We start from the raw sequence: 121,896 nt of genomic DNA on the forward strand, positions 1-121,896 counted from the left end.
GTGGGGTTTAAAGGAGAGGGTGGAGTCGAGGACAACTCCTAGACAGTGGACTTGTGATATACAGTAAGATAGATTGTGATGTTATCAATGGATAGTGAATTGAAGGGAAGTGAGGCTCATAACTGTACGCAGCCCCATTCAGGTAAGAATTTGTCCTGTGAAACATTTGTGTACCCCACAGTTATTGGCATTTTAATATATTAAGGAGGAGATGTTCTAAGCTCTGAAAAGTGATACATTGGAGATAGATAAACTACCAGCCACTCAGCTCCTAACTGTCATGTTACAGGCTGTATTTGGAAATTGACAGTTAGGAGCTGATTGGTTGTTAGTTTATTACTCTCCACTTTATCACTTTTCAGAGCTCAGTACATCTGCCTCTAATGCTGGGTACACACTGACAGTTACATTGGCCGATCAATTGATCAGCCAATATATTGCTGCCCATCGGCTAGTGTGTACCCGTGATATGTCGGTGAATGTTGTCGTTCACCGATATATCGCATTGGCTGTGCTGCACAGCCGATGGACAGATATGTCTGCAGACATATCTGTCCATCTGTAAGTGTGTACGGGAAGTCTGCAGACCGCCCGTACACACACAGCGGCAGCCGCAATGACGAGGAAGGGACACGCCCCCGACACACCCACCAGCCGCCGGGACCCGAGGGCACAAGCAGATGATGGGCGTTCAGTGTGTATGAACAACCATCAGACTATCATCTGCAGATATATCTGTCAGGTGTGTATCCACCTTTAGCCTCATATTTTCTTGTACAATTTATGAAAGCATGCAGCAACAGACAGTGCAGACCCATATCATCACAAAAGGAAAATACCATTTGTGCTGCAGATTATTTTTGCAAATTTGTGCTTTACTATTATATGCTGCTTTTTTACATTTATATTTTTATTGTATATGTATCACTATCCAGTAGAGTTGGGAAGGTGGTGTGTTGGGGTATACACATCCATTTTGATTTTTATTTGCTGGTTAATTATGTAAGGAGGGACATTTGAGGATTGAAATATGTGGGAAAAGACTTTAAATCTGGACCTAGTAACTAAGAAAAATCTATTACAGTAGGTATCCTGGGCTCTTATACTAACAAATGGGAGACACATTTCAATATCATGTTAAGTGTGTACAGAAATCTGAAGGGCTCTCATGATGGAGGACTCTACAATACCTCCTACAACATGTTATTTCCGTCCACTTCAACTCTCCTGTTGTGAAATCATTTACTGAACCAATACAGGCAACACACAGCAGCATGTTACAAACAAATTTCTCAGCTACAGGGGGAGATGTATGAAACCTTCTAAACAGGACAAGTGGAGAAGTTGGCCATAAGCAGCAATCAGCAGCTAGATATCATTTATCCATACGTCCCAACATTTAGGAAGTGGGAAGCAGAAGTTTGTGTGCACACCAAAAGCACATGCATGAAAAGAGGGCGTGGCATCACAACATGTGGGTAGGGTGTGGCCTCTCCACAAGCTGCATGCCACACGCCCTTTTTTTGTCACACTGTCCAGCTCTTCCTGAGCTTCTGGGCTACCCACAGCCCCTCTCTCTAATGTTAGGATGCCATATCCATTCAGATGCAGAGCAGCGGATGGGTTGGCTAGAGAGTACAATTGGGATTGTTCTGCCAAAACCGGGAATGCTGGGAGGCTGGGAGGTCTGATTTATAAAGTACAATTCAACAAAATGACAGCAAGAATTTTATTGGTTGCTATGGGTAGCAGATCCATTTATTCTCTTTAAAAGGTTTGATAAATCTCCCCAAAGTTTTATGTGTCTATCATCCCTTACCTAGATTTTTTGCAAATGTACGGCAGTTCCTGCAGAGCCCTCAAACAGCAGTAAATCTCAATGTACGTATATTGGTACGCCATCTTACCAGTGCAAATGGAGCCGGCAGTTTTATTACCACTTTGCAGCTCGTGTCAAACACAAACATTTCTGCATAATAGGGATGGACTCCGGACTGGGTTTGCCGAGCTCTAATCAGCTGCTCTTAGATTGTTAAGTATACACCCAGTATTGTCCACAGCCTTAACATCTTTTCTTTTGTGACATTTCCATCGCTAATATTACATCAAGGGACTGTGTCTGTTCATTTTACAGATTATATGTTCAAATCCGACTGGGCACTTGATATGGGATGCAGTCGGGATGCCGACGGTCTAAATGCCGACCGTCAGCATCCTGACTGTCTAATCCCGGCAAGTGTCTAATGACCGTTGTCAAAATCCCGATGCATGTCATTAGACCTACGACAGGAGCCCGACACCTGGCTTACCGATCGAAGGTAAGCCGGGCATGGACAGCTGCGGGGGGGAGGGATAGGTTAGGGGCTCCCAGGGGGAATTAGGGTTAGGCACCCCCCTGGGGGGTTAGGGTTAGGTTAGGGGAAGGGGAGTTAGGGTTAGGCACCCCTGGGGGGCGGTTAGGGTTAGGAACCCCCCCCCGTGAGACTTAAGGTAAGGCTGCGGGGAAGGGGGGTTAGGTTTAGGCACTTAGAGGGGCGTTAGGGTTAGGCACTTGGAGGGGAGGTTAGGGTTAGGCACCCCTAAGGGAGGGTTAGGGAGGGAGGTTAGGTTAGTAAATAGGAAAAATACTCCCCTGTCGGGATCTTCACTCCTATCCTCACATTGTTCGTCTTTTAATACATATTTTTACTACTATTGTAATTTTCATGTATTTATTTTTATTGGTCTTGTTTATTGTGTTTTTCATACAATATATATTTTTGAAGAGGACACCTATTTGTCCCTAATTGTTTATTACATTTACAGATAATGCATAATTATACCTAGAGTGCTGTGTGTAGTTTACATTTGTTCTAAGAGACCTCAAACATTCATATTTTTCGATGAGCAATCCCGTTTCGTCCATTCGCACTGGAAGTGGCCTATTTGAATTTGTGGCCAAGGATGGGTCCAGCATGGTCAGGATGGCTCAGTGTGTGGCCAGAATATTGCATGAGAGGGAGGATCAGATGCAGTCCTGTGTGGGTTATTCTCGTGACCAAATGAGCGATGACTTTTTGAACTGGGAATTTTAATTGGACAAATGACTAAATTCAATTATTTAAAGGTCTATGTCAAATATTATCTGCATTTGAGGTCATGCACAAAACTGATTCTCTATGTTGCGATGCACGATGGCTTCTGGTTACAGCCAGTCATGTTGAATCAACCTGGGGCTCACATGTGAAACTCATATGACTCCTGATATTTATTGATATGTGTACACCTCAGGGGCACGAGGCAGTACTGCTTTACAGGTCCTTAATAATTAATAGAGTTTCAGTATTTACTTCTTACAACTTTCTTTGCTGAATCAATTATTCCTTATATTTATGAAGCCACAAAAATCACAGCATTAAACATGTATGAGAGGCATAGATAAACACTCATTAAATAGAAAAACAGAACTATTTAGAACACCCAATTAGGATACCAGATGGTGACTGAATTTATTTTATGCTGGTACATGACGTTATAACTATACAGTACATTGCATTTTCTGGTTGTTATTTTAAAAAAACTACTTTACTGAGAAATAGATACATTTTGTTTTGTCCCAAGCATCTACTGGTGTCTATGACAGGGGCAGGATTTTCATATGGAAATGAAGCCCCCTCTCCATTTAAGGTTTTGTGTCAATTATTTGTACAGTAAGTTATGAGCTTTCATATTCTTTTACTGTAATACTTTACTCAAGACCTAAATGAGGCTCCAACAACCTGTATTTTAGATCAGATAGTTAAAGTTAATTCATTAAGTAGAGGGTCCAAATGTGTTAGTAGGCAGGACCCTGAAATGAAGCTTTGCTGAAATGAGCATTACTGCCATGGACAAACTCGCCTGCAGTTGTGCATATGACTGTCAGAAACTGGAATGGGGAAATATTTATTGCATATGTATGGCAGAAAAGTAGGCACCATTCTGCTTGAAAATAAAATATGCGTATGGATCCATCCTCATCCCCAGCACATCTCATGCATAAGTTGATATTTTGTACTTAGCAATGCCAGACTCTAAGTGGGGGGATGGGTGAGACAGACAGAGGGAAAAGAATCAGCAGACTAGCAAAAACCCCAGACTGATCAGTTAATTACTTAGCACATAGTTATTTCGTTGGAGTACTCTTTTGCTAAGTGATCACTGTCCTATTACATGCATGTACTTGTAATCCACAATAGGCAAAGGTAACAGATTTAGCATCTAATGCTGGACTTTCTTGATTCCAGAGAACAATAGCTTCCACTTTCCAATTATAAAGCACAATGTATACAGTTCCACTTTAGTAGCACAGTTATCTTCAGCACTTAGTATCAGTAGTTAAATCCCAAGTCCACTCTCAATTAGTTATTTTATCAACCTTTCTCACAAAGTGGCTTCCTCTCTATTTTTACTAATATAATTAGCCAACTGGTTCAATGGTAACTCAGTCAGTGCATATATCATGCTGTCAGTATGTATATACAGTGCATCTAGCTCAGTCTCTTGTAAGTATTAGAATTACTCAATATTGCAATACACTTTCAGTAGGTACATCTCCCTTTATCAGTTTAGCTCACACAGCATTCATGTATCTCTGCTGCAGTTTCCAGTGCTGACACATTGCCTCTCCGGATCTCTCAGACACACTGCTAGCATTTCTGCTGTGGTCCAGCTCTCTATCAGCGGGTAATCAGTAGCCCTAGCATTCGGCACCACCTAGCGATGTCACTTTCCCAGTCTTGGCTCACAGATTTGTGGCACCTCATCCTGCTCCTCTGCATCTGACTTCCTGTACTCTGCAAGTTCAAAGTACAAATCACTTTCTTTTAGTTATTACATAATTACATTTGAAATAAATGAGCTTTCATATCCTTTTGCTGTGATACTTTACTTAAGACATAACTGAGGCTCCGACAACCTGTGTTTTAGATAAGATAGTTAAACTTGCAGTTAATTAAGTAGAGGGTCCAAATATATCAGTAGGCAGGACCCTGAAATTAAGCTTTGCTGAAATGAGCATTACTGCCATGGTCAAGCTCGCCTGCAGTTGTGCATATGACTTTTAATCATACAGTATGTGTAGCAGAAAAGTAGGCAACATTCTGCGTAAATGTAAAATATGCCTATAGATCCGTCCCCATCCCATGCACATCTCATGCAGAAGTTGATATTGTGTACTTAGCAATGCAAGACTCTAAGTGGGGCAATGGGTGAGACTGAATTCCAAAACAGACAGAGGGAAAAGAAAACAAAGCTTGACAAGCCCAGTAGTAGGAGAGGCTTATGCTGGGTACACACTGGGCGATATATTGGTCAATCAATTGATCTGCCAATATATCTGCTGGCCATCGGCTAGTGTATACAGACGATATGTCTGTGAACTGCGTCGTTCACAGACATATCGTATTGGCTGTGCTGCACAGTCGATGAATAGATATGTCTGCAGACATAGCTGTCTATTGGCAAGTGTGTACGGGCGGTCTGCTGACACAGCGGCATCCGCGGGGAGGGGGGGTGGCCCCGCCCCTGACCCACCTCCCTGCCAGCGGGATCCACGGCTGCCGGATAGAGGATGGCTGTTCAGTGTGTATAAATGACCATCATCTAACGATATATCTGCAGATCACTCGATCTGCAGATATATCTTCCAGGTGTGTACCCACTTTATGGTAGCCACAGGAGATTATTGTGGGAGATATGACAGTGTGTACACGCATTCACATATGCAGTTTACCAAGTATATAGCCATCATACAGTGCATTGGATCTAATACGCTATATGATGACTATCTGCTTGGTACACTACTGTACATAAGTGATTGCGCAATGACTGCAATTTACAGGACTTTCTACGTGCTACACCCACTCTATGGAATGAACTACCTCACACAATAAGACTTTCCTCTAGTCTCCAATCCTTCAAGCGTTCCCTGAAAACTCACCTCTTCAGGCAAGCTTTTCAGATTCCAGAACCTCCCACATAAACTTCATAGCTTCCATATCTAATTACATCCCCTTTTACAGTCCACACACAGGGCCTCATTCAGAGGCGGTTGGAGGATGTAAGCGGTCGCTCAGAAACTGGGCGGCCGCTTGCATCCTGACCGCCCGCCTCTGTTTCGGTCGTTAGGCTGTGGGTTTACACCCACAGCCCTAACGACCACTAGGGTGATGGTCGCGATGGTCAGAGACCATCGGGGCTTACGACGAGACCCTAGGGTAGGGTCTCACTTGTCGTAAGCCCCGGAGAGCTTCTGGCTCTGTCAGAGCCGGAAGCTCTCCACTGACATCACTAGTGATGTCAGTGGGGCCTCCCCCAAACGGTAGGCGTTCCCATGGGAATGCCTCCGTTTGGGCTGCCACCCCCCCAGCCCGCCTTCCAAACGGGGCGAGCTGTCAATCAACATCGACAGCTCGCCCCCTTTGGAAAGAGACCCGCTACGACCGTCGCTGTCGGTCGTAGCGGGTCTCACGCATGCGCACGAAGGAGCCGGCTCCCTCGTGCTCATGCACACTTGACAAACATCGAGGCGGCCGTGCGGTCGTAGACCGTATGGCCATCTCTGAATGAAGGCCACAATCTCACACATCGTCTTTCTCTCACATCCTCATGACATTTGGTCGACATTCCTGTGTGACTGGATCATGCAGCCAACCAAGAAACTGTGCATTCTGGCTGGACCAAAATGCAATATAAAGCACCTATCCTTGTGTATCAATGCCTATTTCCCTATAGATTGTAAGCTTGCGAGCAGGGCCTTCCTACCTATATATCTGTCTGTTATTACCCAGTTTTGTTCTATTAATGCTTACAATTGTAAAGCGCAACGGAATATGCTGCGCTATATAAGAAACTGTTAATAAATAAATAAAAGAGTAATACCTGCTGCAATGCAGTATACAAACATTAGTGTAATCTATACTTATAATACAGTTGTAATGGTTGTGTCTGTACATAGAATTTACTCCTTGAGATTGTATGAACTATAGAGACGAAAAAAAACATTTTCTGAATTTTTGTTTGTCTGTTCCGGCATCACACAAAAACTACGGGATGAAGTTGGATTGCGTTTTCAATATTGTTTAGCTTAGTCACCTAGAAAGAAACTGAGGTATGTATTATCTCAATGTGACATCAGGGAGAGGAGCAATAAAGGAAAAACCAGACGTTTGACACTTGGCACGTGCAGTGTGCAGGCTCCTCAAGCCAAAAATGACTAGATGTATATAAATATAAGTTTTTAGGGACATATATACTTTTAGGGACTGTTTATGAACTATGGAGACAATAATTTTTTATATGAATTTGCACAGGCTTCTTAAATCAAAAATGACTATATCTATATAAATAGTTATAGTGTTCACTCTAGCTCCGGTGGCAGGCAGGACGCCAGAGCTAGAGAGAGCACTTCAGCGCCCTAAAAGGGGGCGTGGCCATTGAAAAGGGGGTGTGTCTAAGATGCGTCCCCTTTTCGTCACTCTTGGGGGTGTGCCCGGCACTTATGGACACGCTGGGCAGCCCCCAAGCGCTGCCGACAAGAGCTGCCAACATGCGCCCGGCGTCTATTGTCCAGCGGTGACTGGGTCACTGCACATTTCCAAACCTGCAGGACACTACAACCCATGGGTAAAGATGGCACCCGCAGGCTGTGAGGGTAGGGAGCTTTTTGGGCAGGGTGCTTTTTGCACTCCAGAAGGAGGGCAGGGCGCCACGCCTCGGTAAAACAGCCTAGCGGGAACGCTATAGTTATATATACAATATATACATATATTGCACACCCCGTTATATATTAACACAAACAGTTATATATGTATGCATATATAGATACAGATATATATATATATATCAAGATCTATTTTGCAGGAAAATCCAACTATATATTAAGCACAAATCAGGCAGCTTATCTTGACTCATGAAGTTGCACTATACATGTCAATCCAGTAAATGGCACACAAAATCAAATACTACATAACAGAGTCACTGCTCATGTTACAGCATTGCACTGAAAGTTGGTGTTCCTATCATGCTTAACAGACTTAAAATCACTGCTCTACAGAGGAACCAAATTGAGGCACAGATTCTAATGAGAACTGGCGCAGGTGAGACAGTGTTTATACCATGTATACCCCTTATCCCCAACAATTTTCCTTTTTAATTCAAGTGCCTGCAGTTTCCTGTAAGTGTCTGCTTTGCTATGACGATCAACAAGTTGCAGGGACAAATACTCAGGGCTGCAGGCATAGATCTCAGGATCAGCTACTTCGCCCATGGGCAGCTTTACGTGGCTCACAAGTTAGTAGCCCCAAGCATCTTTTTGTGTTAATCCATGAAGGAAAAACTAAGTATTGTTTACAAAGACATTTTGTGATCAATGTCTACAATATAAAATAATATACATCACAATATTAGATGCTACTACTGTCTTTGCAAAATTAGTTCCACTGAGCAATAACAGACATCCACAAAAACAAAGCTGCGGGCAAACGCTTATAATAGATATAAATTATGTGCATGCTTCCGGCCGCAGTCCTTGCATTGCACAGCACAGAGTACCCATCCCTCAGCTTCCTATGACTCATTGTGAATCAGCTGCCCCCACGAACTTGACAACTTACTGTAGCAATGAAGGCTTTACAATGTATCGGGAGATGGGTGGAGTCTCAACGGAAAAAATGAAAAGAAAACAAAAATTTTTTTTACAAGAATAGTAGGATAAACATCTGCAAATCAGTAGATGCAAACGACTGTAATTTGACACACAACAGTGTAATAATAATAAATATATATAAATATATATATATATATATATATATACAGGGCCGCCATCAGGGGGGGACTGTTGGGACTACTCTCCCGGGCCCGGAGACAATGACAGAAAAGGGGGGCCCGGCCCGCTGCTACTGCCCGCCCGCCGCCGCTACTGTTGCCCCCAGAGGGTCCGCTCCCTAACCCACCCTTCCTCGTCCCCAATGTGAAAGGACGGATGCCGCCGCACGCCGCGAACGAGGTGCCTGCTGTCCGCTCCTTCTGGCGATGTAACTTTATTGTACATCGGCAGAAGCAGCGGACAGGCCACCCGTTCATGGCAGGCGGCGGGCTCAGTGTCCTTATTCGGCGCGTGTGACGTCACCACGTCACAGCGCGGCGCGAGCTAAGGGAGAAGAGGAGCCGCTGCCGCACCATCACCAGCCTGGCCCTGGAGCAAAAGGGTAAGGTAAGATTCATATGCTGTCACTGTGCTGGGCTGGAGAGACTATATATATGTATATATATATATATGTATATATATTAGTGTGTATGAATGACCATACATATATATATAATATACAGTATATAATATATATATGTACTGTGTATATATATATATATATATATATACAAAACAATCAACTTGATCTGGGTTTTATTAGTATTTACTGCTATGGATATAAAATATTTGATATTATAGCAACAACAGTGTACTATGTTTATATACACTGTGTTGCTAGGCTATATGACGCCTGCGTGTGTTTCACTTCCGGCTGAGAGCGGCGCAATACATATGTGAGTGCGCTTGTTGCCAGGTAGCGGGATGCGATGTGTGCGTTCCCGGTAATGTGAGGGAAGTCATGTGCTTCCGGCCACGGGCGGTGACGCATGTTATGCACCCATGACATGTGACCGCTGGGAGACGCCAACAGCTATTATCAGCTGATGATAACACACCAGATGCACCTGGCTGCGCTGGTTCTGGGTATGTGTAATTTATGGAGACACGATCCTGAGGTATGCGGGTCAATAATCCATCTATTTGTGTGGTTGTCCATTGGATTATATAATGTTCAGTGTGTCTGTGCTGCAGATGCAGATATACAGGGCCGTAAGCCGGGGAATGCGGCCATAAGTTTCCATATTGGGGGGTGGGGGGCCCTGCCTATTTTGTCAGTCCCGGGCCCCACAATTTCTGATGGCAGCCCTGTATATATATATATATATGTATTCTGCCAGATGCAATCCTTGCTTTGGGGACACAGTCGTATCAGATGTGACATTGTCCTTCCAGAGACTGCGCCTTGCACAGCACAGAGTGTAGGTTGAAAATATAGTAGAGATGAGAGGGCCCGGTTCTCAGGGAACCAAGCCAATCCGAACTTCAGGGATCCGAGGGCATCCAAGACACAGCTCCCTCCCCGGATGCTTATTCAAGGCAAAATCTCGAGATCCCACTGTCGGATCACGAGGTTTTGCATCGAGCGCCCATTTTCAAAGTCCCATTGAATTTAATGGGCTTGTCACTGATTGGCTGAGAGCTGTCTGTCTCAGCACTCAGCCAATAAACACTTGCCCATAGACTTCAATGGGCATAGGAAAAGGAAGAAAGATGCTGACCATCTCCCTACACTGACATCACGGCCCCCCACTGCCAACACCCTACATTGCCGACACCGCCGGTACCCTGCACTGCCGGCACCTTGCACTGCTGCCCCCATACTGAGGAGACCATTAGCACCCACACACTGCCGACACTGCCAGCACCCATACACCGAGGACACCGCCGGCACCCCTGCACTGCCGACACTGCCAGCACCCCCGCACTGAGGACACTGCTGGCACCCCCCCTCCGTCGACACCGCTGGCACCCTGCACTGAGGCCATGCTGCCCCTCGTACTGAGGACACCATCAACACCCACACACTGCCGACACTGCTGGTAAACCTGCACCGAGGACACCGCTGACACCCCCGCACTGCCGACACCGCCAGCACCCTGCACTGAGAACACCGCTGGCACCCCTGAACTGCCAACACCGCTGGCACCCCTGAACTGCTAACACCGCCAGCACCCCTGAACTGTGGACACCACTGGCACCTGTGCACTGCTGACACTGCTAGCACCCCAGCACTGAGGAGACCACTGGCACCCCCTCTCTTCTAACACTGCCGGTACCCTGCACTGAGGACACTGCCAGCACCCCTGCACTGCCGCCCCCCATACTGAAGACACCGTCAGCCTCCCCCTGCACTGTCAACACTCCCACACTGAGAACACCACCGCCACCCCCACACTGCCGACACCACCAGTACCAGCGCACTGAGGACGCTACTGGCATTCTTGCACTGAGGACACCGCCGGTATCCCCACACTGCTGACACCGCTGTCACAGTAAGTGCACTATTGGTATATCCAACCCACAATGTAGCCCACACTATATCAGACCTGCACTGTATCCCACACTGTATCCGATCTGCACTGTATGCGGCCTGCACTATATCCAACTCACACTGTATCCCTCACTATATCAGACCCGCACTGTGGGCCTGATTCAGAGCTGCTCGCAAAAAGCGAGCGCTCGCTCTGAATCAGGGCGGCTGCTTTGTTTTAAATAACCCGGCCTCCTGGATGCTCGCAAAGCTGTGGGTGACCACCCACAGCTTTAATGAGCAGCCAGGTGATGGTTGCGATGGTCGCGGCCATCTGGCTTGCGACGAGATCCTTGTGGTAGGGTCTTATCTGCTGCAAGTCCCAGTGAGCTTCCGGCTCTAATAGAGCTGGAAGCTCACTACTGATGTCAGTAGGGCCGCGACTGACACTCGTGATGTCAGTAGGGCCGCCCACAAATGGCAGGCGTTCCTTCAGGAACGCCTACAAAACAGGGCGAGCTGTCGATCAACATCAACAGCCGCCCCGTTTGTAGCGAGCCCCGGAGCGAGAGAATTTCTCTCTCGCTCCGGGGCATGCACACGCGAATTGTGCACGCGCATTGCGCATGCCGCGTGTGCACAATGCCCCACCATCGACCCGCTTGCGAGCGGGTCTGAATCAGGCCCTGTATCCGACCTGTACTGTATCCAACATTTATATTAGACCCGCACTATATCCCGCACAGTTTCCGACCTGCACTGTATCCGACCCTCACTGTATCCAACCTGTACTGTATCCAACCCGCACTGTATCTGATCTACACTGTATCCAACTGCACTGTACCCTGCACTGTATCTAACCCGCACTGTTTCTGATCCGAAGGTACGGAACGCTGTTTTTATGGTTAGGGAGATTTTGGGGAACTGCTCAACAAATAGGCTGATTGAACAGGGCTTTACATGGGCACAGAGTGCCAGTCATCAGTGGCCCAGAACCCCCAGGAGGGAAATACAGATTGGGCACTGAAAATAGGCATGTGCTGGGGGCATGTGCACTTGTGTAGGGAGCATTCATGTCTGCTGTTGCTGTTTTTTTTGTTTGCTGCTTGTTAACTACGACTACTTGTTTTGAGGAAGGATATTCCACACCCGATTTTTAGTACATTTCTGTTGTACTGTTTACTGTTTACTATTGAACGTACTTGCGAGTTAAGGTGCATATTCACTACATGATAAAAATGATCCCACACTTACAGTATCAGCAACGTAGCTGCGCCGAGGCTCTGCCTGTCTCGTTTATGAAGGGGCTGCTGCCTCGTTTAGAGGTGCTCTCCCCCCAAGTGCAAAAAAAAAAATGTAGTCAATCAATCAATGTGTTTTTTTTCCGTGTGTGTGTGCGCATTACCCACGCTTATCACCAGCAATGTAGCTGTGCAGGGGTGCTGCCTGTGTTGTTTATCAAGGGCTGCTGCCTCGTGCTCTCTCCCCCAAGTGGCAAAAAATGTTTTAATCCAATCAATCAATGTGTATTTTTTTCTGTGTGTGTGCACGTTAGCCATGACATCACAACATCTGAGCTGAGATTTGCATAAACATTTTCAAAAGGTGAAAATAGAGGATATGGTTTAAAAACTGGAATAAAGCAGCTAAAACTGCGTTCTCTGATTATAGTGTCCCTACTCACTACTCTACCTGAATATCAGCGAGTCAGAGGGTCAACTCCATGCAACCATATTCCAGAGTGCAGCTGCTCTTCCTGTAGCCCAGGTCAGAAGATGTGTAGGGTGTGGTGATATGGACTAAAATGGAGCTCACATCCACTAAAGTGGACAATGAATCCCCAATCTAACAGGGAGCACAGCTGTAATTTATACACAACACAGGATGGGATGACGATATAGGCTTGGGTGATGGTATAATGTGGGGTGATGTATACATCATCTTCTTCACACAATATTAGTTTGTCCTCACTGGAATCCAAAATTACAGGTGGCTCTGTAATTTTTGCACGTAATTGACGGTAAAGGTTTTTCTCGTAGAATTTGTAGTACATTTTGATGGACATCATATTTTCCACATTTTGGGGAAGTAGTCTTGGGCCAATCACTGACAAGGTTCCCGGCTATAGTGAAAACTCTTTCTGAGTACACACTGGAAGGTGGGCAGCTCAAGTAAAGCAAAGGCAGCTCACTGGGGCTTGTGGCAGACAAGACCCTACCACAAGGGCCTACAATTTGCCTCTATTTCCTGTCAGTAGTTCTTTACATCTTTTCAGATCTGTGTCCATTGGGAAGACGAAACAACGTCTTCATCCCTTCTGGGATGAAAATCCTCTCCTAGCAGCAGGCATGGTGCTCAAGAATTCTCAAGAAAGACACAACGTAAAACTTAAACCTTAAATCTGAAATGTTGCATTTGCTGCTCTGTTCCGCTTGTCCGCATATCTGCTCTGGTTAAGTGGACAGTGGGTACAATGGCAGTTTGAAGGCCACAAACTAACTAACTAACTGGGCAGCACAGACAGTTTAATGGTTATCAGTAATGCCACACAGCACTGAGGTTGTGGGTTTGATTCCTACTACGACCCTAACTGTGTGGAGTTTGTATATTCTCCCTGTGCTTGCGTGGGTTTCCTCCGGGTGCTCTGGTTTTCTCGCACACTCCAAAAATATACTGGTAGGTTAATTGGGTCCCAAAAAAAATTAACCCTAGTGTGTGTGTGTATGTGCGCATGTGGTTGGGAATATAGATTGTAAGCTCCACTGGGGCAGGGACTGATGTGAATGGACAAATAAATGTCCCTGTACAGGTTGGGAAATGCTTTTCATGTGGAAGCTTTGCAAAGGATTATTTAACAGTCAATTGTTTTGGAAAGCAGTAATACCCTTCCTGGTCCCCTTCTGGGATGAAAATCCACTCCTAGCAGCAGAAGCAGACGCAGGATTCTCAATAAAGACACAATGTAAGACCTTAAATCTTGTGCTTGTTCACATATCTGTGCTGGTTAAGTGGCAGTTTGGAGGCCACTAACTATGTTTTTTTTTTTAACGTCCCTGTGCAGGTTGGGAAATGTTTTTTCATGTGGAAGCTTTGCAAAGGATTATGTAACAGTCAATTGTTTTAGAAAGCACTACTAGAAGTATTCCTGGTCCCCATCTGGGATGAAAATAATCCACTGCCAGCAGCAGGCTCAAGGATTCTTCTGGGGCAAGGACTGATTGTGAATGTTTCAATTTTTTTTTGTAAATACCTCCCCTCCTCATCTCCCTCATAAATTTACTTCAGAATCAAAAAATTAAATTAAATTTGCTACCAATCAACCCCTTTCCTGTCCCTGCCTTCAACTACATACATACTCCAACTCCCTCAGGCCTCTCTTGAATAATAAAAATATTTGTTTCCTGATGTGCCATGTTGGAAGTTGTTTGTGCCGTCCACTGCTGTCGCTTAGCTTAGTCAGCCAGCCAGCCAGCTTGGTGCAAATTTTGGGCCTAAACTGGATGAAAACAATATAGTGAGCTGTGAGGTGGTCAAAATTAAAAACAAAAAATATGGTGGTTGCTCATATCAGCTTAATGACATAGCACAGGTGCTTGTAAAAGGCAGAGTTTACACTGAACACAAAAGTGTGCTGGAGGGCAAATCCCTTTTTTCTGTGTTCAGGTGGTCAAAATTGACTGGAAACTAGTGAAAATAAATGTTAGTGAGGTTAATAATACTGTAGGAACAAAAACTGGCCCATTTTATGTGATTTTAGCTGTTTTTATGATTTTTTAAGAAGTTATCGAGATCCAAAAACATAACACGGAAGGGAGGTTTTGGCAAAACCAATCCAGATCCAAAACCGGGGGAGATACAGATCCAAAACCAAAACACAGGGGTCAGTGCACATCTCTACTAATAATACTGTAGGAACAAAAAAGGCCCAAATTATGTGATTTTAGTTGTTTTTAGCAATTTTTGAAGAAAATACAGAACCAATACCAAAACCAAAACACGCAAGGGCGGTTTTGCAAAACCAAATCCTGATCCAGAACCTCAAAGAAGATACAGATCCAAAACCAAAACACGGGGGTCGGCGCACATCCCTAAAAAATAGTAATGAAAAGTACAGATAAAAAACAAAACACACTGATTAGCCGGTTAAAATGTACAGTAATGTGTTTTGTATAAGATATGTCTTAGGTATTAATAGTTACAGTGCAGTACATCACAGTCATACAGTATGTCACAGTTCCTGTGCTAGTAAATTTGTCGCAAATACAATTTGATAAGCCGTGTGTGCTACAGAACTGTTTAATTGCACTGAATGTCCATGTCATGGCTGCATCCGTGCGACTATGTACCTACAGTATCATGTTTCAGAATTGTCCACCAGCCCAGTGTTACTACAGCGCCGCTTCCATCCACCTCTATAGTTTTCATGAGCGGCGAACTGGTCCGGCTGTGTACTTCATGCCGTGAACCATCTCACGTCTTACCGTGCCATGGTGCGGCTTTCTCGCAAGTTTGGTAGCGCACCGAGAATGGCTATTTGGCTCATCTCAGAATAGGTATATCATATACGAGGACACATCTGTCAAGAGCCCTAGAGCTTCAAGCAACCAAATTGTAATGAAACATGGCAGAATACTTGCTAACTTTCAAGCACAGCATCTTTTAGACATGCCAAGAAACTTATTTTGTGCAACAGGAGAAACGAGAGGGTTGTATCTACAATAGGTGCAGGGTGTGCCGTGCACATGGGCCCCTGGGTCCAGGGGAGGCCCGCACCGCACAGCCTGCACCCATATTATCTAATACTTACCTCTCTGAGGTCCCGCGTCGGGTGTCTCAGCCCTGCACAAAATGCATGTGCAGTGAGGAAATTGCTGGGAAAATGGCGGCCGTGGAATTTCCCCGGCGACCTGCGCCTGCGCAGTAGACTCTGGGTACACTCTAGTGTCTACAGTCTACTGATGCTGCAGTCGGCGGTCAGACATGTCAGTCTACTGCCAGCCGCCGGGTAGAAAGGAAGGCCACCGGATGGGGAATGAACACGGGCCCCCTCCTCTCTTTATACGCCCCTGAGAAACGATGTATAGATGCAAAACAACTAATGTGTGTAATTTCCAGTTAACGGTTTAGAAGAATACAGAGAACCTTGTTTCCATGGCGCACCAACCTGGGCCCGACTGTAAACTCAGTGCCGGACCTTTTCTATAACCTTAAACAGACTTCAGTTTTCGTATCTTTCTTTTTTCACATTTCCTGCTGGGAACATGGATTCCCATGGTAACCTCGTATCTGTCCTTTTACGCGGGTCTGCTTTTGTTTGCAACGCACAAAGCACTTTCATGTGATGTGATAGAAGCACATGGAAAAGTCTATGACAATATTTTGGCAGCTGCATTCAATAAAAGCTGTAGCTGTAAACACTCAGACACAACCTTTGAAGCTATGTTCAATGCTTCTACAGAGATGTGCTCCGTTACTATGGCAGCTCCTATGCTAAACCTTGACAGAAGCAAACAGTTATTTGTGTTAATGGAATTCACAAATATACTGTAAGAAATGGGCCATGGAACACTGTAAATGTATGATGTGCTCAATGAAAATATTAAAAGTGCATGGCGAGCTTGACCTCTACAGTAACTTAATGATTAAACTTTTGAGTGAAGGAATAATAGTTTTATACTGATTCATACTTGTCACCCAGGACTTAAGGTGACATGGTCAGAGAGTTGACATTAGGATTCAACACATTTTGTCCAAATCGTGTCTTTATTGAAAATCGTTTTCTCCAGTGCCATTAATGGGTTCCAAAATATGCATCAACACGCAGGACAGATTGTGGGCTAAACTTTACTGTGACTAGCACATGTAACTTCATAGCATGTCATAACATGGAGGATTACCATAGTGTACTCTACTCTACAATAGAGTACACTTGCACAACTTATAAAGCAGCACCACCTGCTGTCCCTCCAGTGTAGCTTCCCGAGCAATACTCAGCCTGTAGCTGTTACCATGCTCCAATACACCTTCTTAAAAGATGAGGCTTTACCTCTATTGTGCTGAGAAAGTATGAATCCTAAACTTGCAGCAAATATTAGCACTACCACAAGCAGAGGCACAGAATATAATGGGGTAGATGTATGATAGCAGCACTTAACGTGCCGCTATACCACTACCTGCTTTGCCTCTTTACCGAGGCGAAGCAGGAAGCACTACCGATGAGATGTAAGAACATCTCATTGGCTGGAGAGGGGGAGCGATAACTCCCCCCTCCGGCGCTACCCGCTAGAGACAGCTGCACATCAGCCTAGTGCTGATGCGCTGTGTCTCTGTCCCGGCCAGCTCCACTGAGCATGCGCGGGATCTCGCAAGTATCGCAAGATCCCCTCGTGCAGCCCTGGAGCCGGCAGCAGCTCCAGCAGGGACAGCGCTGTCCCTGCTGTGGGGATAGGCTAGCGCCAGGCTGTAGGTGTCGAGAACGACACATACAGCCGGCCGAACAGTCATGCGGTATGACCATTCGTACATGGCCCTGCCGCTCAGCACTGCTATCTTGTAGATAGCAGTGCTGATAATGACAGGGGTGAATAGCGCCCCTGTCATTTACCACCCAGACCCCCGATCATGCATCAAGGAGAAGCGGTATCAGCGCACATAACGTGCACTGATACCGCTTCTAGGCTTCGTACATCTACCCCAATGTGACTTCAGTTCAGTCTTCATCGAGGATCCCACAATGGATCTCTGCTCTAGTTCCAGACATACTGTAACAGGCTGGTACTGCACACAAAAGCCAACAGTTGTAAATAGAGGTCAAGACAAAAGCAAAAGTTCAACAACAGGAACAGAATAGCTCAGTGATAGCTAAATCACAAGGAACACTAGAGTGAAGGAAACCTATTTCTCTGGCCCTATGCTGTGCTTTGAGCTGGTCTTTATTTATGTTTACCCTAATGTATCCTATTTCTCTATAGATTGTAAGCTTGTGAGCAAGGTACACGTAACTTATTGTCTGCTTGTTAATTCAAAGGGGATGTAGTCATAATCCCAACTGTCGGGATGCCGGCCCTCACAATGCTGGCTCTGGCATCCCGATAGTAATTAGTGGGGTTAGGGATAGACACTAGGGGGAGGGACTGATTTAGGCACTGGGGTGGTTAGGTTTAGGCACTAAGGGGGAGGGTTAGGTTTAGGCAGTGGCAAGGGAGGAGGAGGGTTAAGATACTTACTGACAGGTGTCGTTATCATAACCCCAGGGCCAAAACCTGGATATCTGTCACCCGGTGCAAGACAGCAATTTTGTGCCCCCTCCCTTCCCGTACCTGGATTTTGTCTTTGCTCCTCCATAAGGCAGTCCACTAGTCAAACGTCCCTGGTATAGTGACTTACATTATTCCACACACCATAATGCCCATTACACATTATGCCACACACTGTAATGCCTATTACCTAAGTGCCATTTACATATTTGCCCGACACCACTTTATGCCCCACAGTAAGGCTTCGAATTACTTTAAAATTACCTGCTAGTTGTCAGGGGTTTTATGCTCATTACCAGGGGTTCCATGCTCGTTGTTAGGGGCTACATGCTCGTTGCCAGGGGGTTTCATGTTCGTTGCCAGGGGGTTTCATGCTTGTTGCTATGGAGTTTATGCTCATTGTCAGGGGTTACATGCTCATTGCCATGGGGTTTATGCTTGTTGCCAGGGGTTACATGCTCGTTGCCAGGGAGTTTCATGCTCGTTGCCTGGGCTTTCATGCTCGTTGCCAGGGGGTTTCATGCTCATTGCCAGCGGGTTTCATGCTCGTTGCTATGGGGTTTATGCTCGTTGCCATGGGGTTTATGCTCATTGCCAGGGGGTTTCATGCTCGTTGCCTGGGCTTTCATGCTCCTTGCCCGAGAGTTTCATGCTCATTGCCAGGGGGTTTCATTCTCGTTGCCAGGGGTTTCATGCTCGTTGCCAGGGGGTTTCATGCTCGTTGCCAGGGGGTTTCATGCTCGTTGCCAGGGGGTTTCATGCTCGTTGCTATGGGGTTTATGCTTGTTGCCAGGGGGTTTTATGCTCGTTGCTATGGGGTTTATGCTCTTTGCCAGGGGGTTCCACGGGAGAAGATGCAGCTTTCAGCATCTTCTCCCAGCACTTCCGGGAATGCTGTGTGCATTGCACTGGCATAACAGACACTAGAGGTCCAGTAGGACTTCTAGTGTCTGTCTCCTCCTTGGTGGTGGCCATTTTTGGATGGCCATTTTCAGCAGAGTCCATGCGGATGGCTAGTAAGGACCTCTAGCAACTGTCTTTTCCTTGGTGGTGGCCATTTTTGGATGGCCGTTTTCTGAATCTGCAGCCCCCAAGCCACCGTGAGTCAGCACTTTTTCACCCCCTGTATTCCGGCACCCGGTGCACCTCTAGCCCCCCCTAGCTGCGGCCCTGGTAACCCTGTCGGGATATCAGCATCAGGATTCTGACCGCCGAGATCCCGAGTACCAGCATCCTGTGCCCAACCCATTCAAAGTTATATTGTTATATAATTTTGTTTGTTACCACTGCAGAATATGCTAGCGCTATATAAATAAATGTTATTAAATAATAACTAGTGGTCTATTTAAGGGGCATATTCAATTGGGGGCGAGTAACGCAAAAATCCCGCACCTGTGAGGTTTTTCCTGCAGGTTCGGGATTTTCGCTATTCAATTAGGTGCGGATTTTTTCTTTTTTTGCGCGCTGGGAGGTTTTAATTATCACACCTCCTGAGCTAGTGTGATTTTTTTCTAAAATCGTTAATATTAGAAAAAATCAGCGGAACTTGCTCTGACACCCCGGCGACACCCCCCCTGAGGGCTAATTAAGCAATTGGAGGTTTCCAATTAGCTTAATTAGTCCATAATTACTTACCTTCTGAAGCGCTGTCTTCTACATCCAGCGTCGGAAGCCGGGTCTTCTGCAGCAGTGTGAGTATGTCAGTGTGTGTGGTGTATGTAAGTGTGTATGAGTAAGTGTGTATGAGTGATGTGTGTGGCCCCCTGTCTTTATGTGCCCCCTGGAATGGGTGCTGGGAGAACTACATCTTCCAGCAGCCCTTTCCCCTCCCACCAGCCCCTGAAGCCTCCCACCAGGCCCCGGGACTCCCAGCATTACCCTCTCCAGTGAGAAGAAAGAGGGGAGGTCACCGGGAGATGCGGAGACCACCAGAGACCCCCCCGGGCAGGTAAGTGCTGAATTTTTTAAATATGTTTTTTACGCGGCGCTGGGTTTTCAGAGCTGAAAACCCCGCAACCACTTATTTAAAAATTTGGATGTCTGCGGTAATCCAAAATTGGCTGCAACGTTTATTCCTCATTAAACTTCACGCCCAATTGAATATTCCCCTAAATATTAAATTTACCTTCAAATGTATGTACGGGGGACCGCAGCAGATATCAGTGATTTTCAATTAGGTTTCTAACTTTCTATGGGGACTGTTTTATTGTGGAATTTACCAAGCAGCTTTGCCACGGTATCTAATGCCATCTTTAATCACAGTAACAGATCGCGTATGCATGGTCATGCTCACAATCCTTAATCTCACATTGCAATGATAAGTGGTGATATGAAATTTTAATGATCAGGTCCATATAATCTGATAATGAATAAATATTAGTAGTTTGTGCAGCTCTGATAATGAGCAGACCAAGTGAAAATTAAAAAAATATATTTATTTCCACAGTTTCTTCCATTCAACTGCAACTCCCATACACATCTTAGCATTTCTTTTATGTCTTTTCTTTCTTTTATGTATTTTCTTTCTTGTATGTCTTTTCTAAGTGTTATGTATAAGACACTGGCCTGCATCTTAGCAGAACTCCTTCCACGCTGTACAGAATTAGACCATCACTTTGGTTACATTCCATCTTTTGATGTGTACAGGGCCTGATGCAGAGTTGAATGCTAATGCAGCAGCAGCCAGGACTTGTACTGAGACGCCCACATGAGCTACCGCAGATGTACGCAACTGTGGATCATCATCTTCCTAAGTGAGTCTATGGTCACTCAGAGCTGCTGCCATAACTGAGACGCCAGAGCCAAATTTCAAATGTACAGGATTGCAGTTGGCGACTGGTACATGCCCCAAAAACGCAACGCACGTTTTTCTCCCCTCACCCCGTTACCTGCCACAAAATGGCCCCTGTCTGTCAATCACTTTCTAATAAATCCCCTGGGCTAACGTATTCGCAATTAAAACGAGCACATTGCGGCTGCGACCCATTTACCTTACCCTCGCCCAGTAAACACTTGGTTAATGCACACTAACCCATTGATTCTGCGTATAATGCAGAATAAATGGATTTTCCAGCGTGTTAAACCCTATCGGGGAGCCTTTTATTGCAGACTTTTCAGGAGCTGCAATGAAAATTCCACCTCTGGGTCTTAACGTGCGAGGTAAACCCATCTCGTTGAATCGTCCAGAGTGGGTGATTAGTCACGGGGAAAACCCTGCAACAAATTGAATCTCCCCCCTATGACCCTGTAAACCTTATGTTCATGTAGACCTTTTAACCATATTGAAATTATGACAGTTGACATTTTGATGTTGACCTTTTAATTGTGTAAATGTTGACTACATCCTGTATTATTGTTACAGTCTCACTCCCTGAAATCAGAATCAGCTATCTATTCAAACAAATTACTATGAGAATTACTAAAACATTAATCACCAGAAACCCTACTTGCAATGACAAGTGGACCAGTATTGAATAAAACTCCACACATTAAAAAAAAATGTCAAAGTCTTCAGTATATTAGATTGAACAGTGAGAGACAGACCCAGATATGTAGTTTTACAGCTGGTTTATTATCAGTAAAAATGTCAAGAATGCAAAAAGGAGTCGGCTTGAGAAGTAATAGGCTTCATCGTACAAATCTTTCAGCTCCTATTCCCAGGTTTGTTGTGAATGGGTAAGACCTGGAGAAGCAGCTGCAAATGGATAGTCCTGGCAGAGAATCCCAAATTACCCAGAGAGGTTATTAGAGCATTGGCTTCTGTGACTTATATAAATGTAATTTAGCGATATGGGTTACATACTGTACTATGGGCACATTCAGAGCTGCACATTGCACTTACACTGCGTTCACAGCTATAAATGCTGATATTCATTTGTATGCTGCGGTGTACACATTGTGACCACAACGCCCCTTATCTGTATGCATTGTTGAATAGCCAGGGCCTCTGATACTTTGGCCAGGTCAAGGTGCTGGGGAAGTGGGGATGCTGAAGGGGGCATGGCTACACACCCTCATTATATACATTACTATGGCTCGCAATGCCACAAAGCATTGGGGGCATTCATTGCAACATCACAGTTTCTGTTATCACCTGACTTGATGTCTTGATTACCCATTATGTTATGTCTATCTTATGTACTTGGTTAGACTTGTTCTCCTTTCCATACAGTTATTCTGCCTGCCCCATAAAAGATACTTCTCCATTCAAACCACCACCTTACTTTTGAATATATTCTCAATTATTTATCTGATTTCACTTTAACTTGTACTCCAATGTGGCCCATGCCATGACCACACCATCTCCATCTGGTCAATAAGATCATCCTTGGACATGTTAGCCACCTCTCCCAGTGAGCCTGAATTGGCGAGCTACTCATACAAGTGACCCTAGCTCTGGCCACCAATTCTACTCCCTGACTTTCCCTCCTCCCTTCCACATCCATGTGACTTAATTATGTGTCTCCAGCATTCTAGAACTGCATGCTTTGAACTCTTTGAACATTTTCAGATTATGGGCTCTATTTATTAACATTATTTTGACTAAAATAAAGTGAAAAGGGGTATTTTCACACCCTTTTCACATTATTTTAGTATCACCTATAGTTATAGTAATTGTAATGGGAAATGTGATCCGACCAGAGTTACTAAAAATAAAATGTGAAAAAAATACCTAGGGAGGCCCTGTGATAATAACACCACCTGGAGGTGGCGTTATCCAGGGTCTCCCCCGGTTACCGGACTCCTGCTCCGCTCTAAAGGGGAGAGCAGAGCCGGGAGTCGGTCCCAGTAATCAGCTGTGTGGTCTAAACAGACCGCAAGCTGATTACTGTACAAAAAATAAATAGTAAAAAAAAATATATACTTACCTGACTCCAGGGACCGGTGATCGAGGCTCCGGGTGATGTCCTCCCTCCGGTCAGCTGGTCTCCCATAGTGCACTGCGGCCCGGTCATCAGGTGATCGGGTCCCAGTGCAGTATGGGACATCACCTGACCGGAAGGCATGGAGGACATCAACGGAGGCCCGGATCATGCAGGTAAGTGTAATTAAGGGATGGGGTCGCGGGGGGTCCGCAATTACGGGGGCGGAGCTTAGCACCGGGGGGAGTAGCAGCGACGGCCGGTCGGCGTATGCGCGGGCACTTTGTCACTGTATTTTTTCCAAAAATACTGTGACTAGTGTGCGGATGGGATTCACATGGACAGAGCTTTTTCGCAAGCTCTGTCCCTGCAAGGGATTTGTAGTAAATCCCTGTGATATTGCCTGAATTCGCAATGCGAATTCAGTCGTTAATATCACACTATAATCTGCATTCAATATGCGGATGTAGTAAATAGAGCCCTATGTATCAATGGCTACAAAGCTCATGCTATTTTTTGTGGGTCCACAAAAGAGATCTATGTTACATACCCTCCACAAAGGCAATGTTATACTCCTCCAAGACACACACTATCTAGCACTTGCCATTTAGAACTTGACATGAATACTCCTCAATGGCAGATTTTACCTAGGGCCCACTGCACTGGTTACACTGTGACTGGCAGTGGCTTCCCATTGATAGCTCTATCTCTCCAGTCACACAGAGGAAAGGCAGCCCCAGGGGAGGTGTTTTCTTCCCCTGGGACTGCTAGTCCAACTTGTGATTAGCAGAGAGCGCCTTCCAGTGGAAGCTGCTGCTCTGCCTTTAAAGCAGCCCTACAGGACTTCTAGGAGCTGCAGCTGATGTTGTCCATAGAAGCCGATGTTTTGCACATACGAAACGCCACCACCATTTATGCACATGCACTGGTTGCAGCGCCTGCAAGACCCACTGCACAGGTGTAGGGAGCTGGCCAGTCAGACCAGCAGCAGCAGCCCCCCTTAACATCGACAGCACGCCCCCTTTGGTGTGAGACCCAGAGCGATGGAAAGCCCGTCGCTCCCCGGGTCTCGCGCATGTGCACGACGGAGCTCCCTCCGTCGTGCGCATGCGCAGTGGGGAACATCGACCCGCTTGAGAGCGTCCTAACGCTCACGAGTGGGTCTGAATGACCCCCATTGTCAGCATTGCATGTGACAACAAAAGTGCAATTGACTTGTCTTCTAGCACCAAACATCATGGTTGGTTTAAGCATACTGCCATAAAACACCATTTTATAAAAAAGCTGGTAGATAGAACTTTAGTCAGCGTGAAATATGTAACTAGTGAGGAGAATTACACAGATAAGTTGACCAATGGTCTGACATCAGTCACATGTACTAAATAACTTGTCCGTGTATCTTCCAGCTCCGTCCTCCATTGTGGAAGGACATGCCCCTGAATGTCTCTTCTCTACGTTGAGTACTGTATGATACCCAGCAGGTGCAACTGTGTCACCACCACTAGTTACACAATATATTCCATTGCCACAACCTGTATTAACCCCCACACTTTCCTGGCTGGATCTGTTAAATGTGCTACATACATTGTGTGCCTGCTGCATTAACCATGTGTTACTCTGCAACCATAGGCATCTTTATAATGGGTGCAAGGTGTGCGGGGCCCACACTGCACACCCTGCACCCATAGGTAATTATATTTACCTTTACTCAGACTCTGGTATGCTGCTCCGGCAGCCAATTTCCCGGTGACCTGCTCATGCGCAGAAAAGATGTCCCCGGGAAAAAGGCATGGGCACCATTTTCCTGGAGACCCACGCATGCGCAGTAGATTAGCCCCCTGATCTCGTAAAATGCCCTTGTCTGCAACCCATTCTGCCTGGTTAATAAACCAATCACTAATTAAATTATTTATCATGTGGACTTACCTCCATCACACACAGCAATACAGAATATAAGTATACGAGTACAAAAAAGTCCTTTATTCATACTTAGGGCAAAAATGTACAGTGCCACTGCTAGTATGGGCTTAGCCAAGTTAACAGGCTCAGAGAACTACTGTACATGGAAAGTCGCCATTCAGATGCATGAAAAGTTGTGGACGGTCACAAGCAATTCAAGGGATAACCCCCAACCCAGATGATGTGGATAGAGTCATGGGGACCATCACGCATCATTGCCACCTATATCTAAAAGCCTATAGGTTCTGGCAATAAAATTACCAGAATTTAAATCAAACATACAATACAGAGTGAGGCAGCAGTAAGGAAGCAGGCAACATTTGATGTTAGGAACAAGGAGACCAGAGACAGTGCATAGGACCCCAAATCAGTGCATAGGACACCAAATCCAGGTGAGGGAATATCAGACTCCGAGTCCACTGCAGGACATCTGTCTGTTTGCTAAGTATTTCTTTTTATAACAACTGTCCCAAAGCATTGTCTATGAGACAAACTTAACAGCAGTCACATCCTGGACTTTAAAACTTCTTTTGTATGTAGTGTACTGAAAGGTTATGGCCCAAAAGAATGTTTTTGGGAGAGAGACTCTGATGTCCCTCTTTTAATTAAAAAAAGGTTTATTGTTAATATTACCAGAAGGCTAACAAGAGACAGTTGACTTAAGTATAAGATCTTTGAAAAATAAAACAATACAAAAACAAAATCAGTATTACAACTATAAAACATCACATACTAAAATGGCATGAAATATTTACACCGACATTGAGGTTGGGTCATAATAACCATTTTGGATTTTGCGCTCGTCTAATTCTCTGCGCTGACGCCAGCTTACTAAGTGGTAGTGGGCAACGGGTAAGGAGGGGTCTTAACTCCAGCTACTTAGAGGTTTGGCAAAGTCACATAACTAAGTAAAAGATACATGTAATATAAAAAAAAAACCAGAGTCATTATGATCCAACCTCAATGATGCCGGGTTAAATTAAATGCCCAGAGTAGGGTTGGACAACGGAAGCCCTGCATCGAATGGTTGCCGGGTTTCTGACATCAAATCAAGTGATGCAATGACTACTAGTCATCACATTGAAACCATTCGATGGTATAACCATCGATGGTTACACTCTGCGCAGAAGCAGTCGGACCTTAACGCATATGCACATAAGCTGAGCTGCAGGCGCCACTTCTAGACTGCCAGCCATCAGATGGGCATCGGAAAGCTGCGTCTGATTGCTGGCAATCTTTGAATACCCGCAATTCAATTGAAAAAGTATCCATCACATCGGAGACATTGATGGTCGCTAACCATTGGTTTCCAATGTCCATCCGTAGTCCAGGATAGCTGAACCCATTGTGGGACCACCACAAATGTAAATGAAACCACAAATAGAATAATCAGGGCTGTTATCAGTAATTGTGGGGCCCAGGACTGACAAAATAGATAGCCCCCCTCGCTACCTTATTCCTATACATTTTTTTTTTTACTAAATTCTCTCCAGCCCTACAGTTTCTTCCTAACCCCAGCAAGTACCCTTCTGTCTCTCCAGCCATGTGGTGTCTCTCTAACCCCAGCCAGCATTGCAGCACACTTCTGTCTCTCCAGTCCTATGGCATCTAATCCCAGCTAGTCCCCTTCTGTCTCTCCAGCCATGTGGTGTCTTTATAACCCCAGCCAACATTGTAGCACCCTTCTGTCTCTCCAGTCCTGTGGTGTCTTTCTAACCCCAGCCAACATTGCAGCACCCTTCTGTCTCTCCAGTCCTGCAGTGTCTAACCCCAGCTAGTCCCCTTCTGTCTCTCCAGCTTTGCTTTGTCTCTCATCTCACCATGGCTTTGAATCCAGTGAGTCCACCATTTGTGTGGAGTTTGTATGTCCTTCCTATGTTTGTGTGGGTTTCCTCCCATAGTCCAAAAAACTTACTGGTAGGCTATTATTATCAATATTGTTCCATAGATTTCTACTATATTGTTTTATGAAGTTGCCATTTTCCATAGAATTTTAATACTTAAATAAAAACTGCATCTAAAAAATAAATCAAAAAAATACAGTATTGCTCGTGTATCCAAATAACCTTATACCGTCTTGGCTAATTACATTTTGTGATTCTATTTCTATCAACCAGAAATCTAGTTTATATCTGTTAAATATTGTTACGTTGTTTAAGACTGTCAGTTACTAATGTGACATCTGCTAATGGCTGATGGTGATTAGGTTCAATTATACTGTGTCTAGACAGCATTGATGCGACAGATCTCACACTGTCACCCTTTCGACTTGACTTACAAAAATGCAAAATCGAAATGTGGGATGTGCACTGACAAAGCAAAGTCATATTGAATGTAAAATATAATGCAGAATAATGTAAGACATTTCAAAAGTTGTGGTGAGTGAAGAACGTAGCATAGAACATATACAGTATCACTGAAAAGAGCAACTTGCCTCCAAGACCAGGGCTGTAACAGGGCCAGTGTCGGACTGGCCCACAGTGGGACAGGGGAAATACCCAGTGGGCTCTACTGCCTGGGGGGCCACACGCCCTATTGTAGGTCCCCTGGTGAAGCAGGACCATTGATGAACATAGGTGCTTGGTTTGTTTCTTTGGAAACTACACCAAGATTCACCCACCTGCAAATCAAAGTTTTCTTGTATGAAAATTAGAAAACATAAGAATATTGCAAACTCAGAATGTAGTTGCAGAAAATCATCTCAGTGTTAAAAACTTATTATATAATTGTTTTTACAATGACAGTTATGGCACCTGTGCAGAAGATATGGCACATGAGCAGAAGATATGGAGCATGTGCAGAAGACATGGCGCCTTGCAGAAGATATGGCACCAGTGCAGAAGGTATGGTGCATGAGCAGAAGATATGGTGCATGAGCAGAAGATATGGTGCATGGGCAGAAGATATGGAGCATGTGCAGAAGACATGGCGCCTTGCAGAAGATATGGCACCAGTGCAGGAGATATGGTGCATGAGCAAAAGATATGGTGCATGAGCAGAAGATATGGCGCCGTGCAGAAGATATGGCGCCGTGCAGAAGATATGGCGCCTTGCAGAAGATATGGCGCCAGTGCAGAATATATGGGGCCAGTGCAGAAATTATGGTACATGTGTGATACCCCCAAAGTGTATAAAGTGTACCCCTTTAGACTGAGAAAACTGCCAGTATATATATATATGTTTTAACCCCTCATAGAGGGAACATTGGAGCAGATTGCCCTCACTAGGCTGTGACAGCTGGCGCGTGGCCAGGGACGTTTCTGCAGCCACAGCAGAGAGGAGTGACTGGTCTCTATAGAGAGCCCGAATGAAGTGTTAGTGCGGCGCGTGCGGTGAGCGGGAAAAGGACCCGCACGCGACCGCTGATATAAGGAGCACCCGCAGGGGCTTCTGGGGTTTGGCATGAGCCAGTGCGGTGGAGCGGAGCTCCTGTGAAAACGGTCCCATACCTCAGGGACATTGGCAATGGTGACGTGGGGGCAGAGAGCTGCCTGAGTAGGAGAAAAGTGGGACTGACCTGGCAGCGCTTAGTGGAGCAGCCGGAGGGCTGTGAGGACACTGCCGGGAGAGAGCAGTGTCATCGGAAGGAGCCTGAGGTGACAGGAGAGAGAAGTGCCTGCTTACCGGAGTGCGCTGAGGGAAGCCGCTGCCAGGACTGGAGAGGGCCGTGAAGAGACTGCTGAGTCCGGAGCTCTAATATGACTGGACAGCAGCAGAGGAAGTGAGGTGGAGCTCCCTGGCGGGTACTTCCTACAGTCGGCGCGGATCGGGGGAGTGGAGCCCAGGCGGAGCCTCTCAGACTGGTCTGCCCTTCGGTGTTCAGAGGCAGAGCAGTGAGTACCAAAAATGCCCTTTTCTCAGAATCCACCCCTCTGATAGGGACTGCAGGGACTGAAACAAGACAGTTCTTGGGAGGTCTTGCAGCGCCACTCAGGAGAAGTAGTCAGTTGAGACTGTAAAATACTGAACTTAAGAGACACCCATTCCCAATTAATTACAGTGTGTACATGTTAAACACGCAGCCCAATGGACACATCGTTTTAGCTGAAATAGCTGCAAGAAAAGTGTGGAGTCACATTGAGCAATGGTATCATTATACCACAGTAAACCTCTTCAGAAGATACCAACCTCTGTCTGACAGTTAATCTTGGATAAGGTTGCAGGGTACAACAGTGCAAATAGCCAGCAATAAATCCCCTCACTAAGTGCCCATACTGTACCTCGGCATCAATCCTGCTGATATAGTCAAGTAGCCAAAGCATAGAGAAAGAAGAACAGTAGAGCCAGGATTAGTGACCAGCAAGAATTGTATTTAAATACTTATCTGACCAAAATACATTTAAACTTCTAGTGTTACCACCTGTCAGTGCAAGCATAAGGAGACAGGAAGCAATACGCTGCTACTCCAAATATAATACACTGCAGTCTGCAGTGCCATTAGGATTATAATTACAGTGACCTATCTCCTGGGCACCGTTTGCAAACGAAATAACAACCAGACACTCTTGCATGCAAAAGTAACAAGAAACTTTTATTGGTTTTGTGCACAAAATAATAGAGGGTTATATTTTATCTATTATCGGCATTGCATAATTATATTTGCCTGTTTGCATGTCTATTGTTTAACCATTCCCTTGGCAGCCAGATCCTGGAGTTCCAGAGTTCCAGTGATAATAAAATTGCCGGCTACCAGTGTACATTTTCTGTCCTGAAGTGTGTATAACAAATTTGCATTGTATACGGTTAGTCTATATTGCTGATGTGGAAAGAACTGTTATTGTTGAATAAATACATCATCTTGTCCCTTATTGCCTGTATCTATGTCATCATCTTCCGGAAGCGTACAAGACTACCCAAGGTGATCCAAAGACAGTGTTACTGGGTAAGGAAACACCCCAACACCCCTAACATATCATTTACTGAGATCAGTACTCCTTAATTGGGGTGTTACACATGTACAGAAGATATGGTGCATGTGCAGAAGATATGGTGCATGTGCAGAGGATATGGCGCATAAGCAGAGGATATGGCGCATAAGCTAGGGATATGGCACATGTGCAGAAGACAAGGCACATGAGAAGAAGATATGGTGCCTGTGCAGAAGACATGGTGCCTGTGCAGAAGAAATGGAGCATGAGCAGAATATATGGTGCATGAGCAGAAGATATGGCAAATGAGCAGAAGATATGGCAAATGAGCAGAAGATAACAAAGACCCTAGCACAGTGTCTATCTTCTGCGCATACACCGTATATTATCTAGTATATATTCTTGGGACAATCAGCTTGGAACTCGATTCAGTCATGAAGCTCAAAGTTTGTAGATTGCTTTACCAGGGCCTGATTCAGAGATAGACAGTATTGCAGAGCCACACATAAGCGGCTGTACAATACTGTCAAGCAAAATGCAAATGCAGCAAGAGCTGTCTATAGGAAATAGACACCTCCTGCTTTGCGTTTGCAATCTAAGTACAGTGTCCGTAGGTGCTGCCTCAGATCACCATCATGATAGTTGCTCCTTTGGCAAGGCTGCGTAAGCCACTTGCACGGCCAGGAAATCTGCGTCCCCTGATGCAGACCTTGGCTCATCCCTACCAGAAAATGGGGGCGACAAACTCCTGTTTCAGGGAATGGTGGCCTGGGAGCGAGATTGCAGGACCCATTCTGCACATAGACAGAACGGATCCTGCTCCCGCGCAGACCCCTAAACATCGGAGATGTACACTAACCATCAGATTAGCATACATCTCTGTATCAGGCCAACAGTTCACTATCCACATTTGCCAATCAAGTTCGAGGATCACTTTTCACGTTTTCCTGTTTCCGTTACATTTAATTTTTTACAAAATTACATTTTAAACACAATCAGTATAATACTTTTAATATAAGTATTGCAGCATTTTATTTAGTATCAAACTATAAATACTTCTGTAGTAACAGTTCGCCAATCAAGGTTTGCTGTTCTCAATAATCAAATACACATTTATTTACAGTCAGGTGCATAAATATTGGGACATTGACAGAATTTTCATATTTTGGCCTCTATTCACCACCACAATGGCTTTGAAATGAAACAAACAAGATGTGCTTTAACTGCAGACTTTCAGATTTAATTTGAGGGTAATTACATCCAAATCAGGTGAACGGTGTAGGAATTACAACGGTTTCTATATGTGCCTCCCACTTTTTAAGGGGCCAAAAGTAATGGGACTATCAACTCAAAAGCTATTTCATGGACAGGTGTGGGCTATTCCCTCGTTATTTCATTATCAATTAAGCAGGTAAAAGGTCTGGAGTTGATTCTAGGTGTGACATTTGCATTTGGAATCAGTTGCTGTCGACCCTCAATATGAGATCCAAAGAGCTGTCACTATCAGTGAAGCAAACCATCATTAGGCTGAAAAATCAAAACCCATCAGAGAGATAGCAAAAACATTAGTTGTGGCCAAATCAACTGTTTGGAACATTCTTAAAAAGAAAGAACGCATCGGAGAGCTCAGCAACACCGTAAAACAACTGTGGTGGATGACAGAAGAATTTTTTCCCTGGTGAAGAAAAACCCCTTCACAACAGTTGGCCAAATCAAGAACACTCTCCAGGAGGTAGGTGTATATGTGTCAAAGTCAACAATCAAGAGAAGACTTCACAAGAGTGAATATAGAGGGTTCTCCACAAGATGTAAACCATTGGTGAGCCACAAAAACAGGAAGACCAGATTAGAGTTTGCCAAACAACATCTAAAAAAGCCATTACAGTTCTGGAACAACATCCTATGGACAGATGAGACAAAGATCAACTTGTACCAGAGTTATGGGAAGAGAAGAGTATGGAGAAGGAAAGGAACTGCTCATGATCCAAAACATACCACCTCATCAGTGAAGCATGGTGGTGGTAGTGTCATGGCGTGGGCATGTATAGCTGCCAATGGAACTGGTTCCCTTATATTTATTGATGATGTGACTGCTGACAAAAGCAGCAGAATGAATTCTGAAGTGTTTCGGGCAATATTATATGCTCATATTCAGTCAAATGCTTCAGAACTCATTGGACGGCGCACCTGACTGTATGTGCATGTAATGCAGGAGCTAATTTGCATTCAGTTCTGCATCCTGCCTTTAAGTATTGCATTAATGAGGCCCAAATGTCACCATACCTCACTACGATCCTGAGTTTGGAGGGACAGTCCAGATTTTATGGGACTGTCCCACTATTCTGCAATAGGGACTTTGTCCCAATTTGCGGGTGTATGCCACTGCGGCACACAATGGAGGCAACTGTCTGTTGCTAAAATAATAGAAGCATGGCCACACCAACAGATTGCAATGGCCGCATCCCCATCCCAATTCTGTAACTTCCCAATATTAGGAGGTATTTAAAAGGTATGCAGTCGGGATGCCGACGGTCTAAATGCCGATCGTTGGCATCCTGACTGTCTAATCCCAGCAAGGGTCTAATGACAGGCGTCAAAATCCCAACGCCTGTCATTTTACCTATGCCGGGCATCCCGATCGAAGGTAAGCCGGGCACCGGGAGCAGACAGCCGTGTGGGGGGGGCAGTTAGGTTAGGGGCTCCCGGGGGGGACTTAGGATTTAGGCACCCCCGAGAGGGCTAGGCTAGGGTAAGGGGGGGTTAGGGTTAGGCACCCCCGGGGGGAGGTTAGAGTTAGGCACCCCCCAGGAGGGTTAGGTATAGGCAGCGGGAAGGGGGGGTTAGGTTTAGGCACTTAGAGGGGGGGTTAGTGTTAGGCATTCCTAAGGGAGAGTTAGGGTTTGGGTTAGGTTAGTTTATACTGACCTTTAGCGCAGTCAGGATCTTCACTGGTTCCGGTCTTCCGGCATCTGGCGGTAAATCATACTGATCCCGTTTAAAAGGCCAATACTCCACATATACATAACATCTCCATGGCCAATCACATAGCTCCATAATGCCACCATATTGCCTCATATGCACCCATAAAAGTAATATATAGTATGCTACTATACCTCTATGCATGCACCATATTTAACATCCCTACACCAAGTGCTATGAGGTCCCTTTAATGTCCAATAACGATGATGCATAGCCATATTTGGACTCAATGAAGCCCCATAGGACACATGGACCCTGCCCAGGGTAATTGCCCCCAGGTTTCCAGGATTAATCTCTGCTGTTTTCGTTACACTAGAAGTATAAACTGTTTTATTGCTTTGTAGAAAAGTAAATTAGAAGTACAGTATGCTAACTATAGTTTATTCACTATATTTACTGTATACACGCACCAGACAGGAATAAAGGCCAATTAGAATAGATTGCTATGAGCTCAGCTATATAGAGCCTCAGTGACTTCAGTGTTGCCTCAGTGATACATTTCAGTCTTTCTTTTTCTGGCTTTCAACTGTGTGTTTCAGATATACATTAATATTAACAGGCAAACACCATTCTTATCAATTAACTACTGTAGTTCACCACAGGTGACAGCAATGATAAATTAAGAGGGACCTCTAAGAGCAGAGCATTTTGTACCTGAAAGAAGGGGTCATGTTGGAGGTTCGGCATTGCACAACTTGTACTATGCTCTCTCCCAGGCTGGCTTCCTCTATACACACAGCAAGAGAGTTGGTCCGATAAAGAACAAAATGAATGCTCACAGCACAAATTGCCTTTTAAGTCAACCTATCTGCTTTAGAGCACAATATGTTTTGCAATTTAACCTGCGTGAAGAGACACAGAGGAAAAACAAGATTTTTGCTTATTACATGGCGTGCAAGAAACTATGTAATAAGGAATTAAAAAGCCAATGTAGAACCCGCTGACAGGTTCTCAACATGTATCATCATCATCTTGACAGAAAAATGCGTAATTGCTGAGGAAGGTTGTAATTTATCAGTTCCAAGAGAGCCATCTGCAGGACAACATTAGTATTGCATACAAGTAAGCAAATTAAAATTATTCGTTTTAGTGGAGTAGTTTATTATTACGACACATTAGTCAATGCAAAAAATTATGACTATGATAATATAAGTTTAAGTACTATTAAAATATTCACTTCTGTTTAAGATCCTCAAGAATAGTAACTGTGAGGTTAGTATGAAACTTGGGGCTGGACTTTTTATTAGTATAATAATATTTTCAAATGCAAACAGACCAGCAATCAATTAGAAATGAGGATATTACAGTAACATGGCTTGCAATATAGCCACTTTCTCATATTAGACACAGGGCCTGATTCATTATGGATTGCTATTACGTAGCTGCGATCAGACCCGCTGTGAAAATATTCTAATGTTTGCAATGCTGATGAAGGTCAACTTAGACGCCCACTTCCCCTTACTCACATTCGTAATACCTTGCAAGTTTACGAAAACATCGGTACCATCAAGTAACATAGGAGCCACACGCACAATTACACAAGGTCAGACCTTACTCAGAAATTGCTAACCCCCTGGTACACAGTGAGAGCTCAAGCTGCGTATGCCATTGCAGTGGCTAATTTATGCACACCTCTGTAACAGCATTCATACGGCTGTGGTTAGACTGCAGTTAGGGTTAGGATGTGGTTAGGGTTAGGCTGCAGTTCGGGTTGGGTTTAGGATGTGGTTAAGGTTAGGCTGTGGTTAGGCTGCAGTTAGGGTTAGGATGTGGTTAGGGTTAGGCTGCAGTTCAGGTTAGGTTTAGGATGTGGTTAAGGTTAGGCTGTGGTTAGGCTGCAGTTAGGGTTAGGATGTGGTTAAGGTTAGGCTGCAGTTACAGTTAGGATGTGGTTAGGGTTAGGCTGAGTTTAGTGTTAGATTTTGGATGTGGTTAGGGTTAGGCTGTGGTTAGGTTGCAATTAGGGTTAGGTTTACGATGTGGTTAGGGTTAGGCTGTGGTTAGTTTGCAATTAGGGTTAGGTTTAGGCTGTGGTTAGGTTTAGGATGTGGTTAGGATTAGGCTGTAGTTAGGGTTAGGCTGCAGTTCAGTTTAGGTTTACGATGTGGTCAGAGTTAGGCTGTGGTTAGGCTCCAGTTAGGGTTAGGTTTGCAATGTGGTTAGGGTTAGGCTGTGGTTAGGGTTAGGCTGCAGTTTGGGTTAGGTTTACGATGTGGTTAGTTATTCTGTTGTTAGGCTTTGATTAGGGTTAGGATGTGATTAGGGTTAGGCTTTGGTTAGGGTTAGGATGTGGTTATGGTTAGGCTGCAGTTAGGGTTAGGATGTGGTTAGGGTTAGTCTGAGGTTAGGGTTAGGCTGCAGTTAGCGTTAGGTTTAGGATGTGGTTATGGTTAGGCTGTGGTTAGGCTGAAGTTAGGGTTAGGTTTAGGATGTGATTAGGGTTAGGCTGCAGTTAGTGGTAGGTTTAGAATGTGGTTAGACTGTGGTTAGGTTGCAGTTAGGGTTAGGTTTAAGTTTAGGATGTGGTTAGGGTTAGGCTGTGGTTAGGGTTAGACAGCAGTTAGGGTTAAGTTAAGGCTGCGGTTAGTGGTAGGCTGCAGTTATAGTTAGGCTGTAGTTAGGGTTACTATAGGTTGTAGTTAGGATTAGAAAAATGTTATGTTGACATAATAACTGTCAATATGCAGGATATTGACATTATGACCATGTCAATATTGTGGTGTTGACATTTTGCACCATTTTGTACCACACCCTTCCTAGACGTACTTTTGTACCATGGAGATCGGGGAATTTGCAGTACATACAGTACACCCCTCTTGGGCCATTATCTGATGCCCTGGGGGCTATCCAATTAACCCCGAAGTCTGGCCCGACGCCAACACTTATCGGGATTTTTTTACGGGACCTGATGTGTCCCAACAAATGCTGTGTGTTTTCGGATGAATAATCCTATTTGTTCGGCGGAACAAATTGGATACAATGATTAAAGAAAACATTGAAAAACGGGGATTATCAGTGAAAAATCATTTTTTTGCCCCCGAAAATATATCAGGGCTAATTGGATACCAGCCTTAGCTTTTGATAAAATATTAAAGGAAGATTTAAAAGAATAAGGGGTCTATTTACTAAGCAGTGTTAGGAGACAGAGTGATAAGTGATAAGAAAGTGATAAGGTGCCAGCCAGTCAGCTCCCAACTGTCATCTCACAGGCTGTGTTTGAAAACTGACAGTTGGGAGCTGATTGGCTGTCACCTTATCACTTTCTTATCACTTTTCACTCTGTCTCCTAACACTGCATAGTAAATAGACCCCTAAAGGAGTAAATTAAACTATCACCTTTGAACTTTTAATTCCTATTTCTGATGAATAGCGCTCTGTGTCTCATTATTCTTTTAGTAGGGAATATATTTGCAGCATACCTATATTTCACACCTTCCATCTGGCCCATGGTATGAGCAGAAGTGGGCAGGACTTAATAATGTCATTTGTGATGAGTGGGAAGGGCAATGCATATTATGCTGTAAAGTACATTATTACAACCCTCACTTGTTGATGTGGTTCTACAATACAGTATTATGACATTTTGAATGCTAGTGAGAATTGCCTGCTCCACTTGCTATGGGCAACAATCACATTTAAAAACTCGCACATTAGTAAATATAGCTTTTACTTTCCTAACAGAGGAGCTATACATTGTTTTGGGACTGTCCTACTGATTGTCTCAACTAATATAATATAACCAATATAATGATCAACCTTATACTCACTGCAGTGAGCTATATTATGAAATAGGATATAGGAATGACCAAGAGAGAGTGACCAGGCTTGAATGTAAACAATATATTAAGCTTTAATTTATCAATTACTAAAAAAAATCAAAATACTGATAGTGGGTAGTAGGGGTGAGCGGGTTCAGATTTCTGAAATCCGAGCCCCCCCGATCCAAGGCCGATCCGAGTCAGGCTCGACTTTTCCCGCCTGACTCGGATCTGAAATCGAGGTAAAACGTCATCATCCCACCTTCCGGGTCTCGCGGGTTTTGGATTCTATATAAGGTACCCGCGTCGGCACCATTTTCTCACTCGGCTGTGGACAGTGAAGAGGGAGGGTGGGAGTTAGGGCTGGCTGGGCTGTGTAGTGCAGTGTAGTGTTGTGCTGCGCTGTGCTGCTGTTGTCCATAGGGGCTGTGTCCACTCCTACAAAGTCCATAGTGGCTGCCTGTGTTGTGCTGTGCTGCTGTTGTCCATAGGGGCTGTGTCCACTCCTACAAAGTCCATAGGGGCTGGCTGTGTTGTGCTGTGCTGCTGTTGTCCATAGGGGCTGTGTCCACTCCTCCAAAGTCCATAGGGGCTGGCTGTACTGTGTTGTGCAGTCAGTTGTCCATAGGGGCTGTGTCCACTCGAAGGTCCTGTGCAGTGTCCCAGTCCTAAAGGGGTGCTGTAGTGTTGTCCAGGGGGTGCTCTGTCCATCAGGGGTGCTCCCCCCAAGTGCAAAAAAATAAATATTTTTTCTGTGTTTGTGAATTGTGTGCACAGTAGCCGCACGTGCATCAACAAAGTAGCGCCAAGCGTGCGCCTGTGTCATAAGTAAAGGGCCGGCTGGCTTGACCGTTAAAGGGTGCTGTAACCCCCAAAGTGCACTCCAAACCAAATAAAAAAATATTTTCTGTGTTTGTGAATTGTGTGCACTGTGGCTGCACGTGCATCAACAAAGGAGCAGCGCCAAGCGTGCGCCTGTGTCCCATAGTTAAAGGGCCGGCTGGCTTGTCTGTTAAAGGGTGCTGTAACCCCCAAAGTGCACTCCAAAGAAAATAAAAAAATATATTTTTTTGTGTTTGTGAATTGTGTGCGCAGTAGCCGCACGTGCATCAACAAAGTAGCGCCAAGCGTTCGCCTGTGTCATAGGTAAAGGGCCGGCTGGCTTGACCATTAAAGGGTGCTGTAACCCCCAAAGTGCACTCCAAACCAAACAAAAAAATATTTTCTGTGTTTGTGAATTGTGTGCACTGTGGCTGCACGTGCATCAACAAAGGAGCAGCGCCAAGCGTGTGCTCCTGTGTCCCATAAGTAAAGGGCCAGCTGGCTTGTCCATTAAAGGGTGGTGTAACCCTCAAAGTGCACTCCACAAAAAATAAAAAATTCTCCTTTTTTTTCGGTCTTTGTGAATTGTTTGGGCTGTAGCTGCACCTGCATCCTCAAAGCAGCAGCGCCAAGCATGCGTCTGTCTGTTAAAGGGTGGTGTAACCCCCAAAGTGCACTCCAACAAAAATAAAATATTTTCTTCTGTGTTTGTGAATTGTCTGCACTGTACGTGCATCCTCAAAGCAGCAGCGACAAGCGTGTGTCTGTCTGTTAAAGGGTGGTGTAACCCTCAAAGTGCGCTCCAAAAAGAATAAAGAATTCTTCTTTTTTTTTCTGTCTTTGTGAATTGTGTGGGCTGTAGCTGCATGTGCATCAACAAAGGAGCAGCGCCAAGCGTGCGCCTGTGTCCCATAAGTAAAGAGCCGGCTGGCTCATTTGTTAAAGGGTGGTGTAACCCACAAAGTGCACTAGTCTCCAACAAAAATAAAAAATTATTTTCTGCGTTTGTGTGCGCCTTAGCCGCACGTATATATCAATATAACATAAATGGAGGACCAAACTTTCTCCGATAAAAATAAAATAGGGAAAGATCAAGAACCACTTCCTCCTAGTGCTGTTGCTGCTGCTGGGAGTCGTTCATCATCCCAGAGAGGAAGTAGGAACACCACTACTTTTACTAAACAATTGACCCTCCAATAGTCCTTAGCGAGGAGGATGAAGTACGACAGCAGTCATCCTGAAGCAAAACGTATAACTGAGGCCTTGACTGCTATGTTGGTGTTAGACGTGCGTCCGGTATCCGCCATTAGGGCCTGATTCAGACCCGGACGCAAGTGGCCGTTCGCTCGTTCGGCGTATGAGCGAAAAAATGTAAATTCAAACACTCGCTCGTATGTTCGCTCGCAGCTAATCTTCCGCCCCATAGTCTCCCAACCCCTCCTCTAGCTAGCGAACGTTCTAAATAGCGACCGTCCGTCTCCTCTTTGGTTGCAGGGAACGCTCGCACAAGTCAATTCCGGAAGTGGCCCTATCAGTTTTCGATTGCCTGCTATTTCATTCAGCAAACATACTTGAATCGATTAATGGCAATCACTATATTAATTACCTTAATTGGCATGCACATGTTTGCAATCCTTTTTTTTTTCAATGTCATTGATTCCGCAGAATACGTACGGTTGGACCAAGGGGATGGTTGTTCAAAATTAAAAGTTTGTTTGAATGCTACTATTGTTTTGCGTTTTTTTATATGCAGATTTTTCATCTTTTTTTATTAATATTTAAATTAGCTTACGCATGTCACTGCATCAAGCCTATCATAACTCACATTATATTTGTGAGAGTGTAGGTCACATAACTCATACAATAACCAATAGAATGCTTTCTGTTAATTTACAAAGTACATTAGCCAATCAAATTTTTTCTAGGACCTTTATTAAAACTGTTTTGTGTAAAAAAAATCATTGCCATCATGAGAGCCGCAGCTTTTTGTCGCCGTGAACTCCTGGTCCTCACTGATGTGATGGACCGGAAAATAACAAATTCCACGGGCCCCATCACTAACCTCCGCAAGCGGCTTGCCTACGTGGAGGTGCGGCGCCGCCTGCGTACGATCGGCTACCGCCGAAATATCGGACAACTGGAAAGAAGGTGGTCCGATCTGCGACGCCGATCCCCACGCCTGTTGGTCAATTTGCATCAGCAAATACTGGAAAGTAAGTGTTTTTTTTTTTTATTTAAAATGTAAGCATACCTGCGTGTGCATGTTTCCCGTATAGCCCTGTTTCTTTATTTTGGACATACCTGCGTGTGCATGTTTCCCGTATAGCCCTGTTTCTTTATTTTGGACATACCTGCGTGTGCATGTTTCCCGTATAGCCCTGTTTCTTTATTTTGGACATACCTGCGTGTGCATGTTTCCCGTATAGCCCTGTTTCTTTATTTTGGACATACCTGTGTGTGCATGTTTACCGTATAGCCCTGTTTTTTTTTTTTGGTGTGTAAATTTTGGAATCAAAATATTAAATATGTAATAATATAAATTTTTCGACATCATTTTGGGGCTGAGCGCAGACTACGACGTCTCCAACGTCACCGACGTCGGGCTCGTCCCCTATCCCCCACTCCCACCCAAACATCTCCCCACTCTTCCCCAAATTCCCCCTCCACCCCAGACCTGGCAGACCGTGAGGCCCCTCCCTCTCACATTCCCATCCCTCCAACTTCACCCTCCCCTCCACCCCCCCTCTCTTTTCCTCACCCTCCCCTCCACCCCCCCTCTCTTTTCCTCACTCTCAACTTCCTCCCAAATCACCCCTCCTCCATCCGTGCAGCACTGGCCCACCTCTGAGGAGGACGATTTCAGGGCTCCTGGCCCAGTCAGCATTATGCCCAGTATGTTTCCCTTTTAAACTATGGTTGCTCTTGCATTTTTTGTTTTTTTGGTGATGTTGTCCTTTTGCCTGTGCAGTTCAAAATTGTAAAGTATTTCTAATGTTTTGGATATATATCTTTGTGAAACAATGTCTAGGATTTTTTCCCCTTACACATGTGACACATGTCCAAACACTCATACTTGTGTCTTTCTTGTTTACGGTACCAATAAATGTAGTATTTTTGCGTAGTTGTCCCTATTTTTTGTTGAATTTTGATGTAAAATTTGTTTTTGTTTTTTTACAACAATCTTTGCGTTTGGCATTACTTTTGTTTTGTAGATTTTTTTTTCTCATTTTTTTGTATAGTCTGATTTTTAAGTTGTTTGGTAACATATAAATTAAGGTGTCATTTTAGTAATCCCCACATTTTTTAAACCCACAGTGGACCAGAGGCGTAACGAACAAATGTATGCAGGCTTGTAGAGCTTGAGGGGCCATGTAGTTGGCATGCTAGTGGTCTTGGATCATCTGTTGGCGCTCCTGCGCCACTAATTTTTGTTTTTTCACCCAAAAAATGTTTCAAAAAATAAAAGATATTTTGATTTATTAAAGTCTCATTCCTTGTCTGTAAATCTTAGATTGTTGAACCTTACATAAGTCTACTATTTTACCATAAGGTTTTAAGGAATGTAAATTGGATTGTAGAAAGCTCAAGTAAGTATGTAAGCTGGCACATTAAACACCTAACAATAGGTTTGTAGAATTAACGGCAACAATAGTTTGTTCTTTTTTGGGGGTAACGTAAAAATTAAACCAAACCTGCTTAGGCCTACACTGGCAAACAGACTGATTTACCATAATACCTTTGGTGTTTGTTTTTAGCCACAAACCAGGGTCAAATAGATTACAATTTAACACATTACAGGATTAGCCATTAAGCAAGTTTGTCTTTTTTGGACCAGGTTACACTTGCTTGTAATTTACCCAGGAAATGTTTGTTTAACGGTAAAAAAAGTTTAATGCACAAAAATAATAAACACCAAGTGATTTGTCACAATCAATTCACACAATGAAAACACACACAAAAATCCAAAACACACCCAAGACAACAAAAGTAAAACAACAATCAGGAACTGTTTGAAGAAGTAGCATGCCAACATGATTCCACAAATGAGGCGAAGAAATCATTGTTCCCGAAGTTATATCCAATGTGTCCACATGAAGTCATTTTTTGGGATCAGGTAGTAGGCATAGTTTTTTTATGGTAATTTTATGGAATAAAAAAATAAAAAATAAATTAAAATTGTACATTAAAATCTTACATGTCTACATTGTGTCAATTAACTTAATTTTGGAAAATAATTACCTAAAAAATCTGGCCACAATGTCATCGCGTATGGCCCCCCCACATACTGACCTCCGACCAACCTAGGGGGGGCCATCCTCAGGCAAGGCATCCTCTGGCTGCATTGGGACACCACTCCTTATGGCGATGTTGTGAAATATCCCACACAGGACCACAATTTTCGAAACCATAGCCGGCAAATACATGAGCTCGCCACCAGAGCGGTGGAGGCATCTGAATCGGCCTTCAGCGCTCCACCACCTGCCTGGTGGCTGTAAGTGCGGAATTATACTCACTTTGTGGTCCTGGTGTGGGAACCAAATAAGGAGTGAGCAGCCAGGGCGTGCAAGGGTAGCCACTGTCTCCTGTGAAAATATAAAAACAAACATCAGAACCATTGTGTAACAAGCTTTGCAATGGTTTCAACAGAAGGTTTCAACTTACCCAGAAGCCACGCATCACCAGCTTGTAGGTTGTTTAATTTGTGCCAAATCCCTGATTGCCGGATGACGAAGGAATCATGTGCACTGCCGGGGAATTTGGCATTCAGGGACAGGATCTGGAGGGAGGCATCACATACCACCATTACATTCAGTGAATGAAAGTGCTTTCGGTTCCTAAAAATAGCCTCCAGCCTTGCTGGAGGCTGAAGTGGTATGTGAGTGCCATCCACAACCCCTATGATGTGTGGGAAGCCAGCTATTTGGTAAAAATTTGCCTTCGCCAAATTAAGGGTACCCATATCCAATGGCATTTTAATAAAATGATGGAGGTGTTTAAAAAGGCCCTCCATCACTGCCCTCAGGATCCTTGAAAAGGAGGATTGGGATATTCCCGCAACTATTCCCACAGTGGTTTGAAAGGATCCTGAGGCACAAAAATGTAACACCGACATTAATTGAGTAAGTGGTGGTATTGCTGTAGGACTGTCAATTTGCCGTTCAAGATCACTCTCTATTAATGAGAGAGTGTCTATGATGATTTGTGGCGGCAGACGGTATCGCCTTAACACCTCATCATCTGGCATTCCAAAAAGGGTGACACGTGTTCTATATATCTGGGGCCTTGCACATCTATGAGGCCTACGCCTGGGACGAAGTTGAGGTTGGTCGGGTTCTGGAACCATGGCCAATATAATACGACCAACATCAACTTGAAATGGTAAGCCAGGTAGTTATTGTTTTAGACAAATGTGTAAAGAAAAATATACTTATCTTTTCTAAAAAATCCAAAGATGCTGGGACGTGTCATGTGCAGAACAACCTACATTTCAAAAGTTGAAAATATGTTTAAGATTAATTAAATAAAATATGATTGGAAACAAATTTTTTTGGGGAAAAATAGAGAAGGGAGCACACATTAGTTCAGAAAATAGTACGCTACATTTAGTGGTAAGACATGATTTTACACTGTAAAATTCTAAAAACATTAGTTCGCAAAATAGTACGCTACTTTTACAGTTAAATCAAGACACATTAGTTTGCAAAATAGTACGCTACTTATACAGTTAAATAAGGACACATTAGTTCGCAAAATAGTACGTAAATTTTACATTTAAAACCACTCAAACATTAGTTCGCAAAATAGTATGCTACATTTAGTGGTAAGACATGATTGTTCCCAGAAAATAAACAACATTACTTAGCGAAACATATGCTAAGACCAACACATTGAATTTGTAAATTCATGAAACCAAAAACACTTACCAAAAACAGACAAATATCCCAAAGTTCAAAAACGTCACTGGGGCAATGCCAAAATAACTGTAAAAAAAAAAAATAATAATTATCACAAACATTTGTAAACTATTTACTATTACTTTTTACGGTGGTTTTTTAAAATACTTACTCAAAAATTCAAATAAAAATAGCCAAACAATAAAAAAAAAGCGAACGGAAAAGAAAGAAGTTAGAAAAAAACCAAAATATCGCACAAAAAAAGTCCTCCTTCTACTCAATAAGCCAACAATCCACTCCAACGCAAAACCTCCAACAATCATAACATGCCACATCGACTCGAGTCACACCAAGCCATAAATAGTCTTTATTTTCCCGCTCAAATTAGGGATGGACAATAGGAGAGCACAGTCAATGATGCGGCCGAATAATGCTGACGCATGTATAAAAACGTCACTGAAAACCCAAATCGGTCTGCTGTAGTGAGACCTGAAAGACCAAAATGACTACAGAGCAGCAAAGCACTGGCAAAGAGGCGCAAGGTAAGTATGTCTCTTTTTTGGGCTAAAGGATTATGTTTAACAATAATTTTGGGAACATTTTACATTATAAATTTTAATCCCATTTTAAAAAAAGGTGTTGAGGATGCCATGGAAGAGGCTGCTGATCCTAGTAGGCCAACTAAACAAAAAAAAAAAGGCAGCCACAATTCACAAGAAAGGAGATGGAGGTTTTGGTGTAAATGTGCAATGACAACCTGCCACAGGCAGCAAGGAATATGGGTGCAAGCCAGAAATGGAAAATGTGGGATGACATAGCCAGTGGTGTCAATAGGGTGGGTGATTTTGAACGTTCAACCCGGGAGGTCAAACGCCAGTACGTAAAAACTACATTTTCGTAAATAGTGTTTACAGGTCCAAATACTGCAGGAATAATGCCAACTTTTTACCCCACAGATAGAGCGACTTCAAATATCGTCTTAAGCAACAACTGGCTGGTAGGGCTAGGCACGCAGGGGGGACAGGTGGGGGGCCCACCCCTGTGTCACTGGAGCTCACAGATTTGGAGATGGCCCAGGGGTGTGTGCAGGATGAGGAGGTGTTTGGCGCGTCGAACATGGATACCGACATGCCAGTCTTTGCGGCTCCTTGTGTTGCCCCAGGTAAATGTTGTAATGTTAACAACTCAGAAATGTGTTTGGGACAATATCTAGATTATAATGTTACTCTCTTCTCTTTTTTCTCAGAGACACAGGCGGATGAGTCTGCTCCAGAGGGGAGCTTTGGCCGCAGAATTTCTGCTGGCTCTGCAGGGGAGGAAGCAGTAGATCCGGCTGGGGACCCTGTGGCAGACAGTCCAGGGCATTCCCCCTCGCAGGCAGTGGCCCTCCTCACTAATCTCAATATTAAAACGTGTCAGCAGACCGAGATTCTGCAGAGGCTGGATGCCAGTCTGCTACGGGTGGCGGACGCCCTGGAGCAAAGTGCTGCGGCCAACGTGACCATTGCTAAGGCCCTGGCGGAAAATACTGGGGCCAACGTGCGAATAGCAAATGCCCTGGAGCAGCTCGTTCGCCAGCACATGTTGGAGCCAGCCTCCCTTCTTGCCGGAACATCAGGACCCTCCACCTCTGGCACAACAACAGCCATCCCTCCACATGTGCTTAGCCCTATGCCTAGTCCAGAGGCCACAACATCTGGCCAGGCCAGCAGAAGGACATCCCGGACCCGTTCAGGCTCCCTCCCTACCCCGGCCAAACGGGCCAAAAGGCGATGACAGCACTGGCTAATTTTCCCACAATCCTTCTCTGTGTTTGCCCCATATTCCTTAATGCCCAAAACCTCCCTCTCCTTTCTTGTGAATTTTTTTTTAATTTTGTTTGTTTGTGGATTTTAAATACCACTTATTTTGTTTGTGTGTTTCTAAAATCATTTGTTATTTGTTTTTACAACAACAAAAAATAAAATACTGTTGAAAATCTGCACAATTCTATTGTTAATTTATTCAAAAACTGGTTGAAAGGTAATCCCGCAAACAAAATTACAAACAATACAACGGAAATCTAAACATTATTTTTGAATAAAAAAACCAAGGGTTAAAAACAATTTATGAGTTTTAATTAACACTTAGCAAAAATCAAAAGGACAATTGTTTTCTTGGTCACTAAAAAATGAAGAAAAAAAACAAACATGCGTACAATATTGTTGCCCTAAAAAAAGAAAAAAACAAATTTGGCAAAAACACGCAAATTTAAAATAAATTTGTAAGCTAATTGATTGTCTAACCTAGAAATTAGCAGCTGAGTAGTTCACCTGCGTACAGTTTTTTGCTACTAAAAAAAGGCTATTTGCTAAACACCTTACAAGCATTTTTGCAATTCAAAACTGATTGTTTTTGAGGCCTCAATAGATAAATCGGAATACCATCGATGTGCCTCGGGAAGGACAAAGAGACCATCGTCATTGTGGTAGAGTATACCAGACCACAAGCTGAGGAAGCAGTTTTAATGGAAAGTGGATCAGACAGTGACGTAACACTTGTTCCGTTCACATTGGCCGTTTGCATCAGATAATTTATGTACGCCCAAAAAATGCCTCGACACGCCTGCGTTTTCCCATCTCCACCCCCGTCACCGCCCCAAAACGGACAGTTCTGTCAATCACATTTGACATGTCACTTCCTGTTCGCTATTCGACGAACGACTGAAAAAATGATCGCAATCAGCCGTATGCACATGCGCACTGTTACACCGACGCATGCGTGGTTTTACAACATCGGATGACTACGAGCGTACGGCCGCTTACGAGCGGCTCTGAATGAGGGCCTTAGTGCAGTGGGATTTAGACAATTGATGGAGATAGTGTGTCCCCGGTTCCAAATCCCGTCTAGATTCCACTTCACTAGGCAGGCGATACCGAGACTGCAGAAACGTCAGAAAAAATGTCCTCAGTGTCCTGAAAAATGCGGTTGTACCCAATGTCCACTTAACCACGGACATGTGGACAAGTGGAACAGGGTAGACTAAGGACTATATGACTGTGACAGCCCACTGGGTAAATGTATCACCTTACGCAGCAACAGCGTCACCAGTAGCAGCATCTTAGAAACGCCAGCTCGTTCCAAGGCAGGCTACGCTGTGTATCACCGGTTTCAGTAAGAGGCACACCACCGACAACCTCTTAGAGAAACTGAGGGAAATCATCACCCAGTGGCTTACCCCACTTAGACTCTCCTGGGGATTTGTAATATCTGACAACGCCACCAATATTGTGCGGGCATTACATCTGGGCAAATTCCAGCACGTCCCATGTTTTGCTCACACAATAAACTTGGTGGTGCACAATTTTCTAAAAAGTGACAGGGGCGTGCAGGAGACGCTTTGGGTGGCCCGAAAAATTTCTGAGCACTTTCGCCATTCAGCGACTGCGTGCGCCTGTGTCATAAGTAAAGGGCCGGCTGGCTTGTCCGTTAAAGGGTGCTGTAGCCCCCAAAGTGCACTACAAACAAAATAAAAAATTCTTCTTTTTTTTCTGTCTTTGTGAAATGTGTGGGCTGTAGCCGCACCTGCATCCTCAAAGCAACAGCAACAAGCGTGCGTCTGTCTGTTAAAGGGTGGTGTAACCCCCAAAGTGCACTCCACAAAAAATAAACAATTTTTTTCTGTGTTTGTGTGCGAAATGTATGCGCAGTAGCCGCACGTGCATCAACACAGCAGCAGCGCCAAGTGTGCGTCTGTGTCATAAGTCAAGGGCCGGTTTGGACATCTGGTCCGAACTGAAGGACGTGCCAACAATTCCTGACATGTCTACTGTCTCTGCATATGATACTGTCACGACTGACAGAATGGTGGAGAAATTATTTTCTGTGTGTGAATTGTGTGCACTGTGGCTGCACGTGCATCAACAAAGGAGCAGCACCAAGCATGCACCTGTGTCATAAGTAAAGGGCCGGCTGGCTTGTCCGTTAAAGGGTGCAGTAACCCCCAAAGTGCGCTCCACAAAAAATAAAAAATTCTTCTTTTTTTTCTGTCTTTGTGAAATGTGTGGGCTGTAGCTGCACCTGCATCCTCAAAGCAGCAGTGACAAGCATGCGTCTGTCTGTTAAAGGGTGGTGTAACCCTCAAAGTGCGCTCCACAAAAAATAAAAAATTATTTTTTTTCTGTCTTTGTGAATTGTGTGGGCTGTAGCCGCACCTGCATCCTCAAAGCAGCAGCGACAAGCGTGCGTCTGTCTGTTAAAGGGTGGTGTAGCCCTCAAAGTGCGCTCCACAAAAAATAAAAAATTCTTCTTTTTTTTCTGTCTTTGTGAAATGTGTGGGCTGTAGCCGCACCTGCATCCTCAAAGCAGCAGCGACAAGCGTGCGTCTGTCTGTTAAAGGGTTCAGCATCCAAGTAGGCATATCAGACAGTCCGTACCTGTACTGGCAGGAATAAGAGGCAATTTGGAAGCCCCTGTACAAACTGGCTCTATTTTACCTGAGTTGCCCCTCCCCTCCAGTGTGTACTCCGAAAGATTGTTTAGTGCAGCCGGGAACCTTGTCAGCGAAAGGCGTAGGAGGTTGCTTCCACAAAATGTGGAGAAGATGATGTTCATAAAAATGAATTATCAACTCTTCCAGGGAGACCAGCCTCCAGTGGTGGTGGATTCCAGCGGGGACGAATTAATACTCTGTGAGGATGAGGATGTACACAACACTGAAGAGGGTGAGGAATCGGTGAATGAGGAGGATGAGGACGACATCTTGCCTCCATAGAGCCAGTTTGTGCAGGGACAGATTAATTGCCAGCTTGTTTTGTGGGGGCCCAAACGAACCAATCATATCAGCCACAGTCGTGTGGTAGACCCTGGCGCTGAAATGATTGGTTTGTTAAAGTGTGCATGTCCTGTTTATACAACATAAGGGTGAGTGGGAGGGCCCAAGGACAATTCCATCTTGCACCTCTTTTTTTTCTTTGCATTATGTACTGTTTGGGGCCTAGTTTTTCAAACTGCCATCCTGTCTGCCACTGCAGTGTCACTCCTAGATGGGCCACGTGTTTGTGCCGCCCACTCGTGTCGCTTAGCATAGTCATCCATCTACCTCGGTGCAACCTTTTGGACATAAAAACACTATTGTGAGGTGTTCAGAATAGACTGGAAATGAGTGGAAATTAAGGTTTTTGAGGTTAATAATAGCATAGGAGCAGAAAAATCAACACATTCTGTGATTTTAGCTGTTTTTATGCTTTTTTTAAAAAAAATACAAATCCAAAACACAAAACCCAGAACCCAAAATACCGAAGGGTGGTTTTGGCAAAACCAATCCAGATCCAAAACACGAAGAAAGATCCAGATCCAAAACCAAAACACAAAACACGAAAAGTGGCCGGTGCACACCCCCAGTGGGTAGGGACTTGAAGGATAAAACTTGGGCTATAGAGTGGTTACCAGAGTGCTGGTAACCATGATATAGTAGGTGGGGATGTCGGTCGTGCTGGGTATCGCGAGTGAGAGGGACCCGGTCAAAATTAGGGATGTCAGCCGTGCTGGGTATAGCGAGTGAGAGGGACCCGGTCATAAATAGGGATGTCTGCCGTGCTGGGTATAGCGAGTGAGAGGGACCCGGTCATAAATAGGGATGTCAGCCATGCTGGGTATAGTGAGTGAGAGGGACCCAGTCATAAATAGGGATGTCAGCCGTGCTGGGTATAGCGAGTGAGCGGGACCCGGTCATAAATAGGGATGTCAGCCGTGCTGGGTATAGCGAGTGAGAGGAACCCGGTCATAAATAGGGATGTCAGCCGTGCCGGGTATAGCGAGTGAGAGGAAACTGGTCATAAATAGGGATGTCAGCCGTGCCGGGTTTAGCGAGTAAGAGGGACCCAGTCAAAAATAGGGATGTCAGCCATGTTGGGTATAGCGAGTGAGAGGGACCCGGTCATAAATAGGGATGTCAGCTGTGCTGGGTATAGCGAGTGAGAGGGACCCGGTCATAAATAGGGATGTCAGTCATGCTGGGTATAGCGAGGGAGAGGGACCCAGTCATAAATAGGGATGTCAGCCATGCTGGGTATAGCGAGTGAGAGGGACCCGGTCATAAATAGGGATGTCAGTCGTGCTGGGTATAGCGAGTGAGAGGGACTCGGTCATAAATAGGGATGTCAGTCATGCTGGGTATAGCGAGTGAGAGGGACCCAGTCATAAATAGGGATGTCAGCCGTGCTGGGTATAGCGAGTGAGAGGGACCCGGTCATAAATAGGGATGTCAGCCGTGCTGGGTATAGTGAGTGAGAGGGACCCGGTCATAAATAGGGATGTCAGCCGTGCTGGGTATAGCGTGTGAGAGGGACCCGGTCATAAGTAGGGATGTCAGCCGTGTAAATCAGTAATGGAAATAAATGTGTGAATACAAGATTAATATATATAGGTATAAGAACGGTATGTGTGAATAAGATAGAGATAAACTACTCTATTTATAGGAAAGGATGTATGGATGTAAATACTTGGGTATGAAGGTGGTATGTGTCATACAAAAAGAGGTGAACTACAGTATTATTGTGGATGGGTTCTAAGAGAAAGCAAATAAGAAGTACATCTTGCGAACATTAATAAAAGTTTGCTCACACATAGGGGCATATATATTAAAGCTTGATGTGAGATAAAATTGTGAGATGTATATCACCAACCAATCAGCTTCTAACTTACATTTTGCAGGCTGTGTTTAAGAAATGATAGTTTGGAGCTGATTGGTCCTCTTCGGAGCCTTATCACGGTATTTTCGCAAAAAATACCGTGACTAAGTGCCCGCGCATGCGCCGACCGGCCGCTGCTACTACCCCCCACGCTAAGCCCTGCCCCCAATGCTAAGCCCCGCCCCCACGATCATGGACAAACACCCCTGCGACCCCCCCCCCTCTCCCTTAATTACACTTACCTGCAAGATCCGGGCCTCCGGTGATGTTCTCCATGCCTCCGGTCAGGTGATCTCCCATACTGCACTGGGGCCTGATCACCTGATGACCGGGCAGTAGTGCACTATGGGAGACCAGCTGACCAGAGGGGAGACATCACCCGGAGCCCTGACCACCAGTCCTTGGAGTCAGGTAAGTAAAAAAAAATTTCACTATTTTTTTTTTCTTTTTTTTACAGTAATCAGCTTGCGGTCTGTTTAGACCACACAGCTGATTACTGGAACCGACTCCCGGCTCTGCTCTCCCTGTTAGAGCAGAGTAGGAGGCCGGTAACTGGGGGAGACCCTGGCGTTATTATCACAGGACTTTCCCCGATATTTTTTTACAATTTATTTTTAGTAACTTTGGTCGGATCACATTTCCCATTACAATTATGGGAAATGCGATCTGCTTACTAAAAATAAGTGATACTTAGGGGTTGGAATAGAATATTACTAATTCTACTCCAATTGCCCTGTAATAATTATAGGTGATACTAAAATAATGCGAAAAGGGGTCCTCATTCAGAGCCGCTCGTAAGCGGCCGCTCGTTCGCACTGAGTGATGTTCGCACAACTGCGCATGCGTACGGATTGTAATATGCATGCGCAAACCAGTCAGTGCGGCCGAAAATCGTGTGCTCGCTAAATAGCGAATGCCTGCTATTTTGAGTGACAGAAGGAGGCGTATGTGGGTGGTAACAGGGGAAGGTGCTTGAAAACGTGGGAGTGGAATTAGAGCGCAGGCATGCTTAAAGGTCAAAACGGGCGTTTTAAGGGAGTGCATAATTAATAAAGCAGCGTCATTGACCACGTCACTTGGTTTTTTTTACTCTGAACTGCTCGCAAAATAGCGGTTGAAAAAACCAACCACAAGAATAGCGAGCAGTTCATACGCTGTTCGATGTACTCGATTAATCTAATAAATAGCGGACATGACGTATGGTGCGAGCGGCAAGGGGGCGTATTTTTCAAAATAAGAAACGCAAGTTTTGCTCGCTCGTTCAGACTTAGAGGCGTGAACAGACCGCAATGAGCGAACGGTTCATTTGAATAGCCACCCCTTGTTTTAGAACGAACGACCGCAAATAGCGAGCGGCTCTGAATGAGGGCCAGGGTGTGAAAACACCTTTTTTCACTTTATTTTAGTCAAAATAATGTTAATATGTGTGTCTAACCATACTACACCATTCCCGAGTTAATTTCTGAAGCTAGGTAGCTAGCAATGCATTGTTTATGACTCTTTATTTGATACAGTAGCTACCTATCACATTCTGCTGCAGAAGATCTCACTGAGCCAGGTTAGCTTATCGGTCCGGTTGAACTGTACTATGCGCTGATTATACAAACCTATTTATAGGCATCATGGCTAATTTACTACATACTGCAGCCAGCAGTGTGACAACAGTAAGTCATTTAGGGCCTGATTCATTACAGATCGCAACATGCGATTGCAATAGCGATTACACAAACAGTCTCACTGCGATAGTATGCTAATCCATTGCAATCACTATGCCGTCACAGCACTACATAAGGATGCCCACCTTACCTTACACACATCCGTAATCCTCAGCAAGACAGCGAAACCATCAGTAACATCGAGTACTATCGTAGCGCCACACACACTTGTATAAGCTCTGACCCTACTCAGGAATTGGTAACTTCATCGCCCACTATGAGTACGCAGTGGATAATTTATGCATGCCCCTGCAATGGCGTTCAAACGCCCTGGCATGCCTGCGTTTTGCCAAACCCCCCCCCCCCCAAACAGCACTTCCTGTCAATCACTCTGCGATGGGTCTGCTTAGTCACTGCAATCGTTGTCTGAATGCATGCGCAGAAAGCAACAATCGTCCAATTGCATGCATAATCGCATTTTCGATCGTAAATGATTCAAGCCCTTAGTGAGCAGTGACATACTGTAGGACAGCGCCTTATGTACTTTATAAGAGACGCGATTAATTTCACTATATTTGGTGTTTGCACAGGACCGTATCTATAATGGGTGCAGGGTGTGGATCCAGGGGGCCCCGCACCGCACACCCTGCACCCGTAGTATTACTTACCTTTCCGGAGTCCCGCGTCGGTGCGGGGGTCCGGCGCTGTAAAGTACGACTGGAAAATGGCCACCGTGGCCATTTTCCCATCGTTTGCGCATGCGCAGTACAGGGAAAATGGCCGCCGAGGCCATTTTCCCGGTGACCTGCACATACTCTATAGACTCTGGGTGCACTCTAGTGCCCAGAGTCTATAACTCCGGCGCTGGCCGCGCACAGCTCAGTGCGCTGCTGGCCGCCGGACAGAGAGGAGGGGGCCCATGTCGGAGGCTGCACACGGGCCCCTTCCTCTCTAGCAACGCCCCTGTGTCTGCAGAGCTGCATCTATGCAGTGTTATTGTGACAGAGAGAATACATAGATTGTTTGTCTCATTTGTATTAAGAAAATGAACTACATTAATGAATGAATTATATGCCGTGACATTGTCAAAGAGTAATAAATTCCAGGTGGCCACACACAAGATATGGATTGTTGTTAAACATCGTAGCATAATTGTTGTGCTTCAAATATACTGTATATAATTGCTCTCATTAAAACCCAGTGGATTAATTGAGTATACCGAATGTAGTAATTGACTCATGCTGGCAGAAATATAAAGGAAGAGTAATTGGTAACTAAAAGCTACAAAGGTATTAAACATGATACAATACTTATAATTACTTGAGTAAGATATAATTTATGTAACTGTGTTATCTTGAGAAGGATAATATTAACCTAATCTAAGTCCTAATGGGGCCCATAAATCTGCGACTACTTGCTGTAATTCCCCGTTCTGCTAACACCGGGTTTAAAAGGGAATATTCGACATATTGGACAATCTCTATCCCCCGATCTTGACCCGAAAATGTTCGGAATAGGCGTGTTGGGTAATTTTTATATGTTGAATTTACCTGATCTGCCAACTGTTAGAGATTTTCGATGATCAGTGACCCGCGGATTGGGCTGGAACGGCAGAAGGGGGAATCAGGCACATAGATATATGGCCTGCATAGGTTCAACTGAAGCAGAATTCTAATTAAGGAAAGATAGTATTGTCCCTAAAGACAGCTCAATTATAGGGATGATCTATCCTGCTGGTGACTAATATTGGGGGGGACATACAAAACATAATCACTTATAATTATATTGCTGATTTATGATTGTTACATAAATGTATGATGCACTTTACTCATAAGCAGTGTCAGTTTTCCACTTATTTAGTGATAATTGTGTGTGAATATATTGAGTGCATAGATAGTTGTCATGTTAAATACAATGATCCACAATTAGTGGCAATAAGTGACAAATTCTAATTGAATATTATGTAAAAAAAATTATATCAGCACAATTCCTTCAAGCTACTCACAAATAAACATAGAAACAAATAAAGGAAATACATTTTGTACTGTAACCTTTATAAGTCATTAAACCTATCTTTTAACAGATACAATTTGGATCACATCACCAAAATTTACATCACTTTAGGGTTTTATCATTTGCAATTTTAATGAATACAATAAAGTTACATTGTCTGGGCTGGGGCCGATACTAATAATGACAGTGGCTGGTGCAAAAACAATGTGTGGCACTGGCTTCCACGTTACCCCCCCTGCATTAATTCAACGGATGCTCACCACATAAGAATAAGGTAGAGAATCTAGCTGCCGTGGCTTCCCCCAACTACAGCCACTTCCCTGGTCTGAGTGCCGTATATTACCACAGAGTAGCAGGAATCATTTTCTTGTATTTCTATATATTTGTAATTTACTAGATAATGGGTTTTTGGAAAAAATATTCCCATACATGCATCTACTAGAATACTATATAGTGTGGCAACTACTAGTATACTGTACAGTGTGGCATCTACTAGAATACTATATAGTGTGGCAACTACTAGTATACTGTACAGTGTGGCATCTACTAGAATACTATATAGTGTGGCATCTACTAGTATACTGTACAGTGTGGCATCTATTAGTATACTGTAAAGCGTGTCATCTACTAGTAAACTGTACAGTGTGGTATCTACTAGTATACTGTACAGTGTGGTATCTACTAGTATACTGTACAGTGTGGTATCTACTAGTATATGGGCCCCGGGGCCTGAGGTTCCCCAGCCCTGCTGTAGAGCATGGCATCTACTAGTATACTGAATAGCGTGGCATCTACTAGTATACTGTACTCTATAGCGTGGCATCTACCTGAATACTGTATAGCGTGGCATCTACTAGTATACTGTACTCTATAGCATGGCATCTACTTGAATACTGTATAGCATGGCATAAACTAGTATACTATATAGCACGGCATCCACTAGAATACTTTATAGCTTGGCATCTACTAGAATACTGTATAACATGGCACCTACTAGTATACTGTATAGTGTGGCAGCTACTAGTATACTGTATAGCAGGGGTCTTCAAACTTGGCCCTCCAGATGCTGTGGAACTACACATCCCAGCATGCACTGCACATAGTTTTAGCATGCTGTTATATCAAAAAGGTGGCAGTGCATGCTGGGATGTATAGTTCCACAGCAGCTGGAGGGCCAAGTTTGAAGACCCCTGCTGTATAGCATGGCATCTAATAGCATACTGTATAGCGTGGTATCTATTAGTATACTGTACAGTGTGGCATCTACTAGTATACTGTATAGTGTGGTATCTACTAGTATATTGTACAGTGTGGCATCTACTAGAATACAGTAAAGCATGGCATCTCCTAGTATACTGTATAGAGTGGTATCTATTAGTATACTGTACAGCATGGCATTTACTAGTATACTGTACAGTGTGGTATGTACTAGAATACTGTACAGCATGGCATCTGCTAGTATACTGTATAGTGTGGAATCTATTAGTATAATGTACAGCATGGCATCTACTAGTATACTGTATAGTGTGGTATCTACTAGTATACTGTACAGCATGGCATCTACTAGAATACTGTATAGTGTGGCATCTACTAGTATACTGTATAGTGTGGTATCTATTAGTATACTGTACAGCATGGCATTTACTAGTATACTGTACAGTGTGGTATGTACTAGAATACTGTACAGCATGGCATCTACTAGTATACTGTACAGTGTGGTATCTACTTGAATACTGTACAGCATGGCATCTACTAGTATACTGTACAGTGTGGTATCTACTTGAATACTGTACATCATGGCATCTACTAGTACAGTGTGGTATCTATTAGTATACTGTACAGTGTGGCATCTACTTGAATACTGTACAGCATGGCATCTACTAATATACTGTACAGTGTGGTATCTATTAGTATACTGTACAGTGTGGCATCTACTTGAATACTGTACAGCATGGCATCTACTAGTATACTGTACAGTGTGGTATCTACTAGAATACTGTACAGCAGGGCATGACAAATCCCAGGGGCCAGGTCGCCATGGCTACCAGATTTTGCTGCCTGGCTACCTTTGCAGTGAGGGAGGAAGCAGATCCTCATCAGCTCCTGCTGAGATTCATACCTATAGTATTGCAGTGTTCATTTCATGCACAGGAGTGCACGTGCTGAGTGTCGTCTGCGGTGACTGCTGTGTCTGTTTTCGTCCCATCCTGCGCTGACTCCTCCTCTCCATCCCTGCCTGCGCTGATGACTCCTCTCCATCCTGGCCTGCTCTGATTCCGTTGTCTGTCTCAGTCTAAGCTGATCCTCCTGTACGTCCCGGCTGTTTACTGTCTCCTATCTCCGGCTGCATAGAGCTCTCCGGTAGTAGGGTCTATGCATGGCCAGGGATTGCGGAGCGGCTTCAGAGGGATAGTGATGTGACCATGAGGGGAGGGGGTTTTGTTGTACTTTCTGGTACCATTATTTTATGTGAAATGTGGTCCGTTATTACTGGAGGGTGGAGCAGGGGAGCTGTGCAGAGCAGGGAGGGGGCCTCCATTTTACTGCATCCATTCAACTATGACCATTTTGTGGACTAGTATAGTGTGTATAACAGTTGCATAACACACAGAGCTGTGCTCCTCACTCCTGTAATTTTTTTTTGGGGGGGACAGTGATCTGGCTCCTACACTTTCATCCTGGCTCCATTTAGAAAAATTTGTCAAGCCCTGCTGTACAATGTGGTATCTATTAGTATACTGTTCAGCATGGCATCTACTAGAAAACTGTATAGCGTGGCATCTATTAGTATACTGTACAGTGTGGCATCTATTAGTATACTGTACAGTGTGGCATCTATTAGTATACTGTACAGTGTGGTATCTATTAGTATACTGTATTACTAGTGATGTCAGTGGGGCCGGCCCCAGACGGTAGGCGTTCCCATGGGAGCGCCTCCGTCCGGGCAGCCACGCCCCCAGCATGCCCACCAAAGGGGGCGTGCTGTCAATCACCATCAACAGCACGCCCCCTTTGGTGCGAGACCCATAACGACGGATTGGGCCGTCGTTATTTGGGTCTCGCGCATGCGCACGACGGAGCCGCCTATTATTTTATAGACTGTGCTTTTCACAGCTTTATACATAAACCCGTCAGTTATTAACTTGACAACTACAATGTCAAGGGTAAAAAGGTCAACACCTTAACGTCGAATGTTATACTGTCGACATTTTTAAAATGTCAACACTCAACATGTTGCTACCTGCAAAATGTCGACACTGTCAAAATGTATGACATGCATGAAATGAAATGCAGACACACTTAAAATGTCTACAGTTAAAAAGTTAGGATTTAGGATTAGGCTTAAAATTGGATGTCGGCATTTTGAACAGTTAACATTTTGTCAGTGCCAACATTTTGCCAGTAGACATTGGGGTTGTCAACATTCTGACCATGCTGACATTTTATATGTGGGCATAATGCATACTTGCCAACAATCAGTTCCCTCCTTCCGGGAGGGAGCTGATTGTCGGCTAACAGCGGGGGGGCGTGCCTGGCCATGACATCATATTTGGGGGCGGAGCCTTGTCATCATGGCTCAGCCCCCTCTTCACAATGCCGTTATTTTCGGCATTGTGAAGCAGGGGACGGGGCCACGATGACGCGATTCAGACGCTGCTGGGGTTTTGATATTAACTCTGCGGGAGGTAGGGAGGGATGCTGGCTTCCAGGAGGCTTGCCTGCCTTTCCGGGAGCGGCACCCGAAAATCGGGAGGCTCCCGGCCAAATTGGGAGGGTAGGCAAGCCTGGCATAATGACATACCATTTAGGATCTCCTATATTACAGGTGTCGCATTATAACTCTGGGCTTGATTCAGCAAGGAACGCAGTTGTGTATACACACGCAATCAGTCGATTAATTCGCACTGCACATGCATCGCAGTGTGCAAGCCAGATGGCCCAGTCAGAACCGTGTACGCAGAGGCTACGCAGACTGCTTACAGAGTGATTGACAGGAAGAGCCGTTTGTGGGTGGTAACCATTGCATGGGCGTGCATAAATGAGTCACTGCGCTACATGACGCAGCCTGAGGACTCATAGCGTGCACAGAAGTAAGCAATTCCTAAGTGAGGTCAGGGCTTCCTTAACTGTGCATATGGGTCTGATTTTTATTGATGTTACCGATTGTTTCGCTATGTTGCCCTAGTTTAAGGATGTGAGTAGGGGGAAGTGTGTGTCCTTATGTCAGGCTGTGTACACAATGTGACTACAAACAGTTACATATCACTGCTGATATAAGTAACTGTGGTGCGTACGAATACGCAGAATTGCGTTCATTGTTGAATCAGACCTCTGTTAGTTGAGTGCTAACAAAGGTCTCCTAGCACCAAAAGTAATCCTTATTTTGATTAATATCAATAATGTTATTTTTTTGTACTTGACTAATTCAGGAAATTTGCCATATCTTTAATAAAATCCAGTTTTAACAAGAAAGTTCCTAGGGCACCTTATTTCATAGACTCACCTTTGTCTCCCTTATTTGTGCCGCCCTGATAGCGATCTACATTTTATGAGCACACTCTCACTATGGGGCCCATTTATCAAAGTGTATTTGAGGTAAAATCCCTGAACACACCCATTTTCAGGGGTTTACCTCAAATATTAAGTATCCCCCGGATGTATTAAGGAGGGACCGCAGCTGGTATCCCCGATAACTGCTGTGATCCCTCCATTGCCGCTGGCAGCCGCCTCCCCCATAGGTTGCATTCCAGATATTGTCCCCTGCAGCTATCTGAAGATGACGTTAGCTGCTATAGCCTATGGGCTACACCGTGCACTATTAGCCGACGGAGGGATCCGCCAGAACCCTCCCCGGCTATGGCGGATGTGCATATGCAGTCCACGGGCCTGCGCATGTGCACCACTCCCTGCACTGGCCGGCAGCTCTCCGGATACATCGCAGGGACGGGCTCCTTTTCGGAGCCTGTGTCCCTGCATGTCTCAGATGATACCTCCGGCCGATAGGATCGCTTTTTGCAATGCGATCAGGGGCGTTACTGGCATGTCCTGATCGCATAGCAAAAGCGGTCAATGATAAATGGGCCCCTATTACTGTATTCTACAAAACTACAGAAACAAACGGTATGGGCCTGACCTGTAACACACTGAGCCGTAAATCCTGCCTTGATATATTTACTGCACAAGCAATTCGCGATGCTGATTTACGTATTTTTGCTGTAGTCACAACAGCATACACTTAGGAGCTCACTCAGACCCGCTCGCAAGTTGCGGTCGCTCGCTGGCAAAAAGGGGCCGGTTATTCAAATGAAGTGCTCGCACTGCGACTTGTAATGACGCCCACTATGTTTTAGCGGGCTACGGCAAAGTGCGCTCGCAAGTGCATGAAGACGCCCCCTTGCCACTCGCAACACACGTCATCTACGGGAAATGAAGTATTAATCGGGACCATCGGGAGCCATCAAAGCTGCTCGCAGCCTTAACCTGCCGCAAGCACAGCGATCAATGCTGACTGAAATACATGCAAACGGCACTATCTGTCACTCACAGTAGCGACCTGATAGTGGCTTACGAGCAACCAAAATCAGATTGCAACGAATGGCTTGTGCACGCGCACTGCGAATTATACGCATGCGCAGATGGGTGAAAATCAGAGCGGGTCTGAATCAGGTCCTTAGGCCTAATCTTGCACATATATTAGAGTCTTGATGCAGCCTCATATTTACACAGAATTTTGAGTACGTTTGTAATGAGGCATCTTTTTGCGAATGAGGACCTGTAATTCATATTTACTGTATGTATAATATACATACAGATTGTCTTCTTCTTTTTTTTTTTTTTTAAATAGTTCTCTCAGGTTCAGCACCATCGCCCCCACAACCTCATTTTCTGAGTGGCTCAGGGGCAAAGTACTATTTCTGTCAGTAACAGTATCACTGTATGAAAAGAGTCAGCCATTACTTCAAACTTTATAATCTTAGTCATCACATATTTACAGCTTCTGTACAATATCAGATAAGTTGTCAATCAGCCCTAATAACAACAAAGGCATAATTATAATAATAATAATAATAATAATAATAACAATAATAATGGTTACAACAATACAATAATTGCTATGTTAGAAGGTGGAACTAGGATATAAACATGATATAATGGTGGAACTAGGATATAAACATGATATAATGGTGGAACTAGGATATAAACATGATATAATGGTGGAACTAGGATATAAACATGATATAATGGTGGAACTAGGATATAAACATGATATAATGGTGGAACTAGGATATAAACATGATATAATGGTGGAACTAGGATATAAACTATGAAAATGCCCCATGATGGTGGCTCACAGTGCACATCTTGTTTGGTTTTCATTCTGGTAGAAATCCTATATATATATATATATATATATATATATATATATATATATATATATATATAAAGAAGTTGTCGGTTATGTTAGTGCATATTCTGTTCATTGTAAACACAAGTCAAAGACATTACATACTGTAAAGCTGGGTACACACTGGACGATATAGCGGCCGATCAATCAAAAGCTAATATATTGCAAGGGCGTCAGTGGGTGTGAACCCCCGATATACCTATTTTCAAATCTTAGTTATAATACGTTATTATTAATCAATTTCATTCTTTATTTTAACTCCGGGTATTGATAATACAGTGTGCTTGTTCAAATAAATACGAAAACACTAAAATGATCCCTAATACATATACTTTGTACCTAATAACGGTATACAAGACTCATACACATAACAATCTAAACATATAATCCTCAGTAAAATCATATAATCCCAAAAAATAATTAAAAAAATAGATTTCAAAATGACTATAAATGATAGCAATATATCTTAAAATTGCTCGCCGTGCATGGTACTAAATTGTATCACACTCCTAAATCTCAGTCAATGTTCATGGTGCTGGTGATCATAATTCCACATGCCCACTTCCCCTTACTCACATCTGTAATGCATTGCAAGCCGGCGAAACCATCGAGAACCATCAGAGCCTCACGCACACTTGCACAAGATCAGACCTTACTCAGAATTTGCTAACCTCATTGCACGCTGTGAAAGCTCAAGTGGCATATGCCATTGCAATGACTAATTTATGCATGCCTCTGTAATGGCGTTCAAACGCACTGGCATGCCTGAGTTACGCCGGCCACTCCCCGGTCGCCTCCCCAAACGCTCACTTTCTGTCAATCACTCTGCGATAGGTCTGCATGGACACTGTGATCGCAGTCCGATCACAGTGGAGCCTTCGCGCACCTATCGGCCATCTGCGTGTGTGATTGCAGTTGCGATCCATAATGAATCAGGCCCATAATCCCTTAATATATTGCCAGATATATAGGATGGTACCTGGGGCCCATGTGGTCTCTGTGATCCGTGCTGATATATAATTCCCGTCTCCGTGGTGTCCGTTGTGCTGGGGGCAACGGTAGCAGTCGCATCTGCCGGCGGACTTTCTCCGTCTCACACCTGACAAGCTCCATCTGTAGTGTGAGTGTGGGGATCAAGGGATTGATGTAGGCCCTTGATCTCCACATGCGCTCGCAAGCAGGTCGATGGTGGGGCACTGCGCACGTGCTCAAGCACCGGAGCGAGTGAGACATCCACTTGCTCCGGGACTCACTACAAACGGGGCGGCTGTCGATGTTGATCGACAGCTCGCCCCGTTTTGTAGGCAGGTCGGGGGAGTGGCTGGTGAAACGGAGGCGTTCCCGAAGGAACGCCTGCTGCTTGGGGGCAGCCCTACTGATGTCAGTAGTGAGCTTCCTGCTCTATCAGAGCAGGAAGCTCACTGGGGCTTGCGGCCACCCACAGCTTAGCGAGCGGCCAGGAGGCCGGTTCACAAAAAAAAGCGGCCGCCCTGATTCAGAGCGAGCGCTCGCTTTTTGCAATCGGCTCTGAATCAGGGCCCAAGTTCTATGCGTTTTGCCTGTTGTCGCAGGCTTTTTCAGGATTGCAGATCTGGATTATGGACGGTAACCAATAGAGGGTGCTAGATTTAATTAGTTACAGGAGACATCCATGTACCGCTCTATGCACCGGGATTTTGTGGAATTATGATCACCAGCACCATAAACATTGACTGAGATTTAGGAGTGTGATACGATTTAGTACCACACACGGCGAGCAACTTAAGGAGATATATTGGTATCATTTATAGTCATTTTGAAATCTATCTTTTTAATTATTATTTTGGACTATATGATTTTACTGAGGATTATGGGCGGGATGCAGCAAAGGTAAAAATGCGTTCAAACCCCAAAAATGCGGGTTTGACCGCATTTCTCATATGCACCAAGGCCCGGGACTTAGTTGCGGTGGTTAATGCCATCTTCCTGATGACGTTACCCATAAAAGTATATGGGCTTCTATCGGGAGAGTGCTGAGAGTGCTCCCAGAATCCCCCACGGCGTGTGCATCCTTCTGCGCATGCGCAGAAGGACGCCAGATGGGCTTCTGGGTCATAGACCCAGAAGACCCTCCATCGCAAAGGGACACTCTTACCGAGAGAGGAGTCTTTTGCGGTGTTCGTCACGCATACCGGCGTTACCAATGCTGGCATGCATGCGAAGAGCGGCGGGATGCATCGGATCCTGAATGCTATGCGTCATGCATCCCATCCTATATGTTTTAATAGTTATATGTGTGAGTCTTGTATAGCGGTATTAGGCACAAAGTGTATGTATTAGGGATCATTTTAGTCTTTTAATATTTATTTAAATGAGCACACTGTATTATCAAAACCCAGAGTTAAAATAAAGAATTTTATTGGTTAATAGGTATATGAGCTGGCACACATTTGTTATGGGAACCTATTGTATATACAGGATTGTAGTTTACCTGTTAATTAGTAGTAGCAGCTACCCGGTGTTCATTACTATAAATCCATACTAATCAGCGCAGCCTTTCCCATCTACATTTGTACCCCCGATATGTCTGTGGATGACGTCATTCACAGACATATCGCTTCTGCTCTGCAGCACAGCCGATGGCCGATATATCTGCAGCACAGCTGATGGCAATATATCTGCAGCACAGCCGATGGCCGATATATCTGCAGCACAGCCGATGGTCGATATATCTGCAGGGACAGCCGATGACCGATATAGCTGCAGGAACAGCCGATGACTAACAGCTCAACTGGGAGGGCATTTGCGATGTCAGGGAACACACATAGAGCAGCAGATTGGTAAGTCTGTTTAGCTTGTCTGATCGGCCCCTGTGTCGGCAGATCCGTCCATCGGCGGATCCGTAGGGACAGTGTGTACCCAGCTTAAAGGTAAAGAGTGAATATATAAGTGTAAATCACAAGTTCTGCTCATAAAAGGGTTTTTCACCAACATGTAATTTAATTAAAACTATTGTTTGGTCACCTCAGGCACCAGAGTTCATAACTGCCCTCTCTAAGTACATAGATACTGCAAGAGTTGTTATGTATAAGCAGTAAAAATGACATATCTGTGTGGCCTGATAAGATAATATTCAATGGGCAAAGATAACACAGCATCTGTTAGTGCTGGTGTGACCCATTTCTGAGTCAGACAGTCAGGGGCGCAGAAGCGGGTACTAGCCACGCCTCCCGAAATTAGACCATGCCCCCTCGTCAGTAATGGGGCCCGGGACGGCTCTTAACGCCCATGCAGATAGTAAGTGACCTGTTTCAGGTTACAGTCGGTGACTGCAGACATCTAACATCTCACTGCCAGCACCTGTGCTAGATCCTAGTGGCCTTACCACCATTTTCCCATATCCACCCTTAAAAGTGAGATCACATTTTATGGCGATAGGTTTCCTGCAAACCGAGCTGCACTGAAGCACATGAAATGCTCTTAATGTACCTAATCTCACCTGGTTTTCACATTCACAGCTGTACTTAATATTTAATGCATTTACTATGTAAAGGTCCGTGTGTACAATACCGAGCTGTATGTCAATCACTGAGCTCATTAAGGCAACAGTAAAATAGCAGCAGTAACCAGAGTCACAGCATGTAACTTCTAATTGGTGTGGACAACGTATGTAAGAGAGGCCGTGTTTCTGAGCGCTGCTCTCCATCTGTATTACTATCACTAATGCAGGACGTACAGCACAGGTTCCCTGCAGGAATATCCTTGTAGTCTGGAAGTGCCTGGTACTTCTCGGTAACTGGAGAGAAATCAAAATCTGCCACCTAGAAATAGAAGGGAAATAATCATTATATCATTCATCTGGTTTCCTCTCAATCTGTCAGTGAATCACAGAACACTCATTTAGCAAAAAACATCTATTTGCATAAAATCCACATATAAAAATCAGCTATATAAAAACTGCAATGAAATCAGCGACAACACCTATACAGTAAGTCCTACAATCTCTGGCATGGCTAATTAGGAGTTGCCATGATGGTACAGTTTTCAGCAATTCTCTATTACAGCAATGTGGCCCTTTGATTCCAACTAGAGTTTCTCTTTAGGATCCATATATCCTGATATATTATTATTGTTTATTTCTATAGCACCAAAATTTCATGTAGTGCTATGGAGAGAACATTTGTCATTCACATTAGTCCCTGTCCCACTGGAGCGTACAATGTAAAGTCCTTAACACACAAGCACACACTAGGGTTCATTTAGTCAGAATCCTTCCAGCCAACCAGTATGTACAGATGTGTGCACATACAGCTACTAGTCTTATACTGCTACTTTATACCGAATCCTTTACTACACAAATACTAATACTAAGTACTTAGGGCCTGATTCAGATTTGGGAATAGAGTAAGCTGGGTACACACGGGACGATCTGTTCAGCGAACAATATCGCTGAATGATATCCCTTGAAATTCCTGGTGTTCTGGATGAACGATATTGTTCATCTACACACCAACGATTTCACCAACGATGAACGACCAACGATCGTTCTCCCATATAGAGAATGAACCATATCGGCCAGATTGGCCTACATGCATGCCCGATGGACGATATCATTATTGTCCAGCGGGAGTGCGCATTGTTGGTCGTTCATTGCATACAAATGGAACAATATGAACGATATATCGTTGAACGATATCATTATCGTTCATATCGTAACGGTATCTCGTTCCGTGTGTATGCACCTTAAGATAGAGTAAGTAACTGTGCACCTGGACATACCATGTTGCAATGCAAGAGGTAAAAATACATACATTTTTATTGTATATGGGCTAAATACTGGCTCCTGGTGCATGTACCTGTAGGTTACAATTGCTGGGCAGATTTATTGCTACACTGCTATTTAGATTTCAGTTTGGACACCCCCCTCCAGTAGTGGATTTTACCTAGAGGCTGCAGCCCAGTAAAATCCGCCACCTCGGTGAGCCAGTTGCAGTCCATGACTGCACTGGCCACACTATGACTGGCAGTGGCTTCCCATTGGAAGATCTGCCTGCCAGTCACATACACAACATGCAGCACCAGGGGGAGGTGTCTCTTCTCCCTGGGACTGCCAGTCCGGGCTGCTATTAGAAGAGAGCGGCTTCCTCTGCATTTCGGCCAGCCCTACCCGGCTACTAGAGGTAGCCCCTAGTAGCTGGTGATATGCACATGCATGGCTCCCCGCCACTAGTGTGCACATGCCAGTCCCGCCAGGCTGTCATATTTAATACGCAGGCGCTGAGACCCGGCTGTGATGTGAGTGTCTTCCCAGTCCTCCTCTCCCTATCAGCAGGCAGCCCCCCTCGTCCAAGAGGATAGGGGCCGCCTCTACACTCCTCCCACATCTAAATCTCTGTGCACATTTTACATGTGCTGCACCTGCAGTGCAGCATGGTTTTACTAAAATGCTCAGTTACTTTCTCTTTCTTACTCTATTCCTCTTACTCTATTCCTAAATCAGACCATTAGTGCACTATTAACAACAGAGTTTGGTAATCTATGCTCCAAGGCCTGCTTCCTCTGTACTTCACTGCTCTCAAGCTGTGTGGTAAAGAGAAGCTTACCTGAAAGTGTCCAATGTCTGGACTGCATTAAGTGTCTAACTCCCTCTGCTAACAATACATTGCTTCTCAATATCCACACAGAATCGCAGTGTGAATAAATAGCACCACCTATGGTGAAGAGTTTTATCCTCTGATGAAATTACCTGCTGGTAAAGAAACGCGTTAGCAGCCTGCCTTCTGTACTTACTGATTGCCAATACAAGCAGGGATCCAGAAGTCACACAAGACACCTAATCGGCACAAATGTGGAGATCATTTGCCGCGACTTTGGAGCTGACATCCTCTCAGCCCTCTAGCCTGCTGCAAGCCTACCCAGCACCTGCCACCCACCACACGGGAGAGACGGCAGTCTCACCGGGACTAAGCAGCGTCAGTGCGACGCTGACTCTGAGAGGCCAGGGAACGATCGCTGTAAAATTAGCCGGGTTACTTGGAGATCATACCTGAACAATTGTGAGGCCCCATGGGTGAGAAATTTTACTTCCATTTACTATTATTGCGGATACCATCTGTTCTTATTTGTTGCTATTATCCCACACTGTGCTGTAGTGGAGTGGTGCTCCCCTGTGCTCTTAAATCCTCTAGAGCAGAGATTCCCAAACACGGTCCTCAAGGCTTCCCAACAGTTAAGGTGCCCATACATCTGCGACGGATCGCCGCGATGCAGGGCTGCGTTTGGAAATTTCTGATCGCCATCGGAAATTTCTGATCACCCACCATCGATGTTCTGCGATCCGTTGCCGGATCGCAGATATTTTACATGTTAAGTGTCCGAGATTTGTCAATTGCGATAATTTTTTGATTGCGATCATCAAATTGCCGAAATCCAACATGTTGGATTTCTGCGATCCTGCGATGCCGGGTTGCTGCATCTGGAGACCGCGGCAATCCGTCGCTCATGTATGGGGCCCTTTGGTCAAGTTTTAAGGTGCATACACACGTAACGATTTTGTAACCAACGATTTTCTGTCACATTTTCCCTTGAAAAAGTGGACGATTTTTTGAAGTGTAATGAACGATTTTTTGAAAGATGAACGAATAATGTTCCTTCCCTTAATGAAAATCGTCATGTTGGACAGTCTGCAATGGACCATGAACGATAACTACAACCTACAAATGGGAGTGCGCATTTGTGATTATCTTTCATAAACTGAACAATTTTTTTGAACGATTTAACGATAACGACGTTATTATCGACAAATTGTTCAAAAAATCTTTACGTGTGTATGCACCTATAGAGATATCCATGGTTGAGCACAGGTGGCTTAATTAGTACCTCAGTCAATTTGATTTAACCACCTGTGCTCAACCATGGATATCTCTAAAACCTGAACTGTTGGGGAGCCTTGAGGACCACGTTTGGGAACATCTGCTCTAGAGACTTGGACATCAGTGCAATAAATGAAGGAAGGAGATAGACAGTTTATCTCTATGCACATTGTGATTTACTTTTATTGTGCATATTTTTGCATTTAATATGTGTGATTTTATACTTGCTGGGACCCATGCAATATTGTATCTAATAAAGATCTTAATAAATTACAATGTTTCATTAATACAAGTGGATTCTACTTTGGATACTTTTAAAGCATTAACTGACTGACACAGCGCAGTTCATTTCTTCTCCTTTGTTTTTCTTGCTATATGTCTATTAAGACTTCAGAGTTGTAATTAGAACAGCTGCTGAGAAAAGTCTGTTAATGCCACAAGTGTTATATAGCGATAATCAGAGCCCATTGGTTTTAGTTCTTGCTTTTTTGGATTAGCTAATTAGGGCCTGAGTCAAAGTTTACGCTATTCTGATATTTACGCAGTTGGCCAATGTTTATTACAGCACATGTATGGTTATAAGAACACGGGAGTTCACATAACCGTTTTATAGGAGTGTCAGATCCAGCGACTGTGTCTTTGTACACAGGATCATTTGTGCTGGCGTCTTAGGGCCTGATTCAGAGGCGCTCGCAAAAAGCGAGAGCTCGCTCTGAATCAGGGCGGGCACTGTTTTTTTTAGGAGCGGCTTCCTGGCCGCTCGCATAGCTGTGGGTTGCCACCCACATCTATAGCGAGCGGCCATGATGATGGTTGCGATGGTCAAGACCATCACGACCATTGGGCTTGCGATGAGACCCTTGTGGTAGGGTCTCGTGGCCGCAAGCCCCAGAGAGTTTCTGGCTCAAATCGAGCTGGAAGCTCTCCCACTGGCATCACTGGTGATGTCAGTGGGGCTGCCCACAAACGGCAGGCGTTCGCATGGGAACGCCTCCGTTTGTGAAGCAACCCTCCCGCCACACCTACAAAATGGGGTGAGCTGTCGATCAACATCGACAGCCGTCCCTTTTGTAGTGAGTCCAGGAGCGAGCGCTTTTTGCGCTCGCTCCGGGGCTCACGTACGCGCAGTGCGCACACCGCGCATGCGCATTGGGCCACCGTCGACCCGCTTGCGAGCGCAATGTGCTTGCGAGTGGGTCTGAATCAGGCCCACAGTTCCATCGTCTATTCTGAGCAGCCATATGGTTACTCAATAGGTCGATGATCAACTGATCTGTGGGCCTGATTCATTAGGATCGCTATTACACAAGCTGTGTATGCTGTCGCAGTGGCTAATTTATGCACACCCATGTAATGGTGTTCAAATGGACAGGCACGCCTGCGTTTCTCCGACCATTACCCCGTCACCACCCCCAAATGCTGACATCCCGTCACTCACTCTGCGATGGCTTTCCATATGCGTGCGTGATCACAATGTGATTGCAATGTTAACCTGCGCACTTGCACTGTGGCTGCATACGCAGTACGCACCATCGGCCGATCTGCGTACGCAGTTGCAATTGCGATCCATGCTGAATCAGGCCCTGTGACCGATGCTGCAACTTTTTAGGCATACGCTGCAACTTTTTAGGCAGATGCTTAGATTTGCAAATCTTCCAGTGGGTGTCTCAATACATCGCCTGGCAGCTGCAACATTGGCATATTTTCACATAGCAGCTACGTAAAAAGTCGCAATCGTGGCGGGATTAGCATATAACTGAATCAGGCCCTAAGTACACTATTAGCGAATTAAATAGCAAAATTCAGGAAAAAGTACGTCATTTGGGCAAAAGGGCAAAAAACAGGTTCTATACAAGTGACTGGTACCATACATTGTTATGCTTAATAAGCAACTTTATACCAATTACTTTGCAGCCAATATAAAACCCTAAGTACAGTACTTAGCACACTCAATCGATATCAATGATGGAGCATCTAAGCTGTGCCAGGTGTTCCGCACCCTATGGTGCAAAGAAGGACACCTAGAGGAATTGCATGCAAAAATGGGAGAACGAACAAACTCCACACAGATAGGGCCCTGGTCAGGAATTTAACTCATGATACCAGTGCTGTGAGGCAGCAGTGCTAACCATTGTGCAACCATTTTGGTTATTAGTTGACTTCTGACGTCTGGCCCTTGTGTTTGTATGTCTCTAGTAAGGAAATTAGATTGTGTGATCTACTGTTGTGCATACATAAAATTCTCAGATCACCACTGCAGAAAGTTATGGCACAATACTGTATAATATACAGTGCATCCGGAAAGTATTCACAGCGCTTCACTTTTTCCACATTTTGTTATGTTACAGCCTTATTCCAAAATGGACTGAATTAATTTTGTCCTGCAAATTCTACACATAATACCTCATAATGACAATGTGTAAAAAGATTTTTTTGAGATTTTTGCAAATTTAATTAAAAAAACACTAAGAAGGTGCATACAAACAACGATTATTTGAACGATTATCGATAACGATATCGTTTATCGTTCAATCGTTGAAAAAATCGTTCACTTTCTGAGTTAAAACGATTATCGTTCATGCGCGTTCACGTTTGTAGTTTGTAGTTCAGTCAGACTGACCAACTCAACGATTTTCAGTAAGGGAATATGCAAAAATCGTTTGTAGTTCAAAAAAATAATTCATTACATTTAGTAAACGAGTTTAGCAAACGATTTTAGTTAATTTTTCCCTTGAAAAAATGAACGAAATTTGTTTACTAAAATCATTCATTTACTAAATCGTTGTGTGTGTATGCAGCTTTAGAAATCACATGTACAAGTATGCACAGCCTTTGCCATGAAGCTCAAAATTGAGCTCAGGTGCATCCTGTTTCCACTGATCATCCTTGAGATGTTCCTACAGCTTAATTGGAGTCTATCTGTGGTAAATTCAGTTGTTTGGACATGATTTTGAAAGGCATACATCTGTTTATATAAGGTCCCACACTTAACAGTGCATGTCAGAGCACAAACCAAGCATGAAGTCCAAGGAATTGTCTGTAGACCGCCGAGACAGGATTGTCTCGAGGCACAATTCTGGGGAAGGGTACAACAAAATATCTGCTGCTTTGAAGGTCCCAATGAGTACAGTGGCCTCCATCATCCGTAAATGAAAGAAGTTCGGAACCACCAGGACTCTTCCTAGAGTTGGCAGGCCATCTAAACTGAGCGATCGTGGGAGAAGGGCCCTAGTCAGGGAGGTGACCCAATAGTCACTCAGTCAGAGCTACAGCATTCCTCTGTGGAAAGAGGAGAACCTTCCAGAAGAACAACCATCTTTGCAGCAATCCTCCAATCAGGCCTATATGGTAGAGTGGCCAGACAGAAGGCACTCCTTAGTAAAAAGCACATGGCAGCCTGCCTGGAGTTTGCCAAAATGCACCTGAAGGACTCTCAGACCATGAGAAACAAAATTCTCTGGTCTGATGAGACAAAGATTGAACTCTTTTGCGTCAATGCCAGGCATTATGTTTGGAGGAAACCAGTCACCGCTCATCACCAGGCCAATACCATCCCTACAGTGAAGCATGCTGGTGGCAGCATCATACTGTGGGGATGTTTTTCAGTGGCAGGAACTGGGAGACTAGTCAGGATAGAGGGAAAGATGAATGCAGCAATGTACAGAGACATCCTGGATGAAAACCTGCTCCAGAGCGCTCTTGACCTCAAACTGGGGCGATGGTTCATCTTTCAGCAGGACAACGACCCTAAGCACACAGCCAAGATATCAAAGGAGTGGCTTCATGACAACTCTGTGAATGTCCATGAGTGGCCCAGCCAGAGCCCAGACTTGAATCGAATTGAACATCTCTGAAGAGATGTGAAAATGGCTGTGCACCAACACTTCCCATCCAACCTGATGGTGCTGCAAAGAGGAATGGGCAAAATTGCCCAAAGATAGGTGTGCCAAGCTTGTGGCATCATATCCAAAAAGACTCGAGGCTATAATTGCTGCCAAAAGTGCATCAATAAAGTTTTGAGTAATATTGAGATAGTTTGGGGGTCTGATTCAGAGATGCACGTAGCTGCGATACTGTACACAGCTTCCACGCAAAACTATGTAAACTTCGCAGATGCTGAGGGACGTAATGTGATGCCCACCTGCAGCTTTGCACATCCAAGCATCTGCATACAAAGATTCAGCATCGGTCACAGGGCATTCCTATTATTGATCATTTGAGTAACCCTATGGTTGCGCAGCATGGCTGCAGGAGCGGAGACCCCAAACCCATTTTAATTGTGTACGGGATTGCAGGCGCAGGCTGTGACAAACCCCCGAAAACGGTTGTGACACGCCTACATATTTTGCAGCCACTCCCCGTAACCTCACCCAAACACTCCCTGTCTGTCAATTACACTGCGAGTAAAGAGTTGCTGCAAGCGACTACGGTAATGTACACTGACGCATGCACAGTTTACCAATAATCACTCAACTGCGGAAATATCGGCACTGCATACATCTCAGTTTGGTAACAAGTAGTGTAGGAGCTGCATAAATTTACAAATATCCCTTTGCTTTAGTAACCTTTAGAATTTTCAGTACTGTCTGCAACTAGTTTTGTACATAATGTTTAGTTTTGGGTTTTTAAATAAGGCCACCTTGTACATGGATAGCTCTTTACCTCGACATATTACATTTCTTTGATGTTGTTGTAATGTTGTCTAATGCTGGCCACATACTTAGAAGTCTGATTGATGGATAATTGCAATTATTTCTGATTGGATCATAGTAATCTGCTGAGATCTGTGATCAATTTTTCCATAATTCTGGGGAGTACAGATCTAATTGGTATAGTCCATTTGGCTCACACTGGCCACACATTACCCTTGTGTGAACCATTCACAACCAATTAAATGAATATTTCATCCTATTTTTACATTTATGGTACAGATGGTTAACCAATGACAGGCTCACATAAAGGCCAATGGAAACACCAGTCAACCTATTTTGTATCCAGCTAAATCACGAGGCACTCAAAGTATAGAACTTGTCACCAGACAACATTCTATACCTATACGTCAGGGAAAAAGGGGGAAGGGAAACTACGTCGCACTGGCTTGTTATAATACAGTTAAATCCATTAAACATATGTTGACAAAGCCACTATATATACTAAACTATTACATGGAAGGTAGATCATCCATGTATGTATAGAAAAAAGTAGAAGAAGTGGCGGTGCTCACTAGAGTAATACACATTATAGTTTAAAAGAGAAAGAAAAGAAACTCTATTTGGTGAGCACTCTTGGTCATATACAGAAAGAGAAACAGATATAGGTCTGTCACAGACCCCTTAAAATTCAACTTTTAATAAGAGTAATTTAAAAAAATTAAATTACTCTTATTAAAAAATTAAAAAAATTAAATTACTCTTATTAAAAGTTGAATTTTAAGGGGTCTGTGACAGACCTATATCTGTTTCTCTTTCTGTATATGACCAAGAGCGCTCACCAAATAGAGTTTCTTTTCTTTCTCTTTTAAACTATAACATTCTATACCTTACAGGCTGCTGCTGTGCAAGCTGAAGGTCTGCTTTGAAAAAAGAATAGTGCATAACTAGTGCTTAAATTACTGTCTCCCATATCTCTCAAATGTCCTGACTTCAGTGGGACAGTCCTGGTTTGGGGGCTCTGTCCTGCCGTCACGATCAGAACTGCATTGATCTGAGCCACGGGGGAAGGAGTCTCCTTTTCACTGCATGAATGGTTGCTCTGCTCATAAAGACTCTGGGCCTGATTCAGAGCCGCTCGTAAGCGACCGCTCGTTCTCTCCGAGCGATGTTCGCACAACTGCGCATGTGTATGGGTTGTAATACGCATGCGTGAACCAGTCATTGCGGTCGGAAATTGTGTGCTCCCAAAATAGCGAATGCCTGCTAATTTGAGTGACAGAATGAGGCGTTTGTGGGTGGTAACAGGGGAAGGTGCTTGAAAACGGGGAGTGGAGATCCGAACGCAGGCGTGCCAAACGGTCAAAACGGGCGTTTTAAGGGTGTGCATAATTAACAAAGCAGCATCATCGACCACGTCACTTGGTTGTCTTTTAGCCTGAACTGCTCGCATGATTGCGGTAGGAAAATCCAACCACAAGCACTGCGAGCAGTTCATACGCCTTTCGATGTACTCGATTAATCTAATAAATAGCGGAGATGACGTAGGATGCGAGCAGCCAGGGGACGTTTTTTTTAAAATAGCGAGCGCATGTTTCGTTCGCTCATTCAGACATAGAGGCGTCAACAAACCACAAAGAGTGAGCGCTCTATTTAAATATCCGGCCCCTTTTTTCTGAACGAGCGAGCGCAAATAGCGTCCGGCTCTGAATCAGGCCCTCTGCTCTTTATACTGGGACCAAAGTGATTCCAAGGTCCCAAATATGATTCCCTAATCAGCCCCTGCAGTCTAGGTACTTGTGAGGAGACCTTTTGCTATGTAGCACAGCGCCGGCAGCCCTATGGAAAGTACAATCTCTGTTTTCCTCTTACATGTACCAGCCCTGCACATACCAACTTGATCATGCTCTCCCTATTTCAGTCTAACCATTGTCTACCACAAAATTTGGCTGCAACATTTCTGGACTTCCATACACATCTAATTACAGTAACCTAAGTGCACCATCAAACAAAAATGATATTGATACAGCACTGGACCAAATGGCTCCCAGCTATAAGTGCTGGCAGTTCATTAGTTTAATAGAGAACTTCTTGAAACAAGGTCAGTACCATAAAACTGGCAAAAAAACAATGTTCAACAAGGAAACATAGGTAGGTGATTGGAAGTGCATATGAGGCCATAGGATAGATGACTGATAGTGGATGTAAAACCATAGGTAGGTGATTGGTAGTGGGTATGAGGCCATAGATACAGTACATGATTTGTAGTGGATATGAGGCTATAGATAGAAGTGGATATAAAGTCATAGGATAACTGGTTGGTAGTGGATGTGAAGTCATAGGATAGATGATTAGTAGTAGATATGAAGCCATGGGTAGGGGATTGATAGTGGATATGAGGCCATGAGTAGGTGATTGGCAGTGGATATAAGGCCACAGGAAGGTGATTGGGTATGGGATATTAGGTACATGATTGGTAGTGGATATGAGGCCATAGGTACGTTATTGGTAGTGGGTATGATTCCATAGGTACGTGATTGGTAGTGGGTATGAGACCATAGGTACGTTATTGGTAGTGGGTATGATTCCATAGGTACGTGATTGGTAGTGGGTATAAAGTCATAGGATAACTGGTTGGTAGTGGATATGAAGTCATAGGATAGATGATTAGTAGTGGATATGAGGCCATGGGTAGGTGATTGATAGTGGATATGAGGCCATTGGTAGGTGTTTGGCAGTGGATATGAAGCCATTGGTACTGTAGGTCATTGGCAGTGGGTATGAGGCCATAGGTAATTGAGTGTTAGACAACAGGTAATTGATTGTTAGACAATTGAGCAGCATAGTATGCACCACAGAAGCACTTGCAAACAATTGACGCAAGCACCTTTGATGTGTTTGATAGTAGTGTTTGCACTAGTGTTCAGTCTGGGTAAATAAGATATGATCTGAAACCCAGAGCATTACTGCCATACTTGCAAACACTAGTACCAGTGGAGGTGTGCATGAGGCCTCAGATACTGTAGGTCACAAAAACGGGGAAAAAAAATTATATAAAGCTACAGATGAAAAATAATTGATCTATACTAGTATACCTCTTTTCCACCAAAATTCCGGGTATGACCCGGAGTTGGAACAGGGTTCCTATCCGGATCAGACCCGGAATTTATCCGGCGCCGACTCGGGATATTCCCGAGTCGGCGCCACTCACACCGCAGTCGGGTCTGCATAGACCCAGCTTTTCCGGCGTGAAAGTGGACGCTTGGAGATGACGTCATCTCCAAGCACCACTGAAGCCGGACCAATCGGCCGGCTTGCAGCGCACTGCAGGTCATCAAGAGTGCGCCGTACACACAGCAGGGTTTCATGGGCTACGCCCGTGTTAAACCCTGCTATTTACCTGGGTTGGATTGCCGGGTCACTCGACCCGGCGATCCAACCCTCACCCCTTTTACACCAAGGAGCTGCCCGGGTTAACCCTGCAATAACCCGGGTTTTAGCTCCGGTGTAAAAGGGGTATAAGACAGAAAAATTTGTGGGATTTAAAAAGGGAGTAAATGAATGAATGAACTCAGTAAAAAGGGAGAGGAGATTAATGAGATGCGTAACATGGGTGTAGATCACAGGTTCTCAAACTCAGGACCTCATTCAGATGCGCTCACAAAAAGCGAGCGCTCGCACTGAATGAGGGCGGCCACTTTTTTTCTTTAAACCGGCCTCCTAGCCGCTCGCTAAGCTGTGGGTGACCACCCACAACTTTTGTGAGCGGCCAGGTGATGGTCGCGATTATCACGACCATCGGGCTTGCGGCGAGACCCTTGTGGGGCAACATTGACAGCCGCCCCATTTGTAGCGAGCCCCGGAGCGAGTGAATTTCTCCCTCACTACAGGGCTTGCGCATGCGCAGAGCCCCACCATCGACCCGGTTGTGAGCGGGTCTGAATAAGGGCCTCAGTCCTCAGGACCCTAAACAGTGGATGTTTCCAGGTCTCCTCACAGAATCAAAAGTAATATAATTATCTCCACCTGTAGATCTTTTAAAATGTGTCAGAGAGTAATGAATACACCTGTGCTCCTGCTGGGTGACCTGGAAAACGTGACCTGTGTGGGGTCCGGAGGACCGAGTTTGAGAACCTCTGGTGTAGATGAATGAGATGTCTAAAAAGAGAGTGCAGATTAATCAGTTTCATTGTTTAGAATTGTATAAGTAACTGCTTGTATTCCATCTTGAATATAGAGTACAGTTTTGAGCACCTGTCTAAAAGAAAGAGCTTAAGGAACTGAAGAGGGTCCACAGGTCGACAACTATAATAATAAAAATAACGGGGTTCAATTATGGAGGAAAATAAGAGACTGGATGTGTGCCTTAGGGGGGCCTTATTTACAATGTATATGTATATTTAAGATCAAGAAAAACTATTGTAAAATGATTGTTTCATTCTCTCTGAACAATGCAGGTGACAAGGGGACAGCAGCCTGGATACATAAGCAGCACAGAAAGGGGGTCTTCACTTGCTTGCTTTTATTGCTTTTTTTAAAGTTAAACTACAAATATTGAACTTTATTTTATACTTTTCACTTTCTGCTACATCCCCTTACACATTAACCCTTCGCACTCCTCCTCCTACTGCAAATGAGGCAGAAAATGGAAAGCGATGTGTGAATTTCTGCAAAAAGCCATATTTATTTCAACCCACGTAAATTGTCACCTCCAACTGTTCCAGGACCAAAAATGGGTAGAAAACAAAATCCCACCTCCCCCAAGCTTCTATCACTCGGCAAGGCTGAAGTTTGGAACCGCTTGTGCTCATTATAGAACAAGAGGTCCAAGAACACAGCTGGGATTTTTTTTCAAATCTGAAACATTGCTCATCTCCATTTAACTCCTTCACAGATATTAACAATCCCTCTCCATACTGCCAGCAGACGTAGAGAGACAGGATAGCGGCATGTTTTGGACCTCTCCCACACTGCTAGAATCGAATTAAAATGTTTTGAGTTTGCAACTTGTGGCAGCATTGTAAAAAAAAAATATTTAATATCTTTCCGAAATTCTGCAACAGTACCTGGCGGAACAGTAATTGTGTTGTGTTACCCTATTATCTGCCAGTGGAGGTCATTTACATAGACTAGCCTTTAAGTACCAAGAAACACTTTGGTTTTGCACCAAGTTGCTTTGCTGCTCTACCCGAAACAAGGTACACACTTATGCTCTCCAATCAGGAGACAGTGCTGAAGCCTAAAAGCGCACCTGGGTGTGCGTACAGCAGGAAAAACAACTGGGTTCCATTAAGAACAGGGGCGTAACTAAGTATTTGGAGGCCCCATAGCAAAAGTGTGTAAGGGTCCCTATGTACCACCCAGTGGTGAAATATGTATATAACACATGTAACTTTGACAAGGAAGATGGGCCCCCCCTCTGCTCTGGGCCCCATAGCAGCTGCACCCCTTTCACCTATAGTAGTTACACCCATGATTAAGAGTATGAGGGGTATTCAATATGGGAGCGAAAAGTCCGTGCTGGACTTTTCACTCCACATCGGAGATTTTCCTGGGATAAAGTATCGGGCGCGCGCCCGCTTTATCCCCGTATTCAATTTGAAAGCTACGAAAACGGGACCCGGCGAAGCAGGATTGGCAAAAAAAATTTAAAAATTACCTGGAATAAATTGTAGTACCCCCCTAAAACTGTAAAAACATGGGGGATCACTATGGGTACCCCCGTTTTAGCCTGCAAATGAAAGAAGGGGATTTAAATAGCGGCTGCAGATGTTTTTTTCCCGACATTGAAGAAGTGATGCAGAAGAGCACTTAGGTTTTTTTTTTTCGTTTTTTTAAGTGATCCCATCAAATTTGGGGTACATGAAAATGGGTACTAGCATATTTTGATGTCCCTAAAGTAAGTTTTTAAAAATTCTGCATTTGTGCACCTGCCGCTATAAATCTATTCTAAAATACACCTGCCGCATACTTGCAGAATAGCCCTGAACCTATTTCCCTATTGTTAAACACTTTTTCCCATTTTTTTTTTCACCCCAAATTTTCAATATTTTTTTTGGGGTGTCCCTATTTTTTTTTTCAACTTTTTTTGACACAGTTTATTTTAAAATGACATTCCCAGGGGTGCAGGCTATTTTTTTAAGCCTGCACCCCTAAACCCCAATTCTGCACTTTTTTTCGCCACCTATTCAGTGGTGAAAAGTTATCCCCATTTTCTGTCAAAGACTTTTCGAACCTGCGAAAAGTCTTTGAAATTGAATACGGTGTAAAACCAAAACCAGCGAAAATGACGTCATCGGTGCGAAATTATCGCAAAAACTGACTTTTCGCTCCAAATTGAATAGCCCTGTAAAGGGCCTAATTCTGAGTTGGGAGTAAAGCAAAAAAGAGCAAAGGGTATATTTACTAAAGGTCCATTTTGATCGATTTAAAATCTATGAAAATTGATCAACATCGATGTTGTGTTTCTGGGGCTAAATCACGCATTTACTAACAGACTATTTTTTTTATTTTTTTTTAAGTATTAGTAAATGTGTGCTAAGGCCCCAGAAACACAACATCGAAGTCGATTTTCATCGCTTTTTAAATCGATCTTTAGTAAATAGACACCCAAGTAACTGTGCAACTAGATAATGCAAGGGTTGTAAATCCATTTATTGTTTTTGCATGCTGAGTAAATACCGTCTGCTTCTGCATGTAGCCCACAAATGCTGGACAGCTGTATTGTTACACTGCAATTTATATACTCTCACATCTAACTCTCTCTGCACATGTTACATCTACCCCACCTGCACAGCAATTCTTTTTTTTTTTGCTGTACTCCCACCTCAGAATCAAGTCCATAGCCACAAAGGCCCTGATTCAGAGGCGCACGTAATGTCATGCTACACGCAAGCCGCCAAAGTCTTCAGTCTGTACATGTATCCCAATGGTTACAATTGCTCACAGCGCCATGCAAATTCAGTGGGGGTTTCTGGGATATAACAGGGGGGAAGTAATGCGGTGGTGTCATGGTCAGCGACTGCCTCTAAAGACGTACTTGCACTGGCTCTGTGGCCATGCCTTCATCATACTTCCCGACAATCTGGCTGCCCCCTCTGGGAGGAGACGGCCAGGTCAGCACAACAGGGGGGCGTGACATGATTTTGGGGGTGGAGCGGGAGGCATGACTGGCACAAGATAAAGAAGCACCACCATAACTACGCCATGCCAGTTTTCTGTAAAACTTATACCAGAAACAATTCTGTACATATCTAGTCAATTTAGTGCAATAAAACCCAAACTATATAAATATCCACAGTGGTTTTATTTGCTCTTTAATTTACTTTTTAAATAGTGGCAAATATTGGCAGGTCTTTAAGAAAAAGGGGTAAGTTTACTAAAGGTCAAATTTAATCCATTAAAAAATCTATCGGTCAACATACATGTTGTGTTTCAGGGGCTAAATCCCACATTTACTAACAGACGATTTTTGGATATCAATTTTTAAGTGTTAGTAAATGTGTGATTTAGCCCCTGAAACAAAAAATTTATGCTGATCAACTTGGATTGATGTTTAATCGATTGAAAGCAATTAAATTCGACCTAATTACCCCTTAGTGTTTTCTGTGTTCATAGACAGCTATTCATCATAACTCGTTGCTGGAAATTAAGCTGGTAATCCTACACCTCATTTATTTGATCCCAGCATGTGACCTTCCATTATAGCTTCCTGCACCTTTCACAGATCACCAACGATAGTCACAGGTGACCCTGCTTTGTATGTCACTTGGGGTCCTGGGTCATTGCCATATTATTCTATGAATTTGTTTTCATCAATGTAAGAAAGCTTGTCATCACTTTCCCTCAGCTAGTACCTATCCTTGTGTTTCCCGTGACTGCCGGAGGAAATGTCAGGTCATAGCAACTTCCTCCTACAGTCAGACAAGGGCAGAGATGTACTGATTAGAGAGAAAAGAAAAGTCTGTGAGACTCGTAGGTGCACTCTTGGGTGAAACTGAAAGAAGAGAGGGGAGACTGGGCTGTCATAATGCTGATGTTTATATTTTGATAAAAAATAACTTTTATTAATATTATTTAAAAAAACCAAAGATATGTTGTAACACAGTATTAAAAATAAAGAAATAGTGTATATAGTAAGGAAAAAGTGTGAGTTAAAATATACCTAATAAAGCCGCTGGGTGATTTGGTAATTATCCAGACGTATTATCTGGGTTTATTTATACAAGGGATAAATGCTTCTGCTCACTATTTTGTAGCTTAGGTTTAGCTGTTTCCTAGAGCAGGTTTAGCTGTTTCCTAGAGCAGAGTTAATATGTTGTGTCATGTATCATTGGTAACATTTGTCTACCTCTTGATACATTGTAACAATGATAACAGAAGAATAATTCAATTGTCTCAAAGTTCATCACTCTGCAGCAGTGGCGGGCTGGGCCGGGGGGCAGGGTGCCATGTGCCCCCCGGGCCGCAGCGTCATGCGGGCCGCGGGCCGGTGCAGTCTGCGTCACTGTGACACAGACTGCACCGCGTGTGTAGCGCTGACCGGACGGAGTCCGGTTAGCGCTACACAGCACAAACACACAGCCGCCGGAGCCGGCAACTGTGTGTTTGCTGTAATCAGCAGTCTGTCAGACTCTCAGCGGCTGCCGCTGCTCCCACTGCGGGAGCCATCTTCCGGCTCCCACAGTGGGTAATGGGAGAGACGTCGTCATGACGACGTCTCTCCCATAATGCAAAGCGGCCAGAGGAGCCGGTGGAAGCGTCGGACCAGGAGCGGGTAATTGTTTTTTTTTTATTTTTTTATTAAGTCTCTCTCTACTATGGGGGCACTACCAAGGGGGGGGGATTACTATGGGGGCACTACCAAGGGGGGGTTACTATGGGGGCACTACCAAGGGGGGGATTACTATGGGGGCACTACCAAGGGGGGGGATTACTATGGGGGCACTACCAAGGGGGGAGTTACTATGGGGGCACTACCAAGGGGGGGGATTACTATGGGGGAACTACCAAGGGGGGGGATTACTATGGGGGCACTACCAAGGGGGGGGATTACTATGGGGGCACTACCAAGGGGGGAGTTACTATGGGGGCACTACCAAGGGGGGGATTACTATGGGGGCACTACCAAGGGGGGGGTTACTATGGGGGCACTACCAAGAGGGGGGTTACTATGGGGGCACTACCAAGGGGGGGGGATTACTATGGGGGCACTACCAAGGGGGGGGGATTACTATGGGGGCACTACCAAGGGGGGGATTACTATGGGGGCACTACCAGGGGGGGATTTCTATGGTGGCACTACCAGGGGGGGATTACTACTGGGGGCACTACCAGGGGGGTGGATTACTATGGGGGCACTACAAGGGGGGGACTACTACTACTGGGGGCACTACAAGGGGGGGACTACTACTACTGGGGGAAGTACAAGGGGGGACTACTACTACTACTGGGGGCACTACAAGGGGAGGGGACTACTACTAGGGGCACTGCATAGGGGGAGGGGACTACCACTGGGGGCACTGCGAGGGACCACTGCTGGGGGCTCTATATAAAGGGCAATACTGGGGGTACTGCATAGGGGGGAGACTACACCTGGGGCCACTATTTAAGGGACATTGCATAAGGGTTACCACTATTGGGGGCACTGCATGGGGGGTGGACTGCTACTGGGGGCACTGCATAGGGGGTACCACTATTGGGGGCACTATATAAGGGGCCTACTACTGGGGGCACAAGAGGCACTGAACAGGGGGGACCACTACTGGGGGCACAAGGGGCACTGCATAGGGGGGGATCACTACTGGGGGCACTACTGGAGGCCTGCATAAGGGTGTTATCTCCTGTGGCACACGGGGGCACTGCATATGGGCACTACGACAGGGGGCTGCCCCTAATCTTTATTTTTACCTTACATTAATCCCATATGGACCCGCCTCCTCCCTGAAACACTTGAGGGCGGGCGGCGCCGTAGCACGCACGTTTTTCGGGCACCGTAGCTAAACGCTACTCCTCTGCCAGGGCCGCCTGCATGCATTTGCCCCCCAGGCTAAAAGTTGCCAGCCAGCCCCTGCTCTGCAGTGAGTGTAAATCTAACTGTAAATATTTTGACAGTAAACGAATGGAATAACCAACTTCACCTATTATTTAGTATATTGTCTATTATTAAATGCACAACATATATTTGGCATTTGGTTTGAAATAAATACCAAATGTGTAAGATTATTTAATGTAATTGAGTACTTCAATCACGAGTTCTTCATAGTTTATTAATTGTGCCTACAATCGTATTATTTAATTGCAGCACTCTAATACCAAACCTTCATATATATCATACCATTGGTGATAGTATTATTATATTAAATATCTGCGATTATAATCACATTATTTATCACCAATGCGTGGCTCGTGTGTGTAACCCCAATATTACCCACATATGATTGGAAACTGGGCCAAGCCTGTCTCTCCAATACCTGATTCTGAAAAGGCAAGGTTACTCTTATTAATTAGTGCAGTGTTGCGGTTTTCACCACATTAATAAAGCAGTATATTTGTTCTAGCTTTTTCTTAATTTTCTTACTATACTGCTCAAAGTAAAGCTAGGTAATAGTAGCAATGTATGGGTTATTTTACAAAGTAAATTGGAGTATTTATCTCAAACAGTATTGTGTGAACACACTCTCCTAATTCTCTAGTATCCTCCGGCGTGCATATACTCGGCACTTATAGCCGCGGCTTCACTGCCGTCTAATCGCCGGAGCAAGTACCAGTGCGGTATGGTGATATATTGCAAATCTTTGTTATAACATATGGCAAACTATTTCAAACTGGACATGTGTGTCCTTTTAACCCAGCGGGCTTTCAGGTGCCGATGTACATTTCGCCGGATGTCCGGCTTCCTCAGGGCAAGCCGAGCGCTCAGCCCTGCTCCGTTTAAGTAGCCACCCCCAGACTACCGTAGTTAGGGGGTGTGTACATTAGATCTTCAATAGTAATTCATGATAGGAGGATTTATTCTAACTCGTTATATACAGATATAGTCTCTTTTAATAAATGCGGTCAATGGTTGTCCAATGTTATAATATATAACTAATTCACAATATAACAATTATTCCAATTAGAGTCATAATTTTTAATTTATATCTCATATTTAAGACTTTTAAAAGATAATATATTTGATATATTCTTTTATGGATATATATAGAAATAATACATTCTATAATCATTATATCTTATTCATCTATATAGTATTATTTAGATTAGTGAAAATATGAAAGAATTAAATATATCTGATAATTAATATTCATTATATCGTGATATTTTTTTAAAAAGGTGTTGTAAATGTGAAACAAGTTTTTTAATTATGTTCAAACTGTATATAATATCGTTCTTGTGAATTAAATGATAAAATTGAATAGAAAATATCTAGTGAGGTGTGCTAAGTATCATAATATAGGTATTGTGTTGTGCTTAAGTAAATTGTGAAATAAAAAATATATGTTATAAAAACATTTGTTATATATATTAAAAAGAAAAAACTTAAAAATAATATTTGTTAATATTATAAATAATGTGAAAGAAAGTGAAAAAAAGGTGAAAAATATGTGATATAATGTGAAAAAAACATATTGAGCCAATAAATGTAAAAAAGAAAAATAAATTTAAGTGTAAAAAAATTATATTTTAGGAATTATATATTTATTACAGACAGATAACTAATTAAGTATATTTTTGATAATTACCAATTAATCTATCTAAAAAGAGATATATTCATCTTTCATATCTGCTCCAAATTATTTGGGATGAAGAATAATTATGAAATTCTAATATTCTTACTGGGATAATTTTTATGTATAGTTTAATGGACTCCACTTCTCTATTATATGTGGTGTCATTCACAGGACTCACATTATATAATCCATGGAAAGAAGTGTTTTTAAAATAAATCTATAATCATAAAGATAACTGCAACCAATTAATCCTTTGTTGTCTCTGAACTATAGATGTGAATAGGGCATAGTATGTTCCTAGGGGACAGTACTTGTCTGTATAGGAAAAAAATATATATAATAAATAATAATACAAACAGATCTATTTATTCCTATATTGCCTATGTTTAAAATAGAATCTGTGTACCAGACTAATTTATTAAAAGAAAGGTAATACATCTATAATATCCCGGTGAGGATTTCCCTCTTATTTTCTCTTTTTTATTCCCTTCCTATTATTCTGTTTTTATATATGCTACATAATGCATCAAAGGGGTCATGGGTTCAATGGAATTATTGATTATAGACATTAATGTGTATGCCATATTCTGCAAGAAATGAATGGAAATCTTCATATCAATCAATTCCCTTCTTATTACTTTGTTTTTATAAATGCTACATGATGCATCAAAGGGGTCATGGGTTCAATGGAATTATTTACACAGGTAATTATTAATAACAGATATTAATGTATATACTATATTCTATAAGAAATGGATGGGAAATCATCATATCAATCAGTCTAAAAAGACTGTGAAGTTGTTACTTTCATTCATTCCTTTTGGTATGATAGTATCCATCATATATATCATCCTCGTTTCCCTCATAGATAGTTCCTTCTTCAGATCACCACCTCTAATTCCTAGTTGGATTTTCTCCATGCCAAAAGCCCTCAGATGTCCTGGACTTCCCCCATGTTTCTTCAAGGGCAGAGATGTACTAAGCTTTGGAGAGCGATAAAGTGGAGATAAATAATGTACCAACCAATCAGCTTCTCAATGTCACTTTACAGGCAGCGTTTAAAAAAATGACAGGAGCTGATTGGATGGTACTTTATTTCTCTCCACTTTATCTCTGTCCAAGGCTTGAGTCAGACACATAATGGGTGTAACTGCGGGAAGCAGTGAAGGCCAGGTTAACTACATTATGCTAATGCAAGTATCCGTATGGCTTCAAGCAGGAAGCCGCACCACCCACTGTCATCATTAGCATCGGCATCTGCACCTGGCACAAGTTGGAGCAAGAAAACTGGCCTCGCTGTACGCATGCCACAGAATAGCTACACACCCACAACACACCCATGACGGATCGCAACGCTGCCGCCCAATCGCTCTTTGCAGCCATACGGAGCTGCATTAGTCTTAGCACCAGGCCCAATATAAGGAGCATAGTGAGATTAGAAAAAGTAAGAGACGAGGAGGTGAGGGTGCCTTAAGCTGAGAACACACTTAACGATATGTTAAACGATTTGCTAGATTCTGACTGAAAGAAACGACAAATCGTTCAAATCGTCAAGTGTGTACCCACTATGTCGCCCATTGCGCGCTCCTGCGGGATCGTCAGCCGCATCGTAAGGCAGCTTAGGGGTCTATTTACTAAGCAGTGTTAGGAGACAGAGTGAAAATTGATAAGGTACCAGCCAATCAGCTCCTAACTGCCATGTCACAGGCTGTGTTTGAAAAATGGCAGTTGGGAGCTGATTGGCTGGCACCTTATCACTTTTCACTCTGTCTCCTAACACTGCTTAGTAAATAGACCCCTCTGACAATGCGACTAGCGACCCCATGCAGCGGGATGCAGCAGGGGCCAATATATCCGCCTGATATGTCGGCCCATCGGCGGGGGGTTCTCAGTCGCATCGCTGGGTACACACATCGTTTAGTGAGTACCCAGCTTTAGTCAAGATTAGATTTACATGACCTGGATTACAAAGTCATTGTTTTAGTTTCTAGTCCCCCATCCTCTGCCAGCAAAATTCTGCCACCTAAGGTAAGGCCCTCACCTGCAAATGTCCCGTGATGCAGTGTAAGCCTCAGAGAGATCACTGCCTTTGTGTTCTTCATCCTTTTTCTAGATGTACTTTTTTATTTGTATTTTTGTGATTTACAACAAATGTACGTCATTGCAATTTATTTTCATTCCTGCAGCTTTCTATACGTACATACAAAAGTCCATTCTTCTAATAATGCTAGTTTGTGATTTCAGCTATCATAGAGCCCTGGTTTTTCTGGACATCACGCAGTGAGTGTAAATTAGTTTCTGCTGCTGTGAAATATCCTTGCCATTCATTTCCCCGAAACATATCATAGCTACTAACGTGTTGTGCTATTGTATACTACCTGCGTTCTCCTGCAGCCAAAAATATCAGGACATTGTTTCATGAAACGTCAGCTATAATTATCGGCAGAGCCAGAATGTTCTCACTTAGAACAACACATCTTACAAAGCATTAAGGCGCTTCTGGGCTGTGTAATGACGAGGACACATAGCTGGCATTGAATTTATACATCGCTCCTGTAATTCTCTTCAATTTGTCTGTAAGTTCAGCTATTGTGGCCAATTTTATATAATTCCTCTGTACAGTGATCGTTCTATTTGTTGAATCATTTCAGTACGCAGAGGAAAGACGCTTTACTGGCAATAGTGACTCATTGCGGCATATTGGAGAGCGCAAGTTAATGGCTTGTGACTATAGGGAGTAAATAAATTATGTATTAATGTAATATTTCATTTTCCAGCCTTGTGGAGTCTAATTCTATTGAATTGTGTTAGCACCAAATAATAAAATGTTTTTCCATTACATAAATATGCAGGAAGTGAATATTGAACATGACTAAATGTTCTTAGGCAGTGTTTACGTTTTAAAATTCAATGAAAAGACAACTAAAGACGTAAAAATAAAATGTTACTATGTACGGCATTGGAGTAAAGATTTTCAATTTCCAAATGTTCTAAATGTTAATTTGATGGTGTATTTCATTCCCCAATGTTAACAAACACAGGACTTTGACGTTAAGCATACAAAAATTCTGAAAATGTATATATTTGTATAAATTGCAATCCTGTGTAACTACACTATGTAGACAAAAGTGATTGGACACCCCCGCGCAAGCAAAATGCATACCATGCATACCATTATACACAGGTTCCAAATGGCCACTAATGTGAACACTTTGTAGAGAGGGCCATGCACTTGCAGTTCTACGGAAACAATGAATGTTTTTATCAGGATGTCAATGCCGCCGGTCATGTTTCCAGGGAGACGCGGGACTGGTATACAGAAAAATCGGTAACACGGATCAACTGGCCAGCTCAGAGTCCAGATCTTAACCCCTTTGAAAACCTCTGGGACAAATTGGAGCGATGGGTGCGTTCTAGGCCAACTCGACCTTCTTCAGTGCCACGGTTGGTCTCTGTACTTAAGGCAGAAGGGAAAATATACCGCCTGTTGTTGTCCACGAACTTGTGGACAGTTTACAAAGAAAGGTGTCTACAGTAATCACTGCACGTGGTGGACCTACAAAGTACTGACGTCAATACAATCTTGTTGATCTATTTGCTGCCAGTGACCAATCACTTTTGTCTACATAGTGTAGTATTGAATGCATTCCTAGTTGATGGCTAGTATGAAATGCAGTGCCGCATTTAACGACATGAACACAATGCGGAGCCTTTCTTGTGGCTAGTACACAAAACAGACTTCTCTCTAGCAGGCAGTGTACTAAACCGATTGCATTCTGGTGACTAATATAAAAATTAAGTATAGACAACACTCTAGTGGTTAGAGTACAATTGAGGCCCAATAACTTGGATGCTAATAAACAATACAGAGCTAATTATTTGTGGGTTACTGTACAATACTAAACACCTCTGAAAATGCCTAATGTACAAGACAGAAAATATAATCTGGTGGCTAGCATGCAATACATACTCAATTGTCTGGTTGTTACTGCACAATACATACGCCATTCTCTGGTAACTAGTGTGCAATACAGATCACACACATACTGTAGCTAATGAACAATACAGATTTGATTATCTGGAGGCTCGTGGTCATTACAGAGCAAATTTTCTGGAAGCTTTTGTACAATACAGAACTCACTCTCTGGGGGCTAATATACACAACCTCATTCTCTAGAGGTTAAACCTCATTCTCTAGAGGCTAGTGAACAGTACAGTTTAAGTAACCACATGCCATGCTCTCCCAAATAGGCACATTTGGCTTTTTTTTGTCAGACATCTTATACGCATTTTCATTGACGCGCCTTTACTGTACATTACTCGTATTTACACGCCCTCTCCAACCGCTGTCCCTTGAAAAGTTCAACTTGTCTGGGAAAAAAAATGCATATTGCGAAAAGACGAGCATGTACTCGGCCAAAAGAAGCTGCAGTTTGCTTTTATGTCCAACTATGAGGCCCCAAGTTGGTTCAAATACAAGTTAAAAAAAAATGTAAACAGTTACAAGAAAAGATATACATTATATACTGACAACCTCAGTCTTCGCTAGCTAGTATATGCTAAGATAAAGTTTTTGTTAAAGGTGGCATTCTGTGCTATATTCAATATACAAATACATTTCTTGGATCATGTAAATTCTGTTTATTTGTCTATATTGTAACTCAATACATTAACCATGTTTCAATACACAAAGACTGTATGCTAACCACCAAGTAGGGTAACTTACCTCCACCAAGGATTTCTGATGTGTGCTAATACTGCCAGCTCTGAATAAGGTGAAGAAGATGAAGCAGATAGCAATGAGAATGAAGGAAAAACAAGGGAGGACAAACCAGACTGGGTGCACACCTGGGGGGAAAAGACGGGGTGTCAGCATTAAAAAATAACATAGGCATAAAATCATATAGACCAAAAAATAAAATAAAATAAAAATATGTATGCTGGGCACAGTGTGGGCATGGGACGGTGCATGCTGAGCACTGTGAGGATATGGGGGTTGTGCCTATATATTGGGCACTGGCTTGGTATGGGGTTTGTGCGTATTCTGGGCACTGTATGGGTATGGGTGTTGTGTGTATGCCAAGCACTGTGTGGGTATGGGAGTGTATGCTGAGTACTCTATGGGTATGGGGGTTTGTATGCTGGGCACTGTGTGAGTATGAGACTGTTTGCTGAGCACTGTATAGGGGTTGTGCGTATTCTGGGCACTGTATGGGTATGGGTGTTGTTTGTATGCCAAGCACTGTGTGGTTATGGGAGTGTATGCTGAGTACTCTATGGTTATGATGGTTTGTATGCTGGGCACTGTGTGAGTATGGGAGTGTATGCTGAGTACTCTATGGTTATGATGGTTTGTATGCTGGGCACTGTGAGAGTATGGGAGTGTATGCTGAGTACTCTATGGTTATGGGGATTTGTATGCTGGGCACTGTGTGAGTATGAGGCTGTTTGCTGAGCACTGTATGGGGGTTGTGCGTATGCTGGGCACTGTGTGGGTATGAGAGGGTGCATGCTGGACACTGTATGGTTAAGGGGGATACTTGCCTACCCTCCCACATCCTGAGGGAGACTCTTGGTTTAGTGCAGGACACACCCCATAGTGGCAATAGCTATGCCCATAGGTGGAGTTAGACACGGCTTTTGGGCAGAGCATGACACGAACCCTCAACTATATTCTCCCTGAAACTAGGTTTTAAAAGTAGGCTAGTATGGCATGCTTGCCAACTCTACCTGATTGTCAGGGAGACTCCCTGAAATAGTAGCAATCTCCCTGACTCCCTGAAGAGTCCAGCAATCTCCCTGATTGCACCTTACCCCCATTATGGAGCTGTTATACAGATAGAAAAAAAAAGAAAACAGAGATATATATATACATTCAAATGTGATCATCAGTGCCATTTCTCTGCATTGGTTATAAGGCACAATGATCCCTATTGCTACATACATTTTCATATAAGGTTTCTCGTGGCCAATTATATGAAACTACCTGTAAAACACAATACATGAGCAAGCCCTGAAAAGGTTCCAACAACAATTAGATCTCACTAATGCTATGGGGCTCAGTTACATGTGGATGTAAGGGACTTTTATGGCACGCCTCCCAGATGTAGGTGGTGCTTTCATAGTCTCCCTGAAATGCTTTTTCAAAAGAGGGAAAGTATGGAGTAATGTATAAAAGAGCAAGTAACTGTGCACAAACCATGCTGCATTGCAAGGGGTGCAAATAATTTATTTTAGTAAATGCTGGCTGCTTTGCATGTAGGCCACAAATGCTGGCTGCTTTATTTTTACACTGCAACTTAGAATTGACTTTGGACACGCTGCTCTCACATCTAAATCTCTCTGAACATTTTACATCTGCTCAGTGGTGGGTTTAAGGGTCAGGACACCCCTAGGCACAACATTTTTGGCCGCTGCGGATTCTTTTTTTTATGTAGCAGCACCAGTGGGGAGATAAGGGAGGGGGGGTCGCAGGCAGGAATTTGTGTGTGCGGAAAGGTTGGGGCTACCTGCTAGACAGTGACGTGCGGTGAGATCAATGGCTGGGGAGGCACACGTATAATAATACACAGTTTTTATATCAAAACTCTGCAGCATGACAGGGAGTTTGATAGGGGAGGGAGTATGACAGGGGAGGCTCAGCCTCTCCTGTCTACCCTGACTGCACGTCCCTGCTGCTAGGTCTCGGAGGCTTCAACTTAATATGTTTGATAGCCATTATCAGGTCTCACTTGTATCAGCCTAGAATAAGAGAACATGATACACCTGGAAACAGGCGCCCCTCCATTCAACGCTATATAACACATCAACATGCCCACCCTGAACTATGTTCGCAAGAGAATGCCCTGTACTAGCCTAGCTATGCCCCTTCAGTCACAAGTGTAGATGTGACAGAAATGCAATATACAATCCACAAACATGAGTACATTCAACCCAGTGTGTTCCATCAGCGCTGGTGAAATCTGCAGAATTAAACCCATCATGTCTTACCTGCAGAATCAACTGTAATGCTGCGATGGTTTAGCAGTTTGCTGACTTCATTCTGGGCTTTTGTACTCAAGCAGTACCGTCCTGCAGATTTGAATTTGTATTTTATAATGTAGGTGGTGTGATTTGTTACCACTGGGTGGCACTCTTCTCCATCCAAGGACACGCAGTCTGACTTTATGAGATAGCAAACTGTCAAAGGGAGACTGAAAGAGAAAGGTGGCATCATACATAACTCAGCCAATACGTTATAGTGCACTTGTGCGATATTTAAATTAAGCATAAATGTAGATTTTTTAGAATGGGTGGTGACCAGTATCGTAATTAGATTAAAAACAGTCATGTATTGACGTGTTGACAATTACTCATGTTTATGTAGAAACCAATGTTAAACCCTCCGGTAACTTGATTAGATAGTGTATGTGTGATGTGGGCCACAGACAGAAAGGAGATAAGGATATTATAGAGCAATGTGGCACAGAGAAAGGGGAGACTGTGGCATTGCAGGAGACAGAGGGATGGAAGTAGAATGTTCATAGTTATATGGAGAAATGGAAGGATGCTGATGATGTTATATAGAGATGGACGATATTAGGCCAAAATGAGGACATCGAGAAAAGTAAGGTCATGGTATTATCTATATATGGACAGAATGAGGACAGGTGGTTTGTGGCACTATAGAGAAACTAAAGGTGGGTAAACACTATACTATGTATATATCAGGGGCGTTTCTAGAGAGGAGGCCCCCTCCTCTCCGCCCGGCAGCGCACTGAGCTGTGGGCGGCCAGCGCCGGAGTTATAGACTCTGGGCATTAGAGTGTGCCCAGAGTCTATATTGTATGCACAGGTCACCGGGAAGATGGCCGTGACGACCATTTTCCCTGTACTGCACATACGATGGAAAATGGCCACCGCGGCCATTTTCCTGTCATTTTACAGCGCCGGACGCCAGCGCCGACGTGGGACTCCGGAGAGGTAAGAAATATTATGGGTGCAGAGTGTGCGGTGCGGGGTCCCCCTGGACCCAGGGGCCCGTGTTCCCCGCACCCATTATAGATACGCCCCTATGTTGTACACATTGTGTAGTATGTACGTTTGATCCATTGTTGCTGGCCGTCGTTCACTGTATTGTCCTATCCGCAGTGCTGCACAGCAGATGCAATGAACAATGCGGTGTAGTTACAGTACATGCAGCATGGAACGCAGGATCGTGCAGTGTTACTGACATTAGGGAGGAATGGAAGGGAGGATAATGGGAGGTGACTAACATTAGGGAGAGACCAATGGACATTGCAATATGCATGAATGAAATATATGAGGTACGGGGAAATCATGTAGAGATGGAGGAAGGGAGGCTCAAGGCTATAGATGTGTAAGGTCAGTCAAATTTAGGGTCTTAGGGCCTGATTCAGACCCGCTCGCGAGCGCTGAGTGCTCGCAAGCGGGTCGATGTTGCCCTAGTGTGCCCTAGTGATGTCAGTGGGAGTGCTTTTGGCTCTGATAGAGCCAAAAGCACTCCAGGGCTTGAGGCAGCGAGACCCTACCGCAAGGAACTCGTTGCAAGCCCGATGGTCGCGATGGTCAAGACCATTTTCGCCACTCGCTATAGCTGTGGGTGGTCACCCACAGCTATGCGAGCAGCCAGGAGGCCGCTCCAAAAGGTAGGAGGGACGGCCCTGATTCAGAGCGAGCGGCTCTGAATCAGGGCCATAATTTGATAAGAATTAATGAAATTGCTAAATACTGTTGTTGAAAACAAACAGTTAATTTTGAATAACTTCTTGTATTAAAGCTGCACCTAGTTAATGTAGTGCTGCAGGCCGGATTATTATAACTTTGTGCGGAAAGATGAAGAATTATAGTATTATGTAGTAAGAAAACCTTAGGGTTGTTATCTTTACATTTTCTCAATAAAGACCTATATAAAACAACTCCCTATGGGGAGGTTTAAGCTCACACGATCCTTCTTCTAAACCCCAGGCACACGTTTTCCTTTGTTGTCTATTTTCACCAATCTCTAAATTAACCCCAACGAGCATTATTACAGTATGCTGCACTATACGGCAAAACGCAGTTATATTTGCCATTTACGGAAGCAGCCATTGTGTCCCAAATCTTGCAATTAAACCCAATGCCCAAGTGATTTATATAGTAACTATAGGCTTGTTCATCTTCGGTTTGTCATTTGAGACAGGAGAAACAAACTAAGTGAACTGATTATAAACTTGAATATGACCTGAATTTCCCCTGCAGTTATTACTCACTCCAGCTCCTGGCAGAATACAATGATGTAACAGTATAGAATGAATAGCCTTGGTTGCTCTTACAGTACACAGCAAAGTCCTCTGAGGGCCAATGAAAACCATAAACATAGCTATAAACTTTTCTATACATTTCAGAAAACATACGCTTACGAAATAGTGTCATTAAGCTCTAGAGGGAAATGACACATTTTGACGTGTATGTTAGAACATAGCAGTATAATGTAGAAAAAAAGGAATAGAAACAAAGGACAAATATAGCAAAGCTTTGTAAGCTAATGTTAAAATGCCAAATAAAGATCAATATTTCAAACCTACTTATGTTTACGTTCAGCTACAAGTGAAGCATCGGAGAGCTGAAGTAAAGATTGTCATTGACCATCAATGGTTAGCAACCACTGATGATCTGGCACTAATGGATGTGTACCGATGGTGAATATTGACTATGAAGCCTAATGTTAGACGTTGGCAGTGTACTGCGCATGTATGGTCACGGTATGCATGATAGGGGGCCACTGATGGCTCAACCATCAATCAACTCAAAAGCTATTTCATGGACGGGTGTGGGCTATTCCCTCATTATTTCATTATCAATTAAGCAGGTAAAAGGTCTGGAGTTGATCCTAGGTGTGACATTTGCATTTGGAATCAGTTGCTGTCGACTCTCAATATGAGATCCAAAGAGCTGTCACTATCAGTGAAGCAAGCCATCATTAGGCTGAAAAAACAAGAGATATGGTAAGAACTTACCTTTGTTATCTCTGTTTCTACGAAGTCCATACGGTCCACAGGGTTGACCTTGGGGTATAGCTGGATCTGGATCCATGGGCACCACGCAGTTAAAGCTTTAGCTGCTCCCAGGATGCACTTGGGTCCGTCCTCCTCTATACCCCGCCCCCGAGCCACAGCACCTCAGTTGGTAAGCAGCCAAGGCCAGAGGAGGAGACTAAACAGAGAGAAGGAAGACTGGAACACACAAGAAACCATACTCACAGAAATGGGAGATGGAAAACCGGTGACCAGCCTCACAGCCCATTTGAAGCCAGGTGCGTCAGGGCGGGCGCCCTGTGGACCCTATGGACTTCGTAGAAACAGAGATAACAAAGGTAAGTTCTTACCATATCTCTTGTTTTCTACTTCAGGGTCCATAGGGGTCCACAGGGTTGACCTTGGGGATGTCCCAAAGCAGTTCAACTAAGGGCGGGGACGCTCCTGTGCTGAAAGGAGCACCCGGCGCCCAAAGGATGCATCCTGAGAGGCGAAGGTGTCAAACGCATAGAACCTCAAAAACGTTTGAATTGAAGACCAAGTGGCCGCCTTACACAGCTGAACAGCAGAAGCTCCACGTCTAGCAGCCCAAGAGGGAGCCACAGAACGAGTGGAATGAGCCTTAACAGAGGCTGGCACAGGTAAACCCTCCTGTTCATAAGCCTCACAAATAACGTAACGAAGCCAACGGGCTAATGTTTGTTTGTTGGCAGGCCAACCCCTCTTGTGAAAACCAAAGAGGATAAACAAGGAATCAGATTTCCTAACCGAAGCCGTCCGGTCCACATAAATTCTAAGCGCCCGGACCACATCTAAGGAAGTCTCACCAGCTGAAAGATCAGGGGACTGAAAAGCTGGCACAACAAGTTCCTGATTAATGTGGAACTTCGAGACCACTTTGGGCAAAAACTCAGGACGAGTGCGGAGCACCGCTCTGTCCTGGTGAAAAATCAGGAAAGGAGGGCGACAGGAAAGCGCCCCCAATTCAGACACCCTCCTGGCCGAAGCAATTGCCAGGAGAAAAACAGGAGAAAAGGTCAGCCACTTGAGCTCCACCGACTCAAGAGGCTCAAACGGAGGACCCTGCAAGACCCGTAGAACCACCGCCAAGTCCCAAGGAGCCACAGGAGGCACAAAGGGAGGCTGGATCCTGAGAACACCTTGGAAAAAGGTGTGAACATCCAGCAGTATTGCAATCCGCCGTTGAAACCACACGGACAAGGCGGACACATGAACCTTCAGAGATGCAAGGCGTAAGCCGAGGTCCAATCCTGATTGAAGAAATTCCAAGATCCTAGAAACTCGGAACACCTGAGGATCATAATGTCTGGACTCACACCACTGAAAGTAAGTGTGCCACACCCTGTGATAAATCCGTGCTGAAGCAGGCTTGCGTGCCCTGAGCATGGTACCAATAACCGAACTGGAGAAGCCCCGAGACCTCAAGACGGCTGTCTCAAGAGCCACGCCGTCAAAGACAGCCGACCCAGATCCGGGTAAAGGCAGGGCCCCTGAGACAACAGGTCCCGACGCTGAGGAAGAAGGTACGGAGCGTCGATGGAGAGGCTGCTGAGATCGGAGTACCAAGGATGTCTGGGCCACGCCGGAGCCACCAGCACGAGCGTGCCGCCGTCCTGCTTGAATTTCCGCAGAACCCGAGGAAGTAGGGATATCGGAGGAAACAGATACGCCAGGTGAAACGTCCATTTCACCGACAGCGCGTCCACCAGACTTGCGCCTGCGTCTCTTGTCCTTGACCCGTAAACGGGCAACTTGTGATTGTGACGGGAGGCCATCAAGTCCAGCTCCGGCAGTCCCCACCTGTCCACGAGTAGCTGAAACACCTCTGGGTGAAGCGACCATTCCCCGGGATGCACGTCGTGACGGCTGAGGAAGTCCGCTTCCCAATTGAGGACTCCGGGGATGAAGACCGCCGAGATCGCTGGAATGTGACCCTCCACCCAAGTCAGGATGCGAGACACCTCCGACATCGCTGCCCAACTGCGAGTTCCTCCTTGGTGGTTGATATACGCCACCGTGGTGGCATTGTCGGACTGCACCTGTACCGCCCTTCCGTGAAGAGAGGGGCCAGACGACTGCAGGGCCCTGTATACTGCCCGCAGTTCCAGGATGTTGATGGGAAGAAGTGCTTCTTCCGCAGACCCAACGACCCTGGAGAGACAATGAGCCGGTCACTGCCCCCCAACCCCGGAGACTGGCATCCGTCGTGAGCAGGACCCAGTCCGGGATCCAAAAGGGGCGCCCCTCGACCAGATGAGCTGTCTGAAGCCACCAAGCCAAAGATTGCCGAACGTCCGGAGACAACACCAGCACCTGAGAGCGGATCCGTTGTGGTAACCCGTTCCATTCCGATAGAATCAGCCCCTGCAGGGGCCGGGAATGGAACTGGGCAAATTCCACCATGTCGAATATCGACACCATGGACCCCAGAACTCTCATAGCCGAATGGACCGAGAGGTGGCAACTGCTCAGGCAACTGCGTATCCGCAGCTGTAAGGAGGCGACCTTCTCCGGAGTCAGGAAGATCCTTTGCTGACGCGAATCCAGCAGGGCTCCCAAATGAACCATCCGCTGTGATGGAATCAGGGAGGACTTTTTCCAATTTATCAACCACCCGTGTGCTTGCAGGCAAGCGATCGTCAGGTGGAGATGTTGAAGCAGTACCTCCGGGGAGCTCGCCAGCAACAGGAGGTCGTCCAGATACGGCAGCAGCCGTACATTCTGGTTCCGAAGATGTGCGGCCATGACCGCCATAATCTTTGTGAACACCCTCGGTGCCGTGGAGAGACCAAAGGGTAGCGCCCGGAACTGATAGTGGTGTTGAAGGATAGCGAACCTGAGATACCGCTGGTGCGAAGGTGCTATCGGAACATGGAGGTAGGCGTCCTGGATATCCAGGGACACCATGTAATCCCCCGGTTCCATCGCCAGAATGATGGAACGTAACGTTTCCATCCTGAACTTGGGAACTCTGAGGAATTTGTTCAGAGACTTCAAGTTGAGGATAGGGCGATGAGAACCATTGGGTTTCTGCACCAGAAACAGAGACGAATAATACCCCGTCCCTCGTTGTGACTGAGGAACGGGAACAATGACCCCTGCATTCAGCAAGGACTCTATAGCCTCCTGAATCTGTAACGCCTTGGTCTTGTCCTGAGAAGGACTCGTGCAGAAAAACTGGTGGGGTGGTCTGTGCTGAAAAGACAGGGCGTATCCCTGGGAGACCACTTCTCGAACCCAGGCATCCGTGGTGGTATTGTGCCAGCACTGGGCAAATCGAAGAAGTCGGCCTCCCAGAGGGAGGCCCGTCCCATCAGGCCGCAGGTTTATCTTCCTGCTTGGAAGAAGGGCGCCGAGCACTCCAGGCTTGCTTCTTGGGTTTAGAGGCAGTCTTACTCGCCGACTGTCTCGGGAAGGACTGACCTTTTGCCTTACCCTGAACCCGAAAGGAACGAAAAGCCGAACTCCGAACCTTAGCAGGCAGTGCCGCCGAAGGGTGGAAAGCCGACTTGGATTTAGCCAGGGTATCCACTATTTTGTCCAAGTCCGGACCAAATAGTAATTCCCCATTGAAAGGTAAGGCCTCTGGCCTTTATTTGAATCAGAGTCCGCTCTCCAGGACTGCAACCATAAGGATCGGCGGGCAGACACCGCTGCAGCCGATACCCGCGAAGTCAGCAAACTAGCATCTAAAGAGGCTTCCCCAATGTAAGAAGCAGCGTCCCTCATCTGACCCAACAACGCCCTCTGGACATCCGGAGCGTCGTCCGGGAAGGTATCCTCCAATGCATTGGCCCACCCCTCAATGGCCTTGGCCACCCAGGAGATGGCCATGGACGGTCGGGCCACCGTCCCGGAGAGGGAGTAAATAGACTTTAAGCAAGTCTCAACTTTCCTGTCCGTGGGATCCTTCAGCGAGGATATAGACGGTAATGGCAAAGTAGAGCTCCTTATTAAACGGGTGACATGGGAATCCACCGCCGGTGGAGTTTCCCATTTTTTACAATGTACCTCAGGGAAGGGATAATTAGAAGCCAACCGCTTCTGAGGAAGGAATCTCTTACTGGGCGCCTGCCAAGCTACCGCCATATGATCCGTCAACTGATCCGACAGGGGAAACACCGCAGAAGCCACCTTAGTTTTTTTGAAACTAGGATACTTCGACTTAGGAGCCGGTGCCTCATCCTCTATAAGAAGAATGGCTCGCACCGCCCTAACCAGTGCTCACACATTAATGGACGACTTGGTATCCATTTCCTGGACCGAGGCGTCCGAGTCAGTGTCATCAGGGACCTCCCCATTATCTGAGGAACCCTCTGAGTCCGATACCTGAGCCGCCCGCGCCATGAGTGGGCGTTTTGAAACCCTGGAAGGCATGTCAGTCTGCAACATTGACTGAAAAGCCGAGGATGCGGCCGCCAAATTTTGCACGGAGTTGGAGAGCACATCCACCTAGGGTGGAGGAGTCGCCATAGGGGCCTGAAAAGGTACCACAGGCTGCTGCGGCACAGGGGAAGCCTGTATATACATAGGCAACCCCGTATATGGACCCACAGACTGAGACCCAGGAGGACTCCGCAACAACTACGGGACACCCGGGGAATGGGGGATGGTCGGCTCGGGTAACGCCCTAGTAGGGAGAACAGTCGGGACCGACAGACGGTCCGCAATAGACACCAGCACTTGAGAAAACATCGCCCACGGTGGTTCCTGCGTCAGAGAAGGTCTGGATGGGCCAGGAGCCACCTGGCACCGACTACACAGGCCATCCTGTGACAAATCCTCCCTATCCACTCCTGCAGAACAACGTCCGCAGGAGGCCAACACCGGAGCCACTGAGCGCTCAACCTCCTCGTCTGACATGACAGAATATATTATATAGTCAAAAAATATATCTGGCAACAGGGCAGAAGAAAACGCACTCACCAGTGTGCTGAACAACAGCCCACAATATGGCACTGTGTAGCACACAACTGTATGTGACGAACCTCACAAATACGTGATTTATATAGGTGAGGTCTGTAGAAACGCCCCTCCCCCACACACCTGTAGGGCTTGTAGGAGAAGTAAAGGGATAGGTATAAGCTGACAGTAAGCGGAAAATAAGCACAGACAGGCAGCACTAGCAAAAGTCACATACCATGCAGAGAAGATATACTCACTGCACCTTTCCACTACAATCAACCTGCCCAGATTCAGTGTCTGGGAGGGCTATAGTGCTGTGTACGCTGTCCTTAAATCGGGGGAGAGGTACACAGGGGGACCGGTCCGCGTGCTCCCTGAGATCTGCGTTGCCACAGAGAAAATGGCCACCAGAGACCTCAGAGGAGGAGTGGCCGAAGAGTCTGCAGCTCAGCGACGCCAGACTGCGTGCTGAAAGGCGCGTTGAGCTGAGGGGAGGAGCCGCTATACAGGGAAGGCTTCCTCCCCTGGCTAGCCTATTAACCCCAGGGCTTGCCGGCTTCCCGCTTGCCAATATATCCCTGGTGGTCTAGTGGTCCCATGGGGTATTCCTTCTCAGAGGGGAGCCCGCCGCCACCGCTAGCGGCCCCCGGTCTGTCCCCTAGGACCGGGGGCAAAGGACTGCATGTGCAGGCAATACCCGCGAGCCGCCGCTAATCGGCGACTCGCGGCTTACCTTATCCCCGGCGACTCCGGCTGCAGTCCAGGGAGGGACCCAGAGTCCGGCTAGTACGGACTCTGGCCCCCCCCGCCGCGATCCCCAGTGCAGTACTGGCGTTGCGGCGCCAGTGGGGAAGGAGAGCGGCAGCGTGGGCGTCTGCATAGACAGCCCGTCGCTGCCGCACTAGAGCCTCTGTTTTAAATGAAAAATCTAACAGGCTCTTTTTTTTTTTTAAATAGAAAGCTTCTGGGGGCTGCTCCTGCAGCCCCCCTGCGCAGGTGACCCGACTCCGGCCGGGCACCAACTCAAACTGAGGTGCTGTGGCTCGGGGCGGGGTATAGAGGAGGACGGACCCAAGTGCATCCTGGGAGCAGCTAAAGCTTTAACTGCATGGTGCCCATGGATCCAGATCCAGCTATACCCCAAGGTCAACCCTGTGGACCCCTATGGACCCTGAAGTAGAAATCAAAAACATTAGGTGTGGCCAAATCAACTGTTTGGAACATTCTTAAAAAGAAAGAACGCATCGGAGAGCTCAGCAACACCAAAATACCCAGGTGACCACGGAAAACAACTGTGGTGGATGACAGAAGAATTAATTCCCTGGTGTAGCAAAAACCCAGTTGGCCAAATCAAGAACACTCTCCAGGAGCTAGGTGTATATGTGTCAAAGTCAACAATCAAGAGAAGACTTCACAAGAGTGAATATAGAGGGTTCACCACAAGATGTACACAATTGGTGAGCCACAAAAACAGGAAGACCAGATTAGAGTTTGCCAAACAACATCTAAAAAAGCCATTACAGTTCTGGAACAACATCCTATGGACAGATGAGACAAAGATCAACTTGTACCAGAGTGATGGGAAGAGAAGAGTATGGAGAAGGAAAGGAACTGCTCATGATCCAAAACATACCACCTCATGTATGGCTGCCAATGGAACTGGTTCCCTTATATTTATTGATGATGTGACTGCTGACAAAAGCAGCAGAATGAATTCTGAAGTGTTTCGGGCAATATTATATGCTCATATTCAGTCAAATGCTTCAGAACTCATTGACGGCGCTTCACAGTGCAGATGGACAATGACCCAAAGCATACTGCAAAAGCAACCAAAGAGTTTTTTAAGGCTAAAAAGTGGAATGTTATGCAATGGCCAAGTCAATCTCCTGACCTGAATCCGATTGAGCATGCATTTCACTTGATGAAGACAAAACTGAAGGGAAAATGCCCCAAGAACAAGCAGGAACTGAAGACATTTGCAGTAGAGGCCTGGCAGAGCATCACCAGGGATGAAACCCAGCATCTGGTGATGCCTATGCGTTCCAGATTTCAGGCTGTAATTGCCTGCAAAGGATTTGCAACAAAGTATTAAAAAGTGAAAGTTTGATTTAGGATTGTTTAGTTTGTCCCATTACTTCTGGCCCCTTAAAAAGTGGGCGGCACATATAGAAACCATTGTAATTCCTACACCGTTCACCTGATTTGGATGTAATTACCCTCAAATTAAATCTGAAAGTCTGCAGTTAAATCACATCTTGTTTGTTTCATTTCAAAGCCATTGTGGTGGTGAATAGAGGCCAAAATATGAAAGTTCTGTCAATGTCCCAATATTTATGTCACACACACACAACACACACACAAACATATGTCACATACATTACGAAAAACTTACCTTGCAGCAGATCTGATAGGGACAGGATGTAGCAGGCTGGCACCATGTTCTTAAGCCCCACCTCCTCGTGGCAAATAGAGCGATCCGTGGGTCAATCGGGAGGGGGCGGGGCCTAATGACTCGAATCTAATTAAATTGCATCATATTGCCTCCGCCTCCTTCATATTGACCAGCGAATCGTGGCAAAAGGGCTTAAGAACACGTTGCCTGCACTCCAGTCTGTCAGGGGGGGGGGATTTCTGGGTACTTCTGGGTGCGCTACTGGGGTGCAATTCAGCTGAGATACCTTACAGAGAGGCGGCCCGACCCGGCACTAATGCCTGGTCGATGACCCCATCGGCATTACGTGATGAGCAGACGCTTGGAGTTAATCTCATCTCCAAGCGCCGGCTCTTCCTATGCAGTGAACAGGACCCAGGTCGCATCGACCCGAGTTACCCATTCACACTGCTTCACGAGCTGGGTTGAACAAGCATTCAACCCTTCTCATGACCAGGGTTGAAATGCCAGTTTATTACAACCAGGCCCTTTCACACTGCACAGTAATCCGCGTTGCTACGCGTTCACGTGCAAAAACCTGGGTTATTGGAGCAAGTGTAAAAGGGGTATTAGGGGCTCATTTATCAGCGCTTTGTAAACTAATTGGGGTAAATGTAATAAAGGGCGAATTATCAAACCCTACATTTGTTAATTTTTGAAAACCACTACATTTACTAATGGCACAACTGGCACAAAACCACACTTCCCATCACCACCTGTAAAGGATAGAAATTACCATAGTTATTAAGTGATAGGGGCATATGTATCAAAGTTGATGTGAGATAAAATTGTGAAATATATATCATCAACCAATCAGCTCCAAACTATCATTTCTTAAACACAGCCTGCAAAATGTAAGTTAGAAGCTAATTGGTTGGTGATATATATCTCACAATTTTATCTCACCTCAAGCTTTGATACATATGCCCCATAGTTTTAAAAATCAACAAAAAAGTGGCAGAAGTACCAAAAATAGTGGTTCTGATTGGTGATATACCTGCATGCTTTGCTTTCTGAGCTATTTGCCAAACAGCAGATGAAGAGGATCAATTGATTGATTGATTAATTGATCAATACACTTACTATGGGTTCATCATTATGTATAAGATAAGAGGATTATCTTATGATGACATTATTGTTTTATTAATATATTAGATGTCCAAAATAATATTACTTGAAAATATTATTTGAAAATATTAACTGACTGCTAATGCGGCAAAAAAATGGATTTATGATGGGGGCAAATATAATTATTTTCTGATGTGAGCACCACATATTGTGGCATAAAATAATAATTGCTCTACGTATGAATATAATTAACATTAAAGGTGCATACACACACAACGATTTTTTGAACGATTATCGTTAAACGATATCGTTTAACGATAATCGTTTGAAAAAATCGTTCACTTTCTGAGTCAAACGATGAACGATTATTGTTCATGTACGTTCACGTTTGTAGTTTGTAGTTCAGTCAGACTTGTCAACTCAACGATTTTCATTAAGTTAATATGCAAAAATCGTTTGTAGTTCATAAAAATCGTTCATTACATTTAAATGAACATAGTAAATGAACAACTTTAGTAAACGATTTTAGTTAATTTTTTCAAGGCAGAAAATCGTTTACTAAAATCGTTCATTAGCTACATCGTTGTGTGTGTATGCACCTTAAGAAATATATTGATCCTAGTTATCTGCTGATTGGCACATCGATAGTGCTTTTACAATCATCTTCCAAAATGCTGCATAGTAAATGCGTACATTTGACAGGCAAAACTACCAGTGATGGACTTTGGAGTTAAACCACCATCAAAGGCTGCAGACATCTAAGCTCACCTGTGCAAATGGAGGGGCGCAGTGATTTCAAAGAGAAATTTACACTCCCTGCCGACCACCAATGGAGGAATGGATAGGTAACTAAAACTAGCTTTGTGTCCAAGAGCGTATGTATCGCCTTATTTAATCTAAGCAGTAGTATGACATTTACAAAAGCATATTAGCGCTTGTCATTAACAATCTAGTACTACTATAGCATGTGTCCTGCAACACGTTAGACTTTCCAAAAATTAAAAGCATCATTTCATTACAGTTTATAAGCAGGGTATTCAATAAGCGGCAATGGCCAAGAGGTTCTGGTGTTCCAGCCGTTCTCCAGCACCTCGTAACAACCAACATCACAGATATCTCATCGCAGCCTATAGAATGGTGCAGGAAAATCTGTAAGGTTGCTGTATCGTAATTATTGGTGATTTGCGCTGCCGCACATCGTGATCGCAATTCGCCAAAAAAAAACAAAATAATCTCTCCATCGTTTTTGGGGGAACATTTGGGCTTTGCCCCCAGATGAATGATACAGCTTATTTTATAAAAACTCTTTCATATGTTGCCTAGGTATTGCTACTAGAATTCTCGTGAGTGCATTGTCACATGTCTATGGGCTGATAGATGGCAAAAGGGGAAGGAACAAGGCACATGTTACGTAACTTTGTCATACTGTACTCTCACATGTGTACTGCTGACTCAGGTCTTGTGCCAGTCATGTCCTGCACCTGTTTATAAAATGTGTTTTATATCTATGGGCCTGCTTCAGAGATGGACGCAATTCACATCGCTGCTGCGTCTTGTGAAAATAAGATAATGCAGTAGGTCATCTCTGAGGAAAAAAGATGCCTCCTCACAGTGCTGCGTCCTAAGACACATCGGATCATCTGAGTAACCCTCGCAGCTCCGTAGCCGGTGTTAGGAAGTCTGTGTCACACAAATATAGGGGTCTATTTACTAAGCCTTGGAGCGATATAAAGTGCTATGTTACAGGCTGTTTTTGAAAAATGACAGGAGCTGATTGTTTGGTACTTTATCTCCATCCACTTAAGGCACACATCCACTAGACGATTAAATTGAGCGATTGATAACTATATCGGTATCGTTCGATAATCGTTTAAAAATCGTTTGCAGATTGTTTAAACAACGTCTAAAATGACCAGTGATGAGCGCTCCCTCTGGTTGTTTAGACATCTATCATCGTACTTATATGTTGTATAACCTGACGATATCGTCAGGTTCAGCATTTTTGCAGATGATTGATGAGCCTACACTGAACGACTGCTCATTCAGTGTAGACACATCACAGACAGACAAACGACTGCACGATTACAACGTCGTAATCGTGCATACTTTTGCCTATCTTCTACTGGATGGGTGCCTTAAATCTCTCTCCAGGTTATTCTGTATACATGGGGGTCATCATCAGGGGGGACTGTCGGGACTGGAGTCCTGGGCACGGACACTTGGGAGAAAGGGAGGGGGGAGCTCCTACCCCTGTAGTTTCTGAAAATTTTTTACGGAGAGCAGCAGCACTGCTGCTGTCTCCGGTAGATAAGATTGAGCCGGCGGGCACTAGGACCAGCCGTGGCTCTAACAGGCCAGGTCCGTCCGGCAACATACATGACCGCATGAAGCAGTGGGCAGAAAGCGTAGCCAGTAAGAAAGTTTTAACGCGCTGTGCTGTATGAAGCTGACCGGACTCTGATGTGCTTGTGAAAGGGGTGGGGAGGAGAGGGATTCCTCGACACACATTAGGGGGGGCTAGCTGGACACACAGAGAAGGGGGGCTGGCTGGACACACATAAGGGGGCTGGCTGGACACACAGAGAAGGGGGGCTGGCTGGACACACAGAAGCGGGCTGGCTGGACAAATAAGGGGGGCTGGCTGGACACATAAGTGGGGCTGGCTGGACACAGAGAAGGGGGCTGGCTGCACACACATAAGGGGGGGGGGTTGACTGGACACACAGAGAAGGGGGCCGGCTGGACACATAAGGGGGCTTGGCTGGACAAACACAGAAGGGGGACTGGCTGGATACATATAGAAGGGGGACTGGCTGGACGCACATGGCTGGCTGGACATAAGGGGGGACTGGCTGGACACAGGAGAGGACAGGCTTGATATTTTGTGTCCAATATTTTTTTTGTAGGAATAAGGATGTGGGGTAAGGGGCTGACTATTTTGTTAGTCCTGGGCCCTACAATTTCTGATGACAGCCCTGCCTGTATATCTGGGTTTCTATGATACAACTGTGGATTCTTGCTAAGCAAACAATGTAAAAGCAGTAACATTTTCTGCATAATAAGTATATAGGTCCGAGAGATGACAGAGCGGATCCAACGAGCAGTGGTCTACTTCATAGCCGGGCAGCCACTTTTCTGAGCGTCGTAGAGAACCAGCAGGGAATCCGTACGATGGTGGGCAGAAGTTCTGTCCAAGTAGATCCGCAGGGCCCGGACAATGTGCAACAGATCTAGATTGTCCCGGTCCCGGGAAATCTCCGATGGGGAAAACACAGGATAGACAAATATCCTGGTTCAAGTGGAAAGCCAAAATAACCTTCGGTTGGAGTGAGGGAACTGTTCAGAGAACCGCCCGGTACGGCAATTTGCAAGACAAGGCCCCCAACTCAGAAACCAATTGAGCTGAGGCAACGGTCATAAGGAAAACCAATTTCCATGTAACGAATTTAAGGTCCACGGAATCCAAAGGCTCAAAGGGAGCCTGCTTAAGAGCTGAAAGGACTAAGTTAAGATCCCATGGCGCTACCGGCGGCTGAAACAGAGGTTGAACCCGCAACACCACTTGCAAAAAAGTCAGAACCTCTGGCAGTAGGGCCAGATGCCGCTAAATAGACAGAGCCGTAATCTGCACTTTCATGGAGCAAAGCCACAAACCGGCCTCCAAACCTCCCTGGAGAAAAGCTAACACGAACGGAAGGTGAAACTGTTCACACTATAAGATGTAGATCTTCCAGACCCTGTGGTAATTGCGCAACAAAACCGCTTTGCAGGCGCGCAACATAGTACAGACCACGGAAGGGGAAAACCCTTTAGCCTTCAAGAGTTTGCCTCAAAAGCCTGGTCGTTAAAGCCAATCGAGGGACGTCCTCGTGCCGAAACGGACCCTGCAGAAGTAGATCTAGTCATAGCAGAAGCCACCAACTGGGACCTACCACCAGTTTGAGAATGGTGGCGTACCATGATCTGCGTGGCTAATTCGGAGCCACAAGGATCACCGGTACCTGTTGCTCTTTGATCCACCGGAGTATAGCTGTTATAGAGGGGTGCCGCACCCAGCCCTATTTCTAAAGGGCAAAAACTACCCTGCACTCCGGCACGCCGCTAAAACAGCCTGCGGGTGCCCCACCCACAGGTCGCAGTGTCCCGCGGGTGAGGAAAGCTGCATCTATTCACACAGACGGCAGCACTTGGGGACAGCCCGGTATGTCCGTAAGTGTTGGGCATGCCCCCAAGAGTGACGAAAAGGGGGTGCGTCTTATAGACACACCCCTTTTCATTGGCCACGCCCTTTTCAATGTGCCCTTTTCTAGGTCTGGCACCCTGCCCGGCACCGGACCTAGAGTGAACACTAGGAGTACCCGAAGTAACATGGGCATCAGGGTAAAAAGGTATGCCAGATGAAAGCTCCACGGAACGGTCATGGCATCCACTGCGAAGGCCAGTGAGTCCCTGGACCTCGCACAAAATCGAGCAACTTTGCAGATGTGCCAAGACGCCATCAGGTCTACCTCCGGAAGACCCCACTTCCAAACCAATCACCAGAAGACCTCCGGATGGAGAGACCACTCCCCCGGCAGGAAGGGGGTTCTGCTGAGGAAGTCCGCCAATTTTCCACACCTGGTGTGAACACCGCCGAGAGTGCCGGAACAAAGGCTTCCGCCCAGGCTAGAATGCGGGATGCTTCTGTCATTGCTCCCACGCTCTTCGTGCCGCCCTGATGATTCACTTAGGCCACCGCCGTAGCATTGTCCGATTGGATCCACACCGGCCGGCCAGGATGGACTGGGCTCCAAACAGAGCCAGATAGTTGTCATGGAGCTCCAGCACATTGATTGGGCAGTCTTCAATGACGACCAAAGACCCTGAAGGAGAAGACTCAACGTCACCGCGCCCCAACCGATGAGACTTGTGTCTGTCTGTAGTCACAATGACCCAGCTTGAAGTGACCAAGGAACGACGGCTGAGCAGGTAATTGGAAACCAGCCACCAATGGAGGGATTGCCGAGTGCTGTCTGACAGAACCAGAAGCTGAGATGAGAGGTTCCCGCGAGTGGAAGCGGGCGTACTGGATGGTCTGAAAGGTGGATTCCATCGTACCCAACAACTTCATGCATAGCTAGATGGATGGGCGAGGCACTGACAGTACCATAGTGACCAAATTCTGGAGGGCCCGGGCAGGAAGACTCGCTGGAGGGACGTGTCGAAGATCACTCCCAGGAACATCAGGGCTTTGCAAAGCATCAGTTGAGACTTCTCAAAGTTCTGAAGCACCTGCACTGTGCGATCCAGATGGACCTGCAACTGCGAAGCCAAATCTGCTTTCATGAGCAGATCGTCCAAATAGGGGACGACCGTTATCCTGACCTTGTGCAGCAGGCTTGCCATAGCCGCCGTGATCTTTGTGCAGATCTGTGTGGCTGTAACCAAGCAGAATGGCAGGGCCTGGAACTGCTAGTGTGCGGGGCCGACTGTGAACTGAAGGAGAGGTTGATGATCTGCCCAAATAGGAACATGTAGGTACGCGTCCCTGACGTCGAGCGAGGCCAGAAATTAATTGCCCGACATTCCCTGGATCACCGATCGGAGAGATTAAATGCGGAAATGGTCCACCCACAGTCTGGTGTTCAAGGCCCGTAGATTGAAGATCGGGCGATAGGTGCCATTGGGCTTCCGAACAGGAAAGCAGTTGGAGTAGAATCCCCGTTTCCTTTCCGATGCCAGAACTGGAACGATTGCCTGGTCCAAGGCCACACTCTTCTCTGGGCCTTGGGGAAGAGCAAAAAACGTCACAGTGGCGAACCCCTGAGGTCAATGACATATCCTCGGGAAATGATGCACCCAGGCATCGGCCGTTGATGCCACCCACCGGTCCCTGAACTGGAGTAGGCGTCCACCTACCCCCAACTGGACAGGGTCGGCAGACACCTCATCAGATGCTAGGCTTCTCAGGAGCCTTGGCTCCCAGGCGCCTGTAGGTACCAGAAAACCTGCGGGGAAAAACTGGCCCCGGGCAGACTGACCTATAGTAACGCTCCCCCTCGAAAGGAGGAGTGAAAAGCACAAACCGTGGTCCCCGCTGTTTCGGGGCCACTACGGGCAGGAAAGTGCTTTTCCCCCCCAGTGGTGCCAAACAGAACCCCCCTGCCAAAGGGGAGAGATTTCAAAGAAGGCTTGGATGCAGTGTCCGCATCCCAGGCGCAGAGCCAGACCTCCCTCCGAGCCGAGACAGCTGTAGTCAAAACCCTGGAAGCCACCTGACGCCGTCCTGGACGGCCTCACACACATATTCAGCTGCCCCGCGAAGCTGTTCTGCCAAATCTGCTAGTAAACCATCTCTGGACAAGCCACCTTGAAGTCCAGCAACCAGTTTGTCAGCCCACGTCTCCATAGCCCGAGCGACCCACGCAGAGGCCTGCAAAGGGTGAATAACGACCCCAGAGCCAATAAAAATGGACTTCCCTACTTCTTATCCAGTTAATCCTTGAAGGATGCCGAACCCAGCACTGGTAGCGCAGTGTGCTTAGCCAACCATGCCACTGCCGCATCAACCTTGGGAGGTTGCAAATTTGTGAGGGATGGAGAACTTTTTATCCAACACCTTCCACGCCTCCGCGATGAGATCCAAGAGATCTGAGGAAGCAGAGAAGAGTAACAATCTTCTTGCATCTATGCTTGACCGATCCCGCCGCTTCTGTCCAGAGACTGCTGCACCGCAGTAATGAGGTACTCCACACCTTGACCCAAAGAGGGCTCCGGACCCTACTCCTACGGAAGTCCCCCCTCCTCTTCTTCGGGAATCCGAAACATCTAACGGCCCCCTGGAAGAAGGCAGATGCTTATGAGCCTCGTGCAGCTTAGGATCCTCAAAGAACCATTCCATATAAGAGGAAACTTTCTCGAATCACACCAGTGTGCGCTCCATGGTACGAAGCAGAGGTGGATCGGGCTCTGGGTGGGGGACCACACCGGCCTCAGGCTGTGACCCAGGCCCCTGCATGGCAGAAACAGGCGCGACAGCCACTCAAGCCTGTTCCTCCCACTTAAGCACCATAAGCTTCACCAAGTTGGAGAGCGACCGACCCATAGCCTGTGCCCACACCGGCTCATCAGGGCCGAAAGCAGCACCTTGCAACTACTGTAGGGCCTCTGACAGTCTGAGCACAGCGCTCCGGTGTACCACTGGCAATTTCACATGACACTGGGCACACGTAAAAAATATCGCCATAGTAGTGTTTTTAACTTTGACAGACTTTGATTTGTCTGCAAAAGTTGCCACGTGGTTCCATAAAACCGCGGACGTACGTAGCCAGTAAAACAAGAAGAGGAGCTTGTGTCTGCTTTCACTTATCTCCCGCAGAGGCAGATGCGATGGCAGCTTCAAAGCAGCGTCCTATGCAGTTAACAAACTTCCATCGACTACTTTGCGCTGATAGGCTCCACCCCCATTATGCGCTGACAGTACGACTGCCGTTTGTTCTGTAGATGGGCAGCCTGTGTCCGCGCTCTCCCTCCAGGAGCCGCCTCTTAGACAGTTCGGCAAGATGGCGCCAGGCCCAAGTGGTCTCTGACGAGACCGGAGCGCTATGGGGGGTGCCGCTGGTCAGCGCACCCCTCCCCTGCTGTGGCTCCCGGCAAGATGCTAGAAGCAGCATACAGCAACCTTACTAAAACAGAAAATAACAATTACAAAGAAAAACAAAATAAGCCCTAGCTACAAAAGGGCGTCCTAAAACGTGCTGAACTCCGAAGGCACTTAAACTACACTGACGTGATGGGGTTGCAGAAGGGAAGAGCTTAGGGTCAAAGCTACAGGTTTAGATAAGTGCCAGCTCCTTGCAGTTCCATCTACAACCCCATTGTCCAGTGTCCCCCAGCCTGGATGAAGGACAAATAATATTTGGCAAATGTAGTTTCAGGCAATTTAAAACTGATTTTCCATAATGTTAATCCATGGCCATCCCGATGTTAGGTGGTGACCACTTATTTTCACTACCTCCTAAAAAGTGCAATAAATATTTTAGCAGGATCACATTTTCATCATTATCAACATCTAATACAGTACATGCCAGGGAACTGGACCGATTTTGGAAAGTGCCTCTCAGTTCACAGATTTCTTTTGTAGTTAATATCACTGTCAATACATGTTAGTCCGCGGCCACAGAAATTAGGTTGACCATGTGTTACCAATAACACAAATAGTTACACCTTATTGGGCATCATAGTGCATCCTGATGGGACGCCTTGGTTAATTGGTTTTTCTTGTCTCCTTTTAAAATTTCCAAAGCTACCTAAATGGTTACCCAGTACTGAGAAATGACAGTAGACAGACAGATAGATAATGAGATAGATAGACAGACAGACAGATATGAGATACGAGATAGACAGACAGACGGACGGGCAGAGATAGATGGAGTGGTATACTGTTGTTTAGTGATTCAGTGTAGCTGTGACTGTATATATGAACCTCTGTGTATGTTATATTAAATCTGCTTTATTACTTATCCATCTCAGTGTGAAGTATTGTTCTGCCCTGCACAGACATTATTTACCCTGGTTATCTTGTCCCATGTGTATCATGACATAAGATACAAATGGAAGAGATTGAGTAAATACATGGGAGGGGATGCAATCGGGAAGCCGGCTGACATTATACCGACAGCCGGCTTCCCGACTGTCATATCCCGGCGAGGGTGAAATGCCGGGAGTCTAGATGTAGACGGCGCTCATTTCACCGATGCCGGGCGCCGCGAGCGGACAGCCACGGGGAGGGGGGGGAGGGTTAGGTTTAGGGCTCCCGGGGGGGACTTAGGGTTAGGCACCCCCCCGGGAGATTAGGGTTAGGCTAGGGGGAGGGAGGGTTAGGGTTAGGCACCCCCGTGGGGGGAATTAGGGTTAGGCGGCGGGGAAGGGGGGGGGGTTAGGTTTAGGCACTTAGAGAGGGGATTAGGGTTAGGCACTTGGGGGGGAGGTTAGGCAACCCTAAGGGAGGGTTAGGGGGGTAGGTTAGTTCATATTTACCTGGGGACGATTGGGATTTCCAGCACTATCGGGCTGCCGCTGCCGGGATCTGTTCCTCTGTCGGCCTGACGCTGCCGGGAATCGAACTGCCATGCGGCCAGCAGTATTACATACCGATTCCCATGGGAGAGTTGGGTGTAAATACAATGGTGAGTCACAAAAATCTGCTTTCCTTATACTTACCTGAGTCAATCCCCAGAGTAACTGCATAATAAAGTTTATTTTGAACATAATATTACAAAATAAATTGGTCAAATGACAATCTACAGTATGTGTACTTCTATGTCCATCTAGTCCAGGAAATGTCCTGCATCCAGTATTATTGGTAGGAACATCTGACAGATACAAGATGAAGATGGTAACTACACATCATGTGAGGCTCCTGTCACACTGGTGCAGAACAGATCTCGTATAGAACGATGGTTACACATACAATTTACATTGCTACGTTATGCTCACCTGCCAGAGATACGCAAAGCCATACTGAAATTCTGTCTGACGGTGGTCTCTGTAGGCCCAGTAATTGTGATATTTCTTATAACATCTGAAATACAGAAGAATCTATTTTTGAAAATAACAATCAGCAAGTACCAGAGGATTAAGTACATTTTCTTTATATAGATAACAGGCTTCTTCTCTGTAAGGTTACTGAAAGGAGTTTAAATATACAGTATAACTTAAAAGGATAGCTCCACCTACTCGCGTGTTTAAAACAACCATGGCGGGTAGATAAGCCCTTAGTTCAAGTGATACTCTCCAGGCAGTTGAGTATCACTCAGCTGTTCAGACAATAATTTAATAATAAATTGCATTGGTAACTGATTTTATTTCACTGTGATAAGCGACGACTGAAAATTTTACACCTACACAAACCATGCTGCAATGCAAGAGGTGCAGATATATTTATTATATTTATTTATTGCATGCAGGGTAAATATTGGCTGTTTCTGCATGTAGCCCACAACAGCATCATTTTTACACTGCAGTTTGGAGTTCAGCTAAGACACACCCCTCCCAACTCTAAAGCTGGGTACACACTATAAGACACTGGTTCCCAAACTTTCTCAGTTTGAGGTATCCTTAAGGTCTCAAGGCACCCGTAAGCCATAGTAATTACAGAGCAGTCCAGTTTTTTAAGTAGTTGGGTCAAAATAATGTAATAAGTATATAAAAAAGAAAGAGGAAAACTGCTATTCTTACCCATTGCCCCCTCCGTCTCTCTCCTATTGCCCCCTCTATCTCTCTCTCATAGTCCCCTCAGTCTCTATCCCACTGCCCCCTCCATGTGTCTCACTTTGCCCCCTCCATGTCTTTCAATTTTCCCCTCTCCATGTACCCCCCCCTTACTTACCTTTAGCTGTGATTGTCTGTACACTTCCTGTCTGATCTTCCTGTCTGATCTCACACAACGCACTGCGTTGTAGGACCCCATTCAGCAACAGCCATCCCTAGGATTCACTGCCTGTTGCTTTACAGTGACAGCTATCCCCCTGCTCATCGCAACTCCCACAATGCTACACTCCACTCCGTGCAACCAACCCTTCTCCCACCCGTGCAAAAAAAAAAGGCCCCTGGGGCACCCCGGTGATAGTGCCACGGCGTTTGGGAACCACTGCTATAAGAAATATTGTATGATATATCGTTCGGACACAGATTGGAACAGTATATTGTGCGGATCATATACTGTGTACAGGCAGATAGGACAATGCAATGAGCGCCGCCATGCAGAATGTAACGGCACACTGTGCCATTGTACACTGGATCGCGCATGATGTATCGTTACACTACGTTGTTCCAATGCTGGGAAACACATCGTATAGTGTACACCCAGCTTAAGGTGTAAGGTTACTCCGTTTATTTGCTCTGCTCCCACCTCAGAATAATACTTGTCTACACTCCCGGAAGTTGCGGGAGGCTCACGATTTTTCGAGTAGTCACCCGCATCCCGCAAATGTCCTAGTAAAGTGGGCAGGATGGGGAGATTATACGGGAAATTGCGAATCACTACAGAGATGCGGGACTAAAATGAAGCAAATTGCCTAATGACGTCTAGGAATTTACTAGAGTTGGCAAGTATGCTCTGAATTGGTCCCCTCTGTATTACTGCCACAGATAAAAACATAGACACCTAGAACAAAGACACAGGCATAACACACAACACGGGAGCACACACCATGCACTAAGACTCACACACTATTTGTCACCTTCAGACCAAAAATACTGAGGACCTGTAATACTTCTTATGTGTGTGACCATGGAACTGACTCTGGGCCTGATTCAGATCCGCTCGCAAGCGCATAGCTCCGGCGCTTGCTACAAACGGGGCGGCTGTCGATGTTGATCAACAGCTCGCCCCGTTTTCTAGGCAGGGGGGGGGTGGCTGGACAAACGGAGGCATTCCTGAAGGAACGTGATGTCAGTAGTGAGCTTCCTGCTTAGCAAGCGGCCAGGAGGCCGGACCCCCCAAAAAAAGGCCCATCAGACCTGCGAGCTGCCTCCGGGTCTGAATCAGGGCCTCTGTGTGCAAATGGAAGATACAAATGCATCGTATTACAAATACAGAGAGGGGACTGATCTGCAGGATCTAAGGAGGAGGAGTAGACAAATTCTTGTTCATCCCCTTAAAATAGCTGCAGAATGGGGGTGTGAGTGGGAGGACCAATGAAAAGCTGCAATGTGTGTGATTGCGGCTTTTCATTGGTTCTCCAGATCACGCATCTAAACCGCCCCATCACATACGTAGTTCTGTTTTTTTTTTATAAAGTGCGATTTACGAAGCATAAAGTCACGCTAAAAACAGATATATCTTATATTTTACATTAATAAGTACCCTGTAATGTTAGCATGGCTGTGAAACTCCCTGTTTTTTTCTGGGAATGTCTTTCGTATTTGGAGTCATGAAGATGCGCAGAGACCTCAATTGATGCTTTGACGCTCCCGGGCATGGAATAATTGTGATAAACAGAAGGCTCCGACGTCACAATGGCCGTTCTAGGGAAGAGAGCATATATATAAATTCACAATAGAGGAAGATATACACAATGGGGGGAGATATATCAAATCTTCGAGAGAGATAAAGTGGAGCAGTTGCCCAAGGCAACCAATCAGCTTCTAACTGCCATTTTATAGACTGTGCTAGGTAAATGATACCTAGAAGGTGATTGGTTGCTGTGGGAAACTTCTACACTTTATGGGATAGATGTATCAAGTCTCCTAATGAATGGAGAAGTAGACAAGTGAAGAAGTTGCCCATAACAATCAATCTCCCCCTATCTCGCTGAAAGGTGTGATACATCTCCCCCTATCTCGCTGGAAGGTGTGATACATCTCCCCCTATCTCGCTGGAAGGTGTGATACATCTCCCCCTATCTCGCTGGAAGGTGTGATACATCTCCCCCTATCTCGCTGGAAGGTGTGATACATCTCCCCCTATCTCGCTGGAAGGTGTGATACATCTCTACTTAAGTGGTGATACAATAGAAAGAGAGAAACTTTACAGAAAGGTGTTAATACTCAAAATTTGTAGGGGCACTGATGATGTTGGTCTATCTGCGCCTTACGCCTGTGCTCGCTTCCTCTGATAAGCGTACTGTCAGAAGAGATGATGGACCAGCATCACCAGCTCCATAGCAGCTACAAAAGAACTGTAAATATCCTATATTATTCTATGTGCCTAGGGCCTGATTCACTACGGATCGCAATTCTGCTTATACGTACGCAGCGCAGTTGCTAATATGAGCGGTGCACTTTAAATGTTTGCATTCACATTGCGATCGCAGCCTGACATGAGGGCGCCCACTTCACCTTACTCACATCCGTATACTAGGGCAACATAGCGAAACAATCGGTAACATCGGACCCAAATGCACACTTACACAAGCCCTGACCTTACTCAGAAATTGCTAACAGCCACGTACGCTATCAGTGATATGGTCGCTTATGGCCACGCAGTGGATAATTTATGCATGCCCCTGCAACGGCGTAGAAACGCACTGGCACACCTAGCCTCAGAAATCGCAGTTCCAATCTCAATTGCTAGTTTGAGGACTGTGATGCAGACACATGCACAGAGGGCCTGATTCAGAGCCGCTCGTAAGCGGCCGCTCGTTCGCTCCGAGCGATGTTCGCACAACTGCGCATGTGTATGGGTTGTAATACGCATGCGCGAACCAGTCATTGCGGTCGGAAATTGTGTGCTCGCAAAATAGCGAGTGCCTGCTAATTTGAGTGACAGAATGAGGCGTTTGTGGGTGGTAACAGGGGAAGGTGCTTGAAAACGGGGAGTGGAGATCCGAACGCAGGCGTGCCAAAAGGTCAAAACGGGCGTTTTAAGGGTGTGCATAATTAACAAAGCAGCGTCATCGTCCACATCACTTGGTTGTTTCTTAGCCTGAACTGGTCGCATGATTGCGGTAGGAAAATCCTACCACAAGCACTGCGAGCAGTTCAGATGCCTTTCGATGTATTCGATTAATCAAATAAATAGCGGAGATGACGTAGAATGCGAGCGGCCAGGGGGCGTCTTTACAATATAGCGAGCGCATATTTCGTTCTCCCGCTCAGACATAGAGGCGTCAACAGACCGCAAAGAGCGAGCGCTCAATTTAAATAGCCGGCCCCTTTTTCTAAACGAGCGAGCGCAAATAGCGTCCGGCTCTGAATCAGGCCCAGAATGCGTATTAGCAACTGCATTCCTTGCTGAATCAGGCCCATAGTCACTAACTGAACAAAATATCTTTATCTCAAATGATCAATGCTTTGTGAAAATTTCTATAATACACGCACACACACACGACTAGATGATCATGGTAGTATTTCATTATAGATATTGTTAGCTGCTAAGGAACATACCCATCACCAAAGCTCCATGTGTAGGTAAACTCAGCTGACTTAAAGAAATCACTTGGGTCGTGAATGAGGAAAGAGAACTTCACTTTGCTGTTAGTGGCCAAGAAGAAGTCATTTCTGGGGGACGTGCCATTGACTTCCGCTTGTGTTGCCGTGAGGAATCCTACAATTTGCTCTGCAGAGTAAAAATATTGTGTTACTACGTAGCTGTTCTTTCTCATGTGTGTGATTTAGGGCGGTATCACATGTGCTCGCCCCCTTTCAGCTAGAAATTCAGCTACAATTGCTCAAACACCCACTAGGGACGAGTTTGAGTGAAGGGGAACGTTGCATCCTTGTAACACAAGAGCACGGGATGCAAGATTACTCACTAAAATACAAACAACACAATGATTATTTTTCACCATTATTTATATAGCACTCCTATCTATCTATCTATCTATCTATCTATCTATCTATCTATCTATCTATCTATCTATCTATCTATCTATCTTTCTATCTATCTCATATCTATCTATCTATATATCTATCTATCTATCTTTCTATCTATCTATCTATCTCATATATATCTATCTATCTTTCTATCTATCTCATATCTATCTATCTATATATCTATCTGTCTATCTATCTATCTATCTATCTCATATCTGTCTGTCTGTCTGTCTATCTAATCTCTGGGCCTGATTCCGAGACTTACGCTAATGCAATCGCAGCTGCATTCTCGAACGGATCGCAATTGCTAAAATATACTACCGCCTCCAATATACAGCTGAGCATAGGGATGCCCGCTGCTGCCTTCTCATATCCATCCAACGACGTACAACAGCGTAAACATCAATACCATGACGCACATCGGGCAGTCACTCAGCATGGGAGTCAAGTCTGACCAGCTGCAGCTCTTCTGACAGGTAGAGAGCTCTCATTCTGCGCAGGAGATCGCAATGGCTAATTTATGCACGCCCATAAAATGGCGTTGATATGATCAGACACGCCTACTTTTTTCTACCCACCACCCCCAAACACTGACTGTCTGTCACTCACTTTGCTAGTGGTTCCTCTGTACATGCGTAATTGCAATGCAATCACTGCACGTGCACAGTGCAGCTTTCACACATGTGCACTGGCAAACAATTGCGCGATCTACGTAAATATCGGCTTTGCAAAAATCTCTGAATCAGGCCCTCACTATCTTTTCAAGACTTACCAGATTTTTCTCAGCTTATTAGACCTGAGGCTCCCGATATACACACAATATCACAATTAGCAGAAATACTTTCTATCATTATTTTACAGCAGAGGTTCCAAAACTCTGCCATTACAGTCTATGTTTTAAGGATATCCATGCTTGAGCACAGGTGGCTTAATTAGTACCTTGGTCAATTTAATTTAACCATCTGTACTCAAGCCTGGATTGTCTTAAAATCTGGACTGTAATAGCGGAGTTTGGGAACCTGTTTTACAGTATATGGCATTAGGAAAAACATGGGATGACCATTCAAGACATAGCAATGACAGGCCCCAGTTTTCAGTTTCACAGTTATGTAACCGACATCTACACGTCCAAAGCACCAATAACTGGTTTCCAGAAAGTGATTCTCCCTTATTGTATGGACGCCACTGGCATATGATGCGTAATGAGTGTCTTAGGGTCCTACTATGAATCACATTATATGCTAGTGAATCAGATGGGAAGCGTCACTTACTTGTAACTTGGAGTTCTGTGGTGTTACTAGCGATCACCTCACATGAGGAGCAGTGTCTTTCCGTCACCCAGACTGACACCGAGTAGGATCCTGCGCTCTTGCATCGCACTGTAATGGCAGAGCTGGATTCATTCTCCGAGTAATGAGTGAGCAGCAAGGGGGAGTAGATCCAGTGGAAATTATATAGTCTTGGGTCCGCAACAAGAGTCCTGCTGTTGTTTGTTTCCAATAATGTGGCATTCACAGTGGCCTGCGCACCTGACGTTATGGGGCCATCTGACGTCATCTCCAGGGAGTAAAATCCATCTGAGATACATAAAATAGCAGATAAAATAGTAAGTACAGTATGAACACATGCTACTGTATAGTATATGTGGCCAAAATATATAAGGGCTACAATCCAGGATACATAGACTAAGAGATTGAGTGGAGACAGGGAATGGTTTAATGTTCATTTTTGTTTATCTTTTTTATTTGGTTGTACTGATCACCCTTTCTGTTTTCTCAACCAGCACCCCTTCTTTCTCTCCAGCCAGCACCGCATCTGTCTCTCCAGCCAGCACCCCATCTGTCTCTCCAGCCAGCACCCCATCTGTCTCTCCAGCATGCACCCCATCTGTCTCTCCAGCCAGCACCCCATCTGTCTCTCCAGCCAGCACCCCATCTGTCTCTCCAGCAAGCACCCCATCTGTCTCTCCAGCCAGCACCCCATGTGTCTCTCCAGCCAGCACCCCATCTATCTCTCCAGCCAGCACCCCTTCTGTCTCTCCAGCCAGCACCCTGCTGTCTCTCCAGCCAGCACCCTATCTGTCTGACATAACACTTACCTTCTTATGTTCTGGCTACTCCTCATGCACCACAGCTCCTACACCCTTTCAGTGGCGCGGCGTGACGTCATGAAGTTGTGCATGCAGCTTGCAAAAAAAACCTTTGTTGCAAGGAGGTAGTAGCGGGTGGGCAGAGGGTAGGAGTGGGCGGTAGGAATGGTGGGGCCCCCTCTCTGTCAGAGTATCCATGCTTGGGATTCCAGTTCCTGCAGTCCCCCCCCTGATGGCGGACCTGATGGGACATGTTGGGTTTTCTGAGGTCCATTGATGGGGCATGTGGGATGATCTGAGGAGCATTGATGGGGCATGTGGGGTGGTCTGAGAGGCATGGATGAGGCATGTGGGGTGGTCAAATGGCAGAGTTGAAATATTATATTTAATATTATGCTACACTTTAGTGGCCCCTATTCTTAATACTTAATACGCCACACAGCTACAGCATACCTCCCAACTGTCCCTCTTTCGGAGGGACAGTCCTGGATTTCAGGGACTGTCCAATCCAACTCTCTCACCCACAGAGAGGTAAATTGGGAGGGAGCACTGCGCAGTGAAGGAAGTAGATGCCATGTGTGGCACGCCCTTTTTTTAGGAACCCTCCACAATGATGAGCACCTTGCCCTAAAATACTATCTTACAGAGAAAAAAAACAGATAAAGAGGTGAGATATAGGGATCAACGCACCCCTTATCACTTATTGCAGCAATGCAGGATGTCTTAGCCCTGAAATGTATTGAAAAGTGAGTTACCGTAGCGGTGCTATGGTAACTCACCTCTCCGGCAATCTCTGGGCCTGATTAAGACCCGTTCGCGAGCGCTGAGCGCTCGCAAGCGGGTCAATGTTGCCCAAGTGCGCATGCGCGAGACCCGAATAACGACGGCCAAGCCGTCGTTATGGGTCTCGCACCAAAGGGGGCGTGCTATCGATGGTGATTGACAGCACGCCCCCTTTGGTGGGCATGCCGGGGGCGTGGCTGACCAGACGGAGGCGTTCCCATGGTAACGCCTACCGTCTGGGGCCGGCCCCACTGTCATCACTAGTGATGTCAGTGGGAGTGCTTTTGGCTCTGATAGAGCCAAAAGCACTCCAGGGCTTGCGGCAGACGAGACCCTACCACAAGGGTCTCGTCGCAAGCCCGATGGTCATGATGGTCTTGACCATCGCGACTATAATTTTGGCCGCTCGTTATAGCTGTGGGTGGTCACCCGAGTGGCCAGGAGGCCGCTCCAAACAGTAAGAGGGACGGCCCTGATTCAGAGCGAGCGCTCTGTCGCAGCGTCCGGCTCTGAATCAGGGCCTCTGTCCGGCTGTATCACCCCAGCATATTGCTGATGCGACGCAGAATGTTCCTGTGCATCGGTGAATGTGCAAGCGCAGATCTAGGAAACCTGGGAGAGCTCATTAGGCACATTCTCAGGTTGGTGGGACTGTTATGTAACCATTGCGCCATCCTCAGATGGTGCTATGTATTGTGGGCAAGCTTTTGTTGCTAAGTACTCTTTGCACGTTGCCACCATAGCTGGCTATGGCACTGCATTATTACCAGCAGCCAGACATCGCTGGAGAAATCTCTGAATTATCCACGGTCTGCCTTTTAATACTATTTGGAGAAGCAGTAATAGCCCCTTTTATTCTGCAAAGAGAGGGGTTATCACTGCTCATATATGTGCCCGAGAGAGAGAGAGAGAGAGAGAGAGGTTATCACTGCTCATACATGTGCCCGAGAGAGAGAGAGAGAGAGAGAGAGAGAGAGAGAGAGAGAGAGAGAGAGAGAGAGAGAGAGAGGGTTATCACTGCCCATACATGTGCCCGAGAGAGAGAGAGGTTATCACTGCTCATACATGTGGCCGAGAGAGAGAGACAGAGAGATAGGTTATCACTGCCCATACATGTGCCCGAGAGAGAGAGAGGGGTTATCACTGCCCATACATGTGCCCGAGAGAGAGGTTATCACTGCTCTTACATGTGGCCGAGAGAGAGAGACAGAGAGATAGGTTATCACTGCCCATACATGTGCCCGAGAGAGAGAGAGAGAGGGGTTATCACTACTCATACATGTGCCCGAGAGAGAGAGAGAGAGGTTATCACTGCTCATACATGTGGCCGAGAGAGAGAGAGAGAGGGGTTATCACTGCTCATACATGTGGCCGAGAGAGAGAGAGAGAGGTTATCACTGCTCATACATGTGGCCGAGAGAGAGAGAGACAGAGAGAGAGAGGTTATCACTGCTCATACATGTGCCCGAGAGAGAGAGAGAGACAGAGAGAGAGAGGTTGTCACTGCTCATACATGTGCCCGAGAGAGAGAGAGAGAGAGGGGGGTTATCACTGCTCATACATGTGCCCGAGAGAGAGAGGGGTTATCACTGCTCATACATGTGCCAGAGAGAGAGAGAGAGAGAGAAGGGTTATCACTGCTCATACATGTGCCCGAGAGAGAGAGGTTATCACTGCTCATACATGTGCCCGAGAGAGAGAGAGAGAGGTTATCACTGCTCATACATGTGCCCGAGAGAGAGAGAGAGAGGTTATCACTGCTCATACATGTGCCCGAGAGAGAGAGATGTTATCACTGGCCTCTCATATAGGTTATGCTATTTATATTTAATCAATATTCTGGCTGTAAAATTTATAGGCAGAGAAACAAGCAGGGGGAGGGAGAGAGAGAGAGAGAGGCCCTATCATAGACACTACATGATGCAGGGCCTATAGTGTACTGCATAAGGAGACAATATCACAGATATGGCAAGCTGCACGGCATGTAACAGAGCCACTGGTAATTTAAATAGATGACTTACTTCCAGGAGCACAGGTGACAGTCATAAAGAGAAAACACTGGATCACTAGGGTGATGCCTGGGGACATCTTGGATAATAAGCAGCAGCGGAGGTCTCTGAGGCTGCTGTGCACAGTGTCAGCTGTATGATGATGACACTCAGCAGCAGCATCACCTTCTGTCACTGAGTGAGGATCCGTAATGTAGAGCAAGGGACTATGTGGCCATCTAGCGGGTGTCAGGAGGAACTGCAGCACGTTGAGTCTAATACATCCTCTGTAGTCTGTATACTGTATTTTAATTTTCTCTTAGATGCACACACAGTTAATCGCCTTTGTTTTGCACCCATGCTTTAGGATTGCCCTTTCATATTAATCTGCAAGCTAGAAGTGCATCTATGTGTGCAGAAAGATACTCTCCAGAGACTTACTATTCAAAATGTTAATGTCATATCAATGTGTACCTGGAATCAAGCACTAGTGATACAGGAGCAGACAAAGTTGAACATAATTACACCGGCATTCTGTGCATGGCTAAAAATGTGGATATTCACTGTCGAAGCCGGATTATTGGCTGAGACAAGATCAGTTCAAGATTGAATCACAGCGACGCCATCTTGCGACTGGCCGCAAGACGCCATCTTGGAAATGAGATCGCAAAACGCCATTTTGCGAATGGCCGCCCAAGCGCCATTTTAGATAAATTCACATTTAAGTACATATGGCGATATTACTATTAGCACCATGCGATTGCATCTTTCACCATTCCTCATATAC

General features: G+C 45.1%; 1 protein-coding gene across 1 annotated transcript; it reads right to left on the reverse strand.

Moving 5' to 3' along the window:
• Nucleotides 1-62,640: 62,640 nt before the first annotated feature.
• On the reverse strand, nucleotides 62,641-121,261 carry TMEM130 (transmembrane protein 130). Its single transcript, XM_088451865.1, has 8 exons — nucleotides 121,143-121,261; nucleotides 117,521-117,826; nucleotides 115,821-115,992; nucleotides 113,800-113,960; nucleotides 111,429-111,513; nucleotides 90,501-90,703; nucleotides 88,237-88,358; nucleotides 62,641-64,081 (listed from the first exon to the last, which is right to left on the reverse strand). The coding sequence occupies exons 1-8, from the start codon at nucleotides 121,207-121,209 to the stop codon at nucleotides 63,893-63,895; spliced, it is 1,305 nt and encodes a 434-aa protein (XP_088307991.1). The 5' UTR covers nucleotides 121,210-121,261; the 3' UTR covers nucleotides 62,641-63,892.
• Between the last annotated feature and the right edge of the window lie 635 nt (nucleotides 121,262-121,896).

This window comes from Taudactylus pleione, unplaced genomic scaffold (genome assembly GCF_031769625.1).
Source record: "Taudactylus pleione unplaced genomic scaffold, aTauple2 ptg000032l, whole genome shotgun sequence".
Lineage (NCBI taxonomy): Eukaryota > Metazoa > Chordata > Amphibia > Anura > Myobatrachidae > Taudactylus > Taudactylus pleione.

What these genes read in the sequence shown, in the direction of transcription:
- TMEM130 (XM_088451865.1), bottom strand. Translation starts at nt 121,209, where the DNA reads ATGTCCCCAGGCATCACCCTAGTGATCCAGTGTTTTCTCTTTATGACT. An exon ending in TGTCACCTGTGCTCCTGGAA is followed by an intron (nt 117,827 to 121,142) that starts GTAAGTCATCTA and finishes TATGTATCTCAG; the next exon opens with ATGGATTTTACTCCCTGGAG. An exon ending in CACAGAACTCCAAGTTACAA is followed by an intron (nt 115,993 to 117,520) that starts GTAAGTGACGCT and finishes TTTACTCTGCAG; the next exon opens with AGCAAATTGTAGGATTCCTC.